We start from the raw sequence: 136506 nt of genomic DNA on the forward strand, positions 1-136506 counted from the left end.
CCCAACTAGGACTCTACACCAAGGCTGAGCCCGGTGCTGGGGTGAGGAGGAGGGGACTGATGCCTGCTCCATGCATGAGGAGCTTCGAGACAGATACTGTGGGAAAAACCGTGAGCAGCAAGGTGGGCTGGTGGGGGGACGTGGAGGAGGAAGAGTCCTGACCCGGGCCCAGCAAGAAGCAGTGGCGAGGAAGTGGTTCTAGACCTTCTAGGAGAAAGGAACGCTTGTGCAAAGGCCCAGGGGTGAATCAGGAGCAAGATGCAGGATGTCAATGCTGAGTGCAGGGGAAGGGGCTGGGGTTGCACTAAGGAGCCCGGACTTATTCCAGAGCCAACGAGAAGCCACTGAAGAGTTCTTAGCAGAATGGAAGCAATATGGAGTTATGCTCAAAGCAGGCTGTGTGGAGGGTTGTTTGGAGGGAGGCAAGAGCACACTGCTTGGCCCTCGTACACAGCTGGTAGGAATGGAAATGGAGCCGTCATTGTGGAGAACAGTGTGGCGGGTCCTCGAAAGCTAAGCATAGAGTTCCTATATGACCCAGCACTTCCACTCCCAGATTTAGACCCAAGAGAACTGAAAACAGGTGTTCAATCAAAAACTCATATGTGAATGTTTGTAGCAGTGCTATTGATGATGACCAAAGAGGGGAAACAACTCGAATGTCCACCAATGGAAGAATGGACAGACCAACTGCTCTCCCCATATGATGGAATAGTATTCAGCTATAAAAAGAATGAAACTCTTTTTTTTCAAGTTTTTTTTTTTTCAGATTTTTATTTTTTTCCTTTTTCTCCCCAAAGCCCCCCAGTACATAGTTGTATATTCTCAGTTGTGGTTCCTTCTAGTTGTGGCATGTGGGATGCTGCCTCAGCATGGTTCGATGAGCAGTGCCATGTCCACGCCCAGGATTCGAACTGATGAAACACTGAGCCGCCTGCAGCGGAGCGCGCGAACTTAACCACTCGGCCACGGGGCCAGCCCCTCAAGATTTTTTTAATCTTTCCTTTTTCTCCCAAAAAGCCCCCAGTACATAGTTGTATATTCTTAGTTGTGGGTCCTTCTAGCTGTGGTATGGGGGATGCCGCCTCAGCATGGCTTGATGAGTGGTACCATGTCCGCGCCCAGGATTCGAACCAACGAAACACTGAGCCGCCGCATCGGAGCGCGCGAACTTAACCACTCAGCCACGGGGCCGGCCCCGAGAATGAAATTCTGATCCATGCTACCACGTGCATGAACCGTGAAAACTTGATGCTCAGTGGAAGAAGCTAGACACAAAAAGCCATGTACCATATGATCCCATTTCTGTGGGTGTCCATAAGCCGCAAATCCACAGGCACAGAAAGCAGACTGGTGGGTGCCAGGGGCCGGGGAGGGGGAAATGGGGAGTGACCAGTTAATGGATACAAGGCTTCCTTTTGGAGTGATGAAAATGTTCTGAAACTCTAGAAGTGATGGTTGTACAATATTGTGAATATACTAAATGCCACTGAATTGTGCACTTTAAAAGGGTTAATTTTCTGTTATGTGAATTTCACTTCAAAAAATAGATAATAGATGACAGATGCATTGATTGGTTGGTTGATGATAGAAAGCTAGAGAAAGATGATAGATGATTGATAGATAATAGAGAGAGATAATAGAGAGATGAGAGATGATGGAAAAATGATTAATAGATAAGTGCTAGATAGAGACATAGAAGAGTGAGCAGACTAGTTGAAGTGGCCCAGGCAAGATGTGCTGAGGCCTGAAATCCCGGATGGATTAGAGAGAGATTAGAAGAAAGTCAACAGTCATGGCGGGGGCGGGGGGGGGGGGGGGGGGAGGCTGGGTTAGACTCTGTGGGGAGGGGAGGGAAAAAGTCAAGGTGACCCCTGGGTTCTGGCTTGGGTGGCCGGGTGGGTGATGACACCCTTCACTGGAGGAGGGACAGGTCTGGGAGGAGGTGCTGCCCAGTTAGCATTTGCTGGGCCCAGGCCTGCAGCCCAGCGAAAATGATGAGTAAGCAGTTGGCACTAGAAGTGTGCAGCTTGGACGAGAGTTTTTGGCTGGCAGTCCTCCGAGGGGGCATTGGCTGCAGAGAGGCAGGTGGTGGTGGAAGACAGTGCGTGCACAGTCTGGGGAGGAGGTTCTTGGTCTCATCGGGGGTGGGAGGTAGACTGCAATTTCTCTGAATTTTGAGATTAGGATTTGTTTCTGACCCCAGGAAAGGTGGCCAGTTTGAAGGGCTAGGAGTTGTTCCTCCATCTCTTGCCAAGGTTGTGTACGTTGTCCCTACCTGATAATAAATCCTTTGTTTTGTTTTGTTTTTTTTTTTGCAACTTACATAGCTAGAATGGTTCTGTGGTCTGCCACTAAACCCTAATTGATTTAGATGGAAAGAGACATACCAGGCGAATACAGTCCAAAAGGAAGTTAGTGGAGAGAACTTAATATTGGACACAGTAGACCTCAGGGCACAAATCATTATAAATGATTCCACAAATCTGGAATAAAAGAGATTACTGAATGACAATTAGAGAAATGATCCTTCAGAAGTGTTAATCCTTCTGAACGTGTGTGTACCTGCCTAATGATAGAGCAAGTGTGTATCAAAGAAAAAAGTAGGGGCCAGCCCGGTGGCACAGTGGTTAACTGTGCGCATTCTGCTCCGGCAGCCCAGGGTTCACCGATTAGCATCCCGGGTGTGGACATGGCACCGCTTGGCAAGCCATGCTGTGGCAGGCGTCCCACATATAAAGTAGAGGAAGATGGGCACAGATGTTAGCTCAGGGCCAGTCTTCCTCAGCAAAAAGAGGAGGATTGGCACTCTTTGACATCAGTATCAAAAGGATCTTTTCGGACACCATAACTCCCCAGACGAGGGAAACAATAGAAAGAATAAACAAATGGGACTTCATCAGACTAAAGAACTTCTTGAAGGCAAGGGAAAACAGGATTGAAACAAAAAAACAACCCACTAACTAGGAAAAAATATTTCCAAGTTATTTATCTGACAAAGGGTTAATCTCCATAATATATAAAGAACTCACACAGCTCAACAACAAAAAATCAAACAACCCAATCAAAAAATGGGCAGGGGACGTGAACAGACATTTCTCCAAAGAAGATATACAGATGGCCAATAGACACATGAAAAGATGCTCATCATCACTAATCATCAGGGAAATGCAAATCAAAACTACCCTAAGGTATCGCCTTACACCTGTTAGAATGGCAAAAATATCCAAAACCAAGAGTGACAAATGTTGGAGAGGTTGTGGAGAAAAAGGAACCCTCATACACTGCTGGTGGGAGTGCAAACTGGTGCAGCCACTATGGAAAACAGTATGGAGATTTCTCAAAAAATTAAAAATAGAAATACCATATGACCCAGCCATCCCACTACCAGGTATCTATCCAAAGTACTTGAAATCAGCAATCCCAAAAGTCCCATGCACCCCTATGTCCATTGCAGCATTATTCACAATAGCCAAGATGTGGAAGCAACCTTGGTGCCCATCAACTGATGATTGGATAAAGAAGATGTGGTATATATATACAATGGAATACTACTCAGCCATAAAAAAGAACAAAGTCGTCCCATTCGCAACAACATGGATGGACCTTGAGGGTATTATGTTAAGTGAAACAAACAAGATAAAGACAATCTCTGTATGACTCCACTCATAGGTGGAAGTTAAACATATAGACAAAGAGAACTGATTGGTGGTTACCAGGGGAAAGGGGGTGTGGGGGGAGGGCACAAAGGGTGAAGTGGTGCACCTACAACATGACTAACAATAAAGTACCACTGAAATTTCACAAGGTTGTAAACTATCATAATCTTAATAAAAAGTTAAAAAAAAAAAAAGAGGATTGGCAACAGATGTTACCTCAAGGCTAATCTTCCTCAAAAAAAAAAAGAAAAGAGGGCCAGCCCGGTGGAGCAGCGGTTAAGTGCACACGTTCCACTTCTCAGTGTCCCGGGGTTCACCGGTTCGGATCCCAGGTACAGACATGGCACCACTTGGCAAAAGCCATGCTGTGGCAGGCCTCCCACATATAAAGTAGAGGAAGATGGGCATGGATATTAGCTCAGGGCCAGTCTCCCTCAGCAAAAAGAGGAGGATTGGCAGCAGATGTTAGCTCAGGGCTAAGCTGCCTCAAAAAAAAAAAACGGAAGAAGAAAAAAGTAGCAGTAAAAGGAAAAATTAATAAATTAGGAAATTCACCACAATAAATTACACTGCCTATCCCTGCAATTGGTAGCTCAAGCAGACGAAACTAGTAAGACTACAGGAAAAATTGAACAAGCTTAACAGACATCCCCAAACTGGAGACTACACATTTGTTTCAAGTTTACTTTGAAGAATTACTAAAACTCACCATGTTCTAGGCCACAAAACAAATCTCAACAAATACCAAAAGAATTGGTATCGTGGGGACCGGCCCCGTGGCCGAGTGGTTAAGTTCGCACGTTCTGCTTTGGCGGCCCAGGGTTTTGCCGGTTCGGATCCTGGGCACGGACATGGCACCACTCATCAGGCCACGTTGAGGCAGCGTCCCACATGCCACAACTAGAAGGACCCACAACTAAAAATATACAACTATGTACTGGGGGGCTTTGGGGAGAAAAAAGAAAAATAAAATCTTTAAAAAAAAAAGAATTGGTATCGTGCAGATCGTGTTCTCAAACTGCTATAGAATAAAATCATAAATCAACAATAAAACTAAAATTAAGTCCTCCCATCTGTTTGGAAATTTCAATTTACAAATTTAAATTTAAAGATACACTTCCAAATAATTGATTGGCCCAAGAGGAACTCTAACGAAAATCTAAAAACAGAACTGAGCAACAATGAAAACACTACGTATGAAAACTTGCGGGATGCAGCTCCTGTGGTCCTCAGGAGGAAATGGACAGCCAGACAGCGAAAGAGACGAGCACCACCTGAGGAGGTGAGAAAAATCCCAGCAGAATAAACCCGAAGAATGTAGAAGGAAGGAAATAGCACAGGCAGCAGAAATTAATGAAATGGAAAAAAGAAAGACCGATAAACCCCAAAGTTGGTTCTTTGAAGGGTCTGGCAAGAACGAAAGGAGAGAGAAGAGGGCGGTAGCCATGGTGACCAGAGCCCTTGCAGACAGCGCGGGAGCCGGCTGGCCAGGCGCCTGGGGAGCCCTGGTTTCTCAAAACACCACGCAAATGACAGGAAGGGGATGACAAAGGTAAAAAGGAATGAATTCCCCACAGAAAATGAGAGGAGTACCTACCAAGAAAATTTTGGAGGCCGGAAAACAGGTGGAGGAGTAATCACTGACTTAGGAGACAAGAGCAAACGTTTCCAACAGCAGAGGGAGGCAGCCAGCGGCAGGGGCTGGTTTGCACAAGAAGTGGAGGCAGCAGATACCTCAGGAGAAAAAGTGTGGGTCTGCATGGTGGGGGTGGGGAACAGGAGGACCGATTGAAAGTCTGCATAAGCAGCTACTAAATCAAGTATATTTCAGGAATATCTACATAAAGAAGCTGCTAGATTCTCACATCTTTGCCCCACCTCGTGCAGAAGACCAGATTTTACTCTCTGGTGTGTTAGAACAAAAGGTCTGTGGAAACGCAAAGGAAAGCCACGGTGAAACAGCCTTTTATTTTCACTAGTTGGCAGAAATTCAAAAGTCTGACAATACTTGGCAGCGCTGGAAGCGATGCAGAGTCTCGAGAGCTCCTTTCCTGCCGGGTGCACCGCTACAAGCACTTTGGAAGACAGTTTGGTAGTATCCAGCAGACGTGAAGCCGGGCGTGTTTATGACCCACCACCTCAGGCCTGGGCACGCTGTGGGGGTGGTCTTTCACAAATACACCAGATTACACGTACAAGTCCCGCACAGCAGCATTGTTTATAATAGGCAAAAGCCAAGAACAACCCAAGTGTCCGTTAACAGCAGAATAAGCGAACTATGCTAGAGTCACAGGACGGAAAACTATTCAGCAATAAAAATGAATAAGCTACGGTTATATGCATCAACTTGGATGTCCGTCACAACGTAACATGGAACGCAAGCAACAAGTTACAGAAAAACACATCCAGTATGATTCTATTTATATGAAGCTCAAAAATACAAAACGAAATAATGTATCATTTAGGGATCATTCATATTTGGGACAAGTATAAAGAAAGGCAAGGAAAGAATAGTGGTTGCCTCTGTCAAGGGAGGAAGAGGGTAGGTGGGAATGTTGGCCTCCAGCTGACAGTGGGCACACGTGGGAAGCACTTTATCACCATTCTCTAAACAATTCATATAATGAAGTGGTATGTACCCTTTTGTATGTATTAGATTGAATAAGATGAAACATCCATTTGTACAGGTCAAAAATAGCTGAATATTCAGCAATTTCATCTAGTTTTGACCTACCAAATTTCATAATGATAAAACAAAACCAAAAGATTTTATGCTAATAAATTTGAAAATTTGATGAAATGGGCATGTTTCTAGAAAAATATTCCTTATCAAAAACTGACTCAAAATCGAAAAATTCAACCTAAAATTTATACGAAATCTCAAGGAACCCCAAATAGCCAAAACAATTCTGAAAAAGAATAAATTTGGAGGACTCACACGTCCTGATTTCAAAACATACCACAAAGCTACAGGAATCAAAACAGTGTGGTGCTGGCTTAAAGACAGACGAATAGACCAACGGAACAGAACAGAGAGCCCAGAAATAGAGCCTCACATACACGGTCAACTGGTCTCTAACAGAGCTGCCAAGACCATTCAGCGGGGAAAGGACATTCTCTTCAACAAACGGTGTTGGGAACCGGAGACCCACATGCAAAAGAATGAAGTTCAACCCTTATCTCACACCATACACAAAGATCAACTCAAAATGAATTAAAGACCTAAATGTAAGACCTGAAACCATAAAACTCCTACAAGAAAACAGGGGAAAAGCTTCATGACATTGGCCTTGGCAATGACTTGGAAACAACACCAAAAGCACAGGCAATGAAAGCAAAAGTAGACAAATGGACTACGTGAAACTTCCAAACTTCTGTGCATCAAAGTACACAATCAACAGAGTGAAGAGACAACCTATGGCACTAGGACTGGAAGGGAACTTCCTTAATTTCATAACGGTGTCTACCCAACAATGATTAAACATTGAGAACATTCCCTTTGCTTCCATTCAACGCTATACTGTCCAGGGAAGTAAAGTGAGTAAAGGAAACTGTAGTTAAAAGGACTGGAAAAGAAAAAGCAAAACAGTCATTATTGGCAGGTGACATGATTGTGTAAGTAGAAAACCAAAAAGAAGCCACAAAAGGAATCCAGAAAGAATTATTAAACTTAAGATAAGAGTTTACAAGGTTGCTTGACATGAAATCAATACACGAAAGTCAATTGTGTTTCTATATACCAGCAACACAATCAAAAGTAAATTAAAAAGAAGACAGCATTTATAATAGCACAAAAAAGCAAGTCCCTAGTAATAAATCTAACAAATGATGTGCAAGTCCGTTAGGAAAAATGTATTAAAAAGATCTTTTTTTTTTTTTTTTAAAGATTGGCACCTGAGCTAACAACTGTTGCCAATCTTTTTTTTTTCCTTCTTTTTCTCCCCAAATCCCCCCAGTATATAGTTGTATATTTTAGTTGTGGGTCCTTCTAGTTGTGGTATGTGAGACACCGCCTCAACGTGGCCTGATGTGTGGTGCTATGTCCCCGCCCAGGATCCAAACCAGCGAAACCCTGGGCCACCATAGCGGAGCGCGTGAACTTAACCCTTTGGCCACGGGGCCGGCCCCTGAAAAGATCTTAATAAATGGAGATACACTATGCTCATAGATGGGGAAACTCAATATTTTAGAGATGGCTAGTCTCCAAAGTGATTCAAAATTCAACAAAATCCCCCATTTACCCCTTCAAAACAAAATCCCAAAAGAGTTTTCCCTGAAACTTAAACTTAAAAGGGAAACTAAAAGAACTCAATCCCATTCACGATCGCAACGAAAAGAATAAAATACCTTAGGATAAATTTAACCAAGGAAGTGAAAGATCTATACAATGAAAACTACAAGACTTTCTTGAAAGAAATTGATGACGACATAAAGAGATGGAAAGACATTCCATGCACATGCATTGGAAGAATAAACATAGTTAAAATGTCCATACTACCTAAAGCAATCTACAGATTCTACGCTATCCCAATCAGAATCCCAATGACATTCTTTACAGAAATTGAACAAAGAATCCTAAAATTCATATGGGGCAACAAAAGACCCCGAATTGCTAAAGCAATCCTGAGAAAAAAGAACAAAGCCGGAGGCATCACAATCCCCGATTTCAAAACATACTACAAAGCTACAGTGATCAAAACAGCATGGTACTGGTACAAAAACAGGTGCACAGATCAATGGAACAGAATTGAAAGCCCAGAGATAAAACCACACATCTATGGACAGCTAATCTTCGACAAAGGAGCTGAGGGCATACAATGGAGAAAAGAAAGTCTTTTCAACAAATGGTGCCGGGAAAACTGGAAAGCCAGATGTAAAAGAATGAAAATTGACCATTCTTTTTCACCATTCACAAAAATAAACTCAAAATGGATCAAAGACCTAAAGGTAAGTCCTGAAACCATAAGGCTTCTAGAAGAAAATGTAGGCAGTACACTCTTTGACATCAGTATTAAAAGGATCTTTTCGGACACCATGCCTTCTCAGAGAAGGGAAACAATAGAAAGAATAAACAAATGGGACTTCATCAGACTAAAGAGCTTCTTCAAGGCAAGAGAAAATAGGATTGAAACAAAAAACAACCTACTAACTGGGAAAAAATATTTGCAAGTCATATATCCGACAAAGGCTTAATATCCATAACATATAAAGAATTCACACAGCTCAACAACAAAAAATCAAACAACCTGATCAAAAAATGGGAAGGGGACATGAACAGACATTTCTCCAAGGAAGATATACGGATGGCCAATAGGCACATGAAAAGATGTTCGTCATCACTGATCATGAGGGAAATGCAAATCAAAACCACACTAAGACGTCACCTTACGCCCATTAGAATGACAAAAATAACCAAAACAAAAAGTGACAAATGTTGGAGAGGTTGTGGAGAAAAAGGAGCCCTCATACACTGCTGGTGGGAATGCAAACTGGTGCAGCCACTATGGAAAACAGTATGGAGATTTCTCAAAAAATTAAAAATAGAAATACCATATCACTCAGCCATCCCACTACTGGGTATCTATCCAAAGAACTTGAAGTCAGCAATTCCAAAAGTCCCATGCACCCCTATGTTCATCGCAGCATTATTTACAATAGCCAAGACGTGGAAGCAACCTAAGTGCCCATCGACTGATGATTGGATAAAGAAGATGTGGTATATATATATATATATATATATATATATATATATATATATATACAATGGAATAGTACTCAGCCGTAAAAAAGATTAAAATCGTCCCATTCACAACAACATGGATAGACCTTGAGGGTATTATGTTGAGTGAAATAAGCCAGACAGAGAAGGACGATCTCTGTATGACTCCACTCATATGAGGAATTTAAACATGTAGACAAAGAGAACAGATTAGTGGCTACCAGGGGAAAGGGGGGTGGGGGTGGGCACAGAGTGAAGGGGTGCACCTACAACACGACTGACAGACAATAATGTACAACTGAAATTGAACAAGATTGTAAACTATCATAAACTCAATAAAAATTTAACAACAACAACAAAGAGCTACAACTCCCCCCCCCCAAAATTATGTTGCCTGGTGGCAGATTTATTTTCTTCCGTAGAAAGGTAGGAAAAATGTTCCCAATGCTGAGATTGAAGATGTCTGTCTTTCCTAAGGCCGCTAAGGACATACATGTGTGCATTAGGAGTAGGGGTGGGAGGAAGGACAGGGTGTGGGGAGAGGCCAGGCTGGCTCTGGCAGATGCTGAGGGAAGTCCTTCCAGTCCTATTGTTCAGAGAGCCTCCCCCCATCAAGTCCCCTCTCGTGACGCACTCCCCACCCCCAGTGCTCCAGTCACCACGAGCTGAGCTTTTCCCACCAAGACCCCAACAGCTCCAGTGGCCGTCTCCTCCTGCCTTGTGGGCCCCTCAGTCCTCCCGTCGTCCTCCCCCTCACTGCCCACCCCGTGGGGAGTGACCCCCCAAGCAGGGTTCTCCCGCCTTTGCCGTCTGCACTCCAGCCAACACAAAGTCTCCAGGGTTCTGCCCCCAGAGCATGTCTGGAGTGCATCCTCCTCGCTCCACGCCCACGGCCACCCCCGGTCCAGGCTTCCCCACCTTCTCCACCCCAGGGCTACCAGTTTGTCCCCATCCAAATGCACAGCTGTCTGCAAGGCCATGGCCAGGTAAGTCCAAGTTCTCCCTGATTTGCTGCCCTCTGCACCCTGAAGGCCCATCTTGAGCACCCTTGTGCTCCAGGCAGTGGGAAACACCCTGCGGACGCATCACCCGCAGGACTGAACGAGTTAACATGCACGGAGCACTTAGACCGGCCCCCAGTGTGTCAGGACGACAGCAGTAGCAGCAGCAGTAGTGGCACTGTGTGGTTCAAGGCATGCGTAACCCTCGCTTCCTCTGCGAAGCTCTCCCTGATGCCCTGAGCACCCCTAGACTTGATTCTCCCTCCTTGGTGCCCCACAGTGCCCTCCAGAGATGGGCTCTCCTGGCAGGGGGGCCTCTTCTGTTGGCAGGTAGTTCTGCCCCTAAGACCCAGGAGAGTCTTCGGGCAGGTGGCGGTGGGCTTTGTCTCTGAACAGCAGCACTGCCAGGCTCAAGCCTGGCACCCAGTAGGCGCTTGGTGGAAGGTTATAGAAAGCCCACCTGCCCACCCACACGTGCTCCAGCCAGGTGCCTGCCAAGGCCAGCAGAGGGCAGTAGCGCCCTGCCTAGTGCCATTGGGCAAAGGGGCAGGGAGGGGCTGGGCTGCCCCGCTGGGCCGGCCGGATGAGTCGGGCTGGGCGCGATTGCATTGTGGGGAGGGAGGCCGGGACTCTGCTGGGACGCACTCCTGGCACCGCCAGCTGCTCCTTGGCTGCTGCCACGGTCTGCCCAGGTAGGCAGGAGCTGAGGCTGGTGAGGGCATGGGGTACGGGGGCCGTCGGGTTGGGGGGCGCCACCTCAGGGTGTGCTGGGGCCCGGGAGAACCCAGGGGTCCTCAGGGCCGACTAGCCTGGATGGAGCAAAGTCCCTCAGGGGCCAGCCCCAGCCATGAGATGACACCTCCTAATGCCTGGAGGCATGGTGACCCTCCATGGAGTAGCCCTGGAGCTGGGCGTTAGGGCCCTGGGCTTCTGCCCCAAAATGGAAGAGCTAGTGCCAGCCAGAGGCAAGGCACAAGGTAGGGAGGTGGCCCGTCTGGCTCCCTGCCCCCACAGCCACCCAACCAGCCCAGCCAGGTGGCAGCAAGCCCCACTGCTGCCACCTCACCCTGGAGCCTGCTTCTGCCATGCCCCGTAGAGAAGGCGGGGACCCCAACCGGAGCGTACCTGCCACTCTGCCACAGGCCAGGGCTCTAGCTCTGCCAGCTAGGTGTGCAGCTGGTGCCCTATGAGGGTGACAGGGGAGCCAGCTGCCAGCCTCCACTCTCTTCCCCACCCGCTACCCCACCCCATGCATGGAGGGAGTCTAGGTCCATCCTGGGATGATGTTTCCCTCGGGGAGATGGAGGGGACAGCCGGCAAACAGTTGCCATGCCCAAAGGAAAGGGCTGGGTTCCTGGGGACCATGACCCCCACCTCCTCTGGTGCATCCTCTTTGCCTCAGCCCCCTCCAGCAGTATCCTCCGCTGGCACTGCCCACTACCACCCTGCTGTACCTGGCGTGAATTTGTCAGTCCCCCAGGGTGGGGCTAGATGGGGACAGTCCCATCGCTCGCTCTCTAGCCAGTCTTATTCCAGGCCGAAGAGGGTGAGGGATGTGGGGGGAGAAGGTCTCCTGGACGGGCTGCCTTTGTCAGCATCTCCCCTGCCCCCAGCCTGGACAAAGGCAGGCATTGAGGGCCAGGACTGGCACTTCAGCCAAGGCACCAGGGCTACCAAGGATAAGGCTGGCATTGCAGGGGCTCAGCATCCTGATCCTCCCATGGGGGCTCCGGGGCCTACCCTGTGCCCTTCACAGGGACGGGGGCGGGGGGACACAGGGAGGAGCAGCCTGCCTGGCACGGGGGCAGAGAGGGGGGAGTGCTGACTGTGTGGGTCTCATTTTTCTGGCTGGATGAAACTCTGTCCCTTTGTCCCCAGATCCCAGGGGATGTCTTTCTGGGGCTGGGGAGTGGCAGGGAGCCCCCTGTCCAGAACAGCCCGGGTTGGGGTGAGAGCACCAGATAGTGGGTCCCTGGCCTGGGCCTTGGACAAAGGGGCCATTGTTGGGGTGGAGGCAGGGCTGCCTTGGCCCAGCCACTATTGACAAAGCTGCCAGCTGTGGTGGAGCCCGGGGCCAGCATGAATGGGGCTGAGCCTTGACTGTCTCCCTCCCACTCAGGACAATGCCCTCCACAGCCGCCTTGTGCCCGTCACCACTGCCCTGGGGCAGCTGAACTGAGGAGATGTGCCTCCCTCCGTGCCACGCCGCCCAGGAGACCCCTCTGCTGCTCCCCTTCGTGGTGGTAAGTGCCTGGGTCCCTTGTCCCCAGAGACGTCCCTGGAGGGACAGGGAAGGTAAAACAGCACATGGGAGCCTGGGCATGGGGCTCCAAGGTGCTGCAGCTCCCGGCTGCGGTCCCTCTACTCCTCACCCCCACTCCCCAGACGCTGCTGCCGATATCCCAGTCTAGAGGAAATGCCCCGTCCCAGAGCTAGGCCCAACCTTCCTGTCTGTGTTCCTGCGATAAGGGGCTCGCTTGGGGCCTTCCTCGGAGCTCTGCCCCCGCCCGCTGGGGCCCAGGCATACGTCTCTGCTGGCAGGCTGCTGGCAGGCTGCAGGGCGCTGAGTGACAGTGGACCTGCTTCTGGGGGACATGTGCCCACCTGCCCAGCTATGCGGGACCCTAGCTCAACTTAGGACCTGGCTTCTGTCCCCTTCGATGTGGCTCTGTGCCCAGGGTCAGGAGGAGGGAGGGGTGAGGGACTGCCAAGGCCCCGGGGCTCTGCCTGGTGTGGTGTCTCTCTTTGTGTGGCTCTCTTGCCTGGTCACCTAGGCAGCCAGCTGGGGCCCGAGGCTGTTGGGTGGGGGCTGCTGCTAACTGCTCCTGGCTGGGAGGTGGGGTGGGGAGATGCAGCCCCGGGCCCCCATCAGGCCCATGAGAGCTTCCTCCAGTCTGGGCTCCAAAGGGCTCCAAATGGGTGCAGAGGGGCGCCCATGCCCCGCTCCCCACTAGGATTTTCTTTCAAGGTCCCCCACCCCCCTGCCAGTCAAGCTCTCTTTCTGGCTGTCTTCTTCTTACTCCCGCCTCTTTTCTCTCTCACCCTCCTCCACATCAACACTCCCCATGGGGCAGGGGGCAGGCCTCCCCCCAGCCCTGCACCCTGTGTTGTCTCTTGGTGCCCCGCCCCAGCCTCCCCCAGTCCCCACTCTGGCTGGCTCCCAGCTCTCCCCCAACCCCTGCTCTGGCCGGAGTACCCCCTGGCCCCAACTTAGTCTGGGGCCCTCCCAGCCCTCTGCGATCTGACCCTCTTCTGCTCTGCCCTGGTTCTGGCCACCCGCTCCTTGCCATCTTTGAGGCAGGCCGTGGCAGTGGCCAGCTATGTCTCGGCCTACAGTTCTCTGGCTGCCTCAGTTCCTCCTTGGCTCTCTCTCTTCTCTCCACCACTCCCTCTCCCTGCTGGCGAGGGTCGCTCTTTGCTGGTGGCCCTGGCTGCCCAGGGCGAGTTTTCTTTCCCTGATGGGGTCTCCTTGCCCTTGCTGCTCCTTGTGCTGCGGGGGTCCCCCTTGGGTGCACGGTGGCCTCCCTCTCTTGCTTCCATGTCATTTCTCTTGTCTAGGTAGTGGGCACAGGGCCCTCCTTAGACGTGGCTCCCACCGACCTTCCTTCTCTCACATCCTGGTCCATGTCCGTGTACTTACCGATGTCCCTGGGCTCCTGCACCTTCCCCTTCGTCTGTGGGCCCCCCACCCCTCTCTTCTCCCCATCACCTGCCTGCCTTTGTGGCCTCGGCCCGCCCCTATCCTGCCCTCCTCTCAGTCCCTCTCTGTCTTTGCTTCTCTCCAGCCTCTGTCTTTCTGTGTCCTTGCTTTCTGCCTCTCTGTGCTTCTCTAGGGACCTTCCCTTTCTATGTCTGTCTTCTCGATTCTTCTCTCCCTCTGGCGCTCTCTCTCCACCTTCTCTGTTCTTGTTCTGCCCGGCGCGGTGGGGTGGCCGTGCTCCTGCCCGCCAGGCCTCCGGCAGCTTGGCTTTCCCCCAGGCCCCCGCCATGGCTCCTGGACCTCCTTCCGGCGCCCGCCTGCTCGTGCTTCTGCTGCTGCTGCTGCTGTGCCCACCGCACCCCACTCAGGCCCATCGCTTCTCTGCGCCCAACACCACCTTCAACCGCCTGGCGCTGGCACCGGGCCGCGGCACGCTCTACGTGGGCGCCGTGAACCGCCTCTTCCAGCTCAGCCCCGTACTACAGCTCGAGGCAGTGGCTGTCACCGGCCCTGTCTTCGACAGTCCCGACTGCGTGCCTTTCCGTGACCCGGCCGAATGCCCGCAGGCCCGGCTCACGGACAACGCCAACCAGCTGCTGCTGGTGAGCAGCAGGGCGCAGGAACTGGTGGCCTGCGGGCAGGTGCGGCAGGGCGTGTGCGAGAAGCGGCGCCTCGGGGACGTGGCCGAGGTGCTGTACCAGGCCGAGGACCCAGGCGACGGGCAGTTCGTGGCCGCCAATGCCCTGGGGGTGGCCACGGTGGGCCTGGTGGTGCCCACACCAGGCCGGGACCTCCTGCTGGTGGCCAGAGGCCTGGCAGGAAAGCTGTCGGGAGGGGTGCCGCCCCTGACCGTGCGCCAGCTGGCTGGGCCGCAGCCCTTCTCCAGCGAGGGCCTGGGCCGCCTCGTGGTGGGCGACTTCTCTGACTACAACAACAGCTACGTGGGCGCCTTCGCCGATGGCCACTCCGCCTACTTCGTCTTCCGCCGCCGCGGGGCCCGGGCGCAGGCCGAGTACCGCTCCTACGTGGCCCGAGTCTGTCTTGGGGATGTCAACCTTTACTCCTACGTGGAGGTACCCCTCGCCTGCCGGGGCCAGGGCCTCGTCCAGGCTGCCTTCCTTGCCCCGGGCACCTTGCTAGGGGCCTTTGCCGCGGGCCCGAGGGGGGCCCAGGCGGCCCTGTGCGCCTTTCCCCTGGCAGAGCTGGACGGGAGCATGGAGCAGGCCCGGCGCCTCTGCTACACGGCCGGTGGCCGGGGCCCCAGCGGCACGGAGGAAGCCACCGTGGAGTACGGAGTCACATCGCGCTGCGTCACCCTGCCCCCTGTGAGTGGCTGGGCCCCAGGCCGCATACCTGCCCTCTCGGCCCTCGCGCACCACTTCCTGGCGGCGGCTCTGGCCTTCTCTCGCTGCCTCGTCTTGCCTGGCCTGCTTCTCCATCCCTGTCCCTCCGGGGACCTGTGACATCTCTCAGCCCAGGACGGGGGCTGCCACATGTGGTCCTGGGGTGTAGGTGGCTGGACGCTCTCCCATAACAGTTGCCCGCCACCTCTTGGTTAGAGGAGGTCAAGGAGGGGCCAGCACAGTCTTCAAGCCTCCTAGCCGCTCTTGGCCTGTTTCTTTTAATCTTTCTCCCTCTCTGCGCTGTGGGCTTGCCCTGTCACGGGGATCAGGGCCTGATCACTCTGCCCCAGGTCCCCAGAGCTCCCTGGCCCTGCCCTTCAGCCTGCCTTGCTCTCTTCTTACTGGCTCCCTGGCCTTCCTCCTCCGACTGTCACTCTGGGCCCCAGGAAAGTACCTCCTGCCTCTTCTGGGAACTGATCTCCCTTCCCTGCCCGCCCAGGACTCCCCCGAGTCATACCCCTGTGGCGATGAGCACACCCCCAGCCCCATCGCTGGCCGCCAGCCCCTGGAGGCTGAGCCTCTGCTGCAGCTCGGGCAGCCCGTCAGTGCCGTCACAGCCCTCCAGGCGGATGGGCATACGATAGCCTTCCTGGGGGACACCCAAGGCCAGCTGCATAAGGTGAGGGCCTGACAAAGAAGGGGCTACCCTACCACCGGCCCCCTGGCCCCACAGCCACTACACTGCGAGGCCTGATTGGGTGTGCCCCAGCCCTGCTCAGGGAAGCCCCAGGTGCCTTCTGCCTCTCGGCCTGTGTCCTGCTGGCAGGTCAGAAGGCCATGCCACACACTGATAGCTGGCTGGGTGCCCCTTCCTGGTCTGACTCCCAGATGCATGGCTTAGGATGACTGCCCAAGAGCCTCCTGAGCAGCCCCAACTTCTCCAGCCGATAGAGCCCGACAGTCAAGGTGGGGGTGGGGTGGGTAGTACCTGGTCCTCAGAGCCAGCCTGGCCCCAGAAGTCTCTCCGGGGCAAACTCCTGCCTCCACACTTCCTGCCTCCCTGGTCTGGAAGGCAAGGGAGCTGGCTCTGGGAGATAGGGTGTTCCCTGGAAGCCCCAGCCAAGAAGAGAGCATGTGCCTGCACTGTCAGCCTGTGGCTGTCTTGAGAGCCCAGCTCTGTCCTTGTCATCCCCCCAGGTCTTTCTCAATGGCTCTCAAGGCCAGGTGTACCACTCCCAGCAAGTGGGGCCTCCAGGCTCAGCCATCAGCCCGGACCTGCTGGTGGACAGCAGCGGCAGCCACCTCTATGTCCTCACCGCCCAGCAGGTGAGGACTGTCCCAGGGAGGCCAGGCCCACAAAGCCCGAGTCCTGGCCTCTACCACCTCTCTCCTGTGCTCCCTGTCCAGGTGGACCGGGTATCAGTGGCAGCCTGCCCCCAGTTCCCTGACTGCACCAGCTGCCTCCAAGCCCGGGACCCGCTGTGCGGCTGGTGCACCCTCCAGGGCAGGTGAGCGCAGGACCCCAAAGCAGCTCCAGGCATGCCAGGAGGCCAGCTTGGCTCCCTGAGGTGGAGACGTGGGCCATTGCTGAGTGCCCCCATCCTGCCCCAGCCTGCCAAACCAGGAATCTGGTCGGCACCCCTTTCCCAATACTTCTCATTCCCCCAACCCTACCCTGGGCCAGGCCTCTGTCACTTCTCCCAGCTGTCCCCTGGCCTGCTCCAGCTCCCCTCCAGGCAAGGCTCCACATGGCAGCCCCAGGAATCCCTTATGGCAACCCTAAGTCAGATCCGCAGCAGCAGCGCCACACTCGGTCACAGTCAAGACCAAAGCCCGTGCATTTGCGGCGAAGCCCTGTGTGCTTGGCCCCTTCCTGCTGATTGCACTCCAGCTGGGTCATCCTCCCAATCAACCCCCTTGCTGCCAGTCACCCTGGGGAGCCTGAGACCCATGTGCTGACCTGATGGGCCCCTGCCCCGCAGGTGTACCCGCAAGGGCCAATGCGGGCGGGCATCCCAGCCAAACCAGTGGCTGTGGAGCTATGAGGAGGACAGCCACTGCCTGCACGTCCAGAGCCTGCTGCCGGCCCACCACCCCCGCCAAGAGCAGGGCCAGGTGAGGTGCCTGCCACGGCCTGGCTGTGGGGCTGCCCCCATCCTCCTCTCGCGATGCCTCTGCTCCCACCCCATCTGCCCTGGCTCCATCTCCCTTGGAGAGGTGGGCCCCCTGAGAAGCCCCTGCCTACTCCGTTTTCCTCGCCCATCTCCCAGGTCACCTTGTCTGTCCCCCGGCTGCCCACCCTGACCATGGATGAATACTTCCATTGTGCCTTTGGGGACTATGATAGCTTGGCTCATGTGGAAGGGCCCCACGTGGCCTGTGTCACCCCTCCCCAAGACCAGCTGCCGCTTAACCCTCCAGGCACAGGTAAGGGACCCCTGGGGTCGGGGGCTGGGGCAGGAACTGGAGAAGCAGGAGCTACATGACCTTCCTTGCCACCACCATCCCCTCCCAGACCATGTCACCTTGCCCCTGGCCCTGATGTTTGAGGATGTGGCCGTAGCTGTCACCAACTTCTCCTTCTACGACTGCAGTGCCGTGCAGGCCTTGGAGGTGGCTGCCCCGTGAGTGCCAGGCCTGGCTGCTGGGTAGGGGTGGTGACCCCAGATGGTGCCCAGCCTGAGCAGCCCCCTGCCCCTCTAGGTGTCGTGCTTGTGTGAGCAGCTTCTGGCGGTGCCACTGGTGCCCCCAGAGCAGCCGCTGTGTGCACGGGGAGCACTGCCCGGAGGGTGAGAGGACCATCTACAGTGCCCAGGAGGTGGGTGGGCTCCCTCCACTGCTGGGCCCCCCACTGCTCGCCCAGCAGCCAGTCCAGCACCTTCACTGCCACTGCAGACCTGGCCCCCCGTATGTCCTGCCCAGGCCCCTCAACTTCTGAAGGGCTAAGGGGTCTCCTTTCCCCAGGTGGACGTCCAGGTGCGTGGCCCAGGGGCTTGTCCCTGGGTCGAAGGCCTAGCAGGTCCCCTCCTGGTGCCTGTGGGTTGGGAGAGCCGTTTGGCCCTGCGTGTGTGGAACCTTCAACACTTCCGAGTGAGCAGTCCGGTGGGCAGAGGACGGGGTTAGCAGAAGCGTGGCTGACAGTGTCCAGGATCCTGACAGTGTCCACCCCCAGGGCCTGCCTGCCTCCTACCACTGCTGGCTGGAACTACCAGGAGAACTGCAGAGGCTGCCAGCCTCCCTGGAAGAGATGCCTGGAGATGCGGGCCTCATCTACTGCCAGGCCCAGCAGGTGGGCCACCGCTCCACAGCCTCACCTGCCACTGGATGCCTTCTGCAGCCCTCAGATGCCCCCCACATGCCCCTTGCCTCCCAGCTTGTCCCAGGCACTCAGGGGCTCACCCTCCTCATCCTGTTGTCACCCACGAGGCCTCTGTGCAGGCCCTGAGCTTGCAGTCTGGTGGGAGATGTGGGCAACGAACAAGGACGCCCATTCTGGGAGGAGTGGCCTGACCCCCCGCCCCCCCCACCCACAGTTTCACCCCTCCATGGCCCAGCGGGAGCTCCCGGTACCCATCTATGTCACCCGGGGTGAAGGCCAGCGGCTGGACAATGCCCGCACTCTTCATGGTGAGGCAGGGGTCCGGAGGGCAGGCGGGGCAGGGTGCACGGCAGAGGGGAGGGGCCTCAGTGTGCTGCCTGACCTTCTCTAGTGACCCTATATGACTGCGCTGTGGGCCACCCCGACTGTAGCCACTGCCAGGCAGCCAACGGAAGCCTGGGCTGCTTATGGTGCAGCCATGGCCAGCCCACCTGTCGCTACGGGCCACTGTGCCCACCTGAGGCTGTGGAGCTGCTGTGTCCCACGCCCAGCATTGACATGGTGAGCCCCCAGCACCCATGTCAGTCTCTGCCCCCTCCCCCTCCCCCATGTACCAGCCTCACCCTAGCAGCTCTGTCCCACCTCAGGCTGGTTGGCTGGCTGGATACCCCTGCCGCAGAGTGGGTGTGGGTTTGGGGGAATCTCATCGCCATCCTTCCCTGCCACAGATTGAGCCCCTGACTGGCCCCCCTGAGGGTGGCTTGGCCCTCACCATCCTGGGCTCCAACCTGGGCCGGGACTTTGCCGATGTACGGGATGCCGTGAGCGTGGCTGGCCGGCCCTGCAGCCCCAACCCCTCTCTCTACCGCACCTCTGCCCGGTGAGGCATCCTGGAGGCTGGGGTGGAGGGCCCACCTCCTAGGGAGGCCCTTAGAGACTGGCCACCCAGAGAGAAGGGAGGCTTGCAGCCAAGAAATGTGGGCTCTTGGGGCCAGCCCGGTGGCACAGCGGTTAAGTGCGCACGTTCCGCTTCAACGGCCCGGGGTTCGTCAGTTTGGATCCCGGGTGTGGACATGGCACCGCTTGGCACGCCATGCTGTGGTAGGCGTCCCACATATAAAGTAGAGGAGATGGGCACGGATGTTAGCTCAGGGCCAGTCTTCCTCAGCAAAAAGAGGAGGATTGGCAGCAGATGTCAGCTCAGGGCTAATCTTCCTCAAAAAAAAAAAAAAATGTAGGCCCGGGTCAGACGTGCCAAAGGAAGATGAGCCAGGGGAGGGGAGAGGAGGGGAGCTGGCAGGGACGGGGGTAGAGGGGGTGGGCTCTGGGCAGTGACTTGCAGGGGACCCATAGCTGGACATCAGGGAAGGGCCCAGCCCACAGGGGCCCTAAGCAGCTACTGAGCCTTCACTCCCCAGGATTGTGTGTGTGACATCTCCCGCCCCCGACGGCACTGTGGGGCCAATCCAAGTGGCCATTAAGAGTCGGCCACCAGGCATCTCAACCCAGCACTTCACCTACCAGGTCAGTGCCCACCCTGTGGTGGTCCCCAGGAAGGGGTTAGTATGAGGGAGGGACGGGAGGGCAGGAACACCTAGATGATTTCGAACTTGACCTAAGGGTAGCAGGAAGTCCGCATGTCCAGGAGGAAAGCCACAAGATCCGAGCCATCCCTCATGCCCCGAGGGGAGGGCAGGCTGGGGCGGCAGCAGGACAGGGAGGACACTGTTGCTGGCAGCTGTCCAGGAGGGTGGCGGGCAGTGGAAGCAGCAGGTGTGGTGGGCGGGCCAGTCTGGGATGTGGAGCTGTTGGGGCTTGCTGCAGGCCACGCTTAGCAGGCACCGGGATGTGGCAGAGGCACCAGCCTGAGCCCTCGGCCCCTGCCAGGGTCATTTTTGGGGCCAGGAGGCTGAGGGCCGGAGCAGTGAGGGGCAGGGGCAGGTTAGCATCAGGAGTTCTGCTTGGCACATGCAGCACCCCAAGGAGGTAATTGGATCTCGAGGTTTGGAGCTTGCGGGGCCTGGGAGGTGCAAACCATGGCAGGGGAGGAAGCCATCCTGAGGGGCAGAGACACGGTGAGGAGAGAAGACCCCGTCCCTAGTGGGGCAGGGCAGCTGGAAGGAGAGCTGAGGGGCTGCAGAATCCAGGCACAGGGCTTCCGGAAGGAGGGTGTAGTCAGCTGTGGCCCAGGAGACAAAGCCGAGAAGTGGGCCTGCATCTTGCAGCCCAAGGGCCTTGGGGACTGGAGCCGAGGTGAGGAAATGCCAGGCCAGGCTGTCATGCCTGCCCCAGTCTGCCCTGTCCTCCAGGACCCTGTCCTGCTGAGCCTGAATCCCCAGTGGGGCCCCCAGGCTGGGGGCACCCAGCTCACCATCCACGGACAGCACCTCCAGACAGGAGGCAATGTCAGCGCCTTTGTGGGAGGCCAGCCCTGTCCTATGTGAGTATTTCTCTCCTCCTGGTCCCTCCCTACAGGCCTCAGTGTCCCCTTGTGTACAGCAGGAGCCGTGGACTCAGGGCTATCTAAGGCCCCCATCAAAGGCCAAGAGAAATGGCCACCTCACCCACCCCTGGTAGTCTCTGCCCTTGTTGAGGGAGGCAAAATGGGCCTCTTGTGGGGTGGCTGGACCCGGGCTAGAGCCCAAGATGCCAGAACTCTCCCCCCTCTGCAGCCAGGAGCCAGTTTGTCCTGAGGCCATTGTGTGCCACACTGCGCCCCAGGCCAGCCCAGGAGAAGCTGTGGTACGCGTGGTCTTCGGCCATGCCCAGCGCACGCTGCTCACCAGCCCCTTCCGCTACACTGCCAACCCCCAGCTCTTGGGGGCAGAGCCCAGCGTCAGCTTCCGGGGGTGAGGAGCCAGTCCCCCCAGGGCAGCCTGTGCACTCTGCTGGGGAGGTGGGGCTGGACTGGGCCACCTGCCGCCCCCAACCCTGCTGACTACTCTCCTGGCCCAGGGGCGGGCGGCTCATCCAAGTAAGGGGCACAGGCCTGAACGTGGTGCAGCAGCCCCTGCTGTCCGTGTGGCTGGAGACCGTGGCGGAGGTGCAGGCTGCAGGGGCCCAGCCCTGGGACCTGACACCAAGGAGGAGCTGCGGGGCCTCTGCTGCAGCCCCCCAGGCTTGTATCCAGCTCGAGGGGGGCTTGCTGCAGGTGAGCCCCCCACCAGCAGGCGGCAGGGCTGCCCCTGAGACATGCCCAGTGAGGGGGACGGGGAGGACTGCTGTGTCCCTGGGATCACGGAGGGGAGCCCCAGCTCACCCAGCTCGCCCCGGCCTTGGCTGCCTTGCAGTGCTCCACCGTCTGCTCCGCCAACTCGTCCAGTCTCCTTCTGTGCTGGAGCCCCGCCGTGCCGGATGGGGCACACCCCCGGCGGGTCTTCTTCACCCTAGACAATGTGCATGTGGACTTCGCCAGCGCCAACGGGGGCCAGGACTTTGTGTACCAGCCCAACCCCCGCCTGGCCCCCCTCAGTCGCGAGGGGCCCACCCGCCCCTACCGCCTCAAGCCGGGCAATGTCCTGGACGTGGAGGTGAGGGCTTTAGCCGGCCGGCTCTGTGCAGGGGCTGCAGGCACGGGCTGGGACTTGGCTAAGGCCCTGGTCTATCTCCCAGGGTGAGGGCCTCAACCTGGGGATCAGCAAGGAAGAGGTGCGCGTGTACATCGGCGACAGCGAGTGCCTGGTGAAGACGCTCACACTCACCCACCTGTACTGCGAGCCACCACCGCGGGCCCCACAGCCTGCCAACAGCTCCAGCACCCTGCCACAGTTCGTGGTAAGGCTGTGCCCTGGGTGGGTGTGTGGGCTGACGGGCCGAGCACTGAGGGCCACGCTCAGGAGCCCTGCCCTCTCAGGTGCAGATGGGCAACGTGCGGCTGGCCCTGGGCCCTGTCCAGTACGAAGCCGAGCCTGCACTGTCTGCCTTCCCCGTGGAGGCTCAGGTGGGCCTTGGCGTGGGCGCTGCCGTGCTGACCGCTGCTGTGCTCCTCCTCACCCTCATGTACAGGTGAGGGGCCCTCCCCCGACACCTACCTGCGCAAAGTTCCCTCTCCACTTTTGGAAAGGGCGCCCCATGGCAGGCCTCGGACCAGGGAGCCATCCTGGCTTGATGGCCTCAGCCCAGGCAGGCCTGGGCCTGTTGCTAACACCTGGTCCCCGGGCTGCAGGCACAAGAGCAAGCAGGCTCTGCGGGACTACCAGAAGGTTCTGGTGCAGCTGGAGAACCTGGAGATTGGCGTGGGTGACCAGTGCCGCAAGGAGTTCACAGGTGGGGAGAGGGTGATAGGGAGGGGGGCAGAGGGCCCACCCGGGCCTGAGCCCACGCTTCAGTGGTTCCCGGCCTGCAGACCTGATGACCGAGATGACCGACCTCAGCAGCGACCTGGAGGCCAGCGGGATCCCCTTCCTGGACTACCGCACATATGCCGAGCGTGTCTTCTTTCCTGGGCATGGCGGCTGCCCACTGCAGCCCATGCTTGAGGGGCCCGGGGAAGAGAGCCACCGTGCCCCCATGCGCCAGGGCCTCACACAGCTCTCCAACCTGCTCAACAGCAAGCTCTTCCTCCTCACAGTGAGGGCCACACGGGTGGTCAGGGTGCCCTAGAGGGCAAGGAGGTGGGGCTGGACACCGGCTGGGCCAAAGGGGGGAGGACACGTGGGGAGTGGGGCTTCCTGGAGTAAGTGCCAGCCCCCCCGCCTAGCTCATCCACACCCTGGAGGAGCAGCCCAGCTTCTCCCAGCGGGACCGCTGCCACGTGGCTTCACTGCTGTCCCTGGCGCTGCACAGTAAGCTTGAGTACCTGACCGACATCATGAGGACGCTGCTCGGCGACCTGGCCACCCATTACGTGCACAAGAACCCAAAGCTCATGCTGCGCAGGTTGGCCTTGGCCTGACTGCGGTCCTGGCAGCAGGGGTGGTGGCTCTCCGCTGAGCTGACCCCCCAACCCTGTCCCAGGGTGGGCAGGCCAGGAACCCCCAGGAGGTGGGCTAGGACAGAAGCCACAGTCGGGAAGTAGACAGGCATCCTCACCGGGGACCCGGGCACAGAGGGCTCACAGGCAGAAGAGCTCTGCCTTCCCTCCGCTGCCCACTCAGCCCAGGGACAGCGTGGCCCTGCAGCACCCAGGTTCTGACCTAGGCCTGCTCCCTACAGGACGGAGACCATGGTGGAGAAGCTGCTCACCAACTGGCTGTCCATCTGTCTCTACGCCTTCCTGAGGGTGAGGGGCGCCCTCTGTGGCACCTGCTCCCCTCGCTCCTTTTGGGGGCTGCCGCCTGTGGCCTCGCAGACCTGTGCCCAAATTCCCCCAGGGGCCTTGGGGCATGAGGGCATGGTGCAGGGGCTGGATGTGAGGCAGAGGCTACTGCCATTGTCCGCCATCACTCTGTGCAGCCGGCCACCCCTCCCTGCCCCCATGGCACCCTCTGAGCCTTGCACAGCCTGCCGATCTCCTGGTTGACGCTGGCCCATCCTGATGGTTGCAGGAGGTGGCTGGTGAGCCGCTGTACATGCTCCTCCGGGCTATTCAGTACCAGGTGGACAAGGGGCCTGTGGATGCCGTGACAGGCAAAGCGAAACGGACCCTGAACAACAGCCGCCTGCTGCGGGAGGACGTGGAGTTCCGGCCCCTGACGCTGATGGTGCTGGTGGGCCCCGGGGCCAGTGGGGCCCCAGGGGGCAGCACGGCACAGCGCGTGCCAGCCCGAGTCCTCGACACAGACACCATCACCCAGGTCAAGGAGAAGGTGTTGGACCAAGTCTACAAAGGCACCCCGTTCTCCCAGAGGCCCTCAGTGCATGCCCTAGATCTTGGTGAGAGAGCCCACCCACCCTCCCCGCCCGGGCCTGTTCCCACCTATCTAGGCTCAGCTCTGCCTTGCTCCAAATGGCGGACCTGGGGAACAGACTCTGGGCTGACTGGTTTCCCTGGGTCCCCCCAGAGTGGCGGTCAGGCCTGGCTGGTCACCTAACCCTGTCAGACGAGGACCTGACCTCGGTGACCCAGAACCACTGGAAGAGACTCAACACCTTGCAGCACTACAAGGTGCCGGGCGGGCAGGGGCTGGGGGCAGGCCCCACCTCTGATCAGTCAGGCAAGGACCCCAGCCTCTCCTCCCCTCCCCGCTAGGTCCCAGACGGAGCCACAGTGGGGCTCATCCCCCAGTTGCACAATGGAGGCGCCGTCTCCCAGAGCTTGGCCCAGAGCTGCCCCTCGCGGGAGAGTGAGTCCCACAGCCCAGACGCACTCATCTGTCCCTGGGAGCTTGAGGCGAGCAGGCAGGAGTGCTGGGCATGCCATCTGCCTTGCCTGGTTCTCCCCCACACCTCGCCAGCGGGCAAGCCAAAGCTCCAGGCTGAGCCAAAGGCCTGGGGTGGATGAGGGCAGCAGCATGTCCTGGTCGGGGAGCTCCGGGGCAATGGGGTGTTGGGCTGAGCAAGTCCCTGGGCTGCCATCCTCCTCTCTGCATCTCTCCTCCCCTACTTTCCTTGGCTCCCCCCACCCTGGTCCACCCCACCAGATGAGTGGGCTGGGCATCCCAGGCCAGTGGCGTGGGGTGGGGGACAGAGGCGTAGGACTGAGGTGAGCTTCTGTGCCTTCAGACATCCCAATGGCAGAGGACGGTGAGGAGGGTGGGGTCCGCCTCTGGCACCTGGTGAAAGCCACCGAGGAGCCAGAAGGGGCCAAGGTGCGGCGCGGCAGCCTGCGGGAGCGGGAACGGGAGCGGGCGCGGGCCAAGGCCATTCCAGAAATCTACCTCACCCGCCTGCTCTCCATGAAGGTCAGTGTGGCCGGGGAGCTGGGCCCTAGGGGAGCCAGGTGGCGGGGAAGGCTTATCAAGGGGGCCCCAACTGAGCTGGGGAGAGGGCATGGCCCTAAGAGGCAGCGAGGCAGCCCCATCTGCCGACAGAGTGTGGGGTTGGCCATGGCCTCGAGGGCCCCACACCCTGCCCCCCACACAGCCCCCCTCCCCTACCTTCCAGGGCACACTACAGAAGTTTGTGGATGACACCTTCCAGGCCATCCTCAGCGTGAACCGGCCCGTGCCCATCGCTGTCAAGTACCTGTTTGACTTCCTGGATGAGCTGGCAGAGAAGCACGGCATCGAGGACCCGGAGACCTTGCACATCTGGAAGACTAACAGGTGCCTTGCTTGCTGCCCTTGCCCCCGGGCAGATGGGACATAGAGTCGCAGAGGGACAAGGACATTGCCAGGGTGGGGGTGGCAGGACCAGGACAAGATCCCAGGCTTCGCGGCATCCACCCTGGATTTCTGGCCGCCCCCAGCATGGACTCACAGGACAGCTCCCCGTGGAACTCAGGGCTGGGGCCCAGGCTGATGCCGTGATGCCTTACGCCCATGGTCGGCCTGTGTCCTCAGCCTGCTGTTGCGGTTCTGGGTGAATACCCTGAAGAACCCACAGCTCATATTTGACGTGCGGGTGTCGGACAACGTGGATGCCATCCTCGCCGTCATCGCCCAGACCTTCATTGACTCTTGCACTGTCTCAGAGCATAAAGTGGGCCGGGTGAGGGCAGAGCCGGCCAGCCGGCCAGCAGCAGCCAGGGGATTGAGGAGGAAAGGCTGCTGGGAGGAAGCCATGGGGGCTCGGTGCAGGGTCCTGGGTGGGGCTGAGGGATGGCATATAACGAGGTTCAGGAGGCCAGCGGGAGGGGGCCCTGGTGGCACAGTCAGAGTGACAGGGCTGGAGCTCCACTGCCTCCTCGCTGACACCCACCGCCCCCGGAGCAGGATTCCCCGGTGAACAAACTGCTCTACGCCCGGGAGATCCCCCGCTACAAGCAGATGGTGGAGAGGTAGGTATCGGGGCGTCACGGCCAGGGGTGGCAGCTGCCCGCCCTAACTCTGCCTCCCTCTCCAGATACTACTCCGACATTCGCCAGAGCTCGCCGGCAAGCTACCAGGAGATGAACTCAGCTCTGGCTGAGCTCTCTGGGGTAAGGCACAGCCCAGGGGACACACCCCTCCACAGCTGGGGGGGCAGAGTGGGGGAGGGAGGCCTGGGGCTTGAGGCCCAGGCTGGGGCCCCACCTCCCCGTGTGCTGCCCCCAGAACTACGCCTCTGCTCCGCACTGCCTGGAAGCTCTGAGAGAGCTCTACAAACACATCCACAGGTATTACGACCAGGTGAGGCCCAGGGCACTACAGGGGGGAGGGGCAGACCCCGAGAGCCCAGAGGGAGGCCCCAGGAAGCTCCCTGGGGGCAGGAGGGAAGGGGCTTGGCTTCTTTGCACAGTCCTCACGGAGGCCCGGGGCAGCCCCCCCTGGATCCCCAGGCCAATGCTGAGATGGAGGCAGAGCTGGGCGACCCTGGGCCAGTGAGCACAGGGCTAGGGCCTCAGGCAGGGTGCCTTCCTCCACCCTGGCAGATCATCAGCGCCCTGGAGGGAGACCCTGTAGGCCAGAAGACGCAGCTGGCCTGCCGCCTGCAGCAGATCGCCGCCCTGGTGGAGAACAAGGTGACCGACCTGTGAGCTCAGGCCACAACAGGTGCCTGAGGGCCAGCTGGGAGAGCAGCAAGCAGGACCCACCACCGCAGTGCCTTATGATCCCTGGATCGCGCCAGCGCTGAGGAGGGGCCAGCGGGGGCGGGGGGGGGGGGGCAAGGGGCACAGCCAGGTGCTGTGCCCGCCAGGGGGCTCCCTGCTGCCTCTACCCCCGCCCCCCGCCCTTCTTTCCCCCACCTGGGCTTCTTTCTAATTTATAGCCATCCTGACCTCTTCCCCCTCCCCCACTGTATTTATTTGCTTGCTGGAGAATCACATCTGGAAATAAAATAGAAATCCGCCTTTTCAGAAAAAGCCCCCACCTTCCCCTGCGAGTCTACTTGGTGCTCCCTTGCACGACCTTCCCCTCGGCCCCATGGCTGTGGCTTCTGTTGCCTGAGGAAAAGAGGGGTCAGCAGGCACCCCTAGGCCACCTTGCTCTCCTCCCTCCCCTCGCCTCCCCTGGCCCCAGCCCTCCCACGCCCATCTATGCCCACCACACCTTACCAGTTCTGTCCTGGCACAGGACACAGGGCCAAGTGTCTCCTATCTTGGACTAACCAAAGTCACTGCCCAGCAGCCCCCAGCTGGCCTCCTAGCTCCACTCGTGGCCCCTCTATTCCCTCCTGGGAGCATTCGAAGTGATCCTTCTAAAGAGCAAAAGCCCCCGGCAGCTTCTGCTAGAACCCCACACCAGAGCCCACAGGCTCCGGGTGGGCCCCTTGGCTGCCCGAGGCCTCCCCTCCGTCTCCCACAAAGTCTCCAGCCCACCCTGCTGCCGCTTACCCACCCACTCCCTTTCTGGGGACCCAATTCTTCCCGGTCTTTTGGGTGCAGCCCCAAGGTCACAGGCTCTGGAGGGCTCTCCCTGACCTGGACGTCCCTCTGTCACAGCTCACTCGAGCTGTGGGCTTGTTTGCTCCCCACTAAAAGAGGACTACTGAGGGCACATGTTGGTGGAGACAGCGAGCAAGGCAGGCCCGGGGCAGAGAGGGAGTGGTGAGGGAGAGCTCACAGACTCACCGTGGGAGCCCCGGGCGGGCAGGTTCCCAGGCTTCCACTTGGGCCTGGCACCTCTGATAGGAGGAACAAGTTGCCTGGAGCTCATGCCCCTGACCCTTGCCTGGTCAGAGCCCGCAGTGACACCACATTCAGGGAGAAGAGGGCACCAGGATCCCGCCCATCTTAGGGGTCAATGAGACTCAGGAAAAGTGGGAACCTGAGAGTGGGCAGGGAATGGGGTACCCATGAAAATGAGAGGAGTCGCCTCTGGGAAGGCTCCCACAAGGGCCAAGCGGGAAGCCAATGTTCCAAAAGTGTCACTTGGTGCTCCACGGCACATGGGGGGGTGGGGTGCTGCTCAGCCTGAGTACTGGGTTGTCATGTCCACCACATCCTTGCGTGGCTGTCCCCCTTGGCAAGCTCTGGGGTTTGGGGACTCAGCCTGGGGACCAGGTCACTGCCACATCTGCACTCAGTGGCCCCCTCTGCCAGTCCTGGGGCACAGGAGTGCAGCCTGGGGATCGGGTCGCCACGTCCCCACGTGAGTGTCTTCCTTGGTCCTAGGGGGTGAGGGGGCGGAGCTCAGCATGGTGGCTGGGTCGTGTCGTGTCCCAGCGGTAGCCCCCTCTGCCAGCCTTGGGGGGAGGGCGGGGGGCTCATCCTGGGGGCCGGGCTCTCCAGGGCCGCCATTGCCACACCGCCCCCTCCCCGCTGCATACCTTGCCCACAGCTGAGCAGCTGGGAGGCTATTTATAAAGGCGGGTGAGATCAGCGGCCGAGACTATAAATGCGCGGGCCGCGGCCAGGCCCCACAGGAGCAGCCGCCCGGGGCGCCAGAGCTGCGGGCCGCGCAGCCGGGATGAGCGCCAGCGCGGGCGGCGGCGGGGACAGCGGCAGCAGCAGCAGGTAGGGCTCGGCCTGGGCGCCCGGGGCCCCTGGCGCCTCGCGAGCTCATTGCCCGCCCACCCCACCCGCAGCTCGCAGGCCTCCTGCGGGCCCGAGTCCTCGGGCTCCGAACTAGCCCCCGCCACACCAGCACCACGGATGCTGCAGGGGCTGCTGGGCTCCGATGACGAGGAGCAGGAGGACCCCAAGGACTACTGCAAGGGTGAGGCCTGGCCTCAGGCGCAGGCGGCCAGGCAGCCACCACAGGGGCACGGGACAGCCAGGGCGGAGGAGGGTGCCGGAGCCAGCCCACGCAGGCCAGGGAGCCAGCAGGGGCGGGCTGTCCAGGGGGCATAGGGGAAGGTAACGCCCCCCATCATGCTTTATTGGCTTCCTTCCCCAGGCGGCTACTACCCCGTGAAGATTGGCGACCTGTTCAATGGGCGGTACCACGTGGTGCGCAAGCTGGGCTGGGGCCACTTCTCCACCGTCTGGCTCTGCTGGGACATCCAGTGAGTGCCCTCTCCACCCCCGGGGTCCCAGTGCCAGCTAGGATCCTGCCCCTGGACTTGGCTGGGGCCACCACCATGCCCCCATTGGTCTAGCTGGGACCAGCAGCCGACGCTGGTCTCGGTGTTGCAGGCGCAAGCGCTTCGTGGCCCTGAAAGTGGTGAAGAGTGCAGGGCATTACACAGAGACAGCTGTGGATGAGATCAAGCTCCTGAAATGTGTGAGGCGCCTCCCCTACCCGCTCCCAGCTCCCCGGTAGCTGCCCAGGGCCTGGCCATGTGGGTGCAAGGCCTGCCTGCCGGGGCTCCTGGGGCAGGGCTCCCAGAGGGGCCAGCTCCAACTGGCTCTGCCCCAGTGGGAGGACCCGGAGGAGCAGGCAAGGGTGGGGCTGGCGGTCTTTCTTCCAGGGGGCCCCAGCTGGACAGGGAGAGAGGGGCCAGAGGGGCCAGAGGGACCGCTGAGGGGCGCAATTTGTGAGGAGCAGGTTGAAGCCATCTGTGGCCCCTTGGCTTTTGCTCCAGGTCCGAGACAGCGACCCCAGCGACCCCAAAAGAGAGACCATTGTCCAGCTTATCGATGACTTCAGGATCTCAGGAGTTAATGGAGTCCGTATCCTTTGTAGCCTGGGCAAAGCCATGTGGCAGCGTAGGGGGCCCTCCCCTCGTGCCTTCCCAGCTACTAGGACCTCAGTTTGCTTATCTGCACAATGGGGTTTATCCTTTCCAGTGACACTAGTCTACGAAACACCCCCACCACTTTGGGGGCGTGTTTATGTGGCGGGGGGAGTGGATAATCATGTTGGCACTGGCTATCTGTGGCGTTGCTGAGTTACCCTCAAACCGCAGGTGCCGCCTCTGTGGCAGTGCCTTCCCTCGATGGGGCTGCCCAGAGGCTCTCTGGCATAGCCGGGCACAGGAGTGGGGCTGACCTGAGAGGCCTCCGGGTATGCTCCGCCAGTGCCCTCTCCCTAGGATGAGCACAGAATGTACCATCCCAACTGGCATACCTGAGAGTGATAGGGCCACTATAACGACACCAGGAGAGTGGTGACCACCAGGACCACCCAGGCCCAGCTCTGCACTGCCCAAGCCTCACTGCTCCCCCACCACAGCTTAGGGTGGGTGGGGCCTGCGCCCCAGCTGTTTCCGCTGGCTGCCCTTCACTCCCGGCCCCAGATGTATGCATGGTGCTGGAGGTCCTGGGCCACCAGCTCCTCAAGTGGATCATCAAGTCTAACTACCAGGGCCTGCCCGTGCCCTGCGTGAAGAGCATTGTGAGGCAGGTGAGCATTCCAGGCCCTGTGCGAAGAGCACTGTGAGGCAGCCTGGCCAAGACTGGTGGAGTTCAGGAGTGGCTCTCCCCAGGTGCTGCACGGCCTGGACTACCTCCACACCAAATGCAAGATCATCCACACGGACATCAAACCTGAGAACATCCTGCTGTGTGTGGGGGACGCCTACATCAGGCGCCTGGCTGCCGAGGCCACAGAGTGGCAGCAGTCAGGGGCACCGCCCCCATCCCGCTCCACAGGTACCAGGAGCTTGCGTGGGGCCAGGGTGGGGCCTGCAGGCCTCAGCTCCTGCCTGAGTCTCTGTTCATCTCTCCCCCTGCGCCTCGCCTGTTCCCTCAGTCAGCACTGCCCCCCAGGAGGTCTTGGTAAGTTGGGATGCCCCTCTTTTCCTGCACCTCATCTCCCCATCTCCTCAGAGCTCACCTCCTCAGCCTCTCTGGTTCCACTCCCTTCCCAGCATTCCTGCAGTGGCACTTACGAAAGGCTGAGTGGCCCGAAAGAGGGTGATATGATACACAGGGTGGGTCACATGCCCCAAGCTGCCCTTGGCGGCCACAGGGCTTACCACTGCCTTAGTGGATGGACACTGCCTCTAGGCCTGGGAGGGGCCAGGGCTGCCCCTAGGGGAGGTGGGCGCCCAGTGGGATGCAGGCCCAGCAGCTCCTTCCCAACCTCGAGCTTTGGGGAGTGGAGGGCAGGAGGGGAGACAGGAGGTAGATGAGGGGCTGCTGCCAAGGGGTGGGGCTAGAGAGGGGTGGTGCCATGGCGCCTGCAGGCCATGGGCAGAGGCTCGGGCTGGTCAGGGGATGGGCAACGGAAACCCTAGGAGTGACCCTGACTCGAATGGCAGACTGGTAAGCTGTCGAAAAACAAGAGGAAGAAAATGAGGCGCAAACGGAAACAGCAGAAGCGGCTGCTGGAAGAGCGGCTGCGGGACCTGCAGAGGCTGGAGGCCATGGAGGCGGCGGCCCAGGCAGAGGGTGAGGAACCAGAAGGGGTGCTGGGCTGCCGAGCACGGAGCACGGCCCACAGGGGCATCTGCTCATGTACCACCTCTGCCCGGCTCCCCAGACTCTGGCTCAAGACTTGAGGGGGGCAGCGGCTCCACGTCTTCTTCTGGCTGCCACCCCGGGGGGGCCAGGGCCGGCCCCTCCCCAGCCTCCTCCTCCCCAGCCCCCGGGGGCGACCGCAGCCTCAGCCCTGGCTCCCAGACCTCAGGCTTCTCGGGCTCGCTTTTCTCCGCTGCCTCGTGCTCCATCCTCTCAGGCTCCTCCAACCAGCGAGAGACCGGGGGCCTCCTGTCACCCAGCAGTAAGTTGGGCCGGGCCAGCGGGTGGTGGGCAGGCAGGGCCAGGAGGGGCCCAGCCAGCTCAGTCTCTCTCCCCTCTCTTCCTTCTCCAGCACCGTTTGGTGCCTCAAACCTCCTGGTGAACCCCCTAGAGCCCCAAAACGCAGACAAGATCAAGATCAAGATTGCAGACCTGGGCAATGCCTGCTGGGTGGTATGAGGGGCCTTAGAGAGCAGAGCTGGGCACCCTGCCATGAGGGGGCCCTGACCTGGGCCTGCGGTGCACACGCTGCTTTGTTCAGCGGGTCACCCCACAATCCACATGACCAAACCCCAGCATTGATCCCAGTCAGCAGAACTGGGCCCATAGCAAGGGGTGGGGACCACTGGGAAGGGGCCAGCCTCACCTCAAATCACCTGGCCACTCCCTCTCCGGACATCTGGGGACCCCGGGGCCCATGTGAGTCTCAAGAAGCTCCTTGGGTACACAGCCCAGAGGAGGAGGGAGATGAGTAGGGGGCCAGTGGGGGCAGGCCAGCTGGGGCCCCAGCTCCTCCCCAGGGCTCCCCTTGCCTCCAGCACAAGCACTTCACCGAGGACATCCAGACACGGCAGTACCGGGCCGTGGAGGTACTGATCGGCGCCGAGTATGGGCCCCCGGCTGACATCTGGAGCACAGCATGCATGGTATGCCCAGGGTGCCCCCGCACAGGGCCAGCCCACAGGCCGGCAGCCTCACCTTCTCCCCCTTTCAGGCCTTCGAGTTGGCCACCGGCGACTACCTGTTTGAGCCTCACTCTGGAGAAGACTACAGTCGTGATGAGGGTAGGGCAGGCAGGGCCTGGCTCAGCCTCAGGGCTTCTTGGCCTCCAGGCTGCCTCCCAGCCTCCTCTCTGTCCACAGACCACATCGCCCACATTGTGGAGCTTCTGGGAGACATCCCCCCGGCCTTCGCCCTGTCAGGCCGCTACTCTCGGGAGTTCTTCAACCGGCGAGGTAGGGCTGATTGGGCTCAGGCCACGTGGATGTAGGGATGGGGCAGGGCCCTTGGGTGCTGAAACAGGGGGAGCCCTGGGTCTTCATGGCAGGGCCTAAGCTAAGGCCCACTGGCTGGCCCCCAGGAGAGCTGCGGCACATCCACAACCTCAAGCACTGGGGCCTGTACGAGGTACTTATGGAGAAGTACGAGTGGCCCCTGGAGCAGGCCACGCAGTTCAGCGCCTTCCTGCTACCCATGATGGAGTACATCCCGGAAAAGCGGGCCAGCGCAGCCGACTGCCTCCAGCACCCTTGGCTCAACCCCTAGGCCCCGCTGGCACCTGGGGCAGCTTGGGGCAGGCCTGGCTGCCCCTCCAAGCCCCTTGGCTCCCAGTGCCTTCAGGGAAAGCGGGATGACTCCTGCCACTCCACGGGAGCTGCCCTCTCCCACCGTGCTGGGTGCAAGCTTTGTGACTCCCCCCCCACACCACGGCAGGGCAGACACATGCTGGGGCCAAGGCCACCTTTCAGAATTTATGCTGCCCCCAACCCTCACAGAGGGCCCTCTAGTGGGAAGTGTGTGTGTTTCTTTTCCTAATAAAGTGTGAAATGGAGACGGCAGCACATGGCAGAGGGCTGGGCAGAAGCTGGTTTATTCTGGGCCCGCCTGCCGAGCCAGCTGGGGTGCTGGGGTGGGAGGGGACAGCCTACGCCTCCACAGCCCGGCCGTTGATAATGCGGATGTGGCGGATGATGTCCTGGATGGCTTCCGACGTCGTGCCCTGGCCCCCGATGTCTGGGGTGTGCATCTGCAGGACATGGGCAAGTCTGGGCACACACTTGGGCTCCAGCACCCAACCCCTATCCTGCACGCGTTCCAGGGCTGCCCACTGTTTCCGTGGCCTGCAGGGGCTGGAACTGCCCCCAGGAGGGCAGTGGTATTAACTAAGACCCAGAAGCCCTACCCGACCTGGTACCACCCTCCCCTTGGGGTCTGCATCTCCAGCCCCTCAGGCATTACACCAGCTCAGCTGGGGCTGGAGGAGGGGAACGGGGTGGTGGGGGGCAGTGAAGCAGGGCAGGGGAGGGGGGGGGCCTCACGTTTTCATTGTCCATGGATGCCAAGACGGCCTTGCGGATGGAGGTGGCATAGGAGTGGAGCCTAAGGTGAGAAAGCAAGCCTTCAGTCCTCAGGGCCTGGGGGCCTGGGGGCCCCGGCTGGGAAGGGAGAAGTGCTTACTTGAGGTGGTCGAGCATCATGCAGCTTGCCAGCAGTGTGGCCGTGGGGTTGGCGACATTCTTATTAGCGATGCTCTTGCCTGTGTTCCTCGTAGCCTAGAACAAGCAAGATGGAGGGGGTGGCGAATGTGAGGATGGAGGGTGCATGATTCCATTCACGTGAAGTGTCAGGAACAGGCAAATCCACAGAGGCAGAAGGCAGATGAGTGGGTGCCAGGGGCTCAGGGGAGGGGGATGGGGAGTGGGCTAACAAGTGCAGGGTTTCTTTTGGATGAGGACAATGTCCTGGAATTATAGTGGTGAGGGGTGCACACCTCTGAATATTCTAAACCCCACCGAGTTGTCCACTTTTAATGGGTGAATTGGATGGTATGTAAAGTCTATTCAAAAAGGCCAGCAGCCCTGGCACCCCCAGCGGCACTCACCGTCTCAAACACGGCATACACGTGGCCATAGTTGGCCCCAGCCACAAGGCCAGGGCCCCCGACCAGCCCTGCACAGACATTGTTGACAATGTTGCCGTAGAGATTGGGCATCACCATGACATCGAACTGCTGGGGCCGGGACACCAGCTGCGGGGTGAGGAAGGGCAGAGAGGAGTTGGAGCACAAGAAGCCCAGGACACCCAGGGTGGGAGGCCACAAAGCCCCACAGCTTAACTACCTGCATAGTGGTGTTGTCCACGATCATATTCTCAAAGGTGATCTGGGGGTAGCCGGCTGCCACCTCCTTGCAACACTGGAGGAAGAGCCCGTCGCCCAGTTTCCTAGGGGTGACACAGGACACCAGCTTGGCCGTTGTAATGGTCAGCCGGAGGGACGGGGTGTACAGACGGCCACAGAAGGCTGCATTCTAATCCTCTAGCCAGTCCCGCGTCTGCAAAACGGGCATAATCCCATTCCACCTCCCTCACGTGTGCACTCTGGCAAGGCTCGGTTGGGAAACAGGTAACAGGGCACACCCCTGGGCATGGCCCCTTGGTGGGTGGCTGGGGTCCAGGGCCCCAAGTCCCTGAGAGCAGGCCCGAGCAGGCTGCCTGATTGAGTGGCTTGCGGAATGAGCAAGAGCATGGCAGGGGCAAGGAGCATACATGATGTTGGCCTTGTGCACGGCTGTCACTTTCTTGCGCCCACACTCCTGGGCCAATTTGAAGGCATATTCAGCAATGCGCAGGGACTTGGCCTTGGTGATGATCTTCAGGCTCTCCACCACGCCTGCCACGCTCTGACAAGGGGACAAGGGAGAAGAGACCTATGTCCTGTCCAAGCCTGCCCTTTAGCACCAGCTTCTCCTGGGGCATGGCTTCCTTACCGCTGACCCTGGCTGGGCTCATCCCCAGCCCCCATGACCCGAGAGGGTGAGTGGGCGGCCCGGGCCTCACCCACCTCGTGCTCGAGGCTGCTGTACTCGCCCTCCGTGTTTTCACGGACGATAAGGATGTCTATGTCTCTGTGCCGGGTCACCACTCCTGGCAAGCTCTTACAGTGGATGACGTTGGCATAGAGATCCAGACTGGTGCTGGGGGCACAGAGAGAGAGGCAGCTGGCCAGTGCCACGACTCTGCTGGCATACCCCACCCCACACCCAGCAAGCCTTCATCCTGTGCACAGGGCTCTCACCGGAGGATGTTGTTTCGGGACTTGTGGGACGGTGGCAGGTTATGGTTTGTTTCAATATTGCCTGCGGGACAGAAACAAGACAGACAGGCTGGAGGGCAGCCCCCAGGCTCAACCGAGCCACCATATTCCCCCTCCTAACCTAGGGAACGCGAGCCAAAAGCAGCTCCAACCAGAGGAGAAGACAGCTTCTGGCAGCAGAAATACTTCACAGAACACCAGAGTGTAACTCCAATGTACGCCCCTCCAGGGCGGGGGATGGGGGCATTTGGTTCATGGATGGGTTCTGGGGACCTAGAAGAGCACCTGAAAGATAGCAGTCACTCAATAAAAAGTAAATGAATGAATGAATGAACTAAGAAATGAATAAACAAGGGTTAGCAGCTGGCCAGAAGATCTGGCCAGACCCTGGGCAGAGAATAGCAAGTGGATAGAGAGTGACCACTTCTGCTTATTAACAAGCTGGCTGGCCAGGCTGGCGCCAGCAAGGTGACCTTGGCCAGGATTACCGCCAGGCCCCACATTGAGGTGCCACACGAGCCCCACCTCAGGGGCAGACCAGGGCTGCCTGAAAAAGACCACGGCTTGGCCTTGGCTGGATCCAGGGCAACCAGAGCAAGGGCATCAGGGAGCTAGAAGCCTCTGGGAGAAGGCGGTCAGAGGGTGCCGAGCAGAGGAGGCCTTTCTCAAGGCCCACCGGGGCTGCTGGCCCCCCCAAGTCACACCCCACTGGGACTGCCTTCCCCCAGACGGCTGTGGGTACCCTGTGGTTGGCATGGCAACCCCTCCACTTGACTGCCAGGGCCTGGGGCTCTACCCAAGTTCATCATTGCTCACATGCTCCTCACAGAGAGCCAGGGATGGGCTAAAGTTCGCAGAATGAGTGATGGAAACAGTTTAACATGGACCAAAGCAAGTCAAATTCGGGAGGAACTAGAATTCCCGCCTGTAACATCCACAGCTGTGCTGGCCGGAGTCCAGGCAGCAGGCAGAGGGTTGGAACTGCGTCTCTGTGACATTTGGTTTGTGAAGGAAGCTCTGAGGGTCAAAGCTGCCCTCTGCAGAGAGGGCTGCCTCAGGAGGCAAGAAGGGAGTGTGAGGGAGCCCATCACTGGATAGGGTCTCACACAGCCTAGTGCCACCAAACTCTCAGAATCATAGCACACATGGGCTTCCAGAAGCTTCTGTCCACTCTCCAAGCACAAGGATCCTCTCAAGCCAGAAAAGCCCTGAAGTCAGAGCCATAGAGCCCCAGGGACAAGCATCAGCTCCGAGGTGAAAGGAATTGTGCACAGCACCCCGTTCCGGCACAGCGCCCCAATCCGGCCCCGGAGCTCACCCTTCAGGGCCACACGGTTCCGACGGATGGCCATGATGGCATTTCGGATGTCCTCTTCATCAGCGCTGGAGCTCACGTGCACCTCCTCAAAGTCCACTGGCACACACGCGTGCCTAAGGCAGAGCTGAGTCAGGGTGGCTGGCTCCGGTCCTCCCCTACACCTCCTCCAGGAAGCCTGCCTGGACCATTGGGTACAGAGGCCTCTCCCCTGCCACTGCCCACCCTGACCTGGCTCTGGCTGAGAGGAGACTGGGCCCACCGGCGCCAAGTAAGGGGGACACACTCGCATTCCATGACATAGCTAACAGGACAGGTGTCATCACCTCTCCCACACCCAGGCCAGCATGGCGGGACCACAGGCACCAGGAGGAAAGCCTGGGCATACAGCCCCCCTGTCCAGGTTCACTGGCCCTCTTGGCACAAAGTTCTCAGGACCCCCCCCACCCCCCCACGGCTGGGCCCAAGGCACAACCTTCCCTACGGATACAGGTCAAGGGGAGGTGCGCCCAGAGACTCTGTACCTGAATACAGACTTGACGTGCAACATGAGCTCTGGCCCAATGCCGTCCCCTGGGATCATGGTCACCGTGTGCCGCCCACCATACTTAGCTGACGGTGGCTGGAAGGGGGGGGGGGGTGAAGGCGGCCCTTCAGTTCCCTTTCTCCCACCAGCACTGACCCAGTGGGCTGGCCAATTGCGAGGTGCCAGCTCGGGGTACCTTACCCCCACACCCCACCCCATGCCATCCCAGACAGGGCTGCTTACGGGGGCTCCTTGGTCAGGAGGATGGCAGCAGAAGCAGTTCCCGCCCCCGCCTGGACTTGGGTCAATCCCAAAGCAACTAAAAGCCCCAAACCTAACAGGCAGATGAGGAAAATACTCACAATTGTACGTTGCTAGAGGGGGACAGGAAGGAAAAAGACACGGATCAGCCAAGGTCGGAGGAATAAGGCTGGGCCCGGGGAATGGGGCCTTGTTCCTGGGGACGCTGTCTAGCACAGTTCAGGTAAGGAGTCTGTGCCTCAGAGGGAAGGACACAGGGGGCCAGGGAGCAAAGAGGCACGGCATACACATGAGCACATGCACACACGTGTGCACACACACGCACACACAAATATACGTGCATGCACCCGTACACGAACGCCTCTGCACACGCACACACAACAGGTACACGCACACACAAACACAAACATATACATGTGCAAGCACACACATATATGTGCATGCACACACCTGGGCAGGTACTTACTGAGAAGCTCCTCCGGGGGGCCCTGGGGGCACCTAGAACCTGGCAAAGAGAACAAAGATGCCAGTGGTTGTTGTCCAGCCCAGAAAGTCAATCTGGCAAGGGCCAGCTGAGCTCTTGGCAGGGAAGAGGGATCGTCCCCACCATGCCTAGACAGGCCCTGCGTGTCATCCCTCTCCACCTCCCCCACGCACCACTGTCCGGCGAACAACAGCGCACAGCAGGGGTCCACATGGATGACTCCAGAGCCTCCATTTCCCGAGGTGCAGCCTGTCGGAGCACCACAGAGCGTCACCACAACCCTTCACGCCTCCTCAGCCCCGCGGTCAGGTGTCCAAAAAACGTTTATGTCTCCACCCCTGCTTTTGTTGCTTCTGATTCTTTTTTGGCCAATTACTCCTGCTTAGTGATGTCCATAACATGGAAATGTTGGCCCACCGAACGTGGTACAATAAGGAAGCCATTATAACAAATCACGGGACCACCATGATGATAGTTTCATCGTTTCTTCATCATTTTTCCTTATTGCAAAAGCAGCATACGGTCAGAACATGGAGAAGATCGAGAGCATGGAGACAGAGGAAAAAGACAGCACCCAGCCCCCCTTGGCCCAGACACAAGCACCACCAACCCCGTAGGCAGCAGCCTACCGGAACCAGAAGCCCAAGGCAGTGCGCTGACACTGGCCCCTCGCAAGGCTTTCACAGAGCACTGCAGAACTGCTGTGAGGTCTCCCTGGACGAACGTCCCCAACCCCTGACTCAGAAGCAGCCATGTTTGGTCACTTTGGTGCCACACTCGACAGCTTCAGAGCAAAAGCCACCCGAGCCAAATGGGACAGGTGCTGAGAAGTGACGCATCTGGAGTCCCATACTGTCCCAGAGGGAGAACCGTGTGTCCCAGGTTCCACTGCAGGGGGGCTACAGGCCCACACACATTCCTCCCTGCTGCACCCCACCCGGGGAGCCCCCAATTCAAAGCGGCAAGGGCAGAGCCAAGGTCCTCCTTGTCACTTGGGGATACCCTACCACTCGCCTAGTGGGGCAGCAGCAGAGTGTTCCAGCCAATGGCAGAGTCACCATGGCCATTTTCCAAAGAGCTGCGCCTTTCTGCGAGAAGTCCAGAAAGCTCAGGCAGAGGCTGACCATCCCTGCCTGGATCTCCCCGGCCAGTATTCACAAAGCCTCCACTTGCACGAGCCGGAGCAGCACAGGTGTGCCACTGACCTGCCCTAGCCAGGGGCTAAGACACAGGTGACTATGAGGACAAGAGGCTCTAGGGACAACTGTTGATCCATGTGGCTCCTGGATCTCTACCCCAAGCACACTCGGGGCTTTCCTGTTTTCCTTTTAGCATTTCTCAGCGTCTGGATTAATTTTATTTGTAGGCTCTCATACAAACTTGTGGAAGGCGGCTTAGACTGCTCTTCCTCCAGGAAGTCTTCCCTGATACCCTACAGCTGCCAAGCTGTCAGTCCTCCTGGGCTCCCAAAGCCCTCTGTACTCCCTCCCCTACAACCACAATCTCCCTTGGTTGTCACTGCTTTGCTCCCTCCCCAACCCCTAAGCCCCTGAGAGTAGAAGCCATGTCTGTCCAGTCCCCTACTGTCAACCCAAGGCCCAGCAGAATGCCTGGCTCAGAGCTGGGACACAAGAAATATTTCCTGAATGAATGAGCACATCAGCCATGAAGGACAAGATGGCATGCTTTGGGGCTAGGGAGACCTTGATCCAAATCCACCGTCCACAGCTCTTGGCAGCAAAGGACTTAACCTTACTGCATTTCCCGCCCTCACTGAACTCCACGGACAGAGGTGCCTATTTTATGCGACTACTGGAAGGATGAAGAGAGAGGGGGCTCCCACATCCCACATCTTAGTGAGGCTTCTCTCTTCGGCATGTTTCTGTTGGATCAAGTGCCAATGGTGCCTGCTTGTTTTCCCACAAGGTCCCAATTAGTAGGACCAAAGATCTAGGGTTCACCTCTAAAGGTTCCCATACCCAGGACAATCGGTCTCAGGGCAAGGCACTGCCTGTACCACCTGTTCACTGCCCCCCATCCCCACCCAGTGGGGACACAAGCACACACACGAGAGGTCAGGGACGACACAAAATGTCTTCACCAAGTCGCTGTGGAAGCCTAGCTGCCAGAGCCGTCAGGACCTCTGGAAAGCCTCTCATCAGCAAGGTGGGAGAAGTAGCATTTTAAACAGAATTTCATAAAGCATAAACTGTTACAGGGCAGTCTTCCCCAGGGGTCAGAGAGGGGAAGCATGGCAGGAGATGTGTTCAGGAGTGTCAGCAAAGTCACAGGGTTCTGGAAGGTCAGAGTTGGCTGGATCCTTTGAGACAGAGGGGAAACTGGAGCCCAAAGGGAAGAGGGGGACCGGCCTAAAGCCACACAGTGGATTAGTCAGGGAGCCGGGCCTAGAGGTCATATCTCTTGTCCCCTAGGGCCAGTCCTGGCTGGATGAAGCTTCAGATGGCTTCCAACTCACCCAGGGACTAAGTTATCCTATTTAAGTCTGTAAAGAGAGAGGAATCGGGGTGGCCCCGTGGTGGAGTGGGTAAGTTCCACGCTCCGCGTTGGCAGCCCAGGGTTTCCCCAGTTCAGATCCTGGGCAAGGACATGGCACCACTCATCAGGCCATGCTGAGGCAGCGTCCCATATAGCACAACCAGAGGCACTCACAACTACAACATACAACTATGTACTGGGGGGTTCGGGGAGCAGAAAAAAAAAAAGATTGGCAACAGATGTTAGCACAGGTGCCAATTTTTTTTAAAAAAAAAAAGAGAGAGAGAGGAATCGGACCTGAATAACCAAGATCCTAAACTGAGAACTGCAGAAACAAGCCCCATGGGCTCGCACCCATCCAGTCTGAGAAACCCTAGCTCCCTCCCATTCCAGGCGCCTGCAGGGGAAAGGCATCTGGGGCTGTAAGAACGTCGGGGGGGGGGGGGTGAACTCGGGGGTACTGGTAAAGTCCGATTTTCCACCTCCATTGGGACAGGTGGCAAAGCGGTCCCCAAGAGGGAGACCCGAGGAGGAACGGAGGCCGGGAACGGGATTCCCAGGGCAGCAAGAGAAAGGGGGCTGCGACATGTGACCGTCACGGGAGGGCTCCCATAAGGATACTAAAGCGGTGACACTCGGCCCGCAGCGGCCCACTCTCCCCGCCTGTCCAGAGCTTCCCCATCACAAGATGCAGATCCCTGGGGAAGCCGGACCAGGGCCAACTTTGTCCAATTCCCTCACTGACAGCGAAGGCGGCCAATCAACCCCTGAGCACAGCCCTCTCCCCGCCCCTTGCGGGGCCCGTAGCCAATCGGGCTCCACGACGCTTCAGAAGCTGCGGCCCTCCGGCCGGCCCGGCAAGGTGCGACGACCCCCAGCGAGCGCTGCAGCTATCCCAGGGGCCCGCTCCTCCTTCTCACCTCCCAAGGACGGCAGAGGAGGGTCGGCCTGAGTACTGCCTTAGCAGCACCGCCAGCAGCAGTCGCCACCTTCAGCGCCATGACGGAAAGTGAGAGCCGCCACACGCAGACACCGGTCTCGCGAGAGTTAGGCGGGGCGCGAAGGCCCTGGAACAGGGGCGGACCCAGCGGTGCGCATGCGCACGGCCGCGCCGGTTCCCACGCCCCCTTCCGGCGTTGGGAGCGCCGCCGCCGCCGCCATCTTGGGGGGGGTTGGCCAGCGGGGCTCCCGGTCTTGGGAGGGGACACGTCAGTGCAGCTAGCGACTTCATAGGCCCGCCCGGCTTGCCAGCTCCTGATTGGCTGCCGTGGCCGCTTACGCGTCGCCCTTCCTCGTCTGCCTCTCGTGTTCAGGGGAGTCGTTCTCTTTTTCCCTCGGCAGAGAAGAGGCGATGGCGGCGCTGGCATCTCTCGGCGCCCTGGCGCTACTCCTGCTGTCCGGCCTCTCCTGCTGCTCAGGTAGCGGCCTGGCCGGAGCTCGTTTCTGGCGAGCCTCTCTCCCACGACTGGTGGTGCGTGGGGGGGAGGAGGGGTGCGGGCGAATCGGGGGTCTGGGCCTTCTTCCTCCGAGAGGCAGGTGGCCTCGGGGCACGGTGACCAAGGCCACCACGCGCTCCTGCACCACACACGTTTACCCAGCAGCCAGGCTGTTGGAAGAAACAGCCAAATCTTTCCCCAGTCTGCTCCTGCGAGGAAGAGTCCCACAGCCTCTCCCGTGTGCCCGGCCGCCAGGTCCTGCAGGGAAAGTGACACACGTCCCTGCTCCCTCTCCCGGAGCTCCCGGTTCCGGAGGGGGTCGGACAGGAGCAAAGCTTACAGCGCAGGGTGGTCAGGGCGAGAAACGAGGTTGGTGGAGAGAAGCCACTTGACCCGGTGCAGTGGGGCGAGGCCTCCCCAGGAAGGGAGCTCCAAGTGAAGAGAGGAAGAGGGGACCGTCAGGGTAGAGGGGCCGTGAGGGTGGGCGAGTTAGATAGGAGCTGAAGAGGGAAAGGTAAGCGGGGACCGTGAATGCCAGGCCAGACTGCTGACTTTTTCCCTGAGGGCCTGGTGTATCCTTAAAGGGCTTTTCAGCAGAGCTGAGCCACGGTCAGATCAGTTTAGCTTCTTGAGAGGTTCTTAACACCTAGTGGCCAAGATGAGCTCAGACTGGAGTCCAGGAGTGTATTTAGGAGGAGGACCTTGCAGGAGCCAGCACCAGGTCTGAGGGTCTGGACAGGGTCCGGGCCACTCTCTGCACATTCACTTTACCTGCCCTACTTCAGGCCAGCACCATTGGTGCCTAGAGTGTTTCACCAGCTTAATTTTAAGGCCGCCCTGCCTGCACTCTTCTCACCTGCCCCTCAGCAACTCCTCACGCTGTAGCCAGTAATGTCTGCAAAGAACAAACCTGGCTGTAAAACCCTTCAGTGCTCTAGTGTCCATAGGAAATAGGTCAAGCTTAGCAGGGCACAGCAGGATCTGTGGGATGCGGCTCCTGAGAACAGAGAACTGCCCCCCACTGATGTTCCCAGGCATCTTCCTCCCGCTGTCCAGACCCAAAGCCTTCTCTCTGCCTCAGCCGAAGGCATGGCTCTGCCGGGACACCACATTCGAGAGCACTTGGCTGAGAACTTTCCCACTGGTAGCATTTGGGTGGCACCCTTCCTTCCTTGTTGCCTCTAGCAGTGTGGAGCTGGCTAAGGCAGCATCCTTTCTAAGGGCAGCCCTGTTCAAGGGGACAAGTCGTGCTTCTGGATCTAGAGCCTCTCCCATTTTCTTCCCTTGGGAAACTCTAGGGCCAGCCTTGGCCTTCTGTCAGCTGTGGCTCTAAAGCCCCCGGGCGTGGCCGGCAGCACCATGCTTGGCATCTGCGGAGGATGCCTTTGGTAAACAGTCCAGAGCTGTGCGTGGCTCTCAATTGAGGTCAGCCTGGCCCCCTTGGCTTCTGGGGGTGCTCCAGGCCAGGGTAGCCTGCAGCCCCCAACCAGTGCATGGCTTCCCTGTCCACAGGTCCAGGCACAGATGCGAGTTGTGCAGTGAATCCGTCCAGCCCCATGACCACACACTTGCCTGCTCTTTTGCCCTTGCATTGAGGTTCCACCTGTACAAAGCCTCCTATCCTCCCCTCCTTTCTTCAAGGCCATCCGACCCTCCTTGCCACTGCACTTCTGACTCGTTTGGATCTGTCTCCCACACCCCATCTGGCAGGGTTCAAAGGGCCCTGCGTGTCTTCAGTTGACAAGGTCTGGGAGGTGGGGTCAGAGTGGTCCCTTCTGCCCCTCAGCCCAGGCATCTCTCCACCTCCTCCCTGCAGCAGAGGCCTGCGTGGAGCCCCAGATCACCCCTTCCTATTACACCACCTCGGATGCCGTCATTTCCACTGAGACCGTCTTCATTGTGGAGATCTCCCTGACATGCAAGAACAGGGTGCAGGTGAGGCAGTGGAGGTTCAGCCAGGAGGGTGCTGGGGTGAGAGGCAGGCAGTGAGCCTGGGACCTTGATCAGCTCTTCACTGGCAGCTGATGGGGTCAGACCTGGGAACCCATGTGGACGGGAGAAGAAAAATCTTGATTCACAGGCGTAGGAGCGATCAGGGCACTGCTAGGCCAGATTCTGGCAGGTGTTTAAAGAACATTCTCCTAACCTGCCTGGTCTGCTTTGCCTGGGTGAAGTACCGTAGGTAGACACCTTGCTGTGTCTTGAAAGAGTGAATGTGGGAAGTGAGAAACAGCTAGGGGTCAGCCCCCAGGCTCCTGCATCCTTTTTCTGATTGCTCTTTGCCAAGGTGTATGTCCACATGGGTGTCCTGTAATTTCCAGACTGAGCAGCCCTGGCCTCGGCCCCTGACCTTAACCTGTATCCCAAAGGCCTGAAGAAAGAAGTGGGGCCTTTTGGGGTAGAACAGTTCTTGATTGGGCACGCTCTGACCCCAGCACACCCTTCCAGGTTCAGAAATAACGAGGACACTTCGATCATCTCACCACTGTTCACAGTTAACAGGCTTGCTGCGGGTTAGGGAGGCCAGGCTGTAGGGGGGATGTGCCCGCCCCATAGGGGAGACACGCAGAAAGGCAGTGACAGCGTTGGTGCCTGTTGGTTCCCTGGCACAGCTCTGGGTCGTGGCAAGCCGACCTCCATGGTTCTCACATGGTACCTCCTGCCAGACACACTGCAGCCGCCAACTGTGCCCAGCCTTCCTGCCCGCAGGGCATAGGCACTGCTGTGGGCAGCATGGTGGGGCCTCTGCTGATGACCAGAGAGGGAAGGAGGTGACTCTCCCTTTGTCCCCTACCCCAGAATATGGCTCTTTATGCTGACGTCAGTGGAAAACAATTTCCTGTCACCCGGGGCCAGGATGTGGGGCGTTATCAGGTAAGGGATGCTGCAGTCGTCATTTTGGGGGGAAGCCACTTGCTCACAGGTGTGACTTGAAGGTGGCCTGGGGTTCTTTGACTCAGGCCTCTGCTAGTCGTGCTGTGTCAGCGCTGGCAGGGTGGCCCTGATGTCTCTACTGCGCTCACCCCCTGCTGAACCCCCAATCCAGGTATCCTGGAGCCTAGACCACAAGAGCGCCCATGCAGGCACCTATGAGGTCAGATTCTTCGACGAGGAGTCCTATAGCCTCCTGAGGAAGGTGAGCGTCACCAGGAGCGTGGCCCGGCCTGCAGAAGGGACGGCACCCCGGCTTCCACAGCCATGTCCACCCTGCAGGCCCCTCTTCCTAAGGCTCTGGCCACGAGAGACCTTGCTTATGGGGAGCAGGATGGCCAGATGGGCGCCTTCCTGCCCGCCTAACCACCCCACCGGTCCCTGTGCCTTCCGAGTTCCTCTCTCCTGTTTTCTATGCTCAGGCCAGTGTTCCTGCCTCTCCTACCCCTCCCCTCCCCACCCCATCCCACCTGGCAGGGCCCCCTGACCCCAGCACCTCCCTTGCAGGCTCAGAGAAATAATGAGGACATTTCTATCATCCCGCCCCTGTTCACAGTCAGTGTGGACCATCGGGTGAGTGGGCTGAAGAAGCTGACCTGGTCTCAGGGGAAGCAGGGAGGACACAACAAGCCTCACCCTTTTGGGGGGTGGGGGGTGAGGGCTGGGCCGTAGTTGGCCAGTGGGTCTTCCTGCCACAGAACGAGGGTGACTGGGGCTGGCTGGCCCCCTCACCTGTCCTTCCCCTAAGCTGGCTTTGGTCTCCTTTCTTGCAGGGCACCTGGAATGGGCCCTGGGTCTCCACTGAGGTGCTGGCCGCAGCCATTGGCCTAGTCATCTACTATCTGGCTTTCAGCGCCAAGAGCCACATCCAGGCCTGAGGGTGGCGCCCCTGCCCCCTGCTTCTTTGAATAAACAGTCAATGGCTCCTCACTTGAGTTGCTGTGCTTCCACCCCCAGGCAGAGCCAGTGTCCCCAGTCCCCTCCCTCTTGGCTCTCTTGCGTTTGCTTCGCTCTCTGCCATTGCGTGCTCTCCTTCCTCAGCCCCCAGTTAGGCCTGCCCTGCCTGGTGTGCCCAGTGCCCAGTGTCTACCTTCTGCCCCTCCCAGTTGCCTGCATGGTTTTGAGTGGGGCATGGGGTTACACCTCCCCCCACTCATGCCTTCTGGCAGAGAGGACTGCCTTGTTCTCTCCTGCCCTCACCCAGCTCCCTGGCAGAGCTGTGTTTGTCTGGCCTGCTGGGTGTGGGTCTTCTTGTGGTCCACTCAGGGAAGGGCCTTCTGACCACCTGCCTTTGCGAGGGCAGCTGCCCAGGGAAAGTGGGGGGCCCTTCCCAGCTTCTCCAAAATCCAGCAGTCAGCAACACATGTAGGCACAGCCCTGCCTGACCTTCAGAACAGCTCCCGTGTTTGGAGCCCTGGCCCCAAGCCACACACTGACAAGCTTTCCTTGCTTTTCCCATGGAGCGCTGTGAGCGCCCCATCTTGCTGATGGGGTTGAAGCTGACACACCTGGCAGCTCGGGGGTGGGGGTCATTCCAAGCCTACACCCTCACCCCTCCACATTGCCTCCTAGTGAGCTCCACTTCATGGTGTCAGGTGGGACACATAGAAGGCACAGGAAGACATGACCTGGAGCCCACATCTCTGAGGAGCCCACTCACTACTAGCCTTTCCCTAGTGCCACTGATGGCTGGAGAGCTGGTGAGTGCAAATCCCAGGGAAGCCATTCCCAGCTGTGGTCCTAGTCAGTTTGCTCAGCTGTGACGCAGTGACTGCTTCCTCTGGGATGTCTGTGAGGAATCACTGGGACCAGCTGGCAAAGCCCCTGGCAGCCTGGTGCTCGATCACAACGGCTAGCTAGGCTAGTTAACCAGCACGACGGCTGCTAGCCGGCTGTTACCAAAGAGAAACAGTCTGAGTAACTGCGGTGGAAGACGCCAGGGAGGCTGCATTTGAAAAGGAGGGTAGACCCAAAACCTACCTGGGAGGGGGCCCTCCTCAGTACCTGGGTTCTGTCTTCTGAGGTGGTGGGAGGGGCCAGGAATGTGGAGGGTGAGGGTGGCTTGTGACCCAGGACTGCCTGGGGACCTCCAGATAAGGGGTCGCCAGCCTCTCCCTTCACCCTCAGTCCTCGGGCAGTGGGTCGGGATGAGGACAACTGGGAGGAATGGGGAGGCTCCAGGAAAGAGCTGGGTCCTTGCCCCAAAAGTGGGAGTACAGCAGGAGGGTTGGGGCTGAGAGTCCGGCCAGGACCAGGCCAGGTTAGGCCGCTGGCTGATGGGGTTTCTACATTCCAGAAAGACCAGCAGTGGGAGCTCAAGGGGTGCCTGCTGGCAGTGATCACCACTCCGCCTTATTGCTAAGGAGTGCAGGGCAGGTTCTCAGGGCCTGGCCAGGCGGGAGGTGAGGCAGGCAGGGTGGACAGTGGCAGCTATCAGCCACCCAGTGGCTCTTTTTGATCTTGGCTCCACCACCCTGCCCAATGGTGGTGGGATGTGAATGTGAAGTCAGTGTTCCAGGGCATCAGTAGCCAACAGCTGCTAGCCCTCCTGGCACCACCTCTCCCAGAGCCAGTGAGAGCTGAGCCCCAGTGCTGGCTTCCAAAGGCCAAGGGCCTCCAGGTTCTGGGTTTGTCCTGGCCCACATCCCAGGAGCACTGGGCCTTCAGCACTCCACTCCCACCCCCCAGAGCAAGAATGGAGTCACTCTAGAGTCATCACAGTGAGTCAGTCCCCCAGCAGCTGGAGAGGGATGCCCTGGAACAGTTGGCCCTGATTCCCAACTCCATCCAGTTTTCTGTGACAAAGGCCAGGCCCTTGGAGCCCCATCCTCCTCCACAGGGGCCTATATGGAGCCCAAGTGTCCCTTCCAGAAAAGAGGAAGCTGGTCACAAGAGTCACCGGGGCTAGCCCTCAGCTCTAGAGGCCTTGGAGGCCTAAGGAAGCTGGCGTCTCCCCTTCACCCCTTTTCACCAACAAGCCCTTCCCTCCCGCTGCTTTTTCCCTGGCCTGCTGTGTGACCTGCTGTGTGGCCGAGGGATGCAGCCAGCACCCTCAGGGGCCAGCCTTCCCAGCAGGGCACCCAGCTTCTGATTTCTCGCTCATGCCCATCTCTGCAAATTAGCCTAATTAACAAGAGGTCTGCATTGCTGTTTCAGAATTTTAATACATCCTCTCCCACTTCAGCTGGGGGCAGTGTCCCATGTTTGTCCGGGAGACTGAGCTCCTCGGCTGCACTGCCCACTGCAGGGGGCGCCATGCACATGATAGGCCATGCCCATAGTGCCCCTGGACTTGCTGTCTTTGGGGCCCTGGCCCCTACCCAGCATTTAGCATGGTTCCTAGCACGTAAGAGATGCTTGATGGTTTGCTGCACTGAATGGAACTGCAAGCATTTGCCTGCCCCTCTGGGAGTTCCAGAAATGGAAGGGCCCTCTGCGGCCAGCAGTGTTCATCCACCTGGCCAAGATATTTCTAAGCATCTTCTCCGTGCTAGGCACTGGGGGGGGGGGTCCCCAAATACAGAGTAGCTTCTGCCTTCCAGAAGCTCCCAGTTCCTTGCCCCTGCCAGGGCTCTTCCTGAGCTGGAGGGAGGAGGGGGAGTGGGACGGGGTAACCCATTTCTCTCGGGTTCCACCAAAGCAGGGGTGTTGGCCTCATCCACGTGCCAGTGGCAGGCCCCCGCAGCCAGTCCTGAACCAGGCCTCTGCCATCCTTCCTACATGAGTACCATGTCACATCTCTGAAATGATTCATGTGACTCTGTCATGTCTCCTGCCAGGGTACAGGACACTGACTTCAGAAGACCTTGCTGTTCCTCAGTGACACATCAAGAAAGAGCTGAGTCACAGCTTTCAATTGACCCCATCCCACCCCGACACGTCCCTACCCTGCCCCAAACTGACATTGACACCTCTTCTCCCAGCATGATGAGAGTGAACACAGGGAGGCCAGGAGTCACAGTAAAAAGGCAGCTTGCTTTATTCACATGATGCCGATGGGGGACAGGGGCGGGCAGCCTGTCTGCCTCCAATCTGAGGCTCTCTGAGCTGGAGAGCCCAGGGGGCCTGAGGCCAGCTCTCACTAAAATGCACAGGTCCCTGAGGGCTGCCCAGTCCACACTTGCAAAGTGGGGTGCTGGGCATCTTCTTCCCAGTCAGCCCAGCTGGCCGGGCAAGCCTTTCACTTGGGTCCAGGCCCCTCCCTCAGCTCCATGTGGGTCTTGTTGCCAAGGTCTTCTGCTGCTACTCATGGGGCTTGGCTTCTGGACCCCTCACTGTCTAAGCGCACCCCTCAAGCCCACACAGAAGAGAAGCTGCACTCCTGACAGCATGAGGCACAGCCCCAGGCTTGGCGATTTCTTCTTGGATGGACACTGCCCCCTCAGTCCCCGCAGCCTCGGATATCCCTCAGTCACTGGGGAAGCAGGTGGCTCCCAGGGCAATCCTCACAAGCCACATCAGAGGCTTCCAGTCCACACATCTCAGAGTGGAGGCTAGCAGAAAGCTGCTTCCTATTCTTCCCTTCTTTCCCACCCCATCCCTTCCCCCCCAGCCCTCCCGTTTTTCCTCCCCCCCACCTCCTTCCCAGCCATTACTTGGGATTCCACCTTGTCAGGTTACCTGAAGGAGCTGCCAGCCCCTAGAGCAGGTCCACAAAACAGAAAAACGACAACTGGCAAGCACAGAAAGGGAGAAAAACCACAAAAATCAGGGTTGCCTTTGTCTATAAACAACAGAGGCTGCCAGCAGGGAGAGAGGCTGTGCTCAGGTTGAAGCCAGACGTTCTCGTGCTTACAACAGTCCTCTCACCTCTCCTTGTCAGCTCAACTTCCCCGCCCCCAAGTACCCACGCAGAGAGAGCTCTGGAGGGGTGTGCACGCGCATGCGTGCGCATGTGCCTGAGCTCCATGTCGCACACACACATGCACACAGCTGAAGGGATATCCATCACAGGTCTGTCCCCAATGCCAGTGGTCGACATAGTCTCTGTACTTGGGGAGAAGAAAGTAGGCGATGCAGAGAAGTGTCCCTTCTCAGGGCTTCTCTCTGATAACAAAGTCCTGTGCACACACATAAAGATAGGTGTGGCACACACAGACACACACTAGATTCTAAGGGAGAGTAGGGACGGGATGGGGTCCCAGGAGACTCACTAGACTTGGGCCGAGGCAGAGGGCCCGCCCTGGAGCGCAGCTGGGCTCCCATCTGGGCAGCTCAGACTGTGGTGACCGAGAGCAGCGGGTTGTAGACCCGCTTGCCGTCGGCTGAGCGTGTGCCATGGGCCAGCATCTCCTGGATAGTGATCCAGTTGTCTAGGATCTTCTTGTTCCTCTTCTTCATGGTCTTGCGGTGGCTCAAGGCGATGATGTTGAGCTCCGCCTTACTGTCGCCATTCTGCTGCTCCCTCAGGCACTCCAGCCTGCTCTGCATCATAAACTCACGTCGCTTCCGCTGCTCTCGGGCCCGGATCAGGTGCTGCTTCCGCTCCTCCTTGCTCCAGTACCGGCCCATCTTCATCTCGCTCACTGCATCATCGTCGGTGGTCATGCCGCTGCGCTCCTCCCGGATCTTCAAGGCCCGGGCTTTTAGGAGGCGATCGCGCACTGGCCGCTTAGCCACATAGCGGGTCCCATCACTGCGCACCTTGACCTTCCACTCCATGCGTGGCGCTTCCGTGGCCACCGCCGCCCCGCCTACCCGAGGACTGCTAGCCAAACTCAAGGGGCTGTGGCCCAGCTCCTCCAGGCCGCGCGGCGGGGCCAGCTGCACACAGCTATGGTAGTGCTCACTCTCCTGGCCCTGACCACGGTGGCGCCGCGAGAGGTAGGGGCTGCCTTCAGGGCCCATGCACTCCAGGGTCACCCCTGTCTTGGGGCTGCGGCGGACGCGTTCCTCCGAGTGCTGTTTCCGGCCCACCTCAGGATCCCGGGATAGGGACCGGAACTTGGAGGGGCTCCCCTGTGGAGGAGCGGCCTTGGGGTGGGTGGCGACAGGGGGGCCGGAGGGGGTCCGGTTCAAGTTGGAGTTGCCAGCAGCAGCCCGCCTCAGGGGGCTCTCCTGCAGGGGCTCTGCAAGCAGTGGGGTGCTGCGGCAGCTCTCACCCGTGTTGTAGGCGCTGGTGCTGTCCTTGTCCGACTTCTCAGGCAGCTCAGAGATGTCAGACAGCTCATGCTTCTTGGGCTCGCCGGCCCCCAGGTCATAGAGGCTCTCCTCCTCCAGCAACCAGGCCTTCATGCAGCGCTCCCGCAGCTGCTGCATCTTCTGCGCCCGCAGGATGTTGCGACACTTGAACTCCAGGTGCCGCAGCTCCTCCTCCAGCATGGCCACCTCGTGGCCCAGGCTCTCGTTGCGATTGACATCCAGGCCACTGTTGCTGCTAGCGGCCCGGGGAAAGAGGAGGCCCAGCTGGTTGCCATTCTCCAGGTGGCACTTGATCTCCAGCAGCTCGCGGTAGCGCTCATATTCCTCATCGGTGAGGCCTGGGAGGTCAACCCCCCCCAGCCCCGCCCCCTCAGCCAGCAGGGAGTCCATGCTGAAGTGGAAGTCGTGGCTCTGCAGGGCGTCCCCTTGCAGGCCAAACTTGCGCAGGGTCCCAGGTGTGTTGGTGGCACTCAGGGGCTCGTCCCCCAGCAGGTCGTGCTCAGAGCTCTCCTCGTTGCGGGTGCTCTCGTCGGTCCGGCCCACCCCACTGTCTAGCTCCTGGCTGTTGCTCAGGCCTGGGCCCACATCAGGGGCCCCTTTCTCCTCTTCGTCCCCAAGCTGGGGCAGAAAGACGAGCCCCACTCAGTCTGGGTCCCGCAGGCAGAGCAGCTGCAGGAGGCTCGGGATCCGAAGGGCTTTGGGGTCTGATCCGTTTCCCACCCCCAGCCCCCCACCCCCTTCCTCCTGCCTGCCCTCACGACCACCCACCCTCCCTCCTTCCTCACCTGCTGGGCAGGGGGGGATTTTGGCTTCCTCGGACGCAGGTCCCCCTCATGCTCAGAGCCAAAGTCATCCAGCAAGTCGTCCCGGTCGCTGTCCTTCCACCGCTTTGCCAGCTGCAGAGACAGGCCCACCCATGCTGTCCCTACTGCCTTTTTTAAAATTTAAACAATTTTGTTTAAAGATTGGCACCTGAGCTAACATCTGTTGCCAATCTTCCTCCTTTTTTTTTCTTCTTCTCCCCAAAGCCCCCCAGTACATGGTTGTATATTCTAGTTGTAGGTCCTTCTAGTTGTGGCACGTGGGACACCACCTCAGTATGGCCTGACGAGCGGTGCCATGTCCATGCCCAGGATCTGGACTGGTGAAACCCCGGGCCGCTAAAGCAGAGCACGCAAACTCAACCACTTCACCAAGGGGCTGGCCCCCCCACTGCTTTAAGGACCTCCCCAGATACCCCTTCAGTCACCTCTAGGTCCCACACCCAGCCTCCTGGTCTCGATGAAGTCTAACAACCCAAGAAAGGAGGCAGTCCCAGCCCACTCAGCTGTCAGAGGATGGAAGGGGAAACAGGCCCCAGGCACAGCCCGCCCTCTATCAGTGCCAGGTTGTTGGTGTGTCTGTGCCCTTGTCACGGGTCATGCAGCTTCCAAGACAGAAAGCTCAATGTCAGGGAACCCAGGACACCCATCCAGGCACATACCTGGCTCTCAGGCCGAGCCACCAGAAGGGAGATGTTGGTGTTCTCCTCCTGGCTCAGGATAGCCACTGCCTCTTCCCGGTTCTGGACGTCCACACCGTTTATCTGCAGCAGGCCGAGTGCCAATCAACAAGGACACCAGGGCTGGCTCTGGGGCGAGCCCTGGTTGTGCTGCAGGGACCGCCTCGCAGGGAGTTTCAAGCCGAGCACCCCGGGCTAGGACAAGCTCTTGGGCTCTGACAGGACGGAAATAAGTGGAAGGTGCCAGGGAAGAGGACAGCCTGGCCTACAAAAGCACATGTGCACATCTGGGGGACAGAGGGAGAGGCTGGCAAGGTGCCAGGTCCTCAACGCCCACAGAGCCCATGGGCACACAGGAAGCAGCCAGGGCAGTCGTGCAGGAGAGCCCGGATTCAGGCATGGCAGCGTGCCTGGCATCAGGCTAGGCTCAGAGCAGGAGAGAGCTGGGATTGGCTAAGGAGGTGTGGCGGGGCAGCCAGTCGGCCCTACCCACGCTCACCTGGATGATGCGGTCTCCCTCCCGGATCCGGCCATCTTTGGCTGCAATGCTGTTGGGATTCACCTGCAAGGCACATGTATCGTGGGGACTTGGCCCCCTCCACAAAGGTACCCTTTCAGGAGGAAGGAGCAGCCTCGCTTTGGGGGCCCTGGAAGCAAACTGAAGGCTCCTTCTTGCTTGTTCCCTCTTCAGCTCAGACCAGCGGCCTCCAAGCTCCAGGAGGCAGGGACAGAACAGCGGGCCCAGGGCTAGTCACCTCTTCCCAGCACGAGCCACCAACTTGCCAACCAAAAGCTCCCCAGCCCCTGCCCACCACCCCCAAGCCCCTGCCTCCGGCTGGCACTTGTACAGTTTTGCATGGAAGCCTATTCTTTTGTGTCACAGGCTGGGCAAATGCAGGAAGCTAGATACTTTCCCAGACTCAAAAAAATCAGCCCTGGGGGAGAAGGAGTCCTGTGAGTTACAGGCCCCGGGAGCAAGAATAAAGCCTGGCTAGGAGCTCGTCCTGCCTCAGCCTGGCCTGCTGTCCCACCCTGGGCACAGGTGTCCTGGGGAGGACTGCCTGGCTGGACACACTGAAACCATTGGCTTCCCTGGCCTCACGGGCCGGCAGCCTCCCTATGATGCTCAGCAGGCCCTATTCCTGGCAGCTGGGTCCTTATGGACAGCCTCAGAGCCCCGGGCAGTGTGGAGAGGCTGTGGGGATAGGATGGTGTGGGGACTCTCCATGTGGCAGCCCCTGCCTCAGCACCCACCACCTTGGCGCTCTGCCCCCCTCACTGGTGCCGTACAGATGGACATCATCAAAGTCCAGCTTTGATGTCCTAGCACACAGGAAGGGCTCCACTGCCTTCTAGAAGACCCCACCCCAACACCCTGCCTTCATACCTCTCCAACGTAGATGCCCAGGTCCTCCTCATCATCTGTGCGGTAGCAGACCATCAGGCCCAGCTTATCCCGGTGGCTGGTTTTATACAGCTCCACCTCCTGCCACAAGGGGGATGGAGGAAGCAGAGGAAGAAAGCCCCGGAAACATGTGAGCAAGGCCACATGCTGCAGGGGCAGCAGCCATGGTCCCGTCCCAGACCCAGCAGCCTGTCACCTAGCTGAGTTTCCAGCCCCCAGCTCAGAGAATCTCTCTTACCATCCCAAATGGTGCATGTGTCCAGTGGTCTCTTCTACCAGGAAATGCCCAAGACACACATGGGACACAGGGGACACACAGGACACAAACATGCGTGGGACGCAGACTCACCAACATAAACCGACCACGGGACCTTACCCGTGCCCTCCCCAACTCAGCCTGACTTGACCATGAGCCTGAGTTAACAGGCTGTGCACCAGGAGGGGCCACGAAGCCCGGCTGCCTGGGGGCAGCAGAAGCCAGGCCGGAGCTGGGCTGTAGACGGCCATCCCAGGGCTGGCTCCTGGGCCCTGGCCTGGCCTGGCCTGGCCGCCCAGCTCACCTCATACTCCAGCTCGTCCATACGGTCTGCCTCCTGCGGGCCGCCCTCCATGAACTCCGCCGGGTCATAGTACTCATGGCTGATGGGGGGGCTGCCCAGAAGAAGGCAGGGTCAGGCTAGCCATCTGTTTCTCTCGTGCCCTAGCCCCAGCTCCCGGGCTGGCCCATCCCAGTGCACTTAGCATGGAGACCTGCTCTGGGTACATCCTCAGGGAGAGGCAGCTCAGCTGCATCTTCTGTCTTCTAGAACTCCCTCCTTCAGAGCTACATGCATCCATGCAAAGACCAGCAATGGTTCTCGAATGGGAGTGTGCAGGGGTCTACTCTCCCTGCTCCATCCCTCTCCATCCCGCCCCATCCCCCTGCCCAGACTCTAATCATGCCAGCCAGCAGAGACCGACTTCTCCAAACTGTGGGTGCGGTGCCCCTCCCGCCCAGCACTGGCCCCACTCATGCAACGCCCCCAGGAGTTATCCAGGCCCCAGGAGTGCTGGGGAGCAGAGGAGGACCCACTCTACTTCCAGGGATGGCCCTCCTTGCCCTGAGGCTAAGCTTGGCTGCTGGCAGCCTGGGGCTACCTCTCTGCAGAGGAGGGGATCCCAGGAGCACCTCCCTGCAGCCCAGGTTTAGACTAGGGGAATGAGTCAGCGCTCACACAGTCATGAGCCACCAGGCCTGGAGGAGAAGCCCTTCTTCCAAGCGGGCCAAAGAAAGAAGCCGAAGAGATGGAGGAAGTTCAGAGCAGGGAGAGGGATGGGACAGACAAGGATGCAAGAAGATTCAAGGAGTGATGCTTGTGAGGCAGAAGACGATGGAGCGGCAGAGGAGAGAGGATGGAGGAGAAGGAGCTGAGGACCTCAGCCTTCCAGCAGCAAGGTCCCAGGACGGTCCTCCCTTGGCCCTGGGGGTAGATACAACAGGGAGCCTGTGTGTCAGCCTCTCCTAGCCCCTTCACTGGCTGATGTCCAGCCTGAGGCTAGAGGCCCAGAGATTTCTGAGCCCTTGGGTGCCACAGTCATCTCTCAAGGTCAAGGAGCCTGCTTCCTGCCTGAGGGGACAGGACAGTCAAGGTCTCCCTGCCACACCCAGAGCTGTGGCAATGTAGCCTCTGGGTGGTGTGAGGATGGCTGCCCCAGGTGGTGTGCCCTCTCTGGAGGCAGGGCCCGGGGCCCTCCTGAGGGCGACTCACAGCTCAGACAGGACGTACGGCTCCAGGATGACCATGGGCGGGGTGGGCGGGCGCAGCTTGCCCAGCGCCATGATATGCTCGAAGGTGATGTCGGTCTGAGTGCCACTATCCACCAGCTGCAGGTCATGGCAGGAGCTGTCCCCCCGGAGGCGGGGGCTGCGTCTCAGCACCTGGATCACCAGGGGCTCCTTGGAGGAGCGCAGGGCCTCCAGGGTTTGCTCTTGAGACAGCTTGGAGAGCTCCTTCCCGTTCACCTGCGGCAGAGACGCCCCAGTGAGAAGCAGCCGCACTGAGCCCCAGTCTACTCAACCAAGCAATCTGCTCTCCACCCTCGGCCCCGCTTCCCCTTGGTGCCCTCACTCCCAGGCAAATCCCACTTCTCAGCCTTGCCCCCACACAGTCTGTTGTGATGGCCGAGGAGCCCCAGTGACTGTGCACAGCATCTGGGGGCTCTGCCCTCGCCCTAGAACATCATTCGGCCCTCCTCCAGCAGGAACCATCCACTCTACTGTCCTCCTCACCCCAGGACCTGTTTCTCCTTCAGGAAGCACTAAGGCCAGAGCTAGCGCGTAGAAGATGGAGGAGAGTCCGCCTTGGCAATGACTGAACGTCTGCTGTGCTCATCTGACATCAAGGCAAGAGGAAGACCTTGACTCCTCCTCCCACGGGAGTCAGTCAACAAATAGGTTCAGGTGGGAGGGTCAGGAAGCGTAAGACATGAAGGACAGGATCTGTCCCAAAGGCAGCGATGGACTCGCCAAAGAGGAAAGGCCACACACAGAGCTAGCCGGCATTGCAGGGCAGCCTAAGAGAGGTGCCAAGGAAGCAGCCCTTAGAAAACCAACGTCTTTCTTGGTTTCTTGGGCACCTGATGCATCTCCCCCAAATCCTGACCCCAACAATCCATCCTGTAGATGAGGATACCAAGGCTCAACAAGACTAAGGGAGTGAGTCAAAGTTATGAGCCAGGCTGGGCTGCACAGTGGTCAGCGTGTAGGTCAGGGAGGAGAAGGCCGTTACAGGCTGGAGGCCAAGGAGAAGGCCAGACTGGAAGAGCCTTGAGGGAAGAGCAAGATGAGAGCCGGTGGAGGACGGAGGGCCTTCCAGGCAGAGGCCAGCAAAGATCCAGGGCAGGGCCCCAGGTGGATGGAGCAAGGCATACCCTCAAGGCACCTGGGGGCAGAAGGCTGGCCCCAGCCCAGCCACTAATTTCTGCAGCAGCCTGTGTACACTGGGCCCTGGGACGGTCACTTTTGAGCTAGTGAACCCGGCACCATGCACTACGACCTTGAGGTCATCCTTGGCGGGGAGGCAAGTAGTCTAAGGATGGGAGGCAAGTAGTCTAAGGATGGAACAAACGCAGCCAGAATTCAAGGCATGTGTCATGGGGCCAGGGAGGGAGAATCAGGAAGCGGTTCCTGGAGGAGGGGGGATGGCAGGGTCTTCTCATTCACTCAGCAGCTTGGGGAAGGGCTGTTCTGGGCCTGGGGAGGCCACACACTAACGGCAACACCCCAAATGGCTATACCCAGTGGGTAAGCACTGGAACAGACCTCCGGGGTCCTGCTAAGGAAGCCCAGGGCCAGCTACACCCTACCTAGAAAAGAGCATAGGGAAGGCTCCCTGAGCAGGTGGCCCCTGGCCTTCGTCAGGGCAAGGAGAGGGGCCAGGAAGAGGCAGGGTGGCTGGCTTGCAGGCAGAAGCGAGGTCCCCAACAGGCAGCGTGGATAGTGCAGGCCCACGGAGCCAGCGCCTGCCCAGGGACAGAGCTTCTGGAGGATGAAGTGAGAAGGTCCCCAGTTGGGGAAGGCACACAGACACAGGGCTGCGGAAAATGAGAGCCCTTTCTGTTTCCCTGGGTGTCCCAGTCTTCACATCCTCACAGTGGCCCTGCCCTCCCTGGCTGTCTCAGGGGGATGGGCTTCTTCACAGAGATGCCCAATCCAACCAGGAAATCGCATCCCCTCTGCTGCAGCGTAACCCACCAGCTCCTGGAGGCTGTCCCAGGAGGACCGGGCTGTCTCAGCAAAGCACAGGGTGTCCACGGGGACCCCTGGCCAGCCGGTGGCTCCTCTGAGCCACGGAACCTGAATAATTACCTTTCTGCGACTTGATTATGTCCTTGTAAATAATAATTTCAGCTTTTATGTCTCCCCTCTCCCCATACTTTCCATAGTTGGAAAAGATTTTTTTTAAAGATTGGCACCTGAGCTAAAATCTGTTGCCAATCTTCTTCCTTTTTCTTTTCTTTTTATTCTTCTCCCCAAACCCCCCCAGTACATAGTTGTATATTCTAGTTGTAGGTCCCTCTGGTTGTGCCATGTGCAACACCACCTCAGGATGGCCTGAGGAGCGGTGCCGTGTCTGCACCCAGGATCTGAACAAAGGCCGCCAAAGTGGAGCGCGCGAACTCAACCACTCGGCCATGGGGCCAGCTCCAGGAAAAGATGTTTTTTAACCAATTTTGTCTAATTATAAAAGAAACAAAGGTTCATTGTAGAACATTTGAAAAGTACAGACAACCATAAGGAAGAAAACAAAACTCACTCAGGATCTCAGGGGTGTGACTGCTGGGAATGTGTCGGGCAACTTTCCTTCCTAGACTTTCCACCGCTGATCATTTTGCAACTCCAGGGCCCCAGGGCTCAGAGCACACCAGCTCGTGTGTATTGGCTCAGTCTCTAATGTCCATCACTAAAATGGTTTTCAATTTTGTTTTATTATAAAGAAGGTTGCAAAGACATTTTTCATACGTTCTGTACATATTTTCTATGTATATCTTTGTGTAACCTACGGTTGTTACGTTAAAGAAAATTTCTAGAAGTGGAATTATTGGATCAAAGAGTATCAAGGACAGCTTGTCAGCAAAGAAGGTATCTGTTTCCAACGGATGGTAAGTGTGAAGAATGTGGTCAGATTGAGGGGTCTGGTACAGCCAGAGAGGCTGCAGTTAGAAAGGCAGGCTGGAACAGAGGGTACGCAGCTGAGCGCCCAGAAGACGGGGCCAGCTGCAGGGGAGTATTTGGGAAGGGCAGTCTGGGAAAGGCTGCTGACAGAGGAAATGTGAGAAATGGCCTTGAAGCCCTTAGCAGAGCCGATGGGTGAAACTGTCAGGAAAGTTTGCGAGCCAATTGGGGGGAAGGTACACAGACACAGGGCTGTAAGGGTCTTTTCTTAGCCTATCTTACCTTCTCATTGTGTTGATGGTGTCTTTTGTTGTCCAGAAGTTTTAGATTTTTTTTTTTAAAGATTGGCACCTGAGCTAACAATTGTTGCCAATCTTTTTTTCTTCTCTAAATGTCGTTATCAACATTTCAATGGTATAAACTTTTTAGTTATAAACAAAGGCAATAAATACTCCAAGCCCATGGCTTTCTGATTAGTTTACTACACTTTCCTGTTATCTGTGCTCTTCGGGTCACTTATGCCTAGTGTGTCTGGAAGGAGGAGATACCATATAATGGTGGGTAACTGCGCATCTCTTCCCAACTCAATGTCCCAGGACATCACAGCGGTGGCTGTGGTGGGAGTATTCACACCAAGGAAATATTTACACCACGAAAATCAGCGAACACTCCAAACGACGGCTTATTGTTTCAGAACATTTACCAGCTCCCCACTGCCCTTAAGCCAAAGACTTCCTTAAGAAGCAGAAGGGCTGGGCTAATCTCAGGATCTCTGAGGGGGAAACTCCCGGGCCAGGGTGACAAGTGTGCAATGGGACACTCAGGTGACACTGAAAAACGCAGGAATGTCTTTCTCCCTGGAACCTTTACCCAGTAGCAGTGTTGCTATGGAAACTTGGTCCAGGCAGTGGGAGGGGAGTGCAGGGGGAGCTGGGAGTCAAGAGGGGGATGGGCACAGGCACAGCCTCAGCACCTCAGATGGGGCCATCAGAGGGATGCCTGCGACAGCCCGGCAGCCTTCTCCTTTGGCCCATGCAGCACTTGTGCAGAGGCTTGGACTCGGGGCCACTCCTGCAGGCGGGCGCCACGGGCTCCTTCAGCCCCCTCCTTCTCCTCTTCAGTCATGGTGGGCCTCAAGAGCTAATGAGGACGGGCAAGACAGAGACAGGCCATGACAAGTAGGAGATGAGCCCCTCCCAGATGGGGTGAGGGCTACCAACAAGATGGGGAACTATGGGGCCACGAGCAAAGCAGCGTGGGGCCAGGCACACAGTAAGGATCCAGTGCCCTCACCCAGTCGTCCTGTCCTGAGGTAGAAGAAGACGTGCACTGGCAAAGCCACCATAAAAATGTCCCTGACCTTCAGACTGCACGCTCAAGGTCTCCGCTCCGGTCTCCCCTCAGAGTCCCCCTCAGGCCACATGCAAATGTCTCCACACACTGGAGGCTCTCCCCACGAAGACACCCAGGACCCACGGCAGTTCACCATCTCCCCTGCCGCCAGCACCCCAAGCCCCCACCAGGCAATTCAGAGTGGATCGAGGGACCTAAATGGACACAGCAGAACCGCTCTTGGGAGTGAGGGAATGACATCTTTACGATGTTGAGATAGAGAAGCACTTCCTAAGATAAAAAATGGGCAGGGGCCAGCCCCGTGGCCCAGTGGGTAAGTTCATGTGCTCCACTTCGGCAGCCCAGGCTTTCGCCAGTTCAGATCCTGGGCGCGGACATGGCTCCGCTCATCAGGCCATGCTGAGGCGGCGGCCCACATGCCACAACTAGAAGGACTCACAACTAAAATATACAACTATGTATTGGGGGGATTTGGGGAGAAAAACGAAATAAAAAAATCCTTAAAAAAAAAAAGGGCAGACAAGAATGGGAAAGATATAAATTTCACTATGTTAAAATGTAAAACTTCTGGGGGCCAGCCCCGTGGCTGAGTGGTTAAGTTAGGCACTCTGCTTCGGCGGCTCAGATCCTGGGCAAGGACATGGCACCGCTCGTCAGGTCATGCTGAGGTGGCGTCCCACATGCCACAACTAGAAGGACCCACAACTAGAATACACAACTATGTACTGGGGGCTTTGAGGAGGAGAAGAAAAAAAGATTGGCAACAATTGTTAGCTCAGGTGCCAATCTTTAAAAAAATAATCTAAAACTTCTGGACAACAAAAGACACCATCAACACAATGAGAAGGTAAGATAGGCTAAGAAAAGATCCTTACAAGGGCCGGCCCAGTGGCCGAGTGGTTAAGTTCGTGCACCCCACTTCGGTGGCCCAGGCTTTCGCCGGTTCGGATCCTGGGTGCGGACACGGCACTGCTCATCAGATCATGCTGAGGCAGCGTCCCACATGCCACAACTAGAAGGACCCACAACTAAAAATATACAACTATGTACCAGAGGACTTTGGGGAGAAAAAGGAAAAATAAAATCTTTTAAAAAAAAAAAGATCCTTACAATGTGTAGAACTGATAAGGGATTATCCAGAATAAAGAATTCCTACAAAACACTAAGAAAATACAAACAACTTAACAGGAAAACAGGCATTCCCAGAAAAGGGAGCCCAGACTGTCCCATGAGCCCTTGAGAAGATGCCCGCTCAGGACACTGAGAGATGAGCAGCATTGTCTTAACAGCCAACACTGGAAACAGCCCAAGAGTCCACCATTGGTAGAATGGATCAGAAGTCATGGCATGTTCGTACATGTGGTTTACGGAAACACCCATGCTCACTAATAGCATAAGGAGTGGAAAACACATCAGAATGACAGACCTGAATCCCTCCGGAGAGGAAAGGGGAGGAATGGGGTCAGGGACCTGCCTTTGATACCTTTTGAAGAGAAAAATGCTGAGGCCAACAAGGCCCAACTCGAGGTTGGGTGGCAGCGCATGCGCAATGCCAAAGTGATGCCCGGTACATTTCTGGAAGTTTGAGAAGAAGATTTCACAATACTCCAACATGGAGGGGCAGCCAGGGTGAGAGAGGCAAGCTGGGCAGCTCTTGCTGTCATCACCCATTAGGAGGTGGAATGGGTGAGACTTGGGGACTTGGGGGCATGGAGCTTTCTAGCCTGGGTAGTAGATACACTGGCAAGAGTGGCATTGCTATTATTGCTAATAGTCACAAACCAGTAACAATAGCTACTGGTTTAGTAATGGGTGACTCTGCCAGGCTCCGTTCCGAGTGCTTTACGCAGGTTACTTCTGAGTGCCCTGCACAGCCCTATGAAACAGGCACTAAGCGGATCTTCATTTCACAGATGAGGAACCAGCATCCTTCAGCTGATGAGTGGAGGAGCTGGGCTGCACTCACCAGTTAGGTGCCTTCCGTTCAGAGTTCAGAGTTTCTGCAGAGCAGCTGGAGGGCCCTGAGGAGCACCAGCATCTCAGGCCTGGTGTGGGGCAGAGCGGGGATGAGGATGCTTGGGAGGTGGCTACCCATGTCGGGGGGCAGAGGGTACGTAAGTATAGGTGGATGGGGGTGGAGATAGGGGCATGGGTGGGGCCTTGGCTGAGGTGCAGGGGTCTGGCGGTAGGGGTGTGGGTAGAGAGTGTGGGGGTGGTGTTTGTGGCTGGAGTGGATGTGGGGGTCTGGGTGCGAGTGTGGGGTAGGGATTGTTGGCTGTAGGGGCAGGTCTATGACCCTGTGTTGAACCCTCTTCTCCTTCCAGAAGGTCTCTCTTCCCCTCCCTCCCCCTGCCACCTCCCACTAAGCACTAAGTGTCAGCCTGTGTCATTCTCCTCCTAGTAAATTATTCATTTGCCGGGGGCTCTGTAGTGCCTTCTTCCCCACCCCCCCACCCCCAACTCTCCCGGCTGCCACTCCTTCCCACCCCCTCACACACCCTTCTTCCCTGGCACTTGCTCATCACTTCCTGCCCCCACTCCTGTCGCCTACACCCACTCAAGACCAGGTGCCCAGGCCGGCCATCCTCAGGGAAGAGCGACGCCCGCTGAGAAGCAGACACACTGGCTGAGGCCCTTGCTGAGCTTGCTGAGTGCCTGGCCCACCCCGACCGGACCGGACTGGCAGGAGACCAAACCTGTGGGCGTGGCTTGATGGCCATGTGACTGACGTCCATGAGCTCTGGATGGGCATGGGGAGGCCCAGGCCGAGACAGAGAACAGACAGCATGTCCTCAGCTCAGAGGGGAAGCCAGGCCCCGAGGGGCCCCAGCCAGCCTTCCCAGAACTTCCCCAGAGAAGGTGACCCTCAGCTCTGCTTCCATGGCCCACCTCCAGGCCCGGGCGCCTGAGGGCAGGGGCCTGGCCACTTCATTTTTTTTTTTTTTTAAAGATTTTTTAATTTTTTCCTTTTTCTCCCCAAAGCCCCCCAGTACATAGTTGTATATTCTTCGTTGTGGGTCCTTCTAGTTGTGGCATGTGGGATGATACCAACATGGTTTGATGAGCAGTGCCATGTCCGCACTCAGGATTCAAACCAACAAAACACTGGGCCGCCTGCAGCGGAGCGCGTGAACTTCACCACTCGGCCACGGGGCCAGCCCGGCCTGGCCACTTCTGACATGCAGAAGGAACCCAGTGAGGAGGCAGCCTCAGCAGGAGCCCTTCCAGTTGGGGGAGAGCAATCCGTCTGGTGGAGCCCGTTGTCAGAAAACCCTCACTACGAGATGTTGCCTTCACCAAGCGCAAACCTCTCTCCTTTGGAACAATTCAGAAGAAACCCACTTTATCTTCCAACACTTCACAACCTGAAGCCCACTTGAATGTCCCACGTCCTCCCTAGTCCCAGTTCCCAACAGCTCTCATCTTCTCCAGCACTCCTTGGCGGGCTGTGTGGCCTTGCCATCATGTGCCAGGCATTAGTCTTTGCCTTGGCTAGAAACTCCCTTTTGGCAGCCAGTCCTGTTGGTTTCATAGCGTGCACCCACTAAAGCGCTGCCTTGCCTGACACTCTACTCGGGGAGCCAACATCCGGCTCCACAGGGATCCATTTCCTGCTGCTGGGATGGGCCCAAGCAGGCGGCCCCAGGGACTGCAGCTCCTACCCAATCCCAGCAGAGCTGGAAGTCACTTCACTCCAGTGCAGGCTCTGCTGAAAGGGACCCTCGCCCTGCTGGGCAGGGGCGGGGCGCACCGGATGGGATGTGAGCCTTAGAGGTGCCCCTTGGCCCAAATGTGTCCCAGGTGGCCCTCACACTCTGCTTGCGGACGAACTGGTTCCTATTTACACACCAAGAGAGCACTCTACTGCCCTGGATCCTGGGGGCCCTGGAAACACCTGAAAGCCAGTCTCCATTGCGCTCAAGAGCAGTGGCCACCTCCAGACCCCATGGCACTGAGTGTCCCTCATCCTGGCTGACTCCATCACCCGCTCACAGACTCTCAGTCTGATTCCTACCCCAGAGTGTAAAATGAAAACTTTCTGGAGGAATTTGTCAATAACTATAAAGAACTTTGAAAATATTCATCATTCCCTTTGATCCAGTAAATTTGCTCTAAGTAATAGATCCTAAAATAATAATAATAGGTATTACATTAATTACAAGGATGTTCAGAGCACCGTTATTTTTTCACTGTGGTAAAATATACCTAATATGAAACTTACCATTTAAAGTGTACAATTCAGGGGCATTTAGCGCATTCACATTGTTGTGCAACCATCATCACCTCTACCTTCTTCCAGGACATTTTCAATCCCCGCAAAAGGAGACCCCCTACTCATTCTCTCCACATTTACCCCAGCCCCCAGACCCTGGCACCAACCAATCTCCTTTCCATCTGGATATTTCATATGAAGAGAATCCTACAATACATCGTCTGTGTCTGGCATCTTCCTTAGTGTGTTTTCTAGGTTCATCCATATTGCAGCAAGCCCATTAGTACTTCATTCCTTTTATGGCTAAATAATATTCCATTGTATTCCATAATATTCCATTGTGTGCACAGACCACATTTTGTTTATCCCTTCATCCATCAATAGACATTGTGTGCTTCCCCCGTTGGCTGTCGTGAATAGTGCTGCTGTGAACATTCGTGTACAAGTGTTCGTGTGAGTGTCAGTTTTCACATCATTGGGGTGTGTGCCTAGGAGTGGAATTGCTGGGCCATAGGATCCCTCTATATTTAACTTACTGAGGTGCCAGATTATTTCTAATGCCAAAAACTTTACAGCAATCTTAAGCAGAAGTGTCTACCTCATTCAAGTGTATACAGCTGCCTTACTGGAGTCTTCCAATAACAAGCCTGTTTCACAAAAAAGATACACAAAGACACATGAACTATGATAATTACCATATAAAATATGTTTATGGAAAAAGGCTGGGAAAGAATTTACATTGTGTGAGGGTAATGGAAATCTGAGATCTTTTTTCTTTTTTCCAAACTTTATATAACGTGGCTATATTGTTTTCTGAAAAAATGTTACAAACTTCAAAAAAATAGCATTGCTGGAAAATTCTCCTGATAAAATATTAAGCAAAAAGACCTGCTTAAATCAGTGGGACCCCCATTCTGAGTGTGCAGATCTCAGTGAGTGGGAAGCAGCTGGATGGGGGCAGGCAGGGAGGCAGGGAGGGGCGAGCCTGCAGGGAGGGCGGGCGCCCAGGGCGTTTACAGCTATGGTGCATGGATGCGCGTCATTCAGTGGTATGTGGGTATGTATCAAATATTACACAACACTTTCCCTAAAGACTGGAAGGACATTCATGAAAACGGAGAAACGTCATTGGCAGCAGTTATCCTTAGGAGAGAGTATTTCTAGGTGCTGCAAGCATCTTCTCCAATGAACACTCTTCTAATCAGAGAGAAAATGCAAAAGCAAGCTAGCCTGCGATCTGTTCTGAGGTTTTCTCAGTTTCCCGAGGCCCCAGGCTCTGTGGCGGTCGGCTGGTTTGTACTCCTGGCCCCTGGGCAGCCCAGGCTGGGACTGCAGCCTCTGGGCACGGGCCCCTGGGAGCCGATCCAAGGAGAGCAGTGGCAAAGAGGTCACATCAGACTTCACATCCAGACCGTGAAGAGACTCAGGAGGCACTGCTTTCTCCCCCTACTGCCTTCAACCTCCTGCCCAGGTGTCCTGAAAAAGGAAGAGGTGGCTCCTAGGAGCCTGGAGGCCCAGAGTGAGTGAAAGAGGCCCCAGGGGACCCTTGAGCTGTGGGCTCCAGGCGGGGGGAGGGCCTTCACCTCAGGACCTCTGGGACTGGGTGGGGGTGAATCACAGCCCACCACCCCCTAGGGGAGGTGGACAAGAGGGTCTCACGCCCACTCCAGGGAGCACTGGGAAGCTGGTTCTGGAAGGCTGGAGAAGGACTGGCCAGTTAGCCTCAGTGGGCTGGGCCTCAGGCCAGGAACAGGACTGAGCCTACACCCTCCCTCTCCCTTATCCCCCCATCATAGCCCCACTGGCTCCCTTTAGGATCGCATTTGCAGGAAGTGTTCTGTAGGCGGTGAGGGTATGGGCCGCAATCTCCCCCCACCCAGTGCCTGAGCAGAAGAGGACAAGAGGCCAGAGGTGAGGGGACACTGACTCCCTAGGCACCAGCCAATGATGCGGGAAGGCAGAGCTGGAAGGCCCCCAGGTCTGTCTTCAGAGGCAGCCTATGCCCAGTTGGCACCCCAGTGCCCATCCCAGCCCCTCAACCCAAGCCAGGCCCCTGGGGCACGACCCCTCCCAGCAGCACTGTGGCCAGCCAGGAAGTGAGGCCAGGGTGGGAGGAGGCGGGGGTGGGTAGAGGGAGAAAAGACATAGCTGGGGCAAGGACCTGAGTCAACCCAAGCTCAATAGCAGGGTCGGGAGGGAGTTGTAGTGGGCAAGGGAAGACCTGTCTAACAATCAAACATGTTGGGGTGAGCAAGAAAGGTGAGGGGCCCCAGCAGGTGGGGCATCAGAGGCTACTGCACCCAGGGCCAGGAAGTCTAGGTGCCTGGGCCGCTGCCTGCTGCTCCTGTGCTCTGAGGGTGGCTGAGAACAAGGGATTCCTAGGACAAGCCCATGCTGTGCCGTCTCCAACCGGCTTCTCCAGGGAGCAGAGGAGACAGCAGAGAATGAGGCCAGGGAAGCAGGGGAGGGAGGGGCCCCTCTCCCCTGGGTGCCCTTTAGAAGGCTGAGAAGCAGACTGCTTCTAGCTGTGGGAGCCAGCACATACCTCCCTCCCCCAAGGGCCCTGCTTAGAAGGCGGGAGGGGAAGGGACAAAGCTGCATCTCAGAAGGGCAGTGGTGGAGTGCCCAGGAGGTAAGGCCAGCACGTGTGTTATGTGCACAAGTGATCCCTTACATCCCTGATCCGCTGGGAACCAGAGGAAGGAAGAGGGCACGTGTTTCCGAACATGGCAGCCCCACTGCCCTCTCAGAGCCAACACTCATCTGAGCACTGACAGAACTGAGGGGGGAGAGCTGCGGACAAGACAGACGTGATCCTGGGCAAGAAATGCGCAAATAAGGCCATTTCACATGGAGTTCGGAACACTGAGTTCCGTGGTGGAAAATGCCGGCGGCGGGGCGGGGCAAGCGGGGAGCAGGAGGGGGTGCTGCTTTAGATCTAGTGCGCAGGGACAGGCTCTCTGGGGATACCTGAACTGAGACTTGAATGATGACAAGGAGCCAGCCATGCTAGGGACTGCGTAGAATGTTCCCACCAATGCTAAGCCCTAGGATGGAATGCCTTGGTGCTTCTGGAGAATGTGCACAGGGGAGGCCAGCTGTCACCCTGACCTCCGTGAGAATGGACATAGGGGACAGAGCAGAGGCAGGAGACAGACCAGCAGGCAACTGCAGTGGCCCAGGCAAGAGATGGTGGTGGCTTGGCTTGGGGGGTGGGAGTGGAGATGGGGGCTGCCAGGACCTGCTGCTTAGCTAGGGACAAGGACAGGGAGGGAGGAGGGACACCTAACAAGCACAAGAGAAGATGCTAAACAGACATCACTAGTCATCAGGGAAACGCAAATGAAAACCACAATGAGTAGCACCTCACACCTACTAGGATGGCTGGAGTCAAAAACTGGCAAAGGAGTATTGCTGAGGACATGGAGAAACTGAACAGTCCCACATGCTTGTGGGAATGTAAAATGGAGCAGTGGATGTGGAAAACAGTCTAGACATGTCCTATGATCTAGCAATCCCACAAGAACTGGAAACAGGCATCCAAACACAAACTCGGACACAAAAGTTCACTGCAGCATTATTCACAACCGCCCCAATTTGGAAGCAACCTACACATCCACCAACAGATGGATCAACATAACGTGGTACCATCCCACAGTGGATTCTTCAACCACATAAAGGAATGAAGTCTTGACACCTGCTACAACATGGACAGAAACAGACCAGCCAAATGATACCAGAACAGGTAAATCCACAGGGACAGAAAGCAGATTAGTGGTTGTCCCGGGCTGAGGAAGGGGGCTGAGGAAGGGAGAATGGGGAGCGCCTGCTCAATGGGTACGGCCGTTTCCTTTGGGGTGACGAAATGTTCTGGAACTAGATAGCAGTGATAGTTGTGCAACACTGTGAATGTGCTAAACATCACTAATGGTAAATTTTATGTCATACATATTTTCCCACAATAAAAATAAAGCTGCCGCCCAGATCCAGAGACCACACCACGGGTGCCCTTACAGAAGTGAGGACAACTGAGGCAGGCACCTGGGGGTTGGGGAGGACAGGAAATGGGCATGTTTTATTCAATGCAAATTTTTATCTCAGATTTGAAGTTCCTGACACCTGCAGACATCTCCAGTGCCCTACTCCACCTACATGTGTCCCAAACCCAAGCCACCAAACAAGCATCACATGGCCACTGTTATTGAATTCAACTAGGGATTGTTCTTAATTTAAAATCAAGAGACGGAGATCACCTGGAGACTAAGTGTAGCTCAGAGACACTGAGGGGTGCAGAGAGACCCAGAGCTTCCAGTCAGCCAGAGAGGAGAGCACGTGGAGGAGGAGGAGGAGGAGGAGGGGAGGGGAAGAGGGGGAGGAGGGATGGACCAGCCTGGGTGCAGAATGGCCCTCTGGATTTGTGAAGAGGGGCATGGGTGGGGAGGGGGACACCTAACTGGCTGGGCTGGGTGTGGAGCCCCGCCTGTGTAGACACAGCCCTTCGGACTTTTTGCAGAGAATGGGGGCGGGAGGGGTTGGGGGCAGTGGATTTAATGCGGCCTGTGGGAGAGCCCTGCGTTTGGGTTTTTCCAGGGGAGATACCCGACTGTGTCTGAATGCTGATGGGAGAAGTTCAGAAGAGAAAAAAATTCATATGCCAAAGAGAGTGAGGGAAAATGTAGACACCAAGAACTTGGGAAGGCATGGGGGGCAGGCAAGGGGAAAGGGGGCAAGAGAAGGGACAGCAGTGGCAGGTGAAGGAGACACGGGGACTGACATGGGGAACATGGAGGCAATGAGGGAACACACGGGGACACGGGGTCTGGCGAGAGCATCGCGGGAAGCTCTGCGGGCAGGGGCAGTCGCAACTGGGCCTGAGGCGGAGCGGGCACTGGGGGAGGCACAGCGAGGCTGCGTTGCGCCGGGCAGCGGAGGGAGGGCGGGCCCCAGGAGCACTCCGTCCCCGCCCCGCCCCTCTCCGGCCCAGGCTTGCAGACAAAGAGCGCGTGGCGGCGGTGGCGGCAGCAGGAGACCAGCCAGTCTCCTGCGCTTGTCCCCGCGCTGGCTGGCCACTGCCCAGTGTCCGATGTGAGTCCTCCTGCGACCCCCTCCAACCCCCGGTGGGGGCGGGTCTCCAGGCCCTGCTCTAGGGAGCCTGGCGCAGCTCTGCTAGGGGCTCCGGGTAGGAGGCGCTCGCCATACTTCCCAAATGCTCGGAGACCCAGAATCTCTGGGCAGGCGAGAAGGAGGGAGGGGGAGAACTGAGAAAAGAGCCCTGGCCTGGGTGACAAGAGGTGCCGCGGGCCTGGGGAAGGCCCCTTTCACTCATGGTGAGGCGAGGGGGAGGAGGTTAACTACATAATTTCTAGGGGTGCCCACGACTGCTACATGAGGACTCTTCTAACCTGACTCTGCAGATGAGGAAACTGAGGCTAGGAAAGAACAGAAACTGGAAGTTACCCTCTGCCTTGGCCCCTGAGTTCTGATGAACCAGCTGGCTCCCAGCTGTCAGGAGTGTCCAGGGGACACCTTGGACGCAGCTGTGTCTCTAGCTTCCAGAGCCCAAACAAATGTACCCGGACCTCCAAACAGATGGAGTATGGGCAGGGGAAAAAAGCAGCCCAGAGAAGGGCGGCCTGAGCCAAGAGCAGGCTCTCCACACTCCTACCTTTTCAATGGCCCACCAGAAGTTCTCATTCATATTTTCCCAACTCTGGATTTTGACAACTGTCAATCCACAGGAAGGCTGGAACATCTGACAGCAGACATGCCCTTGAGCCAGATCTCCCCAGAGAGCACATTCTCTGCACCTGTCCCCTCCCTTTTACACACACACTCTCACAGCTAGGATGCTGACCCCGATGCTCCCATTCCCCGGGAAACCACACCCCTAACATGCTCCTGGACTTAGCTCCGGATCCAGCGTCACTTCCAGCGTCACTTCCACGGCTCTCTGACCGTACCACTAATGCCTTTATAGCCTTCCTTCTTTTTTTCTTGGATCCGGGATCCAATAAGGACCACACACATTAAGTTTAACTGTTATGTCTCTAGTCTCCTTTAATCTAGAACAATCTATCCACTTTTTTCTTTTTACTCTCATGACATCGACCTCTTGGAAGAGTACAGGGCAGCTGCCTTGTAGAACGTCCCAGAGTCTGGATTTGCCCTTGTTAGATTCAGCTTAAGCGTGTTGATGAGTGTGCCGCCCAGGGGATGCTGTGTCCATCAGCAGGCACTCGGGAGCAGGCTGTCCCACTGTAGGGGAGGGGAGGCTCAGTGGTCAAGGTGGTGGCTGCCAGGTCTCTCCATTGCAAAGTTGCATGTTCCCTTCCTAATGCCCGAGTAACTGGGGTAATACCTCAAGACCCTGTGCATATCCTGTGCCCAGCAACCTTCATCTAACGGTTTCACCATCCAAGGGTGAGTCTGGCTGGAAGGTATTGCACTGAGGGCTGCAAAACGTCTTAATTTGTAAGAATTCTAGCAGGGACACAGCAGTACACTCAATCAACATGCGACTGGCCCAGTGAATGGCGTGCCCCTAGTTGAGGATCCTGGATAAGCCCCCATCTACCCCAGTAACACTGCGCCCACCCTTTCTGCCCAGGAGCAGGAGTGGGAGAAGGAAGCTCAGGAGGCCTTCCTCTCAAAGGCCGTTTTAGTAGTGTGGGGGTGGTGTGTGTGTCAGGGTGCCTAGGGGAGCTGCCTGTATGTTGGAGGCTCAGTTAGCTGGACATGGCATGGAAGAACAGATTATGTCCCTGGGAGCCCCACTTGGACAATGACTTATCCCAAGTTCCCACCAGAGATCCTCGTTACTCAGAGTGTGGTCTGCGCACCAGCAGCATGGACACGGCCTGAGAGCTCGTGAGAAAGGCGGAATCCCAGGCCCCACCCTGGACCTGCTCAGTCAGATCCTGCATTTTAACAAGGGCCTCAGGGCGGAGTCACGTTGGCCCAGTGTGCCCCCTCGAGGAACCAGGGAGAACTTGCACACACCTGAACAGGGTTCTGACACCAGGCAAGTGCTTCAAGGGTCTCTTCTCCCTCCCCCATCCTCCCTCCCCAAAGCTGCTGAGTGGGTGGCCGGTGCCCACCTAGAGTCTGCTGAAATCTGCTCCATCCACCCAGGGGAGAGAAGGCCTCTCCAGCACCTCCAAGCCCTGCCTCGGAGAGTGCAGCTGGGAAGGAGGGATGCCCCGTCGCTGCCTGTATGGAAAAGCAAAGCAATGCCTGAGGTCATCATCAAGATCAACCTGTGGGTGTACGCTCTCAGCTTCCCAAGTACCCTGGCTGGCAACTGAAAACATCCTCCCACCCACCCAGCTCTGGGTTAACCTGGCTGTCCCAAGGGCATGACCCTGGTCTAGCAGTAATCAAAACGATATTCTTGGGGCCGGCCCGTGGCCGAGTGGTTCAGTTCACGCGCTCAGCTTCGGCAGCCCAGGGTTTCACCGATTCAGATCCTGAGCACAGACCCAACACCACTATCAGGCCATGCTGAGGCAGTGTCCCTCACAGCACAACCAGAGGTACTCACAACTAGAATATACAACTATGTCCCGGGGGGACTTTGGGGAGCAGAAGAAGAAAAGAAGATTGGCAACAGATGTCAGCTCAGGGCCAATCTTTAATAAAAAAAAAAAAATTCTTTATGGAGTTCTTTCCGTTTCCACTGCTCAAAGCAAGCAGAAGAGGCAGACACCCTGTCATGGACTGGCCAGCCCCGAGCGCCAGCTTCCCAGTCCCTCCTCCTGTGGCTTGTCTCACGTGTGGAAGGACCAAATGTGCCTCCACTTTGGTATCTGTCCATCTCCTAACTAATCTTATCCCCGTTACACTTCTTCACTACCCAGGGCTCTTCTTCCTGTGTTTTTTCTCTCTTCATATTAGAGAAACCCTCAGAATAACACTGGACACTCTTCTGTCACTGGACATTAACTGTGACATGTCCATGAGTAAGGCCTTCTCCATGCAATTTCCATGCCTTAACAACCCACCAAATGGCCTGATGGCAGCAATTCCACCCCCTCCCAAATGAGATCCCAGGGGACCGAGTGTTGATTCCCCATGGCAATGACCCTGGAAGATGAGCCAGGCACTCTCTATTCCCTTTTAGCAGGTGAAGAAAGGGAGGCACTGTGCCTGGGAACAGTTCAGTGTCACCACAGTGCCAGCACACTGTCTTCCCCGCCGGCAGGGACCCTGAAGTGGAAAGAAAGCCTGGCACATGCACCGGCACTAGGGCCCGTGCTGAGCTAAGCACCCTCACGTGCTTTTGTCCTTTGGCGTGTGTGTACATGTATTTGTTTGTTGTGGGTTTTTTTAAGTTAATTTTTATTGAGTTTATGATAGTTTACAATCTTGTGCAATTTCAGTTGTACATTGTTTGTCAGTCGTGTTGTAGGTGCACCCCTTCACCCTTTGTCCCCACCCCCCACCCCCCTTTTCCCCTGGTAGCCACTAGTCTGTTCTCTTTGTCTACATGTTTAAATTCCTCATATGAGTGGAGTCATACAGAGATTGTCCTTCTCTATCTGCCTTATTTCACTTAACATAATTCCCTCAAGGTCCATCCATGTTGCGAATGGGACAATTTTATCCTTTTTTACGGCTGAGTAGTATTCCATTGTGTGTGTGTGTGTGTGTGTGTGTGTATATATATATATATATATATACCATATTTTCTTTATCCAGTCATCAGTTGATGGGCACTATGGTTGCTTCCACGTCTTGGCTATTGTGAATAATGCTGCAATGGACATAGGGGTGCATGGGCATGTATTTGTTTTTAACAGGTATAGCTGCCGTATGATCAACTGCACATATTCAGAGCATACAACGTGAAAAGTTCTGATACAGCACATATCTACACCTGTGAAACCACCACCACACCATTTCCGTCATCCTGGTGTCTTCATGGTCCTTTGTCATCCCTCCCTTCCACCCATCCCTGCAAATGCTGATCTGTTTGCTGTCACTATAGATTAGCTTGCATTTTCTAGAATTTTCTATCCATGGCTCAGATAGTCCTTGAAACTGAGGTAAGGAAGGGCATTTTAAAGTCTTGGGATGACGGTAAAGCATGGTAACCCTGTGCAGATGCTGGCTACTGGAATTCAGTGCCCCATCCATGCCCTCCCCAGTGATTTACGGAGGGCCTACTTCGGGTTGGCCTGCGTCAGTGCTAGGGGTGGGGGGCAGCAATGCACAATGACAGAACCAAATCCCTGCTCACAGGAAGCTGACCCCCCCAAGCGGGAGGTGGGAAGAGCTGCCACGGAGGATGGAGGAGGATGGAGGAAGATGTCATGGGGAGAGGGGACAGGCATGTGCAGCACAGTCGGCCCCTCTCTCCCCCACCAGCCCCTCTCTTCCCCACTCTCCCCCACCGTTACCCACCTGTTCATGGTCAGTCTCTCCCATTATAAAAAGACCCCCAGGGGGCCAGCCCTGCATCAGAGCGGTTAAGTTCGCGCGCTCTGCTTTGGTGGCACAGGGTTTTGCCGGTTCAAATCTGGGTGTGGACATGGCAACGTTCATCAGGCCATGCTGAGGGGGCATCCCACGTGCCACAACTAGAAGGACCCACAACTAAAAATACACAACTATGTACTGGGGGGCTTTGGGAGAAAAAGGAAAAATAAAATCTTTACAAAGACCCCCGGTCGGGGGGTGGGGTCCATGGTGCTCCAAGGTGATCCACAGCACACAGGATGATGGCTGCACACAGTGGGGGCTCGGCAAGTAGGTGCTGAAGGGAAGAACGCCTTGGGGAGGGGGTGCTGCCGCCTGGGGGAAGCTACTGCCTGGAAGGCTACCGGAAGGAGTGAAGAGATGACCTTTGGCCTCTCCTCATGTGGACAGAGAAGACAGGCCTTCCTGACTCACTCAACTTCAAGGCTGAAAGAGCAGAGGTCTGGCCGTGCCCTGTAGGGAATGGGTGCAGTGGGCCGGCCACAGGGCAGTTTCCTTTGTCACAGAGTCCTCCTGTGTGCCAGGTGTGTCAGAGAGGGAGTACCAAGATCCGGAAGACTGGAGTGGCAGGGAAAGACAAAGAGACAAAAAGACAAGCTCGAGAGAGTGGGGGATGATTAGATCTGCAACAAGTGGGTCAGGGTGTCGGAGCAAAGGACACAGGCCAGGCAAGCAAGGGTGCCAGGAAATGTGTTTCGTGCCTCCATGCTAGGTGAGGCTGCTTCCTGCCTTTCCACCCCTTGTAACCTGGCTCCTTCGTCTTCCTAAACCAACATGCGTAACCCCCCTACTCAGAGTCGTTTCCAGATTTTTCAAGCTGGTCCCCCACGGTCCCAGTGCCCACGCCTGGTTAAGGATCCTTGGAGGACACGACTGTGATAATAGAAATGGAGCTGCATTGAAAGCGCCACATCAGCAGAATAAGGGGCCAAAACCATGGGCTCCTCTCAATAGCCACAGGAAAAGCATTTGACAAAATCAAACACCCTTTATGATAAAAACACTCAAACTAGGAATAGAAGGGAACATCCACAACCTGATAAAGAGCATCTGTGAAAAACCCACAGCTAACATCATATGCAACAGTGAAGATTAGATGCTTTCCCCTCTTAGATGAGGAGCAAGGCAAGGATGCCACTCTTGCCCCTTCTATTCAATATTGTCCTGGGGGTGCTAGCCAGAGCATGTAGGCAAGAAAAAGAAATGAAAATCATCCAGATTGATGGGGCCGGCCGAATGGCTGGGTTCGCACACTCCAGTTCGGCGGCCCAGGGTTTCACCAGTTCGGATCCTGGGCACAGCCACGGCACCACTCGTCAGGCCATGCTGAGGTGGCGTCCCACATGCCACAACTAGTAGGACCCACAACTAAAAAATATACAACTATGTACCAGGAGCCTTTGGGGAGAAAAAGAGAAAAAATAAAATCTTTTTAAAAAAAAGCATCCAGATTGGAAAGGAAGTAAAACCAAATTGGGAAGGAAGTAAAACTCTCTGCCCATGACATGATCTTACGTAGAGACAATCCTGAAGAATACACTAAAAAACAATTAAAACTAATAAATGAGTTTAGTAAGGTTGCAGGATACAGGATCAATATACAAAAAGCAATTGTAGGGGCCGACCCGGTGGCACAGCCGTTAAGTTCGCACGTTCTGCTTCTCGGCGGCCCGGGGTTCGCTGGTTCAGATCCCAGGTACAGACATGGCACCGCTTGGCAAAAGCTTTGCTGTAGCAGGCGTCCCACGTATAAAGTAGAGGAAGGTGGGCATGGATGTTAGCTCAGGGCCAGTCTTCCTCAGCAAAAAGAGGAGGATTGGCAGCGGATGTTAGCTCAGGGCTAATCTTCCTCAGAAAAAAAAAAAGAGCAATTGTATTTATATACAGTGTAAAGGATTAAGAAAACAATTCCACTTACCATAGCACCATAAAGAATAAAATAGTCAGGAATAAATTTAACGAAAGTGCAAAACTCTGAAAGAAAGTGAAGACCCAAATGGAAAGACATCCCATGTTCATGGTTAATTATTTCCCCAAATTCATCTACAGATTAAATGCAATTCTCACAAAATTGCAGCTAACTTCTTTTCAGAAATTGACAAGCTGATCCTAAAATTGATATGGAAACTCACGGGACCCAGGACAGCCAACACTCTTGAAGGTTATGGAAGTTGGAAGACTCACACTTGCTGATTTCAAACTTTACTTAACAAAGCTATAGTAAAAGCACTGTGGAAGGGGCACGGAGATAGGCGTTTCTCCAGAAAAGATATGCAAATGGCCAACAACACAGGAAATGATGCTCTACATCATTTAGCCATCAGGAAATGCAAATCAAAACCACAATGACATAACACCTCACACCCTGCAGGAGAGCTATAAATCAAAAACATGGTTGGGGAGGATGTGGAGAAATTGGACCACTCTTAGATTGCTGGTGGAAATGTAAAATGGTATAGCCCGTGTGGAAAACAGCTCAGCAGCTCCTCAAAAAGTTAAACAGAATTGCCATATGATCTAGCAATTCCATTTCTGGGTATATACCCCCAAAAATTGAAAGCAGGGACTCAAACAGCTATTTGTACACCCATGTTCACAGCAGCATTATTCACAATAGCCAAAAGGTGGAAGCAACCCAAGTGCCCATCGACTGATGACTGAATAAATATTATGTGGTAAAGCCATACGATGGAATATTACTCAGCAATAAAAAGAAACTTAGTACTCATCCATGCTACAATATGGATGACTCTTGAAAACACTACGATAAATGAAGAAACTCAGGCAGATACAAACTCAGGCAAGGGAAACAAAAGAAAAAATAAACAAATGGGACTACATCAGACTAAAAAGCCTCTGCAAGGCAAACGAAACCACGAACAAAACAAAAAGACAACCCACCCGCTGGGAGAAAATATTTGCAAATCATATATCTGACAAGGGGTTAATTTCCAAAATATATAAAGAACTCATACAACACAACAACAAAAGAGACAAACAACCCGATCAAAAAATGGGCAGAGGATGTGAAAAGACATTTTTGCAAAGATATACACATGGGCAATAGGCACATGAAAAGACAACATCACTGATCATCAGGGAAATGCAAATCAAAACTACACTAAGAGATCACCTTACACCCGTTAGAATGGTTATAATTAACAAGATGAGAAATACTAAGTGATGGAGAGGATGTGGAGAAAAGGGAACCTTCATACACTGCTGGTGGGAGTGCAAACTGGTGCAGCCACTATGGAAAACAACACGGAGATTTCTCAAAAAATTAAAAATGGAAATACCATCTGATCTAGCTATTCCACTACTAGGTATTTATCCAAAGAACTTGAAATCAACAATTCAAAGAGATGTATGCACCCCTATGTTCATTGCATTATTCACAATAGGCAAGAAATGGAAGCAACTCAAGGCCCATCAGTGGAAGAATGGATAAAGATGCAGTGTGCACACACACACACACAATGGAATACTACTTAGTCATAAAAAAGATTAAGAAAGATAAAACCAGGGCCAGCCCGGTGGCACAGCGGTTAAGTTCGCATGTTCTGCTTCGGCAGCCCAGGGTTCACGGGTTTGGATCCCCGGTGTGGACATGGCACCGCTTGTCAAGCCATGCTGTGGGAGGCATCCCACACAGAAAGTAGAGGAAGATGGGCACGGATGTTAGCTCAGGGCCAGTCTTCCTCAGGAAAAAGAGGATTAGCAGCAGATGTTTGCTCAGGGCTAATCTTCCACGAAAAAAAATTAAATTAAAAAAAAGACAAAATCAAAATCATCCCATTTGCAACAACATGGATGGACCTTGAGAGTATTATGTTAAGCAAAAAAAAGTCTGACAGAGAAAGACAAACACCAAATTGATTTCACTCATATGTGGAAGATAAACATATGGACAAAGAGAACAGATTGGTGGTTACCATAGGGGAAGGGGGTTGGGGTAGGGTGAAAGGGGTAAAGGGGCACATACGTATGGTGACTGACAAAAACTAGACTATTGGTGGTGAACACGACACAGTCTGTACAGAAACCGATATATAATCATGTACACGTGAAATTACACAATGTTCTAAACCATTATGACCTCAATAAAATTAAAACAATAAAAAAAAAGCCAGACACAAAAGGTCATATATCATATAGTTCCATTTAGATGAAATGTCTGGAACAGGCAAATCCAAAGACAGAAAGGAGATGAGTGGGTGGGTGGGCAGGGACGTGTCGCGGGAAATGGATACTCGACTACTAAGGGGGATGGGGTTTCCTAAGGTGACAAAAGTGTTCTGGAATTAGACATGGTGATGGTTGCACTCTGAATATACAGTTGTGTGTTGCTTAACAACAGGATACATTCTGGTAATTTCGTCGTTGTGCGAACACCATAGAGTGCACTTCCACAAACCAAGATGGTACAGCCTACTACACACCTAGGCTACATGGTACTAATCTCATGAGACCACCGTCGTATATGTGGTCCATCGTTGACTGAAACGTCGTTATGCGGCGCATGGCTATGCAAATTATCCCAATAAAGCTGTAGGGGGGCCAGCCCCGTGGCTGGGTAGTGAAGTTCAGCCCAGGGTTTGGCCAGTTTGAATTCTGGGCTCCCACATGCCACAACTAGAAGGACCCACAACTAAAAATACACAACTATGTACGGGGGGCTTTGGAAGAAAAAGGAAAAATGAAATCTTTAAAAATAAATAAATAAATAAAATTGTAGGGTTTTTTTAACTGCCTATGAGCCATCAGGAGAAAAGGGCCTGGAACTCAAGGCTAGGATAGAGACTTGGGTGTTCTTAACCCGGGGCTCAGAGACCTCTGGGAATCTAGAAAGAGGCTCCCGGAAGCCTTAGCACAAAGAAGCCACACAGCGAGCAGCAGAGGTGCACTTGTGCATTTCTCTGGCTGTACTGTGTCTGGTAAGCTGCAGAGGCCACTGGCGGGTATGGATGAGACAAGGATTAGTGCCACTGAAGTTGGGGGAGCAGCGATGTTTAAGCAGTGCTGGTCCAGGTAAGAGGTCCTGGGAGCTGCCTGGTCTTTTGGGACAAAAACTTCCTTCTCCTCAGAGAAGAGGCTCGGGCCAGGAGATCCTGCTGCCGTGCCTGGGACTCCAGCCCCCAGAAACAGGATCATCCGAGGTAGCTAATAGTTTTCCCTACTTTCCAGATTTTCTTAAATTCAATCCTCTTTGTCTTCCCTTAATTTTAAAGGATAATTCCTCTTTTAAAACTGCTTCTAGTCTCCAATACTGTCCAAACTTCTGCAGGAGCTTTAAAAGGGAGCAGCGTCCCCAGGGACTGGTCAGTGATGGCTACAGTCCAGACCAGGAAAAAGCGGTGGGCGGCCGGCCTGCAGCAGCCCTTCTCCTGAGAACCTACTTGCCCAGGACTTAGGGCTCTCTCTCAAGGTGGAAAGCCTGGCGCAGGGCTTTCCTGCCCAGGTTTACCTCAAGCCCCACTCCGACATGGAGCCTCCCTGAAGGCAGTCCCAGCCCAACTTGTGACCGCAGTGTCACCCCCCAGCCTTGGCTCATTTCAAGCCTGTGGTGCAGCACAGGTTGCCCTCTGCTGTCCACACACCCACACATGGGCAGCCTTAAGTGAAATACTACATCCACCCCTCTCCAAGGAAGTCAAGAGCCACCCGCTCTGGAATAGCTTGCCATCTGATGGAATGATTCCAAGAAAGGAAGCAGTGAGGATGGGATCCCATAGCCTCATCAACCAGTCACCGCAGCCCACCTCCCACTGGCATCCCCAGCGTCCACCACTGGGATTCCCACAGCACTGCCTCCCAGTGCTGGCCTGGGTCATCCCAGAACCCAGCCCAAGAGGGGGCAATGGTAATAGCCAGGCAGGATTTTCAAACACCAGAAACAAGAGACAAGAGAAAGCAGTCGGGGAGGGGGGTGGGGGGCGAGAATGGCAGAAAGAAGGCGGAGGGCAGCCATCGGGAAAGGGAAAAGCAGAGAGCCCCTTGTGCCCCCGGTGACCCACCCTGGGAGAGGGGATGAGGAGCACCACGAGGCTAGGGCAAGATTCCCCCACCTGCCTGAGCCCCTCCCGCTAACGGTGGCCAGAGGAACTAGAGTCACAGCAGGCACGCTGGGCTCCCAGCATCCACAGTCACCTGATGATTGATTCTCCCCCCTCCACCGGCCCCCTCCGATGCCTGTCGGGGTTCCCCCTATTTTTCTAGGGGGTGCTAGGAAGGTGCTTCCCCTAGCTAACACAGCTCCGGCCTGCACTTGCTCCCCATCCTAACAGATAATAAACCCGCAGTTGAAGCGTACACCTGTCTGCGCCCGGAGTGCCCCTGGGACCCAACAACCTCTGACCTTGAACTCCCTCCACTTAGCCCTGGGGGCGATTCAAGCCACGCCATCCGGGACATTTCTCTAGACAGCTCTCAGAGCGCACACAGAAAGTACACACACGAGGGGCCAGAGGAGCCTCCGCGCACACACAGACGGGGCACAGGCACACACTCACGAAGTCACGCCACGCACAGGCAAGGAAGCCCCGCTCCGGCCCACGGGGCTGCGCTCCGGCTCCGAGCGCGCGGCCCGGCGTCTCCCCTTCTTCCCCGCCGTGTACCGCCCGATCCACGCTCCCCGCGGCCCAGGGCCTGAGGCCCTGCGAGGCAGAGAGCAGACCGGGCACCGCCGCCGGCAGACGGCCCTCACCGCTGACCCTGGAGGCGGCCGCTCACCCGAGGCACCCAAGGCCTGGGAGACCAGTGTTTGGGCAGGGCCAGAGGCGAGAGTGGGTGCCGCGGTAGGCACCTCGGCCCCGGCCAGACGTCGGCGGGGCCCCGGGCCGCCCGCGTGCTCTTGCGCCTCTGGCCCGCAGGGACCTGAATTTGGCCGTCCCGCTCCCTCCCCCGCCCTGGGTCCAGCTGGGCGAGCGTGTGCGGGGAACGGAGCCCGTTGCTATGCACCCTCCATCCTGCTCTGGCGCCTGCAGCACCGCGCCTCCCGACTCCCAGGCCCGGGGTGCAAGCGTCCCGAACCCGGGCCGAGCCCAACTTCCCTACTTGTGCCGATCTGGACCCGGGGCTCGCGTTCCAATCTAGTCTGGGCGCCCAAGGGATGCGCCCGCACCCCCATCCCCACACAACTCCCCCCATCTGTGACTGGTTCCCACGGAGCGCCAACACCCACCAGCCCCAGAAATTGAGCGCGAGAATGGCTCCACACCTCCTCTTCAAGCCCTCCAGCCCTCCCACGTCTGCGGCCCCAGCTCCACCAGGCCCTCTCCCCAGGCCGGCTTCTGCCCCTGCTGGCGCCCACGCCCCTCACCCCAGCGGCCCAGCCGCCCTACCTGAAGCATCACTTTGTACTGCTCCTCCGGTTTCTGGACCACGCACATATTACATCCCATGGTGCTGGCCGGTGAGAGAAGGAGGGCGGGAACGGGAAAACGCCTTTCACTGACCCGTGCGCGGGACCTCGGGCCCCGGGTTGGGGCCGGGGGCCATACCCTAGCGCGGGGGGGGGGGCCGCCTAGCGGGAAGGGGGACACGCCCCCACGGGGGAGGCAGCTCCACGCCCCTGGGATTAACTCTTAGCTGGCTGAGGCCAGGCGTGGGCATGCTCCCTCGCACCCGGCCAGGAAAAAAAGGGCGGCGGGGGATGGGCGGGCGTGCCGGGCGTTGCTTGGCTACGGTCCCCCCAGGAGACGCGGGGGCGCGCCGGACCGCTGGAGGCCGTCAGGGGCCGTGGGCCGCGCGCCTCCCCGCCTGCGGGGCCCGCCGCTGCGGCTGCCGCCTCCGGCTCCCGCCCATGGCCGCAGGCCCGGGGAGCCCGGCCCTCGCGCTCCGCGCCACGGCCTGGCCCGCCGACTGGGGGACGGCGGCGCGACGGCGGCTCCCGCCCGCGGCCAGGTCGGCGCCCGCGCTCCCGCCTCGCCCGGACACGCTCCCGGCGCTCCGGGCGCCCGCTCTCCGGCCCGCAGCCGGCCCCGCCGTCTCCAGCTCCCGCCCGGGACGACGGGCACGCGCGCGCGCCCGCGGCGGGGGAGGGGCGCTGGGACGGGGCGCACGCGCGCGGAGGAGGGGAGCCGGGCTGGGTGAGAGCGCGGGCGGCTGGAGGCCACGGGAGCCGGCGCGGGAAGCCGGGGGCGGGGCCTTGACCCAGGCGGCTGGGGGTCCCTGGCTCCCGGCGACCTCTGGCGTCGGGTCCCCGGACGCGCGGCACTGGACGTGCAGCCTGCGCGGTGCCGGCCCGGGAGACAGAGGTCCTATTTGGAGGAGCGCCTCCCGCGATCCGCCAGAGAGCTCGGGGCCTCGGGAAGGGGGAGCGATTTCAGCTCCTTTCCCAGGTCCTCCACACAGCAGCCCGAATCCTTCTACCCCTCCCTCCGGCTTACCTTTAATGACTGCTTCTCTCCTTCAACTCAGCCGTTCCCTCGCTGTCGTGAAGTCGACACCTTTGTTAAAATTAAAAAAGAAGAAACAGAAAAAAGCATGAGATGGGGTGGGTCGTGAGGAGAGCTGGCCAAGCGCCAAGCGGCATGGGATGCCCCGGGGCCCTCGCGCTCTCGCAGGACTGGCCCGCCTGGGTCCTCTGCCTACCTGTCTCTTTCAGCTTCAGCCCGAGCTCAGGCACACCGCTTTAATGTTCCCTCCATCTCCTCCTCTTCCACAACCTGTCCTCTCTTCTTGGACATGCCTGAGGAGAGAAGGCCTTTGCCTAGAAAGCAGCATCGGATTGAGGGCTGGGTTCCCATGGGGTGCTGGGGAGAGCTGCTAAGGCCAAGCCCCGTGGCTGCAGAAGATCACTTGATTAAATTGCTGCACGCTTCATTTCCAGGCTTTGGCAAGTGACAGCATCATTAACCACACAGGGCTGTTTAATTAGATGGCAGCGGTTGAGGAAGGCCCCTCCAAAGTCCATCTCTCCTCCCTGACTCCTGGTTTCGAGGATGAAAATCAGGCACAGCGGGCCTTCCTGGAGTCTGGAGAAGGGATGTGGGCATCCCAGAAAGCAGACCTTGAGACAAGAGCTGGTGTGCAGGTTGCTTATGTTGGAAAGTGGTTTCAGGGGACGAAAGCCAATACGAGGGTGCATTCTCAAGTTGGTGGGCACTGGGAGCTGCTGGGACTTGACCCTGCTAGCGGCTGGATAGAGTGCATCTCAGAATCGTCTGCCCCAGACCCGGAGAGGGGACTGCCATACCACAAAGGATCACAGACTAAGTGGCTTAAAGCAACAGAAATGTATTCTCTCATAGTTGTGCAGGCTCCAAGTCCAGAATCAAGGTGCTGGCGGGGCCATACTCCCTCTGAAGGCTCCAGGGGATGGTCCTTTGTTTTGCCTCTTCCTAGCTTCTTGGTGGCTCCAGCAATCTTTTGTGTTCCTTAGCTTGTAGCCGCATCATTCCAGTTTTTGCCTCTGTCTTCACGCGGCCTTCTTCTCCTTATGTCTCTTCTGTGTCTGTGTCCAACTTTTCCTCTTCTTATAAGGACACGGGTCATTGGATTAGCGCCCACTCAAATTCAGCAGGACCTCTTCTTAACTTGATTATGTCTATAAACACTAATTCCAAGTAAGGTCGCATTTACAGGCACCAGGGATTGGGACTTGAACTTTTTGGAGGACGTAATTCTCCCCACTCCACATAGCCAAGTCCAGAGTCAAGGCCTTACAGAAATAGACTGTGCCTCCTGATGGGAGGAGTGACAAAGCCACAGTGCATAGAAGTGGGAGGGTTAATCTTCCTCAAAAAATAAATAAATAAATAAATATAAAATAAATGAAGTAAAATAACAAAATAAATTTTAAAAAATGGGGCTGGCCCGGTGGTGCAGTGGTTAGGTGCGCACATTCCACTTTGGCGGTCTGGGGTTTGCCTGTTCAGATCCCGGGTGCGGACATGGCACCCCTTGGCAAGCCATGCTGTGGTAGGCGTCCCACATATAAAGGAGAGAAAGATGGGCACGGATGCTAGCTCAGGGCCAGCCTTCCCCAGCAAAAAGAGGAGGATTGGCAGATGTTAGCTCAGGGCTGATCTTCCTCAAAAAAAAAAAAAAGAAAAAAGAAATACCAAGAGACACCCTAGTGAATCCGAGTTGCAGACCTACTTCTTGCTCTCCTTGGAGAGCAGCAACACTAGCTCCTGATGCGCTTAGAATCAGTTGTCCCGCCAATATAGCAATCGTTTCTTGGCTGCATGGCCCATGAGCTTAAGGAGCCCACATTGATCAGATGGTAGGTTTTGTTTCAAGTTCAGCAGAGCCCTTACCATGACCCCTGTTGGAGGCAGTATCCCCATCTCAGGAACTGGGACCTCTAGCCTAGGAAGGCCTAAGGTTTCAGAAATAGGAAGCACAAATTCCCCAGATGGGTCACTGGGAATGATGGCGAGAGCAGCCCATCCTACACCCACTCCTTAGCTCACAGCACAGAGTATTGACCGTTATTTCAGGGCATTTGTCACATTATAGAGTAATGCTCCCCAACCCCACTGGGGATCTTCCTTGGGCTGGCGTCGTTGCTGAGCCTTCAGCAGGCTCTGGGTGCTTGTGGGTGATACAGTATATAGCAGGGTCAGCTGCTCCTAGGGTCACGTACCTATTGTCACACCTCCTTCCGTGGAAAAAGAGTCCGTTGCTCTGAAGCACTGTTGTGTGGCACGCCATGCCGACAGATTGGGTGTTCTGCAAGCCCTCATGGATTGCTGGCAGAGACACTCTGCTCAGGGAAGGCAAGTCCAAATCCGGAATCTGACCAATTACTGCCCCTCCAGGGTGGCAGGTGTCCAGTGTAATCAACCTGCCACCAAACAGCTGGTCAGGCCCCTTGAAGAAAGGCGTCACATTGAGGGCTCAGCATTGGTCTCTGCTGCTGATGGGTTGGGCACTCAGTGGTGGCAGTATGGAGACCAGCCTTGGCGAGAGGAAACCTTTGCTGTTGGTGCAGAGCCTCCAGCCCTTCCACCACGGCCACTGCCTTCGTGGGTCCACGCACCCTGGAGGGAAGCTGGCCGACCTCTACCACATGGTCCCCTCTGTCTGCCTGGGGGTTGAGCTCCTGCTCTGCCTCGAACGCTGCCCAGGGGCCGTTGGCGGAGATGCAAGGATCCCCATTCCCCATTAGGGACCTCCACACGCCTGTTCTCCAAACCTTCTTGTTTCTGACTGTGGTGATGTGGTTTATAGTAAGAAATATATGAGTTTGGACCTAGCACTGCTCCTCAAGCCATGCTGAGGCGGCGTCCCACAGGGCAGACCAGAGGGACCTACAACTAGAATATACAACTATGTACTGGGGGGCTTTGGGGAGAAGAAGGAAAAACAAAGAAATACATATGTTTGGTCTTTCTACCTGTTCTTGGCACAGAGCTCTTAAAACTCTAGGAATTTCCTGTGATGAGAGCAATCAAGATGTCTTTGTTATGTTAATGAGGTGACTTTTGGATCACACCTAAAGACAAGAGCTGATTGCCAGGAGAACCAACTACCTGATTAGAGGGTTGGAACTTTCAGTGCCGCCCCCTGACCTCTGGGGAGGGGAGAGGGCCTGGAGGTTGAATCAGTGGCCAATGATTTAATCAATCATGCTTGTGTAATGAAGCCTCCACAAAAGCCGTAAGGACTGCGTTCAGACAGATTACAGGTTGGTGAACACGTGGAGATTTGGGGAGAGTGTCACGCCCGGAGAGGGCATGGAAGTTCCTCACCCTTTCCCCATGCCTTGCCCTGTGCATCCCTTCCATCCGGCTGTTCCTCAGTTATAGCCTTTTATAATAAGCCAGTGATCTGGTGAGTACCATGAACCACTCTAGCAAATTAATTGAACCCGTGGAGGAGGTCTTGGGAACCTCCCATCTATAGCCAGTAGGTCAGAAGCACGGTGACAACCTGGGCTTGCAACTGGAGTCCACAGTGGAGGGGGAGACAGTCTTATAGGACTGAGCCCTTAACCTGTGGGATCTGATGCTATCTCCAGGTGGATAGCGTCAGAAGTGAGTTGAATTGTAGGATAGGCCCCTTAACCATTTTTAAGTATAATTCAGGGGCATTCATTACATTCATAATGTTTATCACCAGTATTTCCAAAACCCTTTAATCACTCAGAACAGAAACTTTGTACCCATTAAGTAATAACTTCCCATTCTCCCTTCTCCCTGCCCCTGGTAACCTCTGTCTACTTTCTGTCTGCAGGAATTTACTCATTCTAGATATTTCATAAAAGTGGAATTGCATAATATTTGTCCTTTTGTATCTGGCTTAGTTCCTTTAGCATAATGTCCTCAAGGTCCATCCATGTTGTAGCACGGGCCAGAATGTCCTTCCTTTTTATGACCAAAGAACATTCTAGTGTGTGGATGGACCACATTTGGTTTATCCGTTCATCTGTCAATGGACACTTGGGTTGCTTCTCCTTGTTGTTGTTTTTTAAGTTTAGCTTCATCATATAGTTATGTATGCCTAAAATTATATGTTTTCAGTTTCTCTTACTTTGGTAGTAATATTATTTATTTGTTTTTTTGTTTGTTTGGTGAGGAAGATTGTCGCTGAGCTAACATCTGTGCCAGTCTTCCTCTGTTTTGTATGCAGGATGCCACCATGGCTTGATGAGCCGTGTGTAGGTCCATGCCTGGAATCCGAACCTGCAAACCCAAGCCGCTGAAGCAGAGTGTGCAAACTTAATCACTACACCACCAGGCCGGCCCCAATAATATTGTTTTAATGATGTTATCTCTCTCTTTATATATACATGATTGTATTTAAAACCATTTTACTTATCTAAACATGACATACGATATCTATCCTATATATCATAATTCTTTTTTATTAAGGTCACATTGGTTTATAACATTGTCTAAATTTCAGATGTACATCATTATATTTTGGCTTCTGTATAGACTGCGTCCTGTTTACCACCAAAAGTCTGTTGCCATCCATCATAGTTTAGTTTATTTTTGAACTTTATGCAAACAGTAGACTGTTTGTAATCTTCTGGGCCTTGCTTTTCCTGCCTCAACATCCTATAACTAAGCTTTGTTTCCATGAGGTTGTTTGTAATTGTAGTTCACTCCTTTTCATGGTTATGTAATATTCCATCGTTGCTTTGCCCATTTTCTTGTTGGAGGGCGTTTCACTTGTTTTCAGCTTGCTGCTATTGCACCAGCGCTGCCATGGGAATTTATGTGCATGTCTCCTAGAGCAACATATAGGAGTTTCTCCTGCATACATGCCAGGAGGGGAAGATGTGCACATGTTTAACTTGACAGGTGAGGCCTTATTGTTCTCAAAGTGGTCCTACCAATTCATGCTGCAGCTAGCAATATATCAAAGATCCTTTGGGATCTACATCTTCTTAGTATTTTCAGACATCTTCATTTCTGCCCCGCGAGTGGGTAGAAATAGTCTCTCGCTGCGATCTTTCGTGTCCTGATTACTGATAAGGCAGGTCTTTTCCTCACTTCTCTCTTGGCCACATGCATTTTCTCTTCTGTGTTATGCTTGGCTTGATGTTTTGCTTGTTTTTGCATTGTTTTCTTTTTCCTTTTACTTATTGATTTACAGGAACTGTTTCTATGTTCTGGATGCTAATCCTTTGTCAGTTACATGTATTGTAAATATTTTCTTTCTTTTATTTTTTTTAAAGATTTTTTAATTTATTTCCTTTTTCTCCCCAAAGCCCCCAGTACATAGTTGTATATTCTTAGTTGTGGGTTCTCCTAGTTGTGGCATGTGGGATGCCACCTCAGCATGGCCTGATGAGCGGTGCCATGTCCGCACTCAGGATACAAACCAGCGAGACCCTGGGCTGCTGAAGCAGAGCACACCAACTTAACCACTCGGCCACAGGGCTGGCCCCATGTAAATATTTTCTTTCAGTTTGTGGCTTATCTTTTGATTTTCTTTAAGACATCTTTGGTAAACAGAAGTTCCTAATTCTTTTTTTTTTAATACTTTATTTTTCCTTTTTTCTCCCCAAAGCACCCCAGCACGTAGTTGTATATTTTTAGTTGTAGGTCCTTCCAGTTGTGGCATGTGGGATGCCCCCTCAGCGTGGCTTGATGAGCGGTGCCATGTCCACACCCAGGATTCGAACCGGCAAATCCCTGGGCTGCCAAAGCGGAGGGTGCAAACTTAACCGCTCGGCCACGGGGCCAGCCCCTGGAAGTTCCCAATTCTAATGTAGTTAAATCTACCAATTTTTTTTAGGATTAATGCTTTTTATGTCTGGTTTGAGAAACTTCCCTACCCCAAGGTCGGAAAGATGCTCTCTTACATTTTCCTCTAAGAATTTTAACGTTTCCTTTTTTTTTTACCAAAGATTGGCACCTGAGCTAACATCTATTGCCATTCTTCTTCTTCTTGTGTTTTTCCTTTCCTCTTCTTCTTCTCCCCAAAGCCCGCCAGAATATACACACAATATACACAGTTGTATATTCTAGTTGTAGGCCCTTCTGGCTGTGCTATGTGGGACCCCGCCTCAGCATGGCCTAAGCAGTGGTGCCGTGTCCACGCCCAGGATCCGAACCAGCGAAACCCTGGGCTGCCAAAGTGCAGCGCGCGAACTTAACCGTTAGGCCACAGGGCCAGCACCTGAAGTTTCCTTTGTGACATTTAAATCCTTAATCCACCTGGAGATGGCTTTTGTGCGAGGTGTGACAGGCAGCTCCAGTTTCAGTCGGCCCCGGATTGCCTTCTCCATTTGTTGAGTCATCCCCGTTTTCCTCAATCACCTGCTTTGCCACCTGTGTCGCACATTAAAAGTCCATCTTTGCGGGGTCTGTTTAGGGCTCTCTGCTTTGTCCCACTGGCCAGTTTGTCCACCCTCGTGCTAATGTCAGGCTTTGTTAAATATTATAGCTTTATAAAGTCTTATTATTTGCTAGGTGAACCTCCACTCATTCATCTTCTTCAGGGGTGTAGTACTTAATCTTGACCTTCGCTCGTCAGTAAAGCCAACAATAAACCTAATGACTACACCTGCAAAAGAGAGGACAGAACAAAGCCCACGGACAGCCCTCGCTTTTGAATACCAGTGCAAAAAGTCTAAAGAAAAGTAGGCGAGTGGACTCCAGCAATACAGCAAAAGAATAAGATATTATCTATGACCCAGCAAGGTCTAGTTCGGAAATACAGGGGTGGTTCAACATCAGGAAATCTTCACAGAAGTCATTACCCAGCAAATTAGAGGAAATGGCTTGATCATATCAGTAGATGCTGAGAAGGCATTTGATAAAATTCAACATTCATTTCTTTCAAGAAAGGTACTTACACATGAGCCTGGTGGGGAGAGAGCGCTTTGACTCTTCTGGAGATCTAGTTCACAAAACCAATGAGGTGCGTGGAAATCCCTACCAAGTCTATTTCCAGCAAAGCTAGGAAACAGACATCCACAGCCCCAAGCACAGTCTAAGGGCTTCCCAAGGCAGTTAGCATTTGCATGGAAGCCGCAGGGGACAGGCCTGCAGGTACAAAGTGAGCTGGGCCCACGCTGGCACAGCCCAGATAAGGCCAGCGTACTTTGTGGAAGTATGGGGTGGGGGTGCTCTGAAGAGGTGGTCCTGTACCCCTTGCATACAGCGAGAGCTGTAGGACCTGGAGGAACAGAAGCCATGTAGGGGATATGTGCAATTAAAAGGCAAAGAGCATAGCAGAGCAGCCAGAAAACACCAGAAACAAAGTACTCTTCTATAGGTAAGGGCTCATCCTGAAGTGGGACTCCAACATGCTTTGCATAAAACAGGAGCTTGGGGATCTGTGGTGGAGAGAAGGAAGCCGAGCGGAAGCTCCTCTGCGGGGGCAGGGGGCCTTAAAGACAGGGGAAGAATAGCGAATGGCCTAGTGCTGGCAGAGCTCAGAAGACAACAATTCGTCAATATTTTCCCTGCCGTTAGTGCTTTTTGTGTCCCGTTTAAGAAATCTTTCCAGGGCCTGGCCCGGTGGCGCAGCGGTTAAGTGCGCACGTTCCGCTTCTCGGCGGCCTGGGGTTCTCCGGTCCAGATCCCGGTGCGGACATGGCACCGCTTGGCAAGCCATGCTGTGGTAAGCGTCCCACATAGAAAGTAGAGGAAGATGGGCATGGATGTGAGCTCAGGGCCAGTCTTCCTCAGCAAAAAGAGGAGGACTGGCTGCAGTTAGCTCAGGGCTAAACTTCCTCAAAAAAAAAAAAAGAAAGAAAAGAAATCTTTCCAGACCCCGAGATCATGAGGAGGTTCTCCTGTTGTCTTCTACAAACTTTGTTGTTTTGCCTTTTATTTATATATATTATATATATATTTTCTCTTTGCTTGAGGAGGATTAGCTCTGAGCTAACATGTGCCAACCTTCCTCTATTTCGTATGTAGCCTTGACGAGTGGTATAGGTCCGCGCCAGGGAGCCGAACCCGTGAACACCGGGCCACCGAAGCGGAGCGCACTGGACTTAACCACTGCACCACAAGGCCAGTCCCTGCCTTTTATTTGTAGATTTACAGTACAACTGGACTTCATTTTTGTGTATGGTGTCAGGCAGTAGTTCAGATTTTTTTGCTTAAAAAAAAAAGACTCTTCCAGGCTGAAGATGCTCGAGAAGGCTCTGCAGGGTCTTATTACAAAGCTCAGGCTGGTTTTTTGATGGTTATTTATAACAATGCCAGGAAACCGACCAAAGTACCCACTGCCTTTGAAAGAACAGAGCATTGCAGTGCAAGTCCCTTTGCGGGTGGTGGCATTTGCTATATGGCACAGATCAGGTCTTGGGCACTTTTCAATTTTAAGGGAAGCCCTTGGAAAGTCTTAGGGTCAGATCGAAATTGCCTCCAAGAGTAAATGCAAACGGTGAGTTCCTGGGGAGGGAGATATCCTCGATTCTCTCACTTTATAGCCCTCCACTCCTCTAAGAAAGTGCATTGACATCCAAGTCCCTTGAGGGCGGAGGAATTTGCTTACCCTATTGGGCCTGGACACTTTCAAATTGTCAGGCATTTGCTTCTCCATATGGAGACTTGGCCACTTTTAAATTGTAAGTGGGCCGTTGGAAATTCTTAGGGATCACAATTGCTTCCCGGAGTAAACGCGTCCTGTGAGCTCCTGGGGAGGGGATGTTGTGGATTCTATCCCTGTGACAGTTCTGGGATTGAGCCCTCCTCTCCTTTCCGCCTCCCATCCTTCACACAGATCTTGGCTGTGGCCTCAGCCTCCTAACACCTTTCTGTCTTTGGTTTCCGCCCCTCCCACCCATCTTCCCCACAGCGCTGCTGGAAAGAGCTTTTGCAAATGAATCTGCCCTTGGGAAGGGGTGATGAGCAGAGGGCTTGGGGGTTTGGCAATTCTCCTTTACCTTCTTTGGGTCTCTGGTTGGACCTGAGAATTAAATTAACATAGGACATATTAATAGAAGAGAAGCACACAAATTCTATTAAATTTTTACATGTACATGGGAAGCTTCACAAGAGAAGGAAGGCTCAAAGAAGTGACCAGAGCAGGAAACTTTTATACCTTTTAGACAAAGAAATGCTGAATTTGTGAAGAATTGACAGGGCAAAGGGGTTTAGGCTAGCGGAGTCAGAGGTGGAGAAGTAACCACGAAGGTGAGGGTGAGTTTAACAAGGTTGGTTGCACAGATTTCCAGGCCCCCAGTTCCCTGTCTCTGGTGATCAGAATGTCCTTCCTCGGGCACAGGAAGGGCAGCTTTCTCGGGGGAGCTTTAGGTCCTGCTTTCAGGAAGAAAAAGGAGGGTCCGAGCGCCCTCCTTGTACCTGCTGAGTCTGCCGGGCCTTCGCCTCGCTATAACCAACATGCCGAAGGGGCAAATTTGCGGGTGACATATTCTGATCTGCTTCAGGGGCTTCCTGGACACTGGCTTTCTGCTTTTGGACTTTCGTTCTTGGTTATGTGGATGTGTTCATTTTGTGAAAATTCATCAAGCTGACATCTATGATTTCGCCCTTTCCTGTCAGTATGTTATACTTAAGTAAAAGTTCACGTGCAAGATTTTTTTGTCCATATGGATATTCAATTGACACAGCTCCGTCGAATGAAAAGTGACTCTTTCCCCATTGCTGTGAAGTGTGTTGGGGAAATATCATTAAACACAGAATTTCCTCCCAACCCAGAGCACCCCTCCACCAGGGCAGAAGAGAAACTAAATAACTGTATTATTGAATAAGCGTGAAACCAGAATGTGACGCACATCACAGGGAAGCCTCGCTCTCACACAGAGCCGAGCGTGCGCACGCCCCTCCAGTGGGGAGGTTCTGCAATTCAGAGTCCAGCGTCAGCTGAAGGCAGACCCATCTCCTCCCAGGAAACTGGAGGTATCTTCCCTGATTACATTTCAAAAAGATGCTCCTAGGTCCTTGAAGGGAGGAAACATTCCTGAGTCCTAAGAATGGCCAGAGGCTTATTTCGCCGTTAAAAAGATTTACATATGTTTGAAAGGACCAAGGAAGAAATTCTGAAAGAAAAGGCTGAGAGCGGGAAGTCTCTTGCCATAAGTTCTACAGGAAGCATTAAGACTCTTATTTTTAATTTGTATTTGCCCTGACAATCCCCTCCCTGTGTCACTCTGAAATAGTAACACTGCAATGTTCAATTATCTCCACTGTTGTTCTACCTTTTTCTGGGCAAGTTGCAGACACCTAAATAGCCAGCAAGTAAAATGCAAAGCAAAACGATTAAGTCAGAATTACAATAGGATGAATTTTAAAATTCAGTACAATATTTGCCTTGGGAGAATAACCTATAAATATACCATGCCAGTTGCGAAGGGTTAAATCAGCTTCTTGGTAAGAAGCACTGTGCAGACCTTTCCTTCGTCATATATTAATTTTACTGGCTGTTGTGACATCTTTATTACTTGAGCTTTCAAATGGTTAACTATTTGAGTATAATTTTGAAGTCACTTACAAAGTCTTTTGCAATCCAAGTCTAAAGAGTAGCTTAACTCTGGAGTTTTATAACTTAAAATTTTAATTAAGAGCTTTTCTCGTAAGGCCCAATAAATTTCTCCTGAGTTTTCATCAAACATGTAACTAACATCATATTCATATGATACTTTAGGCCCTTCGGTAATTGTTCCATCTTCTCGAATACTGTGCCTCAGATGTGAAATACAAATGTGCCCACGGCCACCATCTAGCATCGAAGTCTTGTTATGAGGCACCAGTTCAAGAGCACAGGTTGACCTTCCAGTGTTTGATGTACATGACCATATTTGTTTTTAGTCTTGGTGATGCGGGATCGGTGAGCCGAGGAGTCGAAAGAAAGATTTCTTAGACTCTCAAGATCTGGCAGTAGTGCTGTTTTATTTAGAGAATAGTGTAGCATGGGGACAGGACCCATGGGCAGTCAAAGCTTCTGCTGCCGCCGCTTCTGCTGCCCCCACTGGCATGGGGACAGGACCCATGGGCAGGCAGAGCTGGTGTGTGGGGACAGGACCCACGGGCGGTCAGAGCTCCTGCTGCTGCCCCCGCTGGCATGGGGACAGGACCCATGGGCAGGCAGAGCTGGTGTGTGGGGACAGGACCCACGGGCGGTCAGAGCTCCTGCTGCTGCCCCCGCTGGCATGGGGACAGGACCCATGGGCAGTCAGAACTCCTGCTGCTGCCCCGAGTTGAGGGTTAGGGCTAATTTTATAAGGCATGGGTACGTGACTTATTTTTACCGGAGAAAAGAAAAGATGATGTAAAAAGTCATTAAATGATTTCAGTGCAGGTGGGGTCTGGTTATTGTGCGGTCATATAACTTTAGATACGAATCTGGCCATATAGTTCGGCATGTAGGTGAGGATGCCCTGGGCTTTGCTCCCTGGGGCGGTCCTAATTCATACCATAAAAAAAGTCCACTGGGTCGTATAGTTTGGCATGTAGGCCAGGTCACCTTGGGCTTCTCTAGCTGGGGCAGCCTTAATCCACATCATTGGGACAAACCTGTCCTGTGGGCCATTTTTTTCTCGCATCAGTCCAAGCCAATAGTCATATTATTATAACGTTAGGTCAGTTACATCTCTCTGAATAACAACCAACCTTTATTTATCCATCCATACCGGGACTGGGGTAGCTTGTGTCCTAAAGTCAATCAAGCAACATAGACCTGTCTTCTGCAGTCTCTGTCTGTAAATGCTAGCTTCTTGTTTGTCCATTAATTAAATGTTTTTCTTCTCTACACCATCCTTTAATCTCTTTCTGAAGTCATAGCCCTATTACCTAATTGTTTCCTTAAATATGAACAGTCCTGTAACTTTGAATTAATAATGATACCTTAGAGCTCTTTTATAGCTGATGACTGTTGGACTATTCGAGTGAGGTCCGCAGAGAGCTTGGTGGGATGATTTTTCCCAGCATTAACCTATTTAAAGCTGTCTAATTTCGAATTTTAACCAATTACATGTTTGTTAGTAAATACGGTTCTTAAAGTAATTCAAATACCCATTACTGTGAATAGGGCGGCCCGGGAGACAATGAGAGCAGGCCTGAGTTCACTAGAATACCTCCTCTTTCCATGGACTTCACTGTGAACATAAGTTATTCTAAAAAAGTCCTTTGTGGGAGCCACAGTCCTGTCCTCCTGAAGGGACTTTCCTTCACTCTGGTGGTCCGTGGAGGATCAGCAACACTTGGAAGGGTCCCTCCCAGCTCAGCGACAGCTCACCTTCCCTCCCCGAAGGCCTATAGGTAGTGGAAATCTTCCAATCCATTGGGACAGCAAACTTCTTTGGAGTGCTCCTTCCCCGTCCTTCGGACTTAAAGTCTCTGGGTTCCTAGGAAAGAGGGAAGCCCTTTTAGGTATTGAGCATGACCACGAAAGGATTCAGTTAAATAAGGCACAGAACTTGGTCTCAGACGCAAATCCATAGGCCTCCCAAACATAAGGTCTGAGGGAGCTAGGCCACACTTGCTTAAATGGGTTGCTGGGTTTTGAACAAGGTGACTGACAAAGGCGTAGGCCGTCTTAACACTGTAGGTTGCAGAATTTTGGCCAATGAGTCTTGTAGAGTTTGAGCGGTTAAATCCTGGAAGACAGCAGAAATAAAATGACTTTTCCTGTCTGCTGCAGGTGCTCTGGGATCCCCGCAGTGGGAATCATATTTAGTTAGAGACTACCACTGCCAGTGCAGCAGCCTGTGAAGGGACAAGATTCAGGCCACAGCGACATCACACACACGTCTCTTACCTTTCACAAGCATTGGTTCTGTGAAATCTAGCTACCACCTGCTTCCAGATGAGGTGGCTCAGGGTGAACTTCCTGTACCTACCTTGGCAGCGGCTTGTAGAGAATTCTGCTGATAAATGGCACATCTCTTTGACGTGTTTTGGATAGTTTCATTTTTTCAGTAGGTGTAGGAAGAGTCTAGTGCCTTTAAAATTCCTCTCTTCCTCAGATGATTTTTGTTGATGCCACAACAACCCTAACCAGGCAAACAGGGACGGTGGTGTAGGACCGATCTTGTTAGGGAGTTCCCAGGGCGCCCTTTTCAGTTCGTTTGCCCATTTGTTTCTGGGGAGTGTTTTCGGTTTGTTTGTTTGTTTTGTTTTTTAATGAAGAAAAGCTTCTGATTGTGTTATCAGTGGAGCTGCTCTGTTTAGAGTCGGCCAGGCTTCGGAGCAGCTTTTGCCGCTCTGGCATGGCGACCCTTGCCTTTGGGAGCTTCACCCTTGTGCCCCATATGAGCTTTACGGTGACTCACTGATCTGGGAGCAGACAGTCGGAAAGTCTCTGAGAAATCAACTACCAATTTTTCCATGAGATACTTTAATGCCCATGGAATTCAGAAATCCTCCATTTTTTCAAATGCACCCTGTGGTATGGCAGACGCCAAAGATATATTTATTATTTATATATTACATATAAGATATATAACATGTGTATAAATGTAGATATTATCCATATTCATTTTAAGTCCAGAGCCCAGAATTGCAGCTCTGTCACTGCCATTAGCTGGCCTGCTTGTGCAGGCTTAGTTGTGTGGGGGCGTGGAATTGGCCACCCCAAGATATGTCTCTTTGGCATGAAGATTTAGGGCTGTTTACTTTGCAGACAGGAAAGCAACTGAAAAGTAGAATTTACTTGCCCTTTGTTAGGAGACATTTACATTGTAAAGGAAATCTCCATCTGTAAAGATATCTCCCTCTCTGTGCCAGGAAGAATGGGGGATGACCGTATCTCTAGAAACTCCTATCAATACAGAATGCAAGGACTTAAATCTGCATAATAATCTTATTCCTGTTTCTGGTAACCTCCTGTAACTGACTCCTCCCACCCCCAACATGCTCCTTTATGATATTTAAGGTGGGGGCTTCAGCCATTTTGGTGAGTTGCTCAGCTTGCCTGACCTCTCCCATGCATGCATGTTATAAAGCTTTGTTAAATTTTCTCCTGCTATTCTGTCTCATGTGAATTTTATTCGTTCTCCAGCCAGAGGAGCCCAGAGAGGTTAGAGGAAATGTCTTCCTCCCCTACAGTTGCAGACAGAGCGTAAAGCTCCACGGTTTTATGACAGAAAGCCTTAAACGGGCCTCTTTATCCTGAGTTCAGGAGCCATAAGTAAACGTCATCAAACGCGCAACATGAGCAGGAATAGCAGATGAGTCAGGTAGGGTTTTTCAGTTTGGATCCCCTAAAGCTGCGGGAGAGACGAGAAGCCAATTTCAGTTGCTCTAAACCCTCTTCTGATTCTAGGGACAAACCAGAGGCCTGGAGAAGGTTCATGCAGTTTCTCATCAGAGGCTTGCTCTGCTCTGCAAAAGCTGGAGTGAATCCACTGTTGATGGTACTGTTCTGGTACCCAGATTGGCTCCTTGTTTTGCAGTCGTAGTAGGCAGTTTTATCTGCAAAACGGGCTGACTCTTAGACTGTGGCACTCTATGGGCTGTGACTGACAACAGATGCCCTAAATCCTTGACCTCAGTTTAGCAATGTTGCAGTTTGTCCTGTAAGGCTTATGTCCCTGCCCGGGGAGAGCCAAAGTATCAATTTTGCATTGCTCTTCAGTTTCTTAGGCCACCAGCAAGTCATCTACCTACTGAATCACCATAAAGCTCTCTGGTGGGACATACCTCTCTAAGTCTTCCTGTAAACGGCTAGAGAAAACAACAGGAGAATGTGAAACCCCCAAGAAGTTCTTTGCTGTAAATACTGGATTTTTTCCATTAGCAAAAGCAAACAAGAATTTTGATTCATCTGCTAGAGGAACAGAAGAAAAGAAAGAATATGCAGAACATGGATCAGAGACAGAGAAACACTTTGCAGACAGTGGTCCTGAAGTCAGAATGACACAGGGTCAGCGAGCCCAAGAGTCGAAAGAAAGATTTCTTGGACTCTCAAGGTGTGGCAGTAGTGCCCTTTTATTTAGAGAATAGTGTGGAATAGCACGGGGACAGGACCCATGGGCAGTAAAGAGCTGCTGCTGCATGGGGACGGGACCCGTGGGCAGGAGGAGCTGCTGCCATGTGGGGACAGGACCCATGGGCAGGAGGAGCTGCTGCTGCAAACATGGGTTGAGAGTAGGGCTAAATTTAAGGCATAGGTATGTGAGTTATCTCTTTACAAGACAAAGGAAAGAATATGTAAAAAGAGTTGTTAAAATGGTATCAGTGCCAGTAGGGTCTGGTTATTGGGTGGTCCTATAACTTCTAGATAAGAATCAAACTGGGTTAAGTAAATGGCAGAAGCCACCACCTTAAATATTATCTTCAGCTAAAGACAAAGGAGGATGTTGGTGATGGGGGGAGTCAGCTACATGAGGTTACCAGACAAGCACAATAAACAAGACTTAAGTCCTTGGTGTCCCCCTTAAGAGTTTCCAGAGATAAGGTCATCCCCCCTTCCTCCTGGTGCAGAGAGGGAGACACCCCTACAGATGGAGACTTCCTTCACAAATGCAAATATCTCTCATCAAAGGGCAAGCAAATTCCACTCCTCAGAGGCTTCTTCCCATCTGCAGTTTTTAACAGTAACCAGCCTAACATAATCCTCATCAAGAAGAGTTTCAGGGGTTAATGAAACAATCACTTTATTAATGTCTTGAAGTTCTTGCGCAAATCTAGACAGTGGTTGATCACCTCCATCAAGTGTGCCTCTGTTATGGGCTGAACATCTGTGTCTCCCAGCAAATCCCTGTGTTGAAGCCCTAATCCCCACTGGGGTGGTATTTGGAGGTGAGGAGGTTGGGAGGTCATTAGATTTGGATGAAGTTATGAGGGTAGGACCCTTAAAAGGGATTAGTGCCCTTCTGAGGAGAGGAAGATAGAGATCTAGTTCTTCCACCCCCCAAGCGCTGAGGCTCTGCTGTGGGAGTACACAGCCAGAGAGAAGGCAGCTCTCTGCAGGAAGCGAGCTCTCACCAGGAACCGAATCTGTGGCACCTTGATCTTCGACGTCCAGCCTCTAGCGCTGAGAAACATGTCTGTTGTTGAAGCCGCCCAGGGTGTGGGATTTTGTACTAGCAGCCTGAGCTGGCTAAAGCAGCTTTCTTCTTTATTGGAAGCATGGGAGTTTCCCTTTTAAAAAATATCCCTTGTTTTTCTAATTCTTTTCTTTTCTTTTTTTTTTTTTTTGAGGAAGATTAGCCCTGAGCTAACATCTGCTGCCAATCCTCCTCTTTTTGCTGAGGAAGACTGGCCCTGAACTAACATCCGTGCCCATCTTCCTCTACTTTATATGTGGGACGCCTACCACAGCATGGCTTGCAATGCAGTGCCATGTCTGCACCTGGGATCTGAACTGGCAAACCCCAGGCTGCGGAAGCAGAACATGCGCCCTTAACTGCTGTGCCACTGGGCCGGCCCCTCTAATTCTTTTCTAACAGGTTTTATTCCTTCTCTTTGAGCTCTTGACAAAGGATATTGTTTTACAGATGACTATGTCCTTTTCCTTTAGTAAACTATTTTCATTGCTACTATATCTCAAATTTAACCAGCATCTTTATTCTCCAGGACCCGAAAGAACGCAGCGATTTGTTTCAGCCTGGGGAGCTTTTCTAGCACAGTGTGAGGCACCACTCCCTGCCACCCTCTTTTTCTTTCAGAACTCACCAAATCAGGTGCTCCCCCAGCCCCACAGACATGCTCGCCCTCCGGAGGGCAGAAGATAACAGCCTCTCAGTCGCAGGCAGGCCTCTCTCCAGCAGGTTCACGACTTGGGAGAAAGTAAGCACACATGCTTCCCTGCCAGAGACCCCATCAGCGTGGGAACTGCAGAGGCGAAGGAACAGAAAGCTGACCGGAGACACCAGCAACCTGTATTGGTGAGAAGTGAGACATTTCCCAGGAAGTTGCAGAGTAAGCAGCACCAGTACCTACCAGAAAAGCCTAGGACGGATTAGCCTGAGGAAACGCTATTGACACACACGTTCTCCAGTTCCCACCTCCAGGATTCCCTCAGTCTGTGCGTTTTGAGCCCTTTGTCAAGTGGTTCCCGGCAGAGGGTCTTGTCTCCCTCAGCTCTCCTGATTCTCCAGTCCCTGCAATTCCTGCCTCCTCTCGTCTCTTTCTACAATCCCTCTCCCAGCATCTTGTCTTCTCACAATAACGACATACAGTGTCTTTTTTTCTTTCTCCATCTTGTAGGTTGGCCAGAGCAGAGATCATTCCCTTTGGGAAAGAGTTCCAACTGAGCAACTGACATAGCAGTTTTTTAGTTTCTGCTTTTCTTCTTTGCCTTTCTGTACAGTCCCCAAAACTGGGTAGCTGCTGCTAAGCTTGGGTAATAGTCAGTCCTGGCCATCCTCCCACTTTCTCCCTAATTTGAGTTTTGAGAGTCAAAACAAAAGTTGTCAGGGCCAGTCCATGGCCTAATGATTAAGCTCGGTGCACTCCACTTTGGCAGTCCGGGATTGATTCCCGGGCATGGACCTACACCACTCGTCGGCAGCCATGCTGTGGTGGCGTCCACATACAAGATAGAGGAAGACTGGCACAGACGTAAGCTCAAGGCAACTCTTCCTCAGCAAAAAACAAAAAGACAAAGTTTGTCAGGGTCAGAGGGTGATTTTGATCTACCCTTGGATCCATGGAAATAAATTTTAAGGAATAAAAATCCTCAACAAGCCATGAATGAAGTCAATGAGGGACTCACTGTCTTCTGAGTACACCCTGCAGCTTCTCCCAGCTCACCATCACCGAAAGGCCTCAAGTATGGCTGTCAGCAACTCCTCTCGATGGGTCTCTAATGCCTTCAGTTCTTCCAGACTTGTGACAGGGTAGGGGTGGATAGTTAGCTTCCCCGACTACCATACCCCGTGATATGGTGTTCCAACCCCGACGTGCTTGCTCTCTCAAACAAGCAAAGTCTTCTGGTCACAGAGTCCCACGCAGGAGCCAGTGCACATCCCCACGCAGAGGGCTGTGGATTGAAAACACAGTGCCAAGTGCTTCTGAAAGCTTCTGGGGCACAGGGAGAAGAAAGCTTTAAATGAGCCAGATCAGCTGACAGGGAAAGCGTGCGGATGACCCCAGAGTCCTGGGGAGCTTCTCACTGATGCCATTGAGATGGAAAAGCTGGCCATCCAAATGGGAAGGGCTGGTTTTCCTTGCGATGAGACAAGAAAAAGGTAGAATTATATGGCACTTTGGTCTCCTTTCCAGTATGAACATCCGTTAGCCTAACACCTTGTTAATAACGGAAAGACAACAGGAAAATCTCCAAATGCTTGGATACTGAACAACAGACTTCTAAACAATCTATGAGTCAGAGAAGAAATCTCAAGGGAAATAAAAAAAAAATACACTGAACTGAATGAAAATGAAAATACAGCACAGCAAAATGTGTGGGACACAGCTAAAGCAGAGCTGAAAAGGAAATTTATACACCAAAGGCATACACTAGAAAAGAGGGTAAGTCTCAAATCAGTAACCTGAGCTCCCAACTCAAGAAACTAGAAAAAGAAGAGCAAAATGAACCTAAAGCGAGTAGAAGGAAGAAAATGGTAAAGATAAGACCAGAAAGCAAGGACACTGGAAGCAGAAAAACAATAGAGAAAATCAATGAAACAAAGAGCTGGTCATTTGAAAAGACTGATAAAATTGACAAACTTCCAGAAGACTGCTAAAGAAAAAAGGGAGAAGACACAAATGACCAATATCAGGAATGAAATAGGGGATACCGCCACAGACTCTCGAGCGTCCAAAAGACAAGAAGGAATTCTATCAATAACTTCCATGCACAGATCTGACAACTTAAAACGAAGTGTAAATGGACCAATTCTTCAAAAACACAGACTACCACAACTCATCCAATATAAAATAGATAATTGAATAATCCTATAACTATTAAGGAAATTGAATTGATGATTTAAAATCTTCCAAAAAAAAGAAACTTCCAGTCCCAGATGGTTTCACCGGAAAATTCAGCCAAACATTTAAAGAAGAATTAATATCTATTCTACACAGTCTCTTCCGGAAAATAGAAGAGGAGAAAATATTTCTCAATTCACTTTGTGAAACTAGTATTACTCTGATACCAAAACCAGACAAAGAGGGCTAAAAAAGAGAAAACTACAAACCAATGTTCCTCATGAATGTAGATGCAAAAATCCTTAACTAAATATTAGCGAGTGGAATTCAGCAAAATATAGAAAGACTTATACACCGTGAGCAAGGACAGTCTACTCCAAGAATGCAGCCTGGTTCAGTATTTGAAAAGCAATCAATGCAATCCACCATATTAGCAGGCTAAAGAAGAAAAATCACATAATGGTATTAATTGATACAGGAAAAGCATTGAAAAACATTCAACACCTACTCGTCATAAAAAACTCTCAGAGGGCCGGCCGGGTGGCACAGTGGTTAAGTGCACATGTTCCGCTTCGGGCGGCCCCGGGTTCTCCGGTTCGCATCCTGGGTGCTGACATGGCACCACTTGGCAAGCCGTGCTGTGGCAGGCATCCCACATATAAAGTAGAGGAAGATGGGCACGGATGTTAGCTCAGGGCCAGCCTTCCTCAGCAAAAAGAGGAGGATTGGCAGTAGTTAGCTCAGGGCTGATCTTCCTAAAAAAAAGAAAGAAAAGAAGGCAGGCAGGCAAAGGAATTGGAATAGCTAAAGCAATTTTTTTAAAAAGAAGAATAAAGTGGGAAGAATCAGTCTACCCAATTTCAAGACTTATTATATAGCTACAGTTATTGAGATTGTGTGTTATTGGCAGGGGAAAGACACATAAATCAATGGAACAGAATAGAGAACCCAGAAATAGACCCACACAAATACACTCATCTGGTTTTTGACAAAGGTGCAAAAGCAATTCAGTGGAGCACTGAAAGGATAGACTTCCAAGCACCTGTCCTGGAGCAACTGGACATCCACAGTCCCACACTTCTTACAAAAATTACTTTAAAATGGATCGTGGACACAAATGCCAAACTTTTAGGAAAAAGGAGAAAACCTTTGGAACCTTGGCCTAGGCAAAGAGTTCTTAGATTTGACACCACAAGTGTGATTCATACAAGGAAACATTAATAAATTAGACTTCATTAGAATGAAAAACTTGCTTTCTGAAAGACTCTGTTAAGTAAGAGGATGAAAAGATAAGCTACAGACTGGGAGAAAATACTCACAAACCACATATCTGAGAAAGGACTAGTATCTTGACTATATAAAGAACTCAAACCCAACAGTAAAAACAAACAATTCAGCTAGAAAATGGGCAAAAGACATGAGCAGACATTTCACCAAATAGCATGTACAGATGGCCAATGAGCACGTGAAAAGATGCTCAACATCATTATCCACTAGGGAAATGCAAACTAAAACCACGATGAGATATCACAACACGCCTATCGGAACGGCTAAAATAAAAAATCATGAGAACATCGACTGCTGGTGAGGAAGCAGAGAGCTGTAGGGATGTGAGATGGGACTGCCACTCTGGAAAACAGTTTGGCAGTTTCTTATAAAACTAATCGTGCAACTCCCATAGGATGTAACAATTGTACTCCCGGGCTTTTACCCTAGAGAAATGAAGACTTCTGTTCACACAAAAATCTGTACATGAATGTTTCCAGTAGCTTTATTGGTAATAGCTAAAAACTGCAAACAACTCAGATGTCCTTCAGGGGGTGAATAGTTCAATGAACTGTGCTCCATCCACACCAAGGAATCCTCCTCAGAAAAAGGAAGGAACTGTTAATGCATGCAATAATCTGGGTGAATCTCCAGAGAATTGTGCTAAGTGCAAAAGGCCAGTCCCAAGAAGTTATACACTGTATGTTCTCTAAGATCCCGTTTATATAACATTCTCGAAATGACAAAAGTATAGAAATGGAAAACAGATCATGACTACCAGGAAGTAAGGAAAGGGTAGGGGCAGAGGAAACTGGGTGTGACTGTAAAAGAGCAAGGTGATGGAAACAGTGATGGACATGCACCTTGGCTGGGTCAAGGTCTGTGTCCGGCTGGGATAGCATACTGTAGTTTTGCAAGATGTTTCCACTGGGGGAACCTGGGTAAAGGGGACAGGAGACCTCTTGGCATTGTTTCTTACAACTGCATGTGAACCTACTATTATCTTGAACTAAAAAAGTTCAATTTAAAAAATGGACAGGAGCCAGCCCCGTGGCCGAGTGGTTAAGTTTGCGCACTCTGCTTTGGCAGCCCAGGGTTCACCAGTTCGGATCCTGGGCGTGGATATACACCATTCATCAAGCTGTGCTGTGGTGGCGCCCCACATAGAAGAACTAGAAGGACTTTCAACTAGGATGTACAACTACGCACTGGGGCTTTGGGGAGAGAAAAAGAGGAAGATTGGCAACAGCTGTTAGCTCAGGACCAATTAAACAATAAATAAATAATTAAAAATATAAAATGAACAAAAGATTTAAATAGACATTTCACCAAAGAAGATATATGAATGGATAATAAGCACATGCAAAGATGCTCATCTTGTACTTAGGGAACATTAAAACTGTTACTGCCCAAGGCGGGGGTCCTCTGCTCGCAAGACATGTCAGTAGTCAGGAAGCAAGGTGGTAGGAGAGAAAGGACTTTATTACAGCTTACTAGCAAGTGGGAAGACAGCCAACTCATGTCCAAAAGAACCATCCTACAGGACAAAGACTACAGGCCAGTTATATACGGGGCTGGTCTCCAGGTGGGGCAGACATCTGGTCCCAGTTCCTGATAGTCCTTTGTTTTACTGGATGTGTATTAGAGAACGGGGCAGCAGCGCCCTGTACCCTGTTCTTTCAGTTGTCATTGATGATGGCCATCAGCATAGACTGTCTGCCTGGAGGTCATCACATTCCTAAGGAACTCCAAAGAACAAAGGTATCAATTTATAGCAGCTGGGAGGGGCCGTAAAATCTACAAAGCATGTCCGGGTTAGTTAATCAGAGGTCAAAGTTACAATATGGTTTCTTTTCTACAATATGGCTTCCCTTATGTCAACCTTGTGTTGAGCCAGTGTCACCAATTCCTTATAACAAATCTCCTGGTGTATATATTTATATATAATCTCCTGTACTCCAGACATACTCCGCCTTACCTCCATTGTGGGATAGCAGTCCAGTGTCCCCTTGGTAGTCAGGGTCAATCACCCCAGCAAGATAAGTAACTCTGTTCCTTGCCTGTTGTTTCAGAGGCATGAGGAGCCCAAAGTGGCCAGGTGGCAGCCTTAACTTCCAGTTCAATGGAATTATTGTTGTGTCTCCTGGTGAAAACATTCTTTCCTGTGGAACTAAGACATCTAGGCCAGCAGAGCGTAAAGTTACAGGAACAGGAAGCTAAAATTTTGCTTGGGTCACTGGGGGTAATAGAGAATGGTGCCACTCCCATTTCCACCCCTTGATTCCTGGACCCGTGAATCCCAGCTACAGGAGAAACAGCACCATATGTTGGACGCTGACTCAGAGCATATACAGCCTTCTGGAGAACCTTGCCTCAGCCATGCATCTAGCTGGCACTATAACTGAGTCTTGAGAAGGGCATTCTATCAAGCCAGCTGCTTCAGGATGGTGTGGATATGGTAAGACCAGTGAAGCCCGGGAGCACAGACCCATTGCGTGAACACGGACACGTTGCTGCACTTCTTTTGCTGTGAAGTGAGGTCCTTGATCAGAAACAGTGCTGAGTGGAACGCCATCATGGTGGATGAGGCATTCTGTAAGTCCACGGATGGTGATTTTGGCAGAAGCATTGCACAGAGGGAAGGTAAATCCACATCCAGGGTGTCTACTCCAGAAGAACAAAATGCTGCCCCTTCTGTGATGGAATGAATACTATATATACTAATATGCAAAGTTTTTAATTTGGTAAATTATCTTGCTTCTTGCTTGTTATTGAATTTATGTCAGATTGACAACAATTTACTTGCAGGAGATAATATATATACCAACTATTTTAACGTTTTATTTTAATAAATCTCATGGTAAAGAAACTATGATATATTGTCAGGAATGGAAGAAGAATTTTCAAAGTACTTTTCACAAATTCAGGATATGAATTTTAAACTCTTATATAAAATGAAGCAAATGATGCTATATTTTCAAAAGTCTTCTTCAATCTTTCATCAGTAGCCAGTTCCAACAAATTATCCTGTAAAGTTATAGTCAAATTTAAATAATCTTTCGATTAGAGAAACTGATTTCAGATTTTATACACTTTAGGCTTCACAGATCACAAGTTGTGTGAAGGCACACCTTGTAACTTGGTCCTACCATGCAGTCTAACCCATACCTTGTACCACACGTGATTCACCACACAGGTTGGACGACATCACAACTGGCCTGTATCCTAGTCAATAAAGCAAGGCCCCTCAGCAGGCTATTTGGATGTTTCCACATTGTGCATTTGCTTTTTTTTTTTTTTTTTTTTTGAGGAAGATTAGCCCTGAGCTAACATCCGCTGCTAATCCTCCTCTTTTTGCTGAGGAAGACTGGCCCTAAACTAACATCTATGCCCATCTTCCTCTACTTTATATGTGGGACGCCTGCCACAGCATGGCTTGATAAGTGGTGCATAGATCCATACCTGGGATTTGAACTGGCAGAACCCCAAGCCGCCAAAGTGGAGCACACGAACTTAATTGTTGTTAGGGCCACCGGGCTGGCCCTTGTTCTTTTTAAGATTAGCACCTGAGCTAACAGCTGTTGCCAATGTTTTTTTCCTTCTTCTCCCCAAAGCCCCCCAGTGCATACTTGTATATTCTAGTTGTGAGTAGCTATTTCCTTCTGATCTAACTTCTAGTTCACTAATTCTCTCTTTAGCTCCAGTTTAACCCACCCACTGAGCTCTTAATTTTGCTTATTGTATTTTATATTTCTAGGATTTTCATTTTATTCTTTTGCAGTTCCAAATTGTCTTCTGAATTTCTAAACTTTGTTTCTTATTTCCTTAAATGTATTAAATATAATTATTTTAAAGTCTGTGTCTGATAATTGCATTACTGGAGTCCTTGTAGCTGTGTTTGTGTTATCTGTTGCTTTTCTAATTTTATTTTTATTACATTTTCTTCTCTCCCTATGTCCTGGTTATTTTTGAGTGCTGGACATTGTATATGGAAAACTGCATAATAATTCAAGGCCAGAGGCCAGCTCCATGGCTGAGTGGTTAAAGTTCCACATGCTCTGCAGGTTTGGATCCTGGGTACGGACCACTCCACTCATCAGCCATGCTGTGGAGGCAGCCGACATACAAAGTGGAGGAAGATTGGCGCACATGTTACCTCAGGGCGAATCTTCCTCACACACAAAAAAATTATAATAATTTGAGGCCAAAGATGATGCTGTCTGCCTCCAGAGAAGATTTATATTTGCTTCTGGCTGGCAGCTGAGACAATAGAAATCCTGGGTTTCCTTAATCTGGTTTCCAGGGATTTAAAGGGCTCAGATCTTGTTGTTTTTTTTTAAAGATTTTACTTTTCCTTCCTCTCCCCAAAGCCCCCGGTACATAGTTGTATATTTCTAGTTGTGGGTCCTTCTTGTTGTGGCATGTGGGACGCTGCCTCAGCATGGCTTCATGAGTGTTACTAGGTCCAAGCCCAGAATCTGAACTGGTGAAACCCTAGGCCGCTGAAGTGGAGCGTGCGAACTTAACCACTAGGCCATGGGGCCGGCCCCAAAAGGGCTCAGACATTGATTACATTCCCTTAGGGGACAGGGCTACAGTCTTTTAGAGGGCTATTTTATTTCCACTTTACACTTGCTCTTAGACCTTTGGGTTTTCAACCCAAAGCATGAGGTGCCACTTTGGTGGGTCCTGAACTCCAAGTTTTGATCCGTTGCCACATAGGTCTGTCAGCAGCTGCGCTCAGCTTCTCAAACTCTCAGCTGCCTCTTCTGGAATCAGCAAGTGGCCTTAGCGGATGAGCCACCTTAAATGCCGAGCTCGCCTTTCTCTCAGTTCCCTCTTTCTCCCATATCGTGGCCCCGAAATCCTTCACTACCTGTTATCACTTGGATATTTTCAGGCAAATCGTTTTCACAATTTGTTGAGCTTGTCTGGTTGTTCTCAGTGAGAGCTGTGGTTTAGATTACTTCCTCTGGCATTGCTGGCCACAGAAGTCATTCAGCACTATGCTTTTGGACTCTCTTTGTATTGCTGGTCTGCATGTAATCTTGCTTGCAAACACTGCACAGTGCCTCCCGTGGCCTATCCGTTTCCTCAACGATGGATTACCGATTGCCTGCACCTCCCAGTCACCGCGAAAAAGCTGCAATGAGTTTTGTCACATATGCTACCTTAGGCCTTCTGTAAGAATTCCTTTGTGATGTATATCTTTGAGCTGGATCACAGGGTCTTAGGCTGGATGTGTACTTAATTTAGTTACCGACATACTGTTCTCCAGAATAACTGTGCCAATCCAGAGTCCCAGTAGCAGGACACGAGGGCTCCTATCTCCCCCGTCTGCCTGCTCTTGGTAACTCCTGTGTTTCTAGGTGTGTGTGTGTGTGTGTGTGTGCGTATTTGTCAAACTAATGGGTATAAACTATTGTTGTTTTAATTTGCATTTCTTTGATAATCAATGGGTTTGAGCATCTTTGTTCTATGCTTCTTAGCCTGTTGGGGTTTTCTTCTGTAAACTTCCTATTCATATGTTTTGCCCATTTTTCTTATTTTCACTTATATTTTTTCCAGCTTTATTGAGGTATAATTGACATATAACCATTAAAGAACACTGTAAGTCAGGATCCAGCCTGGAAAACAGAAAACTACATAAAGTATTTCAACAGCGGGGTTTTGGGGCTGGCCCGGTGGCGCAGCGGTTAAGTGCACACGTTTCGCTTCGGCGGCCCGGGGTTCGCCGGTTCAGATCCCAGGTGCGGACATGGCACCGCTTGGCAAACGCCATGCTGTGGTAGGCGTCCCATGTATAAGGTGGGGGAAGATGGGCGCGGATGTTAGCTCAGGGCCAGGCTTCCTCAACAAAAAAGAGGAGGACTGGGCAGTAGTTATCTCAGGACTAATCTTCCTCAAAAAAAAAAAAAAAAAAAAACAGCGGGGATTTAATGTCGAGACTTGATTAACCAGGCACTGGAGGCATTGAGGTCTAGCACAGAGGCCAGCAGCCCCCACCTTCAGGGCTGGGGGAACAGAAGGAGGAGGATGGATTATGAACCTCGAAGCTCAGAGGAGACGCCCTGCAGAGTTGGAAATCACACTCTGAGGAGAGGGCGCTGAAGAACTGCTGCCAATACTCCAAGGCTTAGGCGTGTGGCCACATCGCTCTGGGACTCCAAACTCTGTGGAGGGTGTCCCCTGACTGGTTCTGAGAGCGCTGAAATTAGCTGGAGACGGAACGGATGTTGCCGGGCTGATGGCCAAGGCTAGGCGACAGCAATAGGAGCAGTAAGCAAACAGAAAGGAGCAAGACGCTTGCCCCCTTCTCCAGCCTTGTAGTCTTCCTCTCGTGTCCCTACTGGGGGAACCTAACAGAGGACCCAAAGACAAGGAGGAAATGTGGTGGCAGAGTCCCAGCACCAGCATCACAAAGCCATCCGAATGTGGCATTCTTCCCTTCCTGCCCCCTTCGGCTTATCATCAGTGCAAACCCTTCTGCATGTATTTGAAGTTCCGTCAGCAATGGTGACAACTTTGTTTCTGCCTGACAAAATGCCAGCATCCGTCATAAAAATATGTTCCCACCCTCTCCCCAAAGAGGAGAGACACAAAGTCCCAAGAGCCTTTGTACTCATCTCTGAATGACAGCCACACTATCGATGGCATTAATTTCTCCTCTAAGTAAGTCAGAGTCCCACTGAACAGTCTGTGACCCAGAGACTAAATTGTAAAGTCACCTGTCGAAAAGATTGTTATATAAAATAATAAGGGGAAAGGAGAGGAAGTAGAAAAGAAATTACTATATATATTTTCTATATATAATCAACTAATATAATTAAGGAAGAAATTATACACAGCTGTAACACTTATTTCTATAGCCAGTCAGGAGTCCAAAACTGATTTTTTTTAAAAGATTGGCACCTGAGCTAACATCTGTTGCCAACCTTTTTTTTGTTTTCTTCTCCTCAAAGCCCCCCAGTACGTAGTTGTGTATTCTGCCTGTAGATCCCTCTGGCTGTTCCATGTGGGACGCTGCCTCAGCGTGACCTGATGGGCCATGAGATGTCGGTGCCCAGGATCTGAACCGGCGAACCCCGGGCCGCCAACGCAGAGTGCACGAACTTAACCACTCGGCCACGAGGCTGGCCCCCCCCCACAATTGATTTTTAGAACTTCCTTCTTCTGCTTGCTGTCTTTTCTCTGTTTCTCTTGCCCTCAGCTGGTGCCTTGGCTGGTTGGGGTTCTATACTTGGTGGGTCTGAATCCTCAGTGGCACACCTCGAAGGGTGCCATCTCCACCGGAGGCTGGCTGGTGCCCAGTGGAATGGCCCCTGTCTGGGCACTTTGAGTCTCTGCTCTTGGCGGACTAGGCCCCCCTGAGAGGTCCATCCACATTCCTCTTCCCCAAACCTCTGTTATCAAACATCCAACCCTGTTCTTTCCAAGTCATGACCATTCAGCCAAATCATTAAGCAGTTTCCTACGAATCAATGTTGATCCACACTTCTGGCCACCCCTCAGGCCAGTCGGAAGGGGCTGCCAACATCAAGTTAAATAGCTTCTGCGCAGCAAAGGAAACCGTCAACACAATGAAAAAGCAACCTACAGAATGGGAGAGAATACTTGCAAGCCACATATCTGATAAGGGGTTAATGTCCAAAATATATAAGGAACTTCCACAACTCAGTAACAAAAGCCCAAATAATCTGATTTAAAAATGGACAGAGGACCTGAACAGACATTTTTCAAAAGAAGACATACATGAAAAGGTGCTCAGTATCACTAATCCTCAGGGAAATGCAAATCAAAACCACAATGAGATATCACCTCATGCCCATCAGACTGGTTCTAATTAACAAGGCAAGAAATAAGAAGTGTTGGCGAGGATGTAGAGAAAAGGTGCCCTTGTGCACTGCTGCTGGGAGGGCAGACTAGTGCAGCCACTATGGAAAGCGGTATGGAGGTTCCTCAAGAAATTAAAAATAGGGGCCAACCGGGTGGCACAGCAGTTGAGTTCGCACATTCCGATTCTCGGCGGCCCGGGGTTCACCAGTTTGGATCCCAGGTGCCGACACGGCACCGCTTGGCAAAAAGCCATGCTGTGGTAGGCGTCCCACATATAAAGTAGAGGAAGATGGGCATGGATGTCAGCTCAGGGCCAGTCTTCCTCAGCAAAAAGAGGAGGATTGGCAGTAGTTAGCTCAGGGCTAATCTTCCTCAAAAAAAAAAAAAAGAAAAGAAAAGAAATTAAAAATAGAACTACCATAGGATCCAGCTATCCCACTGCTGGGCACATGTTCGAAGGAAATAAAATCACTGTCTCAAAGAGATGTCTGCACTCTCATGTTCACTGCAGCATCATTCATAGTAGCCAAGACATGGAAACCACTTAAGTGTCCATTAATGGAAGAATAGATAAAGATGTTGTGGTACATACTGTTGTGATATTGTGATTTATAAGCAATATGTATTTGGTCATTCAGATGACCAAAATACATTTCTTTTTTTTTTTTTGAGGAAGATTAGCCCTGAGCTAATATCTGCTGCCAATCCTCCTCTTTTTGCTGAGGAAGGCTGGCCCTGAACTAACATCCGTGCCCATCTTCCTCCACTTTATATGTGGGACGCCTACCGCAGCATGGCTTACCGATCGGTGCCATGTCCGCACCCAGGATCCGAACTGGTGAACTCCAGGCATCCGAAGTAGAACATGTGCACTTAACCACTGCACCACCGGGCCGGCCCCAAAGTATATTTCTCATGTATGTATAGTCTTCGTCCACGGTTCATGACTCACAGGTTTCAAAACCCTTGAAAACTCTTGCTTGTTAATGAAGGTGACTTTTTTTTTTAAAGATTTTATTTTTTTCCTTTTTCTCCCCAAAGCCCCCCGGTACATAGTTGTATATTCTTTGTTGTGGGTCCTTCTAGTTGTGGCACGTGGGACGCTGCCTCAGCGTGGTTTGATGAGCAGTGCCATGTCCGCGCCCAGGATTCGAACCAACGAAACACTGGGCCGCCTGCAGCGGAACGCGTGAACTTAACCACTCGGCCACGGGGCCAGGCCCTGAAGGTGACTTTTGGACTGAACTCAAGGGTGGGTGCTGGTGCCAGGAGAACCAGCCATGTGATCAGAATGGAACTTTCTGCCCCACACCCTGATTTAGGCGGAGGGGCTTGAGGTTGAATTAATTGCCAATGACCAATGACTTAGTCAATCACGATTACGTTTTGAAGCCTCCATAAAAACTCAAAAAGGACAGCTTGTCTGTCCTTTTCCAGAGAGCTTCCAGGTTGGTGAACATGGAGGTGCAGGGAGAGTGGCGCCTGGAGAGGGCGTGGAAGCTCCACCCCTTTCCCCATGCCTCGCCCTGTGCATCTCCTCCATCTGGCTGTTCCTCAGGTATAGCCTTTTATAAGAAACCAGTGATTAGCAAGTCAAATGTTTCTGAGTTCTGTGAGCAGTTCTCGCAAATTAATCGAGCCCGCAGAGGGGGTTATGGGAACCTCTGATTTATAGCCAGTCGGTCAGGAGCACGGTGACAACCTGGACTTGCAGCTGGCCTCTGAAGGGGAGGGTGGTCTTGCGGGACCAGCCCCTGACCTGTGGGATCTGATTCCATCTCTGGGTAGATAGCGTCAGAACCGGGCTGAATTCTCAGACCCCCAGCTGGTGTCGGAGAACTGCTTGTTGGTGTGGGGAGGCCTCCGCACGCCCACGTTGGAACTGGGTCCAGGAACCTTTAGCACCTGTATACACAATGGAACACTCAGCCATAAAAAAGAAGGAAATCTTGCCATTTGCAACAACATGGATGGACCTTGAGGGCATTATGCTTAGTGAAATAAGTCTGATAGAGAAAGACAAATACTGTATGATTTCACTTTTATGTGGAAGATAAGCAAAAGAAAGTCAAACTTACAGAAACAGAGCATAGAAAGGTGGTTACCAGAGGCTGAGTGGTGGGGGAATGGGGAGATGTTGGTCAAAGTGTCTAAACTTCCAGTTACAAGATGAGTATGTTCTGGGGGTCTCATGCACAGCATGGTGACTATAGTTAACGAGACTGTATTGTGTACTTGAAAGTTGCCAAAAGAGTAGATTCTAAATATTCTCACCATAACAACAAAAAAATGATAGTTGTGTGAGGTGAAGGAGGCAGTCACTAACCTCATGGTGGGCAACTTTTCCCAACATACACATGGGCCGAGTCGCCACGTTGTGCACCTTAAACTTGCCCAATGGTGTCTATCAATTATATCTCTTTTTGTTTTAAAAGATCGGCACCTGAGCTAACAACTGTTGCCAATCTTCTTTTTTTTTTCTGCTTTTTCTCCCCAAATCCCCCCAGTACATAGTTGTATATTTTAGTTGTGGGTCCTTCTAGTTGTGGCATGTGGGATGCTGCCTCAACATGGCCTGATGAGCGGTGCCATGTCCGTGCCCAGGATCTGAACCAGCGAAACCCTGGGCCGCCGAAGCAGGGCACGCGAACTTAACCACTCGGCCACGGGGCCGGCCCCTATCAATTATATCTCAATAAAAGTTGGTGAACATTTGTGACAAAAGAGTGGACAATTAGCTGTGCTACTCAGGTTCTGCTTGGTTGGAGAATTTTCCTTTGCCCCTGTGCCCAAAGCCATCCGTAAATCAGGCTCCTGTCACTTCCTTGTCAGTCAGCTGGGCCTCAGACATTCCAGGAGGCGCGGACAGGTGGAGGGAGCGGAGGCCATGCTGCAGGAGCTGGTGTCACAACTACGACTTTCGAGTTGGAGGTACTAGCCTCTGCAGTTCCCCTGGGAATTACTCCTTTGGGCTCCTTCCCCCACATCAAGCCAGGGTTGTTCTGGCTTCCTGATACCATTGAATTCAGGCCACAGTCAAGTTCAAGTTGAAGTCAACCAACCAAGCAGACTCTTAGAGTCCCTTCCAGCTGCATGGGCTAACATTAAGTATCGAATCTCTGGTAAATGCACCAGCTCAATAAATTAGGTCCCACTCAACGTTACTTTCCATCCTCCTTGGTATAACATCTTTAGAATCCACTCCCACACATATTCTCTCAGGTTTCTGCCAGCATTTACTAGCAAAAATCTGTTATTCTTTTGGTGTATAAGCTGTTTCCTCCTGGGCCTTAGTGTGTGCCTGGCCCCCTGAGACTGGACTCTAGTTAGGGGTTGGCAACAGGGGGTGCTTGCAGTGGGTGTTGGGGAGAGTGGGTGTCCCGTTGTGAGGCATCAGAGAGCTTCCACGAGGGCCCTACAACTTCACTCCTTTGCTGGTGCACCGCCTGGTAGCCCAGCAGCTCCCCTCTGGGGCACACAGCCCCGAGGGAGAATGGCATAGGCCCCCTTCACTCACAATAGCCTGAACTGGAAACAACCCAAATGTCCACCAACAGGAAAATGGCTAAGTAAATGGTGGTGCAGCCAGACAACGGATACCCCTCAGCAACGAGCAGGCGGGAAGAAGTGGCACAGACAGCCCTGTGGGGGCGTCCCAAGAGGAGTCGTCTCCGGAGCAGCGCAGCAGTGTCTTTCCGCAGTGATGCAGACGTTCCAGAGCTGGATCTGAGTGGTGGATTCGCAGGTAAACAATTCAGATGTGCATTTTACTCCACACCTGGGTTTACGCCAACCCTCAACAAAGACCTTTTTAGGGGATTTTTAGGGCAGTGAAATTACTTGGTATGATGCTGTGCAGGTGGATCCGCACCATTACGCATTTGTCCAAATCCATAGAACATACACTAAGAGTGAACCGTGATGTAAGCTGTGGACTCTAGGTAATGATAATGCATCACTATTGGCTTATCTGTTGTAACAAATGCCACACAGCAATGCAAGATGTTAACAGGGAAAACTGCTGAGGGCACTGAGTGAGCGACTCTATATGGGAACTCTACTCCCTGCTCAATTTTTCAGTAAACCTATAATTACTCTAAAAAAAACACAGTCTATTAATTTTCTTAACACCCAGGGAGGTAGCCCAGGGCAGATGTGGCAGCTCCATATCATCAGGACTCCACGCTCCTTTTGTGTTGCAGCTCTACCAACCTCAACAGCCAGCTTCCATTCCATTCCATGATGGCCCCTCCCGGGCCAGCGTGGCACTTGTGTTCCTGCTGGTGAGCAGATAGAGCAGGGCAGAGAAAGGCACACTCTGCTTCTTTAAGGGCACAGCCCAGACATTGCCCCTTCACTCACAGTCCACTGGCCCCATGTAGGTGCAAAGGATGGGAAATGTATCTCCAGCCGAGCAAAATTCTATTGTTATGTAAGAACAAGACAGCTACTGGGGACAATAAGCAGCCACCGCTATAGGTGGTTAAGCGAGGAAGACCAGTGTAGACAAGTCTTGAGGGGGTTATTGTCAATCGGAGCAGAGAAATAAATGGGGCAAGAGCTGGAGGGGTGTGTGGCGTTAGGAGTGAGTGTTTTAAGGATGGAAGCTGTTACAGCACGTTTGCCTGCTGACAGGACCCGTCAACAGGGACAGGAAAATCAGAGCTACAGAAAAGAGAAAGAAGACGCAGCAGAACGGCTCACGTGGCTCATAGGAGCGGGATCCGGTGCCTGGGGAAAGGGGCTGACTTCAATGGACCGCGGCTCACCCCCAGGGGTCGGGGCCAGGCAGAGGGCTCGGGGCTGGGGCTGGCGGCAGGGATTTGACAGCAGGAACTCAGGGAAGAAATTCTCTTCTACTGCTTTCTACTGGCACAAAGATGAAATAAAGGCCACACTGACAGTGATGGCCAGGGGCTGGGGAAGGGTGCGGGACCCTCACCAGGGAACTTCCCAAGGCAGGGCGGCTATCCCTGGGGGTCCACTTGAGGTTTGTGGTCATTCATGTAAAGTGTGCTTTCCTGGTTTCGAGGGCTGAGCACCCCAGGGAAGATGAGTCCACCAGCGCGTGGAAGCAGGGGGCCCGGCGGGCTCTTGCGGGCCGCTTGCCACATGGGACAGGGAAGAGGCTCCTGGGTGCTGGCCAGTAAACTTTGGGCCAAGGGCTCTGGGACTTGTAGGTCCCGGCCACACAACGCCCTCTCATGCGCTCCGCTGTGGGAATGAGGGGCCCAGCCAGGGTGAGAGCCCAGAGCTGTCTCCAAGAGGGGCGGGCAGCGAGGCGCACGGGGGTGGAGGGCGAGGCCTGGCAGGGTGAGTGCAACTCCTGGTTCGGGTGCCGGGGAAGCAGGCCTGCGAAGGGCCAGTGAGAGGTCCAAGGCTTCCCTCGAAAGTTGGCCCCAGCACCTACTGCAGTGTGGGACATGGCCAGGGAAGTCATGTTCGGGAAAATGACAAGTTTCTCTTCGTTTCCAGGTTTTTATTTGCCTGTTATAATCTGATATTTATGTACATATATATATATTTTTGTTTTTTGTAAAGGGCTCATCCACAGACCAAGCAAAGGTGTACAGGGAGACCGGGGCTGCCAGGCGGGAGCACAGCAGAGATGGGAAAACCAATCTTTCCTTTTTCCTTTTTTTTTTCGTCTGTTTTTATTTTTCCTGGGATGGGATCATCAAAGCTAATTGCTATAAAACCTAGAAACCACCTAGAGACTCAGACATCTGCCTACACGCTAGCGGCACACAGGGAGAGGGCACGGGGACAAACTCTCAAAGTCAAGGTGTATTTACATTCCTAGGTGGGGGCAGGGGAGGCTGAGGAAGGGAACTGGTGAGACTGGGGGTGGGCGGGTTGCTAAGGGGTCCTGGGGTATGGTGGCAGCCAGGAGAGAGGCTGGCCCGCGCGGTGGGGAGGAAATGTGCCTGCCCTACACTCGGCAGTGACAGAGGCCACCTGGATGTCGTCTGGCGGGTACCGAAGGCAGCATGTGTATGGAGCTCCTGAAAGGTGGCCGCAGGGTAGGGTGGCCAGCGGGAGGAGTGGCGCTGATGGAGGGTGATACTGGCGGGTGGGGACTCTGGGCTCTCCAGATGGCCTCCTCTGCACCCAGTTGGAGCAGAGATGGCAAAGAAAAGGGAGCAGATGGTGGGGACACCGAGTTCTGTCCCCAGTCCCAGCCAGGCTGCGGATGGAGGTGCCAACCCTGGTTCTGAGGAGCCTGACCAGGCAGCACCTGGGAGACCCCTCTAGGGCCATCTGCATTTCCTCTCCCCTGACCATGGCCTCTCTCTGCCCAAAGGCTGGCAAGGCAGCACCTGAAGGCTCCTGATGTGTAGGTGATTGGCCCCCGAGCTGGAGCAAAGCAGTGTGTGCCCAAGAAGGGGTGCAGCTGGGTTTTGGCAATAAAGTGAGGACAGGGGAATCAGAAGGGAATCTGAGGCAGTGAGCTCCTCTCCTCTGGCCCCCGACTCAAGCTTCCCATGGGCCCAGGACCAGAGGACAAGGCTGTGGCCTGGTGGAGAGAGAGGGGAGCCTCAGTTCCAAGGTCAGGGACCCAGCACAGGCTTCAGCCTTGGGGGTCTTGGCCTGACTGCCCTGCGGCCCAGCCCGGGCTGCACCCTGCCTGGCCTTGCCTGGCTGGATCCTGCTACTCCAAGGTCCCTGCGGGGTTGATGGGGGAGGCGGCCCCTGAGCTGTCATTGCCTCCTGTCGCCTCCTTCTCCTTCTTGCCGCTGTACTGGCCAATAAAGGAGCCATCCTCATTGAACTGGACATCCACACTGCCCCCGTAGTCGGCTAGGCTGTCGTCACTACCCAGCGGCTTGATGTCTCCGTTGAGGGATGGCTGGCTGCTGCCAAAGGCCTTTTCCTCATTGTCACTGCAGGGACAGAGGGTGGGAGGGAGTGGGAGGCTGCCCAGCAGAGCCCAGGAGGAGCTGGGAGGTGCTGGCCTGAAGGAGGAGGCGTGGCTGGGGGGTGGGGCAGGGCAGAGCCCCAGCACCAAGTTCCACCTGCCTTCCATGTGCTCTGAATGCTTTGGGGAAGAGGTCCTCATCCTTGACACACACCTGGGAGGGCAGGGAGCAGGCATACCACTGGGGAGAAAGGCTTGGGCATGCCTAGGATCCTGGGGGATCTGATGGAGCAAGTGGGCACTCAGCCTGGGGGGGCTCAAGGGGCCTGGCTCCTCGCTTATAGGTGAGCTGGACAAGAGCAGAGCCCAGAGAGGAGGAGCTGAGAAGGTGACAGGCAGGCCCAGAAGGTGAGTGTCAATGAAGGAAGGGCGAGTTGGGGTGTGTTAGCTTCTCCCTAAAACAGGGAGCTGATGGGGCCACCCAGTGGTGTAGTGATTAAGTTCATGCACTCCACTTCAGCGGCCCAGGGTTCGCAGGTTCAGATCCCAAGCGTGGACCTACACACCACTCATCATGCCATGCTGTGGTGGCGTCCCACATACAAAATAGAGGAAGATTGGCACAGATGTTGGCTCAGGACCAATCTTCCTCACCAGAAAAAAAAAAAGTAATGAATAAGTAAAACAGGGAGCTGTCAGGCCAGGGAGCTGGGGAAGCAAGGAGCCCTGGTAAGTGGGGACCTATGGCACTCCCAGGCACACACTGTCCACAGGAGGGTCCCGGCCATTGGGGTCTGATAGTATCTTCCCACCAACCCTGCCTTACCTCTCCAAGGACCTGATATCAACCGGCAGCACAGAGGAGAGAGAGAGAGACAGGGTCAGACATGACAGACAGCGAGGCTGGTGCTAGGCGGCCGCCTGCACTGCTCCTACCCCCAGCTCACCTGTACTCGCCAAAGGTCTCGTCCTTCATTGGCCGGGCTTCAGAGTCCACCTGGGTGTCCTCTTTATCCTTCACTGGAGACACACAAAGAGGGCCCAGCTTCCTCTCCTGCCCCCTCAGCCTGTCCCTGGACACTTGGGCCCATCCCCAGGTGGGGGACCTGGGGGTGGCTCTCCCTCTGTGCTCCAAGCGCCCCTAGCTCTCGGCCTCAGCAGCTCTCAGAAGCCAAGATGCCTTCAAGGGTATACCATTCCCCCAACATGGGCCTGGCTGCCGTTTGCCGCCGGTCTGCACAGAAGCTCCCTCTGGGCCCCCTGCCTGTCCCCAACATGCCCATGCCATCCTGCCAGGGGCTCGGGTACTGAGGAGGACACGTAGAAGGGATGAAGAGTGGCCCTGGGCTCCCCTCTCCCCTCAGCTCTGCCCCTGCACCTGAGCCCTGGGGTTGGGGTTACCTGAATACTTGCCACCCTTGCTGCGCTTGATGAAGCAGAGGATGAGCAAGACGAGGAGCAGGAGGACAGCAGCGCTCACGAAGCCGATGAACCAGCCCTCGGTGGTGAAGCCGGCAGGAGGGAGTCTCACATGGCCTGAGCGGGAGACCAGAGAAGACAGAGCCTGGGTGAGACTCAAGGGCCCCTGGGGGCCACAGCACCCAACCAAAGCCCATGCCCCAGGCTCACGGCCTTGTGTACGGGCCTCACTCAGAGCCGCTGGCTTCATCCTTTCACAAGCCCTCTGTCCCCTGAGACTGGGCAGGGGCAGGGTGAGGGCCAGCCCCGCAGACACTAGAGGGCCCGGGGGGAGTAATGATCTGGGGCTGAGGCAATGCTTGTAATTGACACGGGGGGACCCCCTGGGGGGCAGGGGGCAGGGGCAGGAAGAAGGGCCTCGTGCGAAAATGACTGGACTGGAAACAGTTAAAACAGAAGGATACCGGAAGGGGCCATTTCTAGGGCCTGGACTTCCCCATCATGGGCCGAAGGGCACCCAAATTCTGGGAAGTGGAGAGAGGAGCTGTGGCATGGGGTCTGGGGCGGTGGTGGCCATGCCGGGGACCAGGGGCAGCTAACTGGGCGGTGCTTATGGCTCCCTGGTAGCCAAGAGTGGGCCCCCAGGGCCTCACTGGTGCCATTGGTCTTCACAGCCATCTGGTGCAGGAGCACTGTCTCCTTGAGCAAGTGGATCTCGTAGTGGGTGTCGGGCTGCAGGTCCCACTGTGTGTAGGAGCTCTGGTTGTAGCTGACGGACTGCGGTGTGAGACGAGCGCCCATCTTCTCATCTGTGGGCGTGAGGGGCAGCAGGCCTGAGCGGGGGTGCCAGGAAGCACCCTGGTTCCACACCACCCCCAGCCCCTCTGGGCCCAGAGCCCCCCTTCCCCCTGCCCCAGGGGCCTCTTTTGTGCTCACCCCCCAAGGCTTTGAACCAGATCTGGAACCCGAAGTTGCATCGGCCCTCCCTGGGCACCCAGGAGACCACGCTATAATTCTCGCCAGCCATGGCCGAGATGTTGCCAAAACTTCGGTTTCCTGGGGAGCAAGAGGAGGGTGTGGGACCTCGAGGCAGCCCGAGGCCTACCCTCCTGGGCCTGCCTGCCTGACGAGGCCTCTAACATCCCCCAGCTCACCAGCTAGGGCCATGGTGCCTCCTTCCCGCACGATGGCCTCGCCAGGGCCCTCCTTCGTGGTGGCCTGCAGCTGGAAGCGGTACCGCAGTTGGGGGCTGAGGTTGCTCAGGTTGTGCGAACGCAGCTCAGGGTCCGGAAGGTCAAAGGACAACTGCTCCTTGCCCCCATTGTCCACTGCGAGGGCAGGTGGGGAGTTGGCTTTGGTTGCCAGCTCTGCCCACCCCACCCTGCTCCCCTCCACCTCCTGGCTGGGCTGGGCTGGCACTCTGGGCCCAGGATACACGTACGAGGGTGGTAGGAGAGCACGTAGCCAGTGAGCACGCCGTTGTGGCTGAGTGGGGGCTGCCAGTGCAGCAGCAGGCTGGTGTTTGACTGGCACTCCAGGTGCAGCGCTTCAGGGTGGCCGGGCACTGTGGGGCAGAGACGAGCAGCAGGTCCTCACCCTGGCCCACCCCTGGGGTGGGGAAGAAGGCAGAGGAAAGCAGCACGGGATGCAAGGCTCACCTCCTTCTGGGGTGTGGAAGGTCATCTCGCTCGCAGGCCCCAGACCTCGGCCATTAAAGGCCTGGACCTCCAGATGGTAGAAGCTGTAAGGCCGCAGGCCCCCGAGGATGGCACTGGTGGCGTTGGCGGGCACCACCATGTGGCCTTTGTGGACGTGCCTCTTGCTGTGCTTCCTCTGACTGCCCTCCCACCAGTACGTCACCTGCAGGGGTACAGGAGACCCAGTAGGGGCAGAAGGCGTCCAGCAGTGACCCCTGGGTGCATGCTCCCCACTGCCCTCAACGGTGACCCTTTCCTCCCAACCCAAGGACTTCTGGGAGAGCGGCTAGCAGGTGGCAGAGGCCCACTCCCAATCCTGTCACTCCTGGTGACCTCACACCTCACTCCAGCGACACCCTCCCACCCAGCCCCTATGCCTTGGACCCTTACATTGTATCCTCGGAGGTGGCCCTTGACCAGGGCTGGGTCCACAGGCCACCACCTGACCAGCACAGTGCTTGAATTGAGGATCTTGATGCCTTCCAGCTCAGGGCTTGCCTGGGGGTCTGCAAATAGCAGGTGACATGGGTGAGGGCCTGCGGCACTCAGGCCAGCCCAGATGGGGGCAGGCAGTCTGATGAGCAGGGCGGCTGCCTGGTCTCAGGGTCTCTCCCTGCAGACTGTTTATTAGTTGCAAGGGAGAAAATAGTAACTACACGGAGGAGGAACCGGCAAAGACCTTGACCAGGTGATCAAAATTAACATCTGCTAACGTTCCAGATTCAAGGAAAGGAAAGACCTGGCATGGGTCTTATTGTCCCGCTTCTTTCCTTTGATATAACTGGAATATCGGCTGCCGACTAGATAAATGTATTGTATCAATGGTAAGTTTCTGGACTTTCATAATGGCACTTTGGTTATGTAAGAAAATATTTTTACTCCTAGGAAATGCACTGAGAGGGCGGGGCTGGGCGCTCAGGGGCTCCACACACTCACAGTCTTCCCCAGAGTAGCCAATGGTGATCGGAGGCTCAGGGCCCTTGCCCTGGCTGTTGACGGCCTGGACCTTGATCTCATAGGGCACAAAAGTGGACGTGTTGGACACTACCAGGAAGGGGTCGCTCACGATCTGTTCCTGCCAGGTCCCCCGCGTCCCCTGAGGGCGCCACTGCACGCGGTACTGAACCTGGGGGGCATTCCAGTCCATCCACTTGAGCGGCTGGAGGGGGTGAGCAGAAGCGACACTGGTCAGCCAAGAGCACCCCCCTCCTGTGACCAGCTGCCTAGCCCAGCCCCGACCAGCCTTACGTCCCCAGTCACCCTCTGGTCCCTAGCACAGCCAGGGGGAGCAGTGAGCCCCTGGTTCCTGGCCTGATGTCCAGGGGCAAGCTCAGCCCCGGGCCCCTCACCTTCCAAGTGACGACCATGTTGTTGGTCTCGTTCCCTTCCCCCTTCACGTCCACAGGGTTCTTTTCCGGGGCTGGAAAGTAATGTGTCAACACATCAACACTGTGGGCTCCTGCTGAGGCGATGAAGGCTGAGCACCAAGGAAGGAATGGCCCATTCTGGCCCTGGAAGCCAGGAGCCAGCAGCCCTGAGGGAACTCTCTTCTGCTATAACCTGGAAGCAGAGGAGCTGGGCACGGTCACCCCTTCAGGCCCTCCTTGCACAGCCTGGGGCCCTGGTGTCTGAGGCCCCCTCCCAGGTGGCTCACCTGCCTCAGGTGTGACCACAGTCTCAGAGGCCGGGCTGGGCTCCCCAGGGCCGTATTTGTTGATGGCAGTGACTCTAAAGGTGTAGTGGACATAGGGTGACAGCTTGAGGGTGGTGGAGGTCTGGTTCCCTGGCACCTTGCCCAGACTGTACCATTTCTCAGGCGCCATCTCCTTGTCCTCAAATTCAATGTCATACTCTGCAAAGGAGTGCACCGGCAATGGAGTCACCAGTGTGTGGCATGTCAGGGAGGGGCAATGGGGGTACAGGTCTGCTCTCCTTGAGGAACCGTGAGCCCAAGAACACAGGTGCATGCCCAGGTGAGGTGGGCGGCCACGGAGCCCCGGCCCTGGGCAGAGGCAGACCCGCGGGAGGGAGGACTAGCAGGGGTGGCGGTGGAGGAGGTGGGTGCGCCACGTTCAGGCCTCTTACTCTCGATGGGGGCGTTGTGGTCATCGGCGGGGCTCCAAGACAGGCGCACCTGGCTCTGCTTCAGCAAGTGATGATCAGACAGCTCCAGCTGCGGCACCGGCCCGGGGCTCCCTGAGGGCCATGGAGGGGGGATTCTCTGGCCCACTCTCGAGCTGGCCACCCCCCACCTCCAGCTCGAAAGGACCCTGCAGTGTGAGCCTGGGCTCCTGTGCCCGGAGGCCTGTGCCGCCCATACCTTCAGGCCTTGAGCCCGATACCATCCTAGGACTCACCCACCACCAGGAGCTCTGCCCTGCTCTCCACCACATCCAGCTTGGTGCCAGCCACACAGCTGTAGTTGCCCTGGTCGCTGTAGTCCAGGCTGTGGATGACCAGGCGCCCATCCTCTATGATGTACCTGGAGGGGGCGGGGGGGCATGTTTGTCCTTCTGCTCCCAGCACATGCACCACTTCCTGCCATCTGCGCTCTGCTCTCCTCCTTTTCCTCTCCTGCCAGAACATTCCCTCTCAAAGTAGGGGGGCTCCTCCATGGATGAGGCTAGGAGGTCTGGACATTCTGCTTTTCCCACTCTGCCCCCTTCCACCAAACCCAGGTTGGGGCTGGGGCCGCACTTGTCACTGTCACCAAGCTCCTGGAGGTTGTGACCATCCCCACGCCAGGTGATGCTGTGCTCCAAGGAGGGGTCAAAGGAGGCCTGGCACGTGAATGTCACTCTTGAACCTTTCTTCTCGATTGCACTCCGGGGCCCCTGCGTGATCTGAGTGGCATCTGAGGGCAACGATGGGAAGGGAGGGTCACTCTGGTGTCCTCCAGAGACCCTGACTCCCCATCCTGGAGGCACTGCTGATTACATCAGTGGGAGTAAGGGATTCATCTGACCTTTGACCTGCAGGTTAGCCACAATGGTCACGTTATTTTGGTCATTGGCAGCCTGGCAGAAGTAGTGTCCAGTGTCGTTGGCTTGGAGGTCTCGGATGCCCAGGGTCCCGTTGGTATAAGGGAAGAAGCGCTCGTCCTGCAGCACGGTCTTTCCTTCCTTGTCCAGCCTAGTGCGAGCAGGGTGGCCTGCCTCAGATCCCCGCAGGCTGGGCTCTCCTGCCCTCCCCAGCTCCCTGGGCCAGAAGATGGCTTAGAAGTTGCCCCCTGCTGGGGCAGGGGGCACTCACCACTGGACGCTGGGCACAGGTGCTCCAAAGGCCTTGCACAGAAGGTAGGCAGTGCTGCCCTCAACTGCCATGTACGTCTCGTTGTCTGGGGTCAGGATCTTGGCTGGTAGCTCTGGGGGAGGAGTAGTCATGGGCGACAGGGCAGGACTCAGGGCCAGGAGAGAGCCCATGGGGCAATGGGGGGCAGACGCAGGGCTCGGCAGAGCAGCCTCTCCCAGGAGGGCTCACAGACTTTGGAAGCTGCCACTGACTGCACCGGGCATTTTCAGGCCCCCAAGAGCCCTGTCCATCTTGCTTCCTCGTGCCCAGCTCTGGCCCTGCCCAGGCTGAGCCTCTCTCTGCCTTCAGCCACAGTGTCCCCTCTGCCTCCAATGTGCCTCCCGTCCCAGCCACTCAAGTTTTACTAATTATTCGAGGCCCCACTGACAGTCTACCTCTTCCCAGAAGCCCTTCTGGCCCAGCCCGTCTTTCCCAAGGCTCCAGGGTGAGCCTCCATTCAGTGACACGTGGTGGGCCCGACCACTCTCTGAGGCTGCTTCTTCATCTGTAAGTGGTGACAAGACCCTGCCCTTCCTCCACGCCCACCCCTGAGCCCCACTGTTGTGAGGATAGGCGAGAGTTGGGTGCAGGGTCCCAGCAAGGAGAAGGACAGCCGCGGCAGACAAACCAGCTGCTGGCTGAGTTGGTCTGGTGGCCTTGCCTGAAGGGCTACAGGGACAGACCCGGGGCTACGAGGCAAGGAGGAGATGGCAGGCAGGCCAAGCTGGCTAGCACTCACGGACGACATAGATGTAGGCATTGGCCAGTAGGACCCCGTGCCGGTTGCGGGCTTCACACTGGGTCACCATCGTGTCACTGGGCTGTACGTTGCTCAGGATCAGGGCTCCACGCTGGATCCGGTACTTCTGGTCCTTGGCCAGCTCTGTGTGTGCAGCAGGTGGGCCCCACGGGCCCGGGGCAGGGCAGTGAGGCTCGCCAAGGCCCCTCCTCATACTTCTCTCCATCTCCCACAGTCTCCAGGGCCCCCCATGCTCCCTGCCCCTGCCCAAGGCCCTCTCACCCTCCACGGGGATCCCATTGATTCTCCAGGTGACCTCTGGTTGGGGCCTGCCCTGCACCTGGCAGTCCAGGCGGACGGTCTCTCCTGGCCCATACAAATGGCTCTGGGGCTTTTGCAGCCAGTACGGGGCAGCTGCAAGGAAGGGGAGAGCTGCCCTGAGCCCGCAGCCTGCAGCCAGCTCTTGTCCCTGGGCCAGAGCCCACCCGCCCCTGTGACAGTGGGCATCACAGACCACCATCCCCAGAGGTCATTCTGGGGAGCTGAGGCAATGGCATGGGGGGGTCATGCCAGGCAGGGGCACCATACCCTCCACAGTGACATAGTAGGCATGCCGGTCACTGCCCAGCGAGTTCTCAGCCAGGCAGCGATACTCGCCGTCATCCTCCTCGCCCACATTCAGCAGCTGCAGGGTCTTGTTGTGGTTCTGGTAGGTGACTCGGTCGGATGGCATGGGGCCACTTGGGCGCAGCCACTTGATGGTGGGCGTGGGACTGCCCAGGGCCACGGTGCAGGAAGGATAAGGGAGGAGAGAAGAGGGGAGAGAGGACAAGGCCGCTCAGCCCTGCTCCACGGCAGAGGCCCCGCCCCATCCCGGCCCCACCTAGGGCGCCCAGACTCACAAGCCCTCGGCAATGCACTCCAGGATCAATGGCTGTCCCTGCAAGGCCACCAGGTGGCTGCTGGAGTTGGTGGGGAAGAGCAGGCGCGGCTTCCTGCTGATCATGCTGTTGGCTGTGAGGAGAATGGGGGTGGGTGCGCGGTCCACTCCTCCCTCCACCCAGGACGCTACCAGGCTGGGCGACTCTGGACACACCAGAGAGCCCCTGGGGCCTCAGTTTCCTTCTCTGTCAAAGGGAGGGCCCCATCTCTGCTCTTGACACCTGGGAAAGGATCTGGGCAGGGTTGATGTGGGAGCCAAGCTGTCCTCGAGGAAGACCAAGGTTGTCTGAGCTATGAGATGGGCCATGTGTGATGCCTGAGGGTGAGAGAGGAGTGTGTGTGTGTTTGGGGGGGTGTATCAGAGCCTTTGGGACTCACTGGCCTTGACTCGGAGGTCAATGGGTTCCTTTTGAATGATGGTCCGGGTGCCAGGGAAGTGGGCGTTGCAGATGTAGTCTGAGTGGTTGTCCGAGGTGAGCACATTGGCAAAGTAGAGGTTGCCGTTCTGGCCCATTGTTACCCGCTCATCCTGTTTGATGTGCAAGATCTCTGTGGGGGTGGGGTGCAAGGAGGCAGAGGTCAGGACCCCCATCCAGGAAGACACACCCACTGACACCCCTACACCAGGCAGCAGCCCCGCGCGGGCACCCACTGCTGTTCATCCAGTAGATCCGAAGAGGCTCTGCACTGGGTGGAGGGTGGCAAGGCAGAATCACCGACTCCCCTTCCTCCACCTCAACAGGTTTCACTGTTTCCTTTGGCCACTTTGGGGCACCTAGAACGGACAGAGAGGCTGGCACAGTGAGTCCCAAGTCTCCTACAGGCCAAGGCAGGGAAAAGGAGGAGGGATGTCCAGGCCATGAGGTAGTTCACATAAAGGGAGGAAGAGACTCTGGGTCCTTTCTGGGCTCAAGGTGGAGACGGGCACTCCACACAGAGGAGAGGACGGGGAGGAGGTGAGATGGCTGTGGAGGGTTAATCCACCACAATTCTCAGCTCCCACCCCTGAGGACGGGATGAAGAAGGGTGGGGGGAAGGCTGAGGTGCAGCAGTGGGGGAGGGGAGCTGTAGAGGGATGCGGGAGTCACAGACCCTTCCATCATCCTGACACAGAAACCATGGCAACGGTTCCCAAGGTAACCGGAGGGGCGGAGAGGGGAGAGGAGCGTGCTCGGGAGGCAGAAAGCTCAGGGAGGATGGAATGCAGAGGGAAAACCCCAGGGAAAGGGCGACACAGATAAAAACAGAGACAGAGCTGGAGAGCAGGAAGGAGGGAGCTGGAGAGGCCAGGTCAGAGGTGGAGGTATGGAAGCAGGAGGGAAGAGGAGAAAGCAGAGGGAAGAGGAAACACAGCCATGGGGGAGGTGGAGAGAGATGCCCCAAAAGTGGTGGAGAAGGAAATGGCAATGCGGAGATGGAGAGGAGATAGAAGCCCAAGCCCAGGCAATGACTCAGACAGAGACAGGGCAGGCCAGAGGGAGAGGCAAAGCAGGCAGAGAATCAATCCGCCAGCCTTGTTGGTCAACATGCCGGAGCCCACAAGCATCCACCATGTGGCAGGCTCCAAGGCCAAGGGGGCGCAAAGCACAGAGAAGAAGACACAGAAGGGGAGATAAGACGAGCAGAAACACAGTGGGGAAAGAAACAGGGTAGGGGGAAGGTGGCTGAAGGCTGGCAGGGCACCCTGTCCCCTCGGCACTCTAAACAACCAGCTGAGAGAGCGTGGCTCCCAGCCTGAACTCCCACATGAGCTCCCTGAGACCTGTTCAGGGACCCTCTCATGTGCCCCAGGCCCTCCCTGGTCCCTGCAGCGCCTCGCACCCTCGGCCATGAGCTGGATCTCGTGGGACATGGCGGTGCCAAGCTTATTGCTGGCAAAGCAGCGATAGGTGCCCTGGAACCTCTGGGCAAAGTTGCTGTTGTTGCCCGTGATGGTGAAGGAGCCAGAGTGGGGCTCCTGGTGCACGGTCACACCCAGTTCCTCCTTGGGTTTGAAGTGAACGCCATCATGAGTCCAGCGGAACCTGTGGGCAGGAAAGGGCTCAGAGGCCGGAGTCCCTGGAACTCGGGACAGGGGCTGGAACAGGCCGGAGACAAGGGGCCCCGGGGGACAGGCTGGGACAGGGCCAGGACCAAGGGTGATGGGGGGGATCTGGGGCATCTGGGTCCAGAAGTTGGGAGGCCCTAGGAGGCATGAGGGCTGGTGGCCGAGGTCAGCTGTCAACAACAGGGCTTAGAGGGTGAAGGCCACTCACTCCACTTCGGGTTTGCCACTGGCCTCACACTTGAGGCTGATGTCGTCTGTGGGGAAGACAACCAGGCGCCGTGGAGACTGTTCCGTGATGACAGGTGGCTCCATCACTGGGGACAGGATGGGGAGAGTGGTGGTAAGGATGGTGTCTGGCTGGTCTTATGGCCTCAACCCCTGTCCCATCATGAAGGAAGCAGGGTCTAGAGCCCTTAGAGGCCCCCTGGCCATGGGGATGGGGGAAGAGGAAGAACAAGCTGGAAAGACCAACTAGCTCAGCCACAGGCATGTGGGACGTGAAAAGAGGGAGAGAGAGGGACATGGCACAAATGTAGAAAGAGAACAGAGAGAAGACAGCAACAAAAGTTACCAAGAAAGATGCCTGCCAGAGAGAGACAAAGAAATGAGACACAACAAAAGCCAAAGACACGGAAACCAGGAACAACAAACTCCTCACAGGGAGAGGGGCCCAGAGAGGACAGAGCATCAGAGAGAAACGGCGAGAAGAGCGAGACAAGCCAGGCCAGGGCAGAGATAGAACAAAGATGGCCCACACAGGTGTGAGAGAGGGACAGGCTGTGACGGCGGGACAAGGACCCAAGAGCCAGAAAAGACGACAACCCACGTAGGGCACACGGCACACAGGGAAGCTGAGCACCCCTCTTTCCCTCTCCCTCGGGCCTTCTGGGAAACACTCCCTTCGCCCCCTAACTTACCATGGTGTCCTTCATCTGAGAAATCCAGGCAGCAAGGGAGAGAGTGGAGAGAAATGCTGACACGAAGCCCCAGCAGGGGGCCTGATGCATGGGAAGAAGTAAGCATGTGCAGACCCCTGGGAAAGGGGAATGCGGGAGAGGAGGCTATGGCCGGGTAACACGGGGGCACATGCCAGGCTGCAGTTGTGGCAGGTCAAGACCCAGAAGGACAAGACAGAGCCTGGATCACCCATCCCAGGCTGGGGCAATGTCCAGGGGAGCCAGGCCACGGCTCTAGTGGGCAGGGAGAGAGAAGTCCGTGCCTTTAACAAGGAGTGCCTTTTGGACACACTCTGGCACCCACCTGGCAGGGCCTGCAGAACTGCCCCCCACCTCACCCAGGATGCCTCAGACGGCTAGGAGGCAGACAGCCCGCAGCCAGGGCACCCTCCCCTGCTTCAGCCTGCTTCCCTCCTAATCCAATTAGCAGAGCTCAGTGTTTTCAATTACCTAGGCCCAGCCTTCAGAGCCCAGCTGCCCCCTCCCTGCAAAACCCTCCCAAAGGCCTCACTGCATCTGCGTTCTCATTGCTTGCAGGGCTGGCGCCAGCCTTCATTTTCTCTCCCTCCTTCCTCCCAGAGCCACTGCCCCTGCCGCAGGACTCAGCCTGGCACCGGCCAGGGTGGCCGTGAGGAGGGGAGAGAAGAAGGGGAGGCGAGCAGTGGATTGCCTCTGAAAGCTCTGCCTCTGCAGAAGACCTCAGTGTAAGGGTCCCCAGGAGAGAGGAGGGGGCTCCCTGGGGACACTGCAGAGGGAGCCCTGAGCTTGGGAGGGGCCAGTGCAGGCAGCCCAAGAGCAAGAGACAGCGACAGGGATGACAGGATGGGGAAAATCGACTGGGTAGAGAAAGCAAAAGAGACAAAGGGGCCTGGAGTGGCCAGAAAGGGAGAGAGCCCGAGCAGGAGGACAGGTTGCACCAGGGAGGCACTAGGCCACCAGCCATGTTGTACTGGATCGATAAAAGGGTCAGCCAGTGCCCAGGGCAGCCAGCTCCTTTCTCCTCACTCCTGCCTTTCTCCCTAGTCTCCCTGGCCCTCCACACAGACACACCTGGCCAGACGGCCCAGCCTGTGTGGCATCAGGGCAGGCTGATGCCCACGGTGAGACCTGAAAAGCAACTGAGAGGAGACAGAGGGGGAAGGAGGACAAGCACACGTGTGTGAGTCCGGGCATGTGTGTGGGTGCCACGGGGGACACTGGAGTATGCCTGTGAGTGTCTGCCAGCGTGTCTGCATACGGGTATGCCTTGCCAGAATACATCTGAAGGCTGTATGTGTGCATGCTTGCATTCAGTGTATAATTTTGTATTGTATACCCACCTCCGTATCTGTGTGGCTCACTGTGTTCCTTTGTGTCTAAACCCATCACTTGTGTGTGTCTGTGTGCCTCCTGTATGTCCCCTTGGGATCTCTGCCCCTTATGTATTTCTGTGCTTGGATGGATACAGGTGGCTTATCTGCATCTACCCATACGCACATCCACGTACATCTGTCGTTGAGGGAGTCTGTGTAGGCATGACTGCATGGACCTCAGCGTGCACATCTACAGGGCGACCCCAACTTTTGTCCCATCAGCCCCTCTCCGCCTCCTCCAAACACTCACTGCCCTCCCAATGCCAGGTGCCTTCCAAGCCCGCCTCCCTCAGTCCCTGTCCCATTCCTGGCATGAACAGTCTTCCCCATCCCCAGCCCCCAGCTGGTCTCTCAATGACAGTGGCTTCTTCCAGATCTAGGCTCAGGGACAATGGTGGCAAGGTGAGGGGGGAAGAGATTGGAGCTACCAAGGAGCAGGCTCAAGATACACAAATGCTACCCTATGAAATGTCCCGGACACAAGCTCAACAGCCACTTACAGCAGTGTGTTTGTATCTCCTGCTCACACTCAGGAGAAGACACTATCACAGTAACACCCCCACCCCCACACAAACAGGTACTCACATGTGGCCCCACTCATATGCACACACTACTCATTATAAGCAAATGCTCAGTCGGGGACCTCCACAAACCTGACCACTAAGTAACAACTACAGTGACTCACAAACTTATCCACACGGGAAATCAAAATCACTCAGGAATACCCACTCAGTCAATCACAACCACACACACAAATATACAGTTTGTCCAACTCACAAGCAAACACAAATGCTCATGTTCAGTCACAACCCTCCAGCCACACTCCCCAACACCCACACACCTACCCGTGACCCCCTACAAACATAATGCTCCAGCAGCTCCACCCCTCCAGCCCCACCAAATAACTACACATCAAATCATAAGGATCCAGAAGGCTGCTAGGTCTCCGCAAGGTGTCTTTTCCTGTCTCAGTTCACAGATAGGACTACCAAGGGCCTAAGGTGGGATTATGCAGGTCAAAAGTGGAAGAAAGAATTGAGTCCAGGCCTTTGCACAAGCTAGCTGAGGACTGGGGACTGCCCCATTCTCCTGCTCGCCACACCCCTGCGGGAGGAAGGGGGCGGGGGCGGGCCGAGGGAGAGGACAGAGGTCGGACCAGCGTCACGCCCACTGTCCGTGGTGCTGAAATCGCACGAGCCCGCCCACGCCTCTTTTCCCTGTCCGTGGTGCTGACACACCCCATCTCTTCCACCCCGTCTTTCTCTTCAGAGGTACCCAACGTCCTGGGTACCTCCTGCTCACTCTGCACCCAGGGAAGGAGGCGTGAATGGGTGAGTGTCCGGAACCGGGAGATGAGAAGGCAGAAGATAAAGAGGAGCCCAGCGCGGCGGTGGAGGGAGGTGCTGAGGCTCCTTCCAGCTACTCACATTCCTCGGGGATCTGGATGAGCAGGCAGGGGCTGCACAGGAGGAGAGGCCACAAGTACCGTAGCGCCATGGCCATCTTCCCGGCGGTGCCGGCAGCTCGGCGCGGCACAGCCGGCCGGGTTGGCTCAGGCTATCACCGGAGGGAAGGGGGCTGGTGGGCTGCTTGGGGCAGGAGTCAGGGGTGGGGGCACTAGGAGAGGGGAGGAGGGAAGGGAAGGGTGTGGGAAGAGAGAATAGAGAACGGACCGATGTTAGTGACTAACATCTGGGAGAGCCCGGGCTCCTGGCCCCGCCCCCAGCCGTGCCCCCAGCTGGCCCGCTCCCCCATCCTTCCCTCCCCCCACCTTGGAGGGAGAAACCTGGAAGACACTTTGCACTAGCTGGGCCTCCAGGATGCCTTTCATTCCCTTCCTACTCTGTCTGTGCCTTCCCCACCAGCTGCCTCTCCAGCATCAACTTGTTGCCCCAATCAGCTCCCCTGGGCATGCTACAGGCCGCTCCGTGCATGCCATCCCCATGTGTGATTTGATGTGCCAACAAGCAGGTGCCTGTGGGCATGAATGTGGATTTAGATCTGCACGTAGCCAAATAAGCACATCAGTATTTATATGACTCTGTGTGTGCATGCAGCTCATTTGTGTGTCTTCTCTGCGAGGGACGTGCACTCATGCGTGGGTGTGTCTGGGAATTAATACATGGGTCTGCTGGCCGTGTATGCACACAGGACTCTGTGCCTCTTCTTGTGTGTCTGTCTGTATCTGTGGGGGATGAATCCTCATGTTTGCTGTCTGTGTGCACACACAAGCAGGCATACACACATATGTAGAGAACTCTTGTTGCAGTCTTGCTGCTGTGAGTTTCAGAGCCAACACTGATCCCTGGGTGCTGTTCAGGCCTAAAATGCTGGCGGAGGGCATGGGGCCTTGGGAAGTGGGAACAGGGATGGGAGGAAAAGGGCCCAAGAAGGCTACATTTCACAGAACAGGTTGAGGAAAAAGAAGAAAGAAGGGGGAAGGAAGCCTGTCCTCAAGAAGTGGCTGGCGGGAGGGAAGGAGGAAAGCACCTTTCTGCTGTCTCTCAGGCCCCCAGGGGGCCTTCCCCCTTCCAGATGCTCCAGGCCAGGGTCAGGGAAAGCTCTGGGACAGTGTTTCTGACACCTCTCGAGTGTCTGGCAGACCCAGCTTCTGGGTCTTTTTTTAAGTCTTCAGGGCTTAACTGCTAGATGTGTCCACCCCAAGCTCAAGTGACACCAGCCATGCCCATATTCCACCTGTATGCAAGGAGCCCTGAAGACTGGAGGCTTCTCTGCCAATGACTAGAAGAGGAAACAGACTCTGAAGAAGACAGACAGCTTTGACTCCAAACAGGAAGGGGTGTGAGAAAGAGGCTAGTGGTGAAAGTGCAGGAGAGGCAAGAGCAGGCTGCTGGGTGACTGAGCTTAGAGGCTGGAGCCCTGGTCAGGATGCCCTCACCAAGTCTGTACCAGGCATCCTGGGCCCAGACAGGACCTTATCAGAAGGGACTAAGCCTCATCGAGAATGCTGGAGGGGTGGTTGGGGAGGCCTGGAAGGCCATGCTAAGGCATCTCGACTCTGTCAGGAGGCAACCAGGAGCCACAAAGTGGTTTTGTGTAAGGTGACCTGAGAAGAGTGGTGAATGTGGCAGATTGCCTGGGGACTGGGCAGGGAAAATGGACGGCAAGTGACAAGCAAATAGCAGTCAGCTTGGAGCTCTCAAACTCCCTCACTCAAAGCTGGAGGGGGAGGTGGAGAAGCACCAAAGTGGGTCAATGTGGATGGGCTGAAGGCCAAGAGAACAACCCATAGGGTAGGAAGTGGAGAACACATGGCCAACCTCCAACTTGCAAGAGCTGAGCTGGGGCCCAGAAGGGAGGAGCAACAGCAGACCTGTCCCGCCCCCACCTTCCCCTACAAAGCCAGCGCAAGCGGGGTGGGCTCTAGGTGGCCTTGGCCTCAACTTCAAGGCCTGTAGGAAGCAGTATGAGACTCAGATCAGAGGGCAGGCAATCAAACAGCAGCCTTGGGAGCTTTGAGAGCTCTGGTCTTAGGAGGGGGAGGGGAGAGAAACGAGCAAGGAGAAGCTCAAAGAACCTTCCTGTATGCCAGGAAGCCCGAGTGCTCCATTTGCCGGAACGGTGACGGCTGTCATGCCAGCTCCTCCATTTGTCCTCCAAATCTAGGCTCCCAGAATGGGGTTTGGCATGTGTACCCCGCGTGTAAACGCAGGGGAACTACGATAGCTCCAGCCCACTGGTTCCCACACTCTGGCCCATCTCAATGCCCCACAGTCTCACATCCGGCCTCGTTTAGTCTCCTGGGTGTTTGCCACCCAGCTCACCACTTTCCCGGGCACTTAGAGACAGGCAGGAGCCAGAAGGTTGAGAGGCCCCTGACAGCTGGGAGGGGGCTCTGCCTCCCCCTCTCCCAGTGCCGCTGAGTCTCTGATCTCTCACCGTTCCTCAGGCAATTACAGAGCAAGCAGCTCAGGTTGTCAGCGCAGCAGGCACCCCCCCGCCCCCCCCCCCCCCCGCCCCGGCCCATCAGCACCTCCAGGGGCAGGAGAAGGGGGGAGTGCTCCACAAGCTGGTGTACAGATGGAGCCAAGGCCACGTCTGCGAAGGCGGGGCAGGCTGGGAAAGAGTGAAGGGTGACAGACAGGGTGAGAAAGAGGTAGGAGGGAGAAGGAGAGGCTGAGAAGTGGGGCAGGGAACGGGAGACAAAGACAGACACTGGACCGCCACGGTAACCAAGACAGAGAAATCTAGAAACAGAGACTCAGGCAGTGGGGAAAGGAAGAGGAGAGGAAAGAGGAGTACAAAGGGTGAGACACAGCCGCAGAGAGCACCGATAAGAAATGGCCAAAAAAGCGAAAAGAGTGAGGGTGTGTGTGTGCTCACGCACAGGCATGCGTACGGGCCTAGCAGTGCCTCTGCAGAGTCCTTGGCCCTTGGGGGTGTGCCAGGCAAGAGGCGGGGCAGGAGGAGGGGAGATGGGCCTGAGTCACAGGAGGGGGCTTCTTGGGCTTGGAGGTCAGGCTGGACTGAGAGGCGGGGCAGAGAGAAACACAGAGAGAGGAGAAGCTGTGCGACAGGACCAGAAAGACAAACAAAACACAGGACAGTGACAAGAGACAGAGTGGCAGGTCTCTGGCCACTTGTGGCATGGGGCCAAGGGGGTAGTTGTAAGACAAGATGAATGAGCCACCGCTAGCTGGCCCTCAGGGAGCAGGTGGGAGCCCCCACGGGCAGGGGAAGGAGAAGCACCTAGAAGACCCCAGTAGATCCTTCCAAGATTGCTGGTACCGTGGAGTGAGCAGCCGGCTGGCTGCGGGGAGGTGCCCATGCATCCACAGGAACAACAGTGAATGTCTGTGTGCACGGGCACATGGGCACTGACTGAGCACACCCACCGCTGTGCTGGGGGTGTGCACAACAAAGGCAGGCTGCTCCTCCCCTGGGGCCTCACACAGCACGCTGGGCAGGCAGGGAGGAAGGGTGTGGCAGGCACCAAGGTGGACCAGGTAAGGCCCACTGGAGCCTGCGGGGAGGGGCTCCATGGGAGCCCAGAGGAGCCCCGCCTCCGAGCACACCCTGGCCCCACTGTGCCCCTGAGTCCCCGGGGGAGTCCTCCCTTCTGCTCTCTGGGGCTTGGGTGGTCACGGAGTCAGGCTGAGTCCCGGGGTGGCTGCTTTCCTCTCTGAACACATACACACATACAGACACACATGCACACTCTGGGAACCTCCAAGGGTGCCCTGAATTTGTTCATGGCACACATGCCAGGCCAGCTCTCAGGTCCTGCCTGGGGTCGTCTCTGCCCCTCCTGTCTGATAGAGATGCACCTGCCAGAGGGAGAAGTAACAGCAGGGCAGCGCCCCATGCCCTGGGAGGCCCAAGCAGGGGCAAGGATGGGAGCTCAGTGCCCCAGCTGTGTGAGATGGTCATTGTGGGTGCCGGGTGCGCGGACTTGTAGTCCTAGGGGGTACATAGGGGCTCCCATGCCTGGGCTGCCTCCTCAGCAGGGCTGGTGGGGGCCTTTGGGCCTGTCGGTGTGTATATGAGGGTATGGGTGTCACCTACATCCCATGCACTGTGTTCTTTAAGGCTCCTCGTGGCCCTCCCCCGCAGGCTGTGGCTGGCGGGTTTCCATGGAGATGGAGCCCGGCTCCCTCCGCTGGCAGAGATGGGGGAAGCCAAGAGGAAAGCTTGCCGCAGCCTAATGGGTTATTTAGATAATACATAAAGGAGGCTGCTGGGTGGGAGCCCCCACAGGGACCTGGGGGCCGGGAAGTCTTAAAGGACTGCCGCTTCATCCCCACCTCACCCCTCCCTAAGGGCCCCCCTAAGAGTGCGCCCTCAGCCCCCTCAAGGCTGCGGTCTCCACGGCAACGACAGCTCACCTGTAATAGACCATTCTCCTTAAAGGAGGAGGAAGGGGTGGGACAGAGGTTTACCCTTTGTGGGAGAACGGTCTCCACCAGGGACGGAAGGGGGCTCTCACCAGCCGGGACAGACAGTCTTTCTCCCCCACCCCCATCTCCCCCTGCCCCCCGTCTCAGTCAGCTTCCCCACGTTATTAAATAAATTCACGGATAGCACTTAGCACATGCCAGGGGCTCTTCTAAGCAGTTTTACACACATCACTTATTTAATCCTTAAAATAACCCCGGGGAAGGAGGCACTATCATTATCCTCATTTTACAGATGAGGAAACTGAGGCTCAGAGAACCACAGCACCATGTCCAAGGTCACAGAGCTGGCACTGACGCTCAGCAGGGGTGGGGTTCTAGATGGGGTGGAGGCTCCCAAAGCCTCCAAAGATTATTCTACGGGTCAGCTCACCTCTCAGGGACTCAGGCACCCCAACATACATGCCTGTTCGTGTTCCTGAGGCCAGGGTCCTGGACAAAGATGATTTCCAAGCTGTCCTCCCCCTGGGGAAGGGCCTATTTGCTAGGCAGATGGCAGGCAAATGCAGGGAGCAGGGAGGGCAATCTTGGGAGGAGGCCACACGGAAGTAGGGTGTGACCCATATGACACCTCAGCAGAGAGCAGGAGCGATCCCCTCCCTCAGCCCTGGGCTTTACACAAACCCCCATCCAAGGCCTCCATCCAAGAAAAGGTATGTTCCTTTCCCTGTTCAGCTGATGGACAACCTGGGTTTCTTGGTCACCTCCTCTGCT

The 136506-nt window shown here is 54.9% G+C and overlaps 6 protein-coding genes across 27 annotated transcripts in view; 3 read left to right on the forward strand and 3 right to left on the reverse strand.

The window, feature by feature from the left end:
• The first annotated feature begins 10947 nt into the window (after positions 1 to 10947).
• Positions 10948 to 27577, forward strand: PLXNB3 (plexin B3). 6 transcript variants are annotated; one of them, XM_070501956.1, is made up of 36 exons: positions 10948 to 11071; positions 12499 to 12622; positions 14358 to 15404; positions 15922 to 16101; positions 16620 to 16748; positions 16830 to 16930; positions 17405 to 17537; positions 17693 to 17849; positions 17938 to 18046; positions 18126 to 18240; positions 18387 to 18512; positions 18595 to 18711; positions 18956 to 19049; positions 19133 to 19302; positions 19470 to 19621; positions 20160 to 20265; positions 21051 to 21181; positions 21414 to 21590; positions 21697 to 21892; positions 22032 to 22271; positions 22354 to 22515; positions 22595 to 22746; positions 22907 to 23007; positions 23087 to 23310; positions 23441 to 23619; positions 23896 to 23962; positions 24228 to 24555; positions 24684 to 24787; positions 24872 to 24965; positions 25345 to 25523; positions 25726 to 25886; positions 26124 to 26271; positions 26496 to 26560; positions 26626 to 26701; positions 26817 to 26891; positions 27134 to 27577. In XM_070501956.1, exons 2-36 carry the CDS (start codon positions 12563 to 12565, stop codon positions 27236 to 27238), a joined length of 5760 nt encoding a protein of 1919 aa, XP_070358057.1. In that variant the 5' UTR covers positions 10948 to 11071; positions 12499 to 12562; the 3' UTR covers positions 27239 to 27577. The 6 variants fall into 6 exon arrangements, 4 of the variants coding, with proteins under 4 accessions (XP_070358057.1, XP_070358059.1, XP_070358060.1 ...); XM_070501958.1 differs by having other exon boundaries at positions 25762 to 25886; positions 27134 to 27560; XM_070501957.1 differs by having other exon boundaries at positions 10974 to 11071; positions 12516 to 12622.
• Positions 27578 to 28823: 1246 nt separating this feature from the next.
• SRPK3 (SRSF protein kinase 3) lies at positions 28824 to 33835 on the forward strand. 2 transcript variants are annotated; one of them, XM_044763278.2, is made up of 15 exons: positions 28824 to 29158; positions 29230 to 29360; positions 29541 to 29649; positions 29780 to 29867; positions 30169 to 30256; positions 30823 to 30929; positions 31012 to 31177; positions 31278 to 31303; positions 31789 to 31918; positions 32010 to 32249; positions 32340 to 32440; positions 32806 to 32913; positions 32982 to 33051; positions 33130 to 33222; positions 33348 to 33835. In XM_044763278.2, exons 1-15 carry the CDS (start codon positions 29040 to 29042, stop codon positions 33530 to 33532), a joined length of 1761 nt encoding a protein of 586 aa, XP_044619213.2. In that variant the 5' UTR covers positions 28824 to 29039; the 3' UTR covers positions 33533 to 33835. The 2 variants fall into 2 exon arrangements, with proteins under 2 accessions (XP_044619213.2, XP_070358061.1); XM_070501960.1 differs by lacking the exon at positions 32806 to 32913 and having other exon boundaries at positions 29000 to 29158.
• Positions 33836 to 33841: 6 nt separating this feature from the next.
• On the reverse strand, positions 33842 to 42235 carry IDH3G (isocitrate dehydrogenase (NAD(+)) 3 non-catalytic subunit gamma). Of its 5 annotated transcripts, none has more exons than XM_070501962.1 (13): positions 42083 to 42235; positions 38649 to 38687; positions 38284 to 38295; positions 37920 to 38017; positions 37399 to 37511; positions 36063 to 36123; positions 35829 to 35961; positions 35534 to 35667; positions 35107 to 35209; positions 34869 to 35015; positions 34445 to 34539; positions 34306 to 34366; positions 33842 to 34122 (listed from the first exon to the last, which is right to left on the reverse strand). In XM_070501962.1, the coding sequence occupies exons 1-13, from the start codon at positions 42161 to 42163 to the stop codon at positions 34066 to 34068; spliced, it is 1134 nt and encodes a 377-aa protein (XP_070358063.1). In that variant the 5' UTR covers positions 42164 to 42235; the 3' UTR covers positions 33842 to 34065. The 5 variants fall into 5 exon arrangements, with proteins under 5 accessions (XP_070358063.1, XP_014687985.1, XP_070358065.1 ...); XM_014832499.3 differs by having other exon boundaries at positions 33842 to 34013; positions 42083 to 42234; XM_070501964.1 differs by having other exon boundaries at positions 38165 to 38295; positions 42083 to 42220.
• An 86-nt stretch (positions 42236 to 42321) lies between these two features.
• On the forward strand, positions 42322 to 46459 carry SSR4 (signal sequence receptor subunit 4). 2 transcript variants are annotated; one of them, XM_014832503.2, is made up of 6 exons: positions 42322 to 42580; positions 44415 to 44533; positions 45398 to 45472; positions 45645 to 45734; positions 46037 to 46102; positions 46303 to 46459. In XM_014832503.2, exons 1-6 carry the CDS (start codon positions 42514 to 42516, stop codon positions 46405 to 46407), a joined length of 522 nt encoding a protein of 173 aa, XP_014687989.1. In that variant the 5' UTR covers positions 42322 to 42513; the 3' UTR covers positions 46408 to 46459. The 2 variants fall into 2 exon arrangements, with proteins under 2 accessions (XP_014687989.1, XP_070358066.1); XM_070501965.1 differs by lacking the exon at positions 45398 to 45472 and having other exon boundaries at positions 42423 to 42580.
• Positions 46460 to 49484: 3025 nt separating this feature from the next.
• On the reverse strand, positions 49485 to 81818 carry PDZD4 (PDZ domain containing 4). 4 transcript variants are annotated; one of them, XM_044763873.2, is made up of 8 exons: positions 81617 to 81818; positions 56343 to 56578; positions 55137 to 55227; positions 54559 to 54657; positions 53671 to 53733; positions 53154 to 53255; positions 52456 to 52566; positions 49485 to 52288 (listed from the first exon to the last, which is right to left on the reverse strand). In XM_044763873.2, exons 1-8 carry the CDS (start codon positions 81674 to 81676, stop codon positions 50744 to 50746), a joined length of 2307 nt encoding a protein of 768 aa, XP_044619808.1. In that variant the 5' UTR covers positions 81677 to 81818; the 3' UTR covers positions 49485 to 50743. The 4 variants fall into 4 exon arrangements, with proteins under 4 accessions (XP_044619808.1, XP_044619807.1, XP_044619809.1 ...); XM_044763872.2 differs by having other exon boundaries at positions 56325 to 56578; XM_044763874.2 differs by lacking the exons at positions 56343 to 56578; positions 81617 to 81818 and adding an exon at positions 55791 to 55929.
• A 34274-nt stretch (positions 81819 to 116092) lies between these two features.
• Positions 116093 to 136506, reverse strand: part of L1CAM (L1 cell adhesion molecule) — a 25315-nt gene continuing 4901 nt past the window's right edge. For 3 of the 8 annotated variants that reach the window (XM_044763882.2, XM_044763881.2, XM_070502563.1), the window contains 28 exons: positions 131305 to 131494; positions 128487 to 128501; positions 127778 to 127883; positions 127344 to 127546; positions 126175 to 126297; positions 125901 to 126071; positions 125483 to 125594; positions 125169 to 125353; positions 124863 to 124994; positions 124581 to 124724; positions 123803 to 123914; positions 123516 to 123682; positions 123248 to 123404; positions 122908 to 123032; positions 122636 to 122746; positions 122205 to 122402; positions 121900 to 121970; positions 121487 to 121709; positions 120941 to 121056; positions 120512 to 120713; positions 120295 to 120417; positions 120008 to 120181; positions 119790 to 119909; positions 119507 to 119662; positions 118836 to 118970; positions 118382 to 118454; positions 118261 to 118272; positions 116093 to 117459 (listed from right to left, as the gene is read on the reverse strand). In XM_044763882.2, coding sequence (XP_044619817.1) covers positions 117228 to 117459; positions 118261 to 118272; positions 118382 to 118454; positions 118836 to 118970; positions 119507 to 119662; positions 119790 to 119909; positions 120008 to 120181; positions 120295 to 120417; positions 120512 to 120713; positions 120941 to 121056; positions 121487 to 121709; positions 121900 to 121970; positions 122205 to 122402; positions 122636 to 122746; positions 122908 to 123032; positions 123248 to 123404; positions 123516 to 123682; positions 123803 to 123914; positions 124581 to 124724; positions 124863 to 124994; positions 125169 to 125353; positions 125483 to 125594; positions 125901 to 126071; positions 126175 to 126297; positions 127344 to 127546; positions 127778 to 127883; positions 128487 to 128501; positions 131305 to 131380 — 3774 coding nt within the window. In that variant the 5' untranslated portion in view covers positions 131381 to 131494 and the 3' untranslated portion in view covers positions 116093 to 117227. The remainder of the gene's footprint in view (positions 117460 to 118260; positions 118273 to 118381; positions 118455 to 118835; positions 118971 to 119506; positions 119663 to 119789; positions 119910 to 120007; positions 120182 to 120294; positions 120418 to 120511; positions 120714 to 120940; positions 121057 to 121486; positions 121710 to 121899; positions 121971 to 122204; positions 122403 to 122635; positions 122747 to 122907; positions 123033 to 123247; positions 123405 to 123515; positions 123683 to 123802; positions 123915 to 124580; positions 124725 to 124862; positions 124995 to 125168; positions 125354 to 125482; positions 125595 to 125900; positions 126072 to 126174; positions 126298 to 127343; positions 127547 to 127777; positions 127884 to 128486; positions 128502 to 131304; positions 131495 to 136506) is intronic. The other 5 variants (XM_070502564.1, XM_070502566.1, XM_070502567.1 and 2 more) reach the window with 5 other exon arrangements.

This window comes from Equus asinus, chromosome X (assembly GCF_041296235.1).
Source record: "Equus asinus isolate D_3611 breed Donkey chromosome X, EquAss-T2T_v2, whole genome shotgun sequence".
In the NCBI taxonomy this organism is placed as follows: Eukaryota; Metazoa; Chordata; class Mammalia; order Perissodactyla; family Equidae; genus Equus; species Equus asinus.

Coding starts and splice junctions, on each gene's coding strand:
- PLXNB3 (XM_070501956.1), top strand. CDS start 12,563: ATGTGCCTCCCTCCGTGCCACGCCGCCCAGGAGACCCCTCTGCTGCTC. Junction 16,931..17,404: donor TGGTGCACCCTCCAGGGCAG/GTGAGCGCAGGA, acceptor CCTGCCCCGCAG/GTGTACCCGCAAGGGCCAAT. Junction 26,892..27,133: donor TCCACAGGTATTACGACCAG/GTGAGGCCCAGG, acceptor CCACCCTGGCAG/ATCATCAGCGCCCTGGAGGG.
- SRPK3 (XM_044763278.2), top strand. CDS start 29,040: ATGCGCGGGCCGCGGCCAGGCCCCACAGGAGCAGCCGCCCGGGGCGCC. Junction 29,868..30,168: donor AGATCAAGCTCCTGAAATGT/GTGAGGCGCCTC, acceptor CTTTTGCTCCAG/GTCCGAGACAGCGACCCCAG. Junction 30,930..31,011: donor TGAAGAGCATTGTGAGGCAG/GTGAGCATTCCA, acceptor GGCTCTCCCCAG/GTGCTGCACGGCCTGGACTA.
- IDH3G (XM_014832499.3), bottom strand. CDS start 42,163: ATGGCGCTGAAGGTGGCGACTGCTGCTGGCGGTGCTGCTAAGGCAGTA. Junction 38,688..42,082: donor TCCTCTGCCGTCCTTGGGAG/GTGAGAAGGAGG, acceptor TCTCTTTGCCAG/GTTCTAGGTGCCCCCAGGGC. Junction 36,124..37,398: donor GAACCGTGTGGCCCTGAAGG/GTGAGCTCCGGG, acceptor TCTGTCCCGCAG/GCAATATTGAAACAAACCAT.
- SSR4 (XM_014832503.2), top strand. CDS start 42,514: ATGGCGGCGCTGGCATCTCTCGGCGCCCTGGCGCTACTCCTGCTGTCC. Junction 42,581..44,414: donor CGGCCTCTCCTGCTGCTCAG/GTAGCGGCCTGG, acceptor TCCTCCCTGCAG/CAGAGGCCTGCGTGGAGCCC. Junction 45,473..45,644: donor AGGATGTGGGGCGTTATCAG/GTAAGGGATGCT, acceptor CCCCCAATCCAG/GTATCCTGGAGCCTAGACCA.
- PDZD4 (XM_044763872.2), bottom strand. CDS start 81,676: ATGGGATGTAATATGTGCGTGGTCCAGAAACCGGAGGAGCAGTACAAA. Junction 53,256..53,670: donor AGGGAGACCGCATCATCCAG/GTGAGCGTGGGT, acceptor GGCCTGCTGCAG/ATAAACGGTGTGGACGTCCA. Junction 52,567..53,153: donor TGGCTCGGCCTGAGAGCCAG/GTATGTGCCTGG, acceptor CTGTCTCTGCAG/CTGGCAAAGCGGTGGAAGGA.